Source organism: Tasmannia lanceolata, unplaced genomic scaffold, assembly GCF_043159265.1.
Source record: "Tasmannia lanceolata isolate RefF3 unplaced genomic scaffold, GAP_Taslan_0.1 ptg000011l, whole genome shotgun sequence".
Taxonomy (NCBI): domain Eukaryota; kingdom Viridiplantae; phylum Streptophyta; class Magnoliopsida; order Canellales; family Winteraceae; genus Tasmannia; species Tasmannia lanceolata.
Genome location: NW_027518688.1, coordinates 21,600,992 through 21,745,170, shown reverse-complemented (window position 1 = coordinate 21,745,170; position 144,179 = coordinate 21,600,992). Strand labels below are relative to the sequence as shown.

At 40.4% G+C, this 144,179-nt stretch overlaps 4 protein-coding genes, 1 long non-coding RNA gene and 6 pseudogenes across 6 annotated transcripts in view; 3 read left to right on the top strand and 8 right to left on the bottom strand.

The window, feature by feature from the left end:
* The window catches only part of LOC143886037 (endochitinase-like), an 8,829-nt gene extending 6,961 nt beyond the window's left edge, over positions 1 to 1,868 (bottom strand). Inside the window, exons 1-2 of the mRNA XM_077390033.1 lie at positions 1,848 to 1,868; positions 969 to 1,050 (exon numbers count right to left, since the gene is read on the bottom strand). Of these exons, the coding sequence (XP_077246148.1) occupies positions 969 to 1,050; positions 1,848 to 1,868 (103 nt within the window). The remainder of the gene's footprint in view (positions 1 to 968; positions 1,051 to 1,847) is intronic.
* Positions 1,869 to 9,241: 7,373 nt separating this feature from the next.
* On the bottom strand, positions 9,242 to 12,692 carry LOC143886036 (endochitinase-like; annotated as a pseudogene). The gene is made up of 4 exons (XR_013253673.1): positions 12,668 to 12,692; positions 11,205 to 11,596; positions 9,781 to 9,937; positions 9,242 to 9,688 (listed from the first exon to the last, which is right to left on the bottom strand). The product of XR_013253673.1 is annotated as an endochitinase-like (transcript).
* Positions 12,693 to 16,249: 3,557 nt separating this feature from the next.
* Positions 16,250 to 35,741, bottom strand: LOC143886258 (uncharacterized). Its single transcript, XR_013253723.1, has 3 exons — positions 35,327 to 35,741; positions 34,974 to 35,048; positions 16,250 to 16,446 (listed from the first exon to the last, which is right to left on the bottom strand). It is a non-coding gene; the product is annotated as an uncharacterized LOC143886258 (long non-coding RNA).
* Positions 35,742 to 50,272: 14,531 nt separating this feature from the next.
* LOC143886638 (endochitinase-like) lies at positions 50,273 to 51,878 on the bottom strand. The gene is made up of 3 exons (XM_077390685.1): positions 51,418 to 51,878; positions 50,888 to 51,044; positions 50,273 to 50,796 (listed from the first exon to the last, which is right to left on the bottom strand). The coding sequence occupies exons 1-3, from the start codon at positions 51,845 to 51,847 to the stop codon at positions 50,427 to 50,429; spliced, it is 957 nt and encodes a 318-aa protein (XP_077246800.1). The 5' UTR covers positions 51,848 to 51,878; the 3' UTR covers positions 50,273 to 50,426.
* Positions 51,879 to 72,172: 20,294 nt separating this feature from the next.
* LOC143886035 (basic endochitinase C-like) lies at positions 72,173 to 73,130 on the bottom strand. The gene is made up of 2 exons (XM_077390032.1): positions 73,093 to 73,130; positions 72,173 to 72,590 (listed from the first exon to the last, which is right to left on the bottom strand). Exons 1-2 carry the CDS (start codon positions 73,128 to 73,130, stop codon positions 72,173 to 72,175), a joined length of 456 nt encoding a protein of 151 aa, XP_077246147.1.
* A 4,103-nt stretch (positions 73,131 to 77,233) lies between these two features.
* On the top strand, positions 77,234 to 78,484 carry LOC143886256 (T-complex protein 1 subunit theta pseudogene; annotated as a pseudogene).
* A 10,277-nt stretch (positions 78,485 to 88,761) lies between these two features.
* LOC143886255 (T-complex protein 1 subunit theta pseudogene) lies at positions 88,762 to 91,350 on the top strand (annotated as a pseudogene).
* A 7,567-nt stretch (positions 91,351 to 98,917) lies between these two features.
* LOC143886034 (uncharacterized) lies at positions 98,918 to 99,846 on the top strand (annotated as a pseudogene).
* Positions 99,847 to 111,196: 11,350 nt separating this feature from the next.
* On the bottom strand, positions 111,197 to 114,660 carry LOC143886033 (endochitinase-like; annotated as a pseudogene).
* Positions 114,661 to 126,538: 11,878 nt separating this feature from the next.
* LOC143886032 (endochitinase pseudogene) lies at positions 126,539 to 128,407 on the bottom strand (annotated as a pseudogene).
* Positions 128,408 to 131,362: 2,955 nt separating this feature from the next.
* On the bottom strand, positions 131,363 to 132,966 carry LOC143886637 (endochitinase-like). Its single transcript, XM_077390684.1, has 3 exons — positions 132,508 to 132,966; positions 131,978 to 132,134; positions 131,363 to 131,886 (listed from the first exon to the last, which is right to left on the bottom strand). Exons 1-3 carry the CDS (start codon positions 132,935 to 132,937, stop codon positions 131,517 to 131,519), a joined length of 957 nt encoding a protein of 318 aa, XP_077246799.1. The 5' UTR covers positions 132,938 to 132,966; the 3' UTR covers positions 131,363 to 131,516.
* Positions 132,967 to 144,179: the final 11,213 nt, after the last annotated feature.

The following is a 144,179-nucleotide window of genomic DNA, read 5'->3' as shown; positions in this document are numbered from 1 at the left end:
ATCGTCCTCTGATTTTGCCAGGTTTGAGAGAAGGAGAAGCAAGGGATCCGACCGTCTCCGGCCACTATCACCTTAACCCCATCTCCATTAATCAGCCACCTCCACCATTAATCCATCTCCATCTTCTCCAAATCCCATTGAATCAGAGCCACCTTCGTCTCCACCCGAGTGCCACCACCACTACCCCTTGCAAATCCGCACGACCCCCACCTTTTCTGCACATTTTCCCACCACGCCATAAGAATCTGACCCTAGCTAGCCTATATCTTCATCTCCATTTTTCAGCCACTTTTGCAACCACCTTCTCCAGGAACTCTAGCCAGAATCTGGCAAAATCCTCCACAGCCGCCATATTCCCTACCCTCCATCTCCACCACTGATTTTAATCTGCACCAAACCATCTCTTCTTCTCCATTCACCCCCATCAAACCCACTTTGATTTTCAGTAAGAAGAAATACCCAATCTGATGATTTTCAGTGATTTCGGTTTTCGGTTTTCGGTTCGGTTCCTCACCTATTCGGTTTCGGTTCCAATTTTGGGTAACCGAAATATATTCGGTTTCAACTTTTCATTTTTTTCGGTTCGGTTTTAACCGAATACACACCTGGCCCTAACAGTTTGTGAGCTCGAGCTAGAAGATTATGAACTAAACCATCGACATTGGACAGACTAAATAGGGACACTGATATTACTCTACTTTCCAGCATGCTCTCTCCACGTGGCTCTATCCATTCACATGCTAATTAGCTGTTTTGTTAGCTTACATTATAGTTATCTTTATCCTTATCTTAGTTATCTTTATTCTAACTAGTTATTAGTTAGATATCTTTTATCATTACTATTGAGGAATGGAGTGAATGAAACTTTTTGAAGTAAGGAGGCCCCAGCCCTGGCTATTTCTCATTCTTTCAGTTCTTCAATTTTTATTTTTTTCACAATACCATCTAGGATGGTATTAGAAACCTACCATTAGTTTCATGGGATGTGTGAGCGAAGAAAGCTGCAATCTCCCTTTTACGTGTGTCAACGTCCCCATGTGTCTGTACAACCTAAACATAAGTACGGTCGCTGTCTAACATTGCTATCCACATTAGCACACGCACGAGAGCATTTTGTTCTTTTGAATTATATATATACTAGCAAGAGAACCGTCCGAACTGGGGCGGAGCCAGAAATTCGCTCCTGAGGGGGCAAAGAAGGATTGTTATATCATAATCGATAAATTATTATAAATACACAAATTTCAATTCAAATTGCTTTTAGGGCCCGTTTGGATACCTCATGCATTTGTATTTTGATTCGGATTTGAGTTTTGGATACAAAACACATCAATCATCTTCATGATCATGTTTTAAGAGAGAGAGGAAGAGAGAGAGAGAGAGAGAGAGAGAGGGAGGGATGTCTCGCTGCTGCCGGAGCAACGTCGAGGAGCAGTGATGGTGACGGAAGTTGCCACAAATATTGATTTTGAAATAATGTCTCGCAGAAAAGATTTGAAAATCTGAATTTTTTACACTGTTGTAGCTGATTTGGAAATCTAAGGATCTGATCCAGTTAAAAATATCAACTAAATCTAAATCTAAATCTTGCTGGTATCCAAACGTGGCCTTAATGTAAAAAAAAAATCATTCACATTCATTATAAAAGCTCATGCTACAAAGAAAATTGAAGGCACCATATAACAAACTGAAGATTTAGCATCATCCTAGCTATGAAGATGATTTTTGGGGGAACACAACTGAGCATTATCTTTGAACACCTAGGCCCAACTGTATTTAAAAAAAAATACATCCACCTACATGCGAAGACCAAATATGACTTTTTTTTAATAAATACTTGGGCCCACCTTATTCAAAATCCAAACCATCCATTTGCTGGGCCCAATGCAAACATGCCTTTCCTATAAAATAATCTTCATAGGATGATCCTAACTCTTTGATCTCTATACTGAGGACACCGTATAACAGATTGAAGAGTTAGGATCATCCTAGTTATATGCTTTTATGGGAAATGATATTTGCACCGGGGCCCAACAAATGAGTGGTTTGGATCTTCGAACAAAGTGGGCCCTATTGAACTTTTTTTTTTTTTTTGAAATGGTGAATAATATTGAATAAAAGGGGGGCCCCAAGAAGGGAAAACCCAAGAATACAAAAAGAAAAAAGGACACCTCAAGGAGGAAGATGATCAAACCATCTCAAAAAATCGCTCCCTACCCCTCTCCTAGCCAACAAATCCGCCTTCTCATTTGCGGACCTCCAAACATGGTTCAATTCAATATTTGAGTCCGCGATTATTTCCTCCATTTCATCAAAAAGAGCCAAGAATCTCCAAGGAGGAACTACGCCACCCTTCAACCATCGGATCACAATTAGAGAATCCCCTTCAACAATTAAGTTCTTCAAACTATCCCTCATAATCTTTTTTAGTCCTTGAAAAGCCGCTTTAACTTCCGCCTCCATAGCATCACACTCACCAATCGGACCGCAAAAGGCCCAAAGCACCTTGCCACTATCTTCCCGACATAAGCCTCCCAAGCCGGCCGGACCCGGATTCCCAAAACAAGCACCATCAAAGTTCAATTTTAGCATCCCATTAGGAGGTGGCTCCCAGCTATGGACAATGATATTAGCCCTCTCACTACTAAAGCAACTTCTCGCCAACCTTCCCAGAGATCATAAGCCGATACAAACCGAAACGATGGATGACATCTCGTCCATGCTATAGCCACCGCAATAATGCGTATAAACAGATAATGAGGAGATTTGGATACCCCCTTAAACACCCTAGCATTTCTCTCCTTCCATACTACCCACCATGTAGCAAGCAAACAAACTTTCCATAAGATTTTACTCTTTCTTTTCCAAGGCACAAAGCTCCAAAGATCCAGCAACATCTGGATAGATCTTGGGAATACCCAAGTAATCCCAAATCTCAAGAAAATACGACCCCATATAGTTCGGGTAAACAAACAGTGCATGAAAAGATGATCCACAGATTCCCCATCCTCAAGATAGAGGGGGCAATGATCAACAAGCCACATGCCACGATTTCTCAGAAAGTTAATGGTTTGTATCCTTTCGCGACACACAACCCAACCAAAGATGCTAACCCGAGGTGGACAATGAAATTTTCATACCTTTGCTGAAAAAGAGGGAGCAAAACATGGCATCAAGCTTTTATAGAATGATTTGACAGAGAAAATCCCAGAAGAATCCGCAGTCCATAATCTCCTATCCTTTCCTACTCTTTTAATGTAGCAGCTATCAAGGATCCTCTTAAGATTAGACACAGACTCTTGCTCCCAAGCAAAAAAAATTCTTCTATAAGCTGGATACCACACCAAATCACCACCACTACGATCCAAGCATTCACTCACAAAAGCTTCTTTATTTAGAGCCACCCTATAAATCTCCGGGAACAACAACCTAAACGCCCTCTCTGCACACCACACATCTTTCCAAAATTTGATTATGTCCCCTCCATAAACTCTAAATCTAATATTCAGGTTAAATAAGAATGACATTTTTAAATTATCTCTCCACACCGTCAGACCCTTTTTCTTAAAGTTATCAAGTGATTCCCAACCTCCAGACTGACACCCATACTTACTACAAATAACCCTGGCCCACAAATGAGACTGCTCCTCACCAAATCTCCATAACCACTTCCCTAGCAAAGCATGGTTGAACTCCCTAAACCTTCTGATACCCAATCCGCCTTCCTTAATGGGCGCGGAAACATCCTTCCAACTCACCAGAGAAATGGCCTTTTTCTCCTCTGTTCCGCCCCACAAAAATCTGCGTTGAATCATTTCTATTCGTAAGGCAACGCTAACTGGGCACTTGAATAAAGACATAAAATATATAGGGATATTTGCCAAAACTGCCTTGACTAGAACCAACCTTCCTCCTCTAGACACTAAATTTCTTTTCCAAGTGTCTAGCCTCCTCCCTATCCTCTCAATTATCGGCTCCCATAATACCTTGTTTGGTCTTCCAACCCCCAAGGGCAACCCCAAATACGAAGAAGGTAAATGTTCCATCTCACATCCCAGGATCTCTGCCAACTCCATGGCCTCCTCCATAGGGATATTCAAAGCAAACATCCTAGATTTATGGAAGTTGGATCTTTGCCCCGATATGATTTCATAACATCTCAATATAGATTTCAAATTTAACACTTGGAGTCTCTCTGGTTCACAAAACAAAAGGGTATCATCCGCAAACTGGAGGTGTGAGACCTCCACGCAATCACTTCCAATTCTGAAGCCTTTAAACAGTCCCACCTTACAACCTTTGGCTAGCAACATACTTAGGATTTCTGCTACAATAACGAACAAGAAAGGGGATAGAGGGTCCCCCTGCCGAAGGCCACGGGACGACTTAAAGAAGCCAAAAGGGGATCCATTTATCAAAATTGAAAACCACGCAGAGGCTATATACGATTTAATCCACTAACGCGATCTATTTCCGAAACCCATCTTACCAAACAAAAAGTCTAAGCAGTCCCATTCCACTCTCGTAGGCTTTTTCCATATCCAATTTGCATAAAATTCCTCTCTTATTAAGCCTCCGGTAATAATCAATGGCCTCATTGGCAATGAGGGAACAATCCAATATCTGTCTCTTTGCTACAAAAGCACTTTGATAGTCAGATATAATTAGCGGTAGGACTTTCTTCAGTCGCTCAGCTAGAACCTTAGCCAAAACTTTATATAAACATCCCACAAGACTAATAGGATGGAAATCAGAAATTTTTGATGCCCCCACTACTTTAGGTATGAGAGCAATGAAGGTAGCCCCAGTACCCATGTCTAACTCCATACCATTGTAAAACTCCTTGAAAACATCCAAAATATCCTCTTTCACATATTCCCAACATGATTGGAAAAAGGCAAGGCAAAAACCATCTGGCCCCGGAGCTTTATCTTTACTTAATGAAAATACCCCTCTCAATCTCCTCCTTCTCAAAAGATTTTTCCAATTCCATACACATAGATAAATCCAGACTGCTAAACTCCATATGTACAGGTGTTGGTCTAGATCCCCCTTCAGAAGAATATAAAGATTTGTAAAATTGTAAGACCACTTTAGTGATCTCATCTTTACCTGATACTTCTACTCCGTTATCCACCAAAGACTCAATTATGTTTTTCCTCCTTCTTACACTCGCCACGGCATGAAAATATGCCGAATTTTTGTCCCCCTCCTTTAACCACCTAACTCTCGATTTTTGCCTCCAAAAAATTTCCTCATGTAACAACAACCCATTGTGTTCTTCTTTAATTCTACCAAGCTCCTCCCTCAAATTACCACTCCCTTGCCCTGCTTCCTCCAAACCCGAAATTTCCCCAATCCTTCTTTCCAACCAAACTTTACAAGTTTGATCCTTAAGCCTTTGCTCCTTCACCCATGCCCTTAATTTCTCCTTCACAAATCTAAGTTTTTTTACCAATTCTTACATCTGATGGACCCTCAAATTGGTAAGATGCCCACCATCTTCCCAACCTTTCCTCCATTTTTGGAGCCTGTAACCATGCAATCTCAAATTTGAACGGGGGAGGACCCTAAGATTCCATCCTTGGATCCAAGATGATAGGGCAATGATCCGATACAGAATGAGCAAGGGACCTTTGGATAACCTCCGGAACCAGACTTAACCACCCAGGACAAATTAGGAAACGATCAATCCTGCTCTGGGATTCACCCCGACTCAAGGTGAAACGGGACCCAGACAATGGGAGGTCAATTAAATCATTCTTCACAATGAACTTATCAAATACCCTCATGTTCTTAACCGATCTCCTACACCCAAGTCTTTCACTAACAAACCTAATCTCGTTAAAATCACCCCCATACACCATGGATGATTCCATCTAACCCGAATACCATTTAGGTCCTCCCACAACAACTTCTTCTCCGCCCCTAAAGAGGGGCCGTAAACCCCAGGAAAAATTACACATGATGCGTCCTCCTTCCTCAAAAGAACAGTGGATAAGGAGTAGTTTCCTTTCCACTTATCCACAAGAGACCACACAGATTCCTCCCAAGCCACTATAATACCCCCAGAGGCCCCTTTTGATTCCACAAAGGAGAATCCCCAATCTCCCCTAACTCCAAGATTCCTCAAAACATATCTATCTACCATTTCCAACTTTGTTTCCTGAATGCATAAAAGAGCCGACTTCCATTTTCTAACCACTTCTTTTACCTGAGCCCTTTCCGCCAAAAGAACTCAGCCCATTTATATTCTATGAAAGAATCTTCATAAGGAACCAATTTTTACATATTTCCTACCCTGTCTCCCACTCTTCTTTTTATTTGAAGGCGAAGACTCCACTTCCCCCCCCACTCGCTCTTCCCCCATTATTCATCCTCAGACTTCAACCTAGCTAGTTCCCTAATCGATCTCTTTTCGGAAAGAAAAGCCGACTTTGATGCCACCCCCGCAACCTCTCTAACCTCTGCCGACCTAATCATCTCTCAAAAATCTTCCAACGGACCGGAGTAGTTAACTCCTAACACCTTACTGACTTCAATTGTGTGGTCCACCATAGCCTCAACCCTATCTACCCCATACGCAACTTCTACTGCTTCCCCTCTTTCCAACCCACTACCAAAAGAAACCCTTACCTGGGAACTTTGCCCAGGTCCAATCAGAGATTCCTTCACAAAAGCTACATCTTGGAAATTAGGAATGGATTGAATCGAAGATGTCCTTTGGAATTCCGGATTTTGCCTGTCAAATACCCCAAATTTGCTACTAATTCCCACACCTGCTCCCTGCATTTCAACAGAAGGAAACAGAAATTCATTATCTAAAACGGAATTAACAATTCTAGTACCTTCGACCGGTGCGCCGCGAGGGATACAAACCCTTAACCTCTGCAGAGGGGTAGAAATTTGCTCAAAGTTGACTTCACCCCCTCTCCCCTGAAGACTAGGGCTGTGACACCATCCTTCCATACATGAAATAGACTCCCCTATTCTTTGAAAAATTGTTTCTGCAGGAATCTCCGATATGGACTTTGAGAAATTCGAAGGTAATCTCTCCGGTGAGGGTGCCTTCTTTGATAATGAGCTGACTGATCTCTCTGATTCCACCACAACCTCTTGGTCAAAGTCCAGCGACGAAACCACCCGACTTAAATTTTCCTCCGCAGACCCCCAAGTTACTCTCCGAACAGATTTACTAGGCAATACTAAGGTTCTTATCTTGGTTTACGGATATATATTCTTCCATATGTAACTCTCTCGGACGAGAATGGCAGATGGCCGGTGAGAAGGATATTAGCGGGAAGCTCATATGCGACACACTTTGACCGCTCATAGCTGAAGATCTGTTCAACCCAACAGTTTGGTGAATCTGATTCTTTAAGAATCTAATGAGGCCAACTATCTCACCAACCATAGGTGCCAAAGGTCCATCAAGGCAATAGAGCCCATGGTCCACAGCCTTATTAAGACATTGGGCCTGGTCCCCCTGTACATTTAAGACCCGCCAAGTCTTCTAATCCCAAAGACTGACATCTGCCCCCACAAACATTGATTCTGCCGGTTCTATCCGGTCTCACCTCTTGAGCATGATAAGGCTCGAATGGCACGTTGCAATGAGGCGGATATCGCAAGGATGTATCTGCCTCCATCTGTTGTAACGATGCACCTTCCGATGACACTTGTGCGGGCTCCAGATTCCAGTTAATTGGAGTTTGAAATTCGAAACTCTCACTATGGTGCGCCTCCTCGCTATCATGAACCGAACCAGCACCACTCTCATGCGCCTGAACGAAATTCAAGCCCTCCCCGTTTGCCGGAGGGTCGCCTCAGACATCGCCGATCATTCCTGGGCATATATCAAATCCATTATCCGATTGGGAATCATCACTCGATTCTTCAAAACTAGAGGACAATCCATGAAGGTTTGCTACTTGACTGCAACCAAGTCTCTTTTCCGCTTTCACCCAAATTATCTGGTCCTCCATACATGCCGGAATAGCCACAGAGATGGGGCAATTGCTGCTGGTTCGAATCTTCACCTTAGCCATTCCATAGCCCCGACCACTTTTGCAAGAAAAGTCAAGATGTTCAACGTCACCGATTTTACTCGCTACTCTTTTGAAATTCTCCTCACACCATGCTTGAGGTGGCACTCCGGAAAAGAACCACCAATCCGATATTCTCAGCTCTGCAAATTTTGTGTTCCAAGGTAGTAATTCCACAAAAGGAGAGTTCAGTGCCCGTCTCCATACCGATTGAGCATCTTGAAGGCTTATCCCAAGCGGAAGAACAACCATTACCTCCAGCAGATCCACCTTGTTCGCATCGATTTTAGGCCTCGAACCAAACTTCCTTCCGAGCCAATCCGCCAATGCCGGCACATTTCCAGACCATCCTTCGCGAATCTGTCCCCAGAGGCTGCATTGAACCTTCCCTATAGACAATAAAGGAACAATGTCACTACTACCGGGCTTACCTTCTACTAGTTTATCATCTGAGTGTCCATCGTCCCTTACCTGAGCTTGATCTTTGTTAAGCTCGCCATCACCTTCACCCACACCCTGTACTGCTAGATTAGTATCTGTACTCGCCCAAACTTTACCGCACTGCCGGCACTCCACTCGTCTGCGAAAATTCCTAATCGCACATCTTCTGCACCTCCAATCCCCTAGCCCTTCTTCTTTTCTTCTCAGAAAAGCTCTATCGATTCTCCTGGACTTCTTATTCTTTGACCGCTGCCAAGGCACCACCATATCTAACCCCTAATCTGAAATCCTACAACCTTAAACCCGAGTTTTGGGCTGAAAATTAATTGTCAAAATCCAAAACAAACAGGGCCTAAATGGTTGTATTGACTTTAGTACTATGATATATGCCTCGATTTATTTTAGACAAATGATTGTATTGCTTGTGGTATCGAATGCCTTGCATGCTTGAGGGTTCGCATTTCAGGTGTGCAGCGTTGTCGTGTGCCCGACCTGGAAATTGAGTCGGGGGCGTGACACATATGTATGTTCTATGCACCTTATATCAAGGGGTAATCGATGATAATTTTATGAAAAAACCACAATAATAACGTTACTTTGAGAAATAGTAGGCCTCGTTTATTATCTAGTCATATTAGGAATATCGCCATGTTTCATAGAATCGTCACACTTTAGATTTCTAATGCATCCTCGACATAGTTTTATTTAATCAACTCATATTTACAGAGGATTTTAATACTAATGCCAAACGGTCTTTGACATATACATATACTTTTACATAGATGACACTAGTAGTCACTTATTCAAATACATAGAAAAAGCCTAATTAACTAAGCAAAAGGCTTTTGGTTGTACCAGTCAAGGTTGGTGCCATAGCTCACACCAAGTATGTCGCAGTATCTCTTGTAGAATCCGATGCGGTTAGCGACCACAACATTGTTCCCTTTGCCACATTCAAGTCCCCCATTGATGATGTTGGTGGAAACACCGAATCCAAGAAGGCGACCCGCGGTCTTATCTTCATTGGATGCTGTCCATTGGCCTGTGATGGCATCATGGCAGGAAGGTTTTTGTGATTTAGAAGTCATCCAATACCATATTGCTGTCTTAATTAAATGAAACGGTAGCATGTGGAAACTAGATCAGGGTTGGCGAGAAGGTTTGCGCCAATGGCTTTTCCAGCTGGGCCGTAGTTGTAGTTGCTGCAACCATGAAAATACAAGTCAAGATAGTTCTCTAGAAAGCTAAATCTAGAAACAACAGAAAAAAAATGCATGGAAAAAGAAGAACTTACTATGAGATTTGAATGGGACCTCGGCCGTGGTATTTTTTACCATAAGCGCATGGAAATTCTGCATTTGCAACGCAGTAATCTACTGGATTCTTGCCTTGTTTTTGAAGGAAGCAATATCCCCATGAATATTGGTCGCCTGGTGCAGTTGCCCACTTACCTGAATTCATCAATTAATGAGTCATTAATTAATCACAGATACTAGATCCACGTTAAGTTGAAAAACTAACACGCATAATATATATATATATATATATATATATATATATATATATATATATATATGAGGAAAATGATTGTGAGCTTGAAGCTCATATAGCTTATATGAGCTTAAGGGCCCAAACACATGTGGGCCCACATTGTTAGGATGATCCAAACCATTCATTTGAAAGGCCCTTACATAGATAGGGTGTGTACATAAAATCGGCTCCAAAGGATCATCCTAACCCATCCAAAAGTGGAGGGCAAAATGGACAGACACCGTTTGCCACAAATCTGCCCATTTTTGCCCTCCACTTTTGGAGGGGTTAGGATGATCTAATGGAGCCGATATTTGGTACACACCCTATCTATGATGGGGCCTTGCGAATGAATGGTTTGGATCACCACAAACAATGTGTGACCCATGTGTTTGGGCCCTCAAGCTCATATAAGCTATATGAGCTTCAAGCTCACAATCATTTTCCTCATATATATATATATATATATATACATATATATATATACATATATATGTATATGTATATATATATATGTATATGTATATATATATATGTATATATATATATATATATGTATATATATGTGGATTTTCTAAGCTCCATCGCAAAAGGGTTTCTACGGCTGGTTTGTTGCACGTCAGACCAGCCACCTCGTTAATGAAGACAAGAGCTGTTGTCTTCATTAACGAGGTGGCTGGTCTGATGTGCGACAGACCAGCCGCGAAAATGCTTTTGCGATGGACGCTAGCAATTCCCATATATATATATATATATATATATATATATATATATATATATATATATATATATATATATGCGTGTACGTATATGTATATGTATATATATAGGGAAAACATTTTGTGAGCTCGAGCTAGAAGATGATGAACTAAACAATCAACGACATTGGACGTAGTAAATAGGGACACGACTCTACTTTCCAGCATCCTCTCTCCACAGGGCTCTATCCATTCCTATGCTAATTAGTTGTTTTGTTAGATTACTTTATAGTTATCTTTATCCGTATCTTAGTTATCTTTATTCTAACTAGTTGTTAGTTATCCTTTTTCATTACTATTGAGGAATGTAGTGAATGAAACGTTTTGAAGTAAGGAGGCCCTAGGCCCCCTACTGGCTATTTCTCATTCTTTCTCTTCTTCAATTTTTATTTTTTTCACAATACGATCTAGGATGGTATTAGAAACCCACCATTAGTTTCATGGGATGTGTGAGCCAAGCAAACTGCAATCTCCCATTTACGTGTGTCAACGTCCCCAACGGTGCCAAAGCCATCAAAGGCATTTGCAGCATCAATGAAAGCATTGTAACTGTACAAGCCTTTGCCTTGGCAAGTGGGGTCATTTCGATGCTTCAGCATTTGGTCGAAGAGGGATGGAGTGATGATGGAGGCCACACCTCCATCACCACACCTCCATCACCGCTCGTAGTGAAGTTTTGTGTCAAACAGCCATGACAATTGCTCTGGCAGCCTGCCCCGTAGTACGCGCAGCTGGTGCCACAATAACCATATTGGCTGCAACAGAGCCCTCCCGGGTACCGAGCTCCACCAGCTTGTTTTCCACATTGCTCTGCAAAGGAACCTAACAAAGAGGCTAAGGAGAGCAAAATCAAGATCCAGGCCTCATTTTTCGTAGTAGATAGATGTGTTGCCTAAGAAACATAAGCGCTATCTATAGAGGGTGGGAGAGAGAGAGAGAGGATTTTTTTTCCTTATGACTAGTCAATAATAGTCATCCCCAATTGAATTGAAGGCAAAAGGAATTCAATGGTGACAGGAAAAATTTGCAATAATGACCCAAATTAGTTACTGGATATGCCTTCTTGTGTTTGTAGGGGTTTTTGCAAAAAGAGTAACCTACTATACACTATTTGTGAAAAGAGTAACATAGTTTGGTAATGGCATTTGGCCATTTTTTTGCAAATGGGGTAAATTTGACGAGTCTCTTGACCGAATTCAACCATACGATGATTTTAAATTTTAAAATGACAAATGTACCCTTTATTTAAAGAACTCTAGGGTCAGGGTTTTGATATTCCCACTACCCTTGATCTATAGAGCTTTTATATAGTGTAAGCTTGCATGGTTCGGTATTTTTCAGAAAAGTAATGTGCGACACACCATAGGATGATCCAAACCATCCATTTGATGGGCCACAATGTAAATAGGCAAATTTCCATAAGTTGATCCTAGCCTTCCAATCTATAGAGGAAATGCATGTTATAGAAACCTCAATACGTCGGAAGGCTAGGATCATCCTATGGAAATAATTTTTTGGCCACAACCTATTTAGGGCCATAGGATGATCCAAGCCGTCCATTTGATGGGCCACAACGTAAATAGGTTGTGCCCAAGAATTTTCGGTGTGGGATTATGATATTCCAACATCCCCTGAGTTTTAGAGTTTTTATATGGTGTAAGCTTGCGTAGATCAGTATTTTTCGAAAAGTACTATACGGCATACAATTGGATGATCCAAACCATCCATTTGATGGGCCACAATGTAAATAGGTTGTGCCCCAAAAATCATTTCCGTAAGATGATCCCAGCCTTCTAGTCTATAGAGGAACCACATGTTATGGAAACCTCTATAGATTGGAAGGCTAGGATCCACCTATGGAAATAATTTTTTTGTGAGAATATAAGAATATACCATGCTCTACGTGAACGTGACCCATCATACAGTGTGGTCTCCAGTTTCGTACCCGCCATATATAAAAAACAGTGTAAGCATCGAACAATATCTTGATACGGAGATGGCTCCAAATTTAGGGCGGCTTTGAATTTTCCCTTCACAAATGCCATTAATGGAGCCTCAATGATATGTCTACTTGTCCTGGTGGATGATACTAAAGGTACATCACAGATCTCTACCGAATGACAATGTCTCTCTCGTCCCTTATCTGTAGCTTCCGCGGGCAGTCTATAGAGATAAGATTAAGGCCCAATAAATGGCATAAGTTTTGTCACACAGGTTTCATGATACAAATAATTCAACTAGTTCACAATTCCACACTAGACATAGCTATGGCCTCGATCACCTCTCAAAGTGACGGGCTATCACAATTTCCCAGCTTAACATCCCTTACTTGCGTGGTTGTCGATCGGACCCATGTAGTCACGGCCAAGGTTTACAGCTCCTACCTGGCAGAGGTAACGAATCGAAAACTTTCCCACCATCAAGCACTCACTATGGAGGAAAAATACCGATCTTTACGTGACTACGCACCAGTTATCACCCTCCAACTAGTTAAGGTCGGGATATCAATTCATAGCTATGCTAGTAACCGTGCACAAGGCACCAACCGGCCCACCCAGACCCAATCATCAGTCACCATGTAGAAGGCACCAACCGGCCCACTCAGACCTAATCATCAGTCACGGCCCACTCGGGCCCAATCATAAACGTTCCATAGAGTAATAACGAACATACAACACAGATCAAATATCTAGAGATTTGCATGAAATGAAATCCAACAAAATACAGAAGATTAAATCAACTAACAGATTTTTCGAAAATAAAACATATGCAAACCACGGCGTACTTGATCCAATATAGAAGGAGTTGATTGAGCATATTAGAGATGCTAAAACTCCAAAAGAAGCGTGGGAGGCACTCTCATCTCTCTTTTCACTGGCGAACGATGCATGGTTGCAGTTCTTGGGGAACGAGATCGGCTCATTAACACAAGGTAATTTATCTGTTTCTGATTATTTTATGAAAGCTAAAAAATTTTGTAATGAGATATCTCAATTAGACGAGGTGTCTAAGATTAGTGAAAGTCGGATGCCGAGAATGATTATCCGCGGCTTGAGGCCTGAGTTTAGTGGTTTTATCACTGCTATTCGGGGTTGGCCAACGCAACCGTCTCTCCTGGAGTTGGAGAATCTCTTGATTAATCAAGAGATGTTGGCAAGGCAAATGGCCGGATTGTCTGTGAAAGAAAATGAGGAAGCGCTTGCGGTGAATAGCAAGCGGAAGTGGAAGAAAAATAAAAAGCCAAAGGATGGCTATAAGAGGGATGATCGGGCTAATAACAATGACAATTCACAAGAAAAATGTGTTTTTTATTGTTATGGATGTGGGAAGCCTGGTCATAATAGAAGAAATTGTCGAGCTGGGATTGAGACCGATGATGGGAATTTTATTGTCGAATCCAAAGATAAGGACGATGATGACGATGGTGAATGGGATATGCAAGCTTCTTTTGCTTGTGATGTGGCAGTGGAAGAGACTGCTACGGAATATGACTTTGAGGGGGAGGTTTGTTTGCACTGAATGTTGCAGAATCCCCTGTTGTGAAGAATCATGATTGTGAAACAAATTTGGTTGGTGATCAAGAGACACTTACGGAAAAGTGTAATGTCTCAGAAGATCATGAGGTGGAAGAGGCGCTTACGGTAGATTGTAATGTCTCAGAAAATAGTAAGGTGGAGGAGCCGACTTCTTTTGAAGAGGCAAAAGACATCAAGGAGTGGCAAATCGCTATGGGCGAGGAGATCACTGCCTTGAAGAAGAATGAAACATGGGATTTGGTTCCACTACCTGGTGGAGTGTACCCTATTTCTTGTAAGTGGGTGTACAAGGTAAAGACCAAAGCGGATGGTTCGATAGAAAGGTTCATGGCGAAACTTCTTGCTCGAGGATTCCCTCAAAGTACATGCTTGATTATGATGCGACGTTCAGTGCAGTAGCCAAAATCACTACGGTAAGTGTGCTCATTGTCCTTGCTGCTTGTAAAGGATGGAAGTTGTGGCAAATGGACGTGAAGAATGAATTCTTGTATGGTGAATTGGATCGAGAAATTTTCATGGAGCAACCCAGGAAGTTTGAAAGTACCAGAAATCCGCAATACGTGTGCAAGTTGCGGAAGGCTTTATATGGTTTGAAACAGGATCCGAAAGCGTGGTACGGTGAGATAGGGAAGTTTCATGATGCTTTCGAAGGGTTGAGCTACAAGAAGTTTGTGAAGTCTCGGAAGGATCTTAGCATTGCTAGTGGAGAGTTATGCTGAAGGGGAGTGCTAGAGTCATCACTGATTCATGCACGACATCGAAGGGGTTGGGCCGACAGGGTTGATTCATAACGGGGTTGAGTAGTTTGGCGAGTCAGTGTTGAGGGGGAGAATTGTGAACGTGTCACCACCGACTCACCACCGACTCATTAGAGTCTTTATTTTATTTGGTTTTGTTTTATAGTGAGATATTATCAGGAAGAGTTTGTTTTCTTTTGAAATTCTATGTCTATATATAGTGACCGAATGAATAAAGTGAGTGGTCTTGCCACGTTATTTTTAAGCGAGTGCAATTCACGTTATTTTGCAGAGAAGAGATACATTCACTGTTTTGCTTTCTAAAGCAATTGTTTCTCTCTCCTCTTGATATATTATCCATTATCTCAATTTGGTTCAACTTTATTATTTGGTTCTCTTCTCCAAATGTACCAAAGAAGGTTTACACTCCCTCTCCTTAACGTTTAGCTTTAAAAGGGTGAGTTCTACCTAGGTCACAACAAGTGGTATAAGAGACGGGGTTTGGTAACCCCGGTGTGCCCTCTTGGACGGTGAAAATCCCTCGAGGCCTCGGAGAATATCTCGTAGTTGCCATGTTGACGATGTGTGGGGGAAATTTTTGGGAGTTCCACATGATTTAAGTTTCATCTTTCTTTTCCTTTTCATTTGTTTTGAGAAAGAAATCGATCAATTCCGATTCTTTCTTTTTTCTATTGATTCTTTTCCGATCGAGATGTATGGATCCGTGGATCTATGTGTCTATATAGATCCTGCTCATGGATTAATGAAAATGTGCAAAACCTCTAATTGCCTCAGTCATTCTATGAGTCTCTTCCTTTTTGCGTATGGCATTGTCACTCCCTTTGGCAGCATACACTAATTTGGAACTTAATTTGAAAGCCATATTTCGACCCGGACGTTTTCGGGATGCCCCTAATAACCAACGATCGGAAAAGCAAGGAGATATGGCTAGGCTTATAAGGGAATGGACACGCTCCCCTAAACAGCTAGCTTTTAAGGGTGAGTTCTACCCGGGTCTCAACATCATTGATGAAAAAAACTCTTACACGATCAACAATCCAAAATGTCACGCCCCGAACCCAAAATTCGAGGTAAGGCGCATGTGACAGCCGCCGCACGCCCATAGGGTCGCCCCCACAAGCATGCAAGGCTCCTTTACAATCAACTATTCTCAACATTCAGAGCAACTAATAAATGCGGAAATTTTAGTCTCAATTAAAGCTCAATTGAAATACATATATAGGTCCATAAGTCTAAATCCAAACAATTCTTATTAGACGACAATCACCTTAATAAAGTAACAAAAGTCTCTAACTCGAATAATGAAAGAAAGTAAGAAATTTCCTAAATTCCAATCCAAGTGTCTGATCTCAGCAAGTCTACTGTCGCTCCTCTATATCTGAAAATTGTTAAACCACATAATGAGCTAACAGCCCAGCCGGTTTTCCAAATCCAAGCCAGCTAATAGGAAAACGAAAACAATGCTGGTGCGGAAAAGAAGTAACATGCCATAAAATTTAGCCAATGCAGAAATTGATAAGAATGAAGAAAATCATTTCTACATAAGCTAAATAAGAAAAATACATGTTTTTACAAAAACGGTTCCAACCACTCAGTTATGCAGTTTTTCACTTTGAAATCAATGACAAAGAATATATATTTTCAACCACTTGGTTGTGCAGTTTTCCATTTAGAAATCAAATACTTAACAGTCTTCTCTGTGGCCAATTTCCAACCTTATTGGCAAGTGTGGACCCCGATCCGAGAGAGAGGCGGGGAACGGGCCCCACACTAAGTCTCAGGATCATCCACGTGAATGGAGAGCTCTGCCAAGGAACTCTCGAAAGAAGTGCCTCTCACAGCATGAGTGGCGATATAAAAGGTGAGATACCTCTCGATTCGGGGACTAGCCCAGATTCGAGGCGTACCTTAAACAAAGAAGAGTCGCCATCCAAGGAAAAAGGCAAATGGGCCTTGGATCCCATACTATGCTCTGTTGCAACGGATAACCAGAGATATAAAATAAGGTTCGTGCCTGGTTACGAATTCGGAAGGTCTAAAGAGCACCTCATCCGCCCAAGTGCAAACACCTGGTCTCTTATGCCATTTACTTAATAATTTTGAAGAGCTTTGGGCGAAAATCATATGAAATGGGAATGAATATCTCCGAGAAGACGTCTATCTAATCATGCATGTCTCGGAGATGAAATCAAAGGCACACAAGATAAAATAAAAAAGAAACATGTGTCACCTAAGCATAGCTAGGTTATAAGTGACATGCCTAATGGGTGTCTAAGTTCTGATGAACAAACACATGCATGACATACCAAAAAAAAGTATAAGGTCTGCGCAATAAAGTAAGAAAACACTGCAAAATATAGAAAATGACTCGATACCATACAACCCTAAAACTCTAATCTATACCTAGGCCCGAGTCTTTAGATGATCTGATGTTCATCCAAAGAAGCCTACGTATCCCCGCCTCCACGAGAATCAAGGCAACGTAGTTCTTCGCACCTATTCTAAGCTATGATGCCTAAGACATCTAGACCTCTATCCTAGACTCGATCTAAAAGACCGGACTAGTTCTTAAAGCTTCTTGTGTGATTATTTAAATTCCAATGGATTGTAGATTTTAGGACACCCTATATGCCCTAACTAAATGCAGGTTAGCCCTAAGCTAATGCAGGTAGTTCCTATAATCTATGTGTAGCTAGGCTGTATATCCTAAGAAAAACAGTAGGATCTATCGCATCTTAGACCTAGTCATCAATTAGCGATGTGGATCGCCAACTGACCGGACGGAGGCGTAAAACTCCTAGCTAGGACTCACTCCTAACTCTAACACAAACAAATAAAAATACACAACAAATAAACAACGAACGAGGGAGCAACTCCCAACTCAAAAACTCTCTAACTAGGACAACCTCCTAACTCTAGAGGAAGATCCTTTCGAAAAAATAATATTTTGAAAGATTTTTTTTTTGTAATTTTGAAAGATTTAAAATGCTTATTTTTAAAGGTTTGGCTGGACTTGGGATGTGGATCCCAAGCTGCACTACGTACCTCGTGGAAGAGGATCAAGCCAACGTAGTTCGGAACAGATTTCCTAACTACTCCTAATGACTCAAGATTTTTGAGATTTTTGGTTTTTTAGATGTTTTTGTTGTTTTTAAGTATTTTTGACTCAAAGGGGACAAATCCTATCATCATAAGGGGAAGACAGACTCCTGATATCCCGCAAAGGTTGGACAGCATCCTATACCTTGCAAGAGCGGATAGAAAAACATGATACGATGAGAGGTTGGATAGAATCCTAATCCCTATGATGATAGAATTGACTCCTGAAAGAAAAACAGACTCTCTAGCTAAGGACAGACTCCTAGGCTAAGGACTGACTCTGAAAATAGGATTCTAAGAAGGAGGTGCTAATGAGACAAAGCCTGTCTCCTAAAAGAAAAAGAGATAAAGAAGGGTGCTAGTGAGACTATCAAGCTAAGATAAAACTCACAAGTACCAAGGAAAAAAAAACCTTGCGCATATTTAGCAAAGGTAAAACATCCAGCCGGGCCGGACAGCTACCTAGCCCTAGGGTGCAACAAATGTGCAACCCAATACCCATAGGGTAAGGGGTATGATGCCAAGCCGAGTAGGATGTTCTTCCAAAAACCAAAAGACGCACAAAGATGAGGTTTAGGAAGAAAAATGAGATTGAATGAGACTCCTAAACAAAAAGATGAGCTCCAAGAGAGGTGCTGACGAGACATGGCATGTCTCCTAAGGATAGACTCACTAATGAGACAAAGCTTGTCTCTAAAGGATACAACTTTCTCTGTCTGAGACATAGCCTGTCTCCCTAAATTGAGGCTTTAAATGACAAAGTTTAAGGGTATCTCAAAAGACTGGGCACGTCTTAAAAACAAACGAGGGAAGGGCTACTCGGACTAAGAGAGTCCCCTAAGGATGGGCTTAGGCTAGCGCCTTCATCGCCCTACAAGAAAAGGGGATTCTAATATCTAAAGAAAATTAACAGCAATCTATAAGACTGTGTTAGTCTATCAAAGAGAGAAGAAAAAGCTGCCAGATAATTGCAAATTTCACTCTATTTTTATAAAAATAAATCAAGTGCTAAGCAAAGAAGAATTTTCAATAAAAAAACAATACACAATCTAAAGCAATCATAAAATGATAAACATCATTAATTAGTCCAGACCAGCCGCTGGATAGCCTAATAAAGTAAAATAAAACAATATCAAACACTTCTAAACCAACCACAAACCCCAATACGGGGACTCCAATGAAATCAGATGATGCCAAAGTAATCATCTGATATCATATACACATGATAATATTTCTAATCCCGCCTTGAGATCAGACAGTACTCATGTCGATGATATCGAATAGAGTAGTCATCTGATCTCCTTCTTTCCTAAAACAGTTTATTTAAATAAAGAAAAGACAAATATAATAAGTTTTCAAGGTTGTCTCACCTGAGCAGTCCATTTATTATTGTCTTCAGAACCCTAACTCAAAGCTTAGTATGAAAGAAAAGTATTAAATTTATAAATACTGGACTATAGGCTTAATTTTGGAAATCCTTATCGAAATCTTCTCAAATTTTATTTCAAAGTACTCTTTATTATTCTTTGGAAAATATAAGAGATGAGTCTATCACCACGATTAAATCATGGAATAGCACCCAAAGAACATCAATGAATCCATCTCTAAATTACAGACCCACAGCTGAAACTCTCTTTCTTATACTATCAAAATGATGATTTAAACTACTACTATCATGCTCTTATCATTTTTAAAACATTTACCAACATATTGAGATGTCTAGTATAAATGAAGATGACAAGTCTTGGGACACTAGAAATTGAAATTCATTGACTGATATTCGAGTGAGGATCATATATATAGAACCCAAAACAAGGTAAATGGATCATGGATACTCCAACAGAAAACAAGTGGATTTGGTACACTTATCCAAACAAGGGTAGCATGAGACGAATTTGTAGCTCTCATCGAAACAGGATTCACCTAACACATCATATGAATAAATGGCTTCTTATACCCTGAGAAAATAGCATTGACATATCATGCTTCTTTAGTTACAGCTCCCAATCCCTTCTCACTATTAAAGCAGGATAGTGTTACTCTTAACTTAAAAATGCATAGCTACAGGCACCAACCTATTTTGATAATGATTTTGACCTACCTTATTTCTCCATTAACTCACAACAAGACCATAAACAGACCTAACACCTTATAATGCAATAAAATAAAATATCCAGACATTTAGCAAATGAAATCAATACTAATTTCCACATCAAGCATGCCTGATCATTTCAATCCTCATTATGAAATTAAAAGCAGATTACCTGAATCCCTCTGAAGTTGATGAGTTGAATTTTAAGGTCTGTAAGCAGAAATCAAGGCCACGGCTCTGATCTTTTGCCTCAGATCGCAGATCTCTCTCTGCAATTCTTCAGATTATCGAGCTTAGCGCTGCCGCCATTAGAGCTTTGGATTGCGGCTCTCCGATTGAAGATCAGATCTCGGAGAAGATGAGCTTTGACCTTGTCGAAGCTTCAGCGATCCCACCGCAAAAGGTTGGTCGGAGAAGAAGAGCGATCGGATCTCAGGGTTTCCGTTCGGAAAATGGGTTAGGGTTTGCTAGAGAAGAAGGGGAAAAACTAGGGTTTGAATAAACGTAGAAATGAACAGATCTAATGTCTAGCAAAAAGAAAAGATAAATTTCAAAGAGAATCAAAACAGACCGGAACTCAAGTAAGCTCGCCGGAGTTAAGGTTTCTATTTAGGGTTTGGATATGAGAGAATGATAGATTTCAGGTTTTGTAAGAAATCAAAAGAAGCCAGAGAAGTGCTGGTCAGAGAGATCTTGGCTAAAGAAGAAGAAATGAGCCGGAGTTCTGATGATTTTGACGGAAAAATTGAACGGAGAAGAAATCAAGGTTAGGGTTTCATATGAGGATTTCATGGTATAAAACGAAGAGATCTTGGATCTAAGGACAAATCAGAGCTTCTTAAAGAGATTCAATCTCGAATTTTAAATTCGGAGCTTGCCGGAGATTTGTCGAGATCTGACCGGAGATTTGGTCGGAGAAGAAAGGGGAACAAGCTAGGGTTTCGATAGGCTCTCTCTCTCTCTCTCTCTCGCTCGCTCGATCTGCAGATCCCTCTTTGATTTTCTCTGTGAAAGTTGGAGAAGAAATACGTCGGACGGAGCTCCGATGAGCTCACCGGAGAAGGTGACCGGAGAAAATGGGTTTGAGAGATGATCTCAAAGATCTGCTGAAAGAGATGGATCTAATAGTGAAGAGATGAAGGATGACGATCGGATCTCCGGCGAGATCGCCGATGGAGGAGATAAAAAATCCCTCTCTCAGATCTGGTTTTTAAGAAAACCTCCGATCCTCAAAAAAATGAGCTCGAATTTGGTTTATAAAAAAAAAATTTAGTTGATAATGGCACACCACTTTGATGAGGCGCGCGAAAAGATGATAAGGCGCGCCCGCAATATTTGTTTTATTCGGCCTTGCACGACTTTTCCATACAAATTCAACCCCCTCTCAGGATAAATTCAACCCCCTTCTGAACTTGTACTACGAAACTGTCTCAGACCGTTCGCTAGGCAAACGCGCTCGGATTTCGACGAAATTTTACGGGGAGCTAGATGGGACCCTAAGCTAGCTTTGGGTGAAATTTGGGACCCTAGTTGATGGATTTGGTTAGGTTTTGCTCAAACATGGGAGGTTTAGGGTACGGTCAAAATGGGGTGTCTACAGATGCCCCTCTTTGGCAGAGCGTGCTTGTCACGCGAATGTCAAAGCTAAACAGACAAACCATTTTGGCCGACCCGAAAAAGGAAGCAAATCAAATTTTGATTTTTATTTTTGAAAATGATATTTACAAAGATAATACAGTGAAATAGCCTTTCGCCGGACTCTGACTCTGCAAACGCTGGTGAGATAGCCTCTCTCCAACTCTTAACTCAGTACATATTGACGAGATAGCCTCTCTTGCAAAATATTAAAGGATAGATTTGATTATGAATGATCTTGAAATTTGAAGAAAAAATGAATTTGGATGCCGTGTGAAAACGGTCTTGAATGCAGCGTGGAAACGGACTTTGAATGACTTGGATGCCGTGTGAAAACGGACTTGAAATACTTGAATGCCGTGTGAAAACGGACTTCAATACCTTGAATGCCGTGTGAAAACGGACTTGAAATACTTGAATGCCGTGTGAAAACGGACTTGAATACCTTGAATGCCGTGTGAAAACGGACTTGAAATACTTGAATGCCGTGTGAAAACGGACTTGAATACCTTGAATGCCGTGTGAAAACGGACTTGAATACCTTGAATGCCGTGTGAAAACGGACTTGAAATACTTGAATGCCGTGTGAAAACGGACTTGAATACCTTGAATGCCGTGTGAAAACGGACTTGAATACCTTGAATGCCGTGTGAAAACGGACTTGAATACCTTGAATGCCGTGTGAAAACGGACTTGAAATACTTTGAATGCCGTGTGAAAACGGACTTGAATACCTTGAAAACATTTTTTTTTTTTTTAAAAATCTTTCAAATGGTGAAAGAAATGACCAAACTCCAAATCGCGGAGCCATTGGCGAAAACAGCTTTTTAAAATCTTTCAAATGGTGAAAGAAATGACCAAACTCCAAATCGCAGAGCCATTGGCGAAAACAGTTTTTAAAATCTTTCAAATGGTGAAAGAAATGACCAAACTCCAAATCGCGGAGCCATTGGCGAAAACAGCTTTTAAAATCTTTCAAATGGTGAAAGAAATGACCAAACTCCAAATCGCGGAGCCATTGGCGAAAACAGCTTTTAAAATCTTTCAAATGGTGAAAGAAATGACCAAACTCCAAATCGCGGAGCCATTGGCGAAAACAGCTTTTAAAATCTTTCAAATGGTGAAAGAAATGACCAAACTCCAAATCGCGGAGCCATTGGCGAAAACAGCTTTTAAAATCTTTCAAATGGTGAAAGAAATGACCAAACTCCAAATCGCGGAGCCATTGGCGAAAACAGCTTTTAAAATCTTTCAAATGGTGAAAGAAAAGACCAAACTCCAAATCGCGGAGCCATTGGCGAAAACAGCTTTTAAAATCTTTCAAATGGTGAAAGAAATGACCAAACTCCAAATTACGGAGTCATTGGTGAAAACAGCTTTTAAAATCTTTCAAATGGTGAAAGAAATGACCAAACTCCAAATCGCGGAGCCATTGGCAGAAATATTTTTTTTTTAAAATGAAAGGAAAATTCATTGAAATGATTGAAGAAATGACCAACTTTGATTGATTTCACAAGGTGAATAAGTCATTCTTCGCCAAGAATGATTGAAAATGCATGATCTTTGCTGAAGATAAAACTCAAGAAACTTGAAGAAAATTCCATGTATTGACCCTTCTTTAACAGGTAAAAAGTATTATGCTGAGGTTTGAAGGTTGGAGAGCAAATTCTAGACTCCACTGAGGAAATTGATTTTTCTTGGGAAGTTGACTCTTCAGGAGAGTGGACTCGTCTAAGGAGTTTAGAAGTTTGGTTCGAGATATACTCTTACATCTCTTATCTCAACTTACTGAAGACATTGACACTGATTGCCTTTTTTGCTTGATATCTTTTATGACGCAAGTCATAAAAGATGCCCCTAGTGTATTGTACTTCCATAACAAGAGTCCCAAGGAAAGTAAAACCAGGATAGGTAAGAAATTTGGGTTTGTATAGGTTCTTTCTTTGGAATAAAGATGGGATAATGACTAAGCTCAAAGACTTCTCCTTTCATTAACCACTATTTGAGGTTCGCTCTTTCCACCACCTTCTGCTTGAAATTTGACATCTTCAACATTTCTGAACAGGATATTTCTCGCTTTTCTCTGGTACTTAAACCAGGGTCTATTCATTTTTATCAATTCAGAAAGTATACACCCATTCTTCCAGTGCCAGATGACTTAGACCTTGAAGAAAACGAATATGAATGAGGAACAGACTTTCAAGGACTCTATCAAAGAAGATGTACATTATTCAAGGGACTCGACTCACTTTTGATTCACCCTTAAACCTGATGTGTATTTTTAAATGGTAAGGCTAGCCACTCTTAGAATAATTTCGAAAACCATGTCAAGAAGTTCTAATTTCTTCCATCAGGATTTCTGTCATGGTTATTACTCCTTTGGATTGCTCAGTTTCAATGCCCCTAGTTTAGAAAAGTGTCAAAGTAAATCTCACTGACACTACTTGGATTCCAAAATCCTGCCCAGTGTAGTGATTGCTTCTTCATCTCTTCGAATTTCCTCTTGTGGGGAACTCATGATTATTGCATTCCAGGTTTCTGGTCTAGCAAACCATTTGCTTCAGCTTTTGCCTGGAATTCTCATACTATTCAAACGTCAGAGTTCTTCATAATCGATGAAACTCCTTCCATGTCTTATCAGCTCACTTTTTGTGGGAAGTCTTTGCCTTTGACTGGATTGCCTCTTCAATTTTCAACCCATTAGACCGCTACCCTTACTTTCGCATAAGCCAAACCTTTTGGTTGTTGACTTAGCAAACGCATGACTCTAGGCCGCCCTTTCGGGTTTTCAACCTAGTGGGTCTTCAGACTCTCGCTCTTTTCATTTCTTTCTGTTTTTGTTTTTCAATTGCCTTGAACCTTTGCTCGTTTCACCAGAGGAACTTTATAGGTAGGCTCGGGTTCAAAAGGGTTAGATATCAAAAGTTCAAACGATTTGGACCGAATCTGGTCTTGCCAGACTACCTACGTACCCCAAAAATGGAGGATCAGATCCGCGTAGTTCGCTTTGGGGTTTACAAAGAATGGTTTAGCTTTTTAGCTTCAAAGTTTTGAAAGGGGGATGATTTAGCTTTTATCCCAAAGGTTTTGACCGAACCTGAGTTGATCAGGTTGCCTACGTACCCCCGAAGAGTTGGGGATCAGGTCCGCGTAGTTCAGGTGCATAAAATGCCCCTGGTTTATAATGTGGTTGAAAGAATTATTTGGTTTTAAAATATTGGCTCAAAGGGCTCACAAAAGGATTTTTAAACATTGGGATTTTGGCTATAAAGGCTCAAACGTCCAAGGATGGCCTCCTGGTGTTTTGATGTACAAGCTTTTGAATGTTTAAGGTTCAAGACTTTGAATTTTATTTTTTATTTTTTATTTTTTTTTTTTAGAGTCTGGCTGTATTTGCAAGCAAGACTTCAACTATGGTGCTCCACTTAAACTTGTGCGCTTCTCGAATATTGAACTCATGCTCAAGATTATACTGCTCTCAATAGTCTCTAAATGTTAGAGACAATTCTGACATTCAATCTATCTCATAGACTCCATCACTTGGGTCTTTGATTCTTCCAAGATGTTGTCTTATGGACACATTCCCTTCTCCTTCTGTCTCTTTCTTTCTTTTTAGACATTAGGAATGTCCTTACTCTTGAATTATTCCACCTCGGAATCTCATTGAAAATATGTAGCTCAAGTGCACTTTTCAGGCTCGAATTGATGACTTCATTTTCTGAAAGTCTTCGCTAAATTTCTTATCAGCTTGACTGGATGTCTGATGCTTCACTCTCTTGAATTTTTGCTTTAAAGCCGATGGAATTTTGCTTTTCACAACAACAGGGCGTTCACTTGGTTTATCCTTATAGGATCAAGCAAGACTACCTCAAACCCCTCTAAATAGGTTTATCAATTCCTCGCTTTCCTCGGGAGATAAAGTTTTGCCAATCAGTCTTTTCCGAGTTTCGGATTTCAATACCACTATCAACAGCTTTGATTTCTTCTTTGAGTGGCTATGCTCGACGCTCTTCCTCTCGTTTGATCATGTTTCAGATCTCGAGGGGAATTTCGTCTGCATTCTCATCCGAAAAGGGTGTCTTTAGTTATTTTAAACATTAGATCTAAGAGTGAATCATAGAACATCAAAGATATAAAATGAACAACTTTATTGAATTGAAAACTGTATATACAATGGTAACACTCTTTTTCTCTTCTTTTTTTTTTTTTTTTTTTTTTTTTTTTTTTACGCGCCTCAATAGGCTCTACATTGGACTTGACAAAGAACGGAAACAACAAACTCTTGAATGAACAAGATTGACAAACATGACACTCTTTTATTGACACTACAAGACGCACTAACTCTCAACACGAGAGCTAGTATACACTTGACGGAAAATAAATCTTGAAATATGACACTTGACACATGACATTTGAAACATGACACTTGAACTGATACAAGGAACTAGCACTGATGTTCATGAATAGCACGCCTTCCTCCATGATAATGACAACTACTGAGTCCGATCTCGGAGTAAGAATCTCGGAAAGGGTAATCCTACAAAGTCCGGATGACCTGGCTTGTATTGATCTCCACCCTTTGATCTCCCTGAAGTCTCCTTAGTCATGACAGAACTTTCCGGAATCTCAAACACTAACTCTTTTCCTTTCACAGCTAGTTTGTCACTCGGTACCGGAGTATGAGCAATAACAGTTGGCTTTGCAGACAGCTGAACAGGATCATCATCTTCGATTCTCAGAATATATGGAACATGCTTCGGTTCACTTGACCCTGGAAAGTGGGAGGTAGAAATAACTGGTTTTGCGAGAGGCTGAATGAATCCATCATCCTCATCTGACTTCAAAACATACGCATCCCGTCTCAGAGGTCTCTGATAAGTACTGAGCTCATGTAGAATATGGAGATCCTCATCTATCAAGTCTTGGATCTTGTGCTTCAGTGCAACACAATAATTGGTACTATGGCTAAGACATTGGTGGTACAAACAATAGCATTTACCATCATTCTGCTTCTCTGAGTTTTTCAACAGATTTGAACACGGTGGTAAGGTTAACTTTCCCATTCTAACCAACTTCTTGAGAGCTGCTGCTTGTGTACAAGGTAATTTTGAAAATTTTCTTTTCAACTCCTTGGCTGGTTTTTCTTTTTGAACAAAAGGTCTCTTTAAAGGTTGAAGGGAGGTTCTACTATAATTCATTTCCTTTTCAGCAATAAAGGATTTCATTCCATCTGGTTTCTCCTTGGATGACCTTTGCTCATAATGGATGACTTCCTCTACATTTCCATAAGAGAACCGATCAAGAAACCTGTCCACTAAATCTTTCAAACTTGTGATATCCCTCAAGTTTAAAGTGAAAAACCATTTCTTAGCTTCACCAGTTAAAGAGAGTGAAAACAACTTGGCTATCTGCTCTGGAGATAGGCCTTTCATTTCTAATACAGGAATATATGACCTTAAATGACTCCTCGGGCATCCCATCCCGTCATACATGTCAAACTTAGGAACTTCAAACTCAGGAGGGAGGATAACATCTGGAAAAAGGACATAGTCATTAAGGTCAAACTTCTTTTTGTTCTGAACCCTCTTATTTTCACCATCGCAATCCGATATCCCAAGCTCTTCTAGTAATGATTTTCCTTTGTCTAACTTGGTCTTATGTTCACAAAATTTCTCCTTGATATGTGGTCCATTATCAACATTATGCACTGATGACTTCTCAGACTGGTCCAGGCTTGTAATCAGATGAGAGTTTAAAATAGGCAGATTCTCAGAAATCATGGGTGCCTTCTCCTTTTCTTGAGCCTTCAAACGGGTCAACTCTTCTTTCATATTTGCTACCCGTAGGACGAGAGTCTTCATCATGTCCAATATCTCCATTTGTGTTTCCTCAGATTCAGCCATTTAGTAAGAACCGCGTAGAACAGGTGAGGGTTGAATAGAAATAGGTACTGAAAATGAGTGAAGTCAACAAGGTCAGACTCCCGCCATGGAATTGACAAACACTATAGTTCAATATAGGGTAATCAAATGAAAATCTCATATGCAAGTTGAGACAAAAGATGATACGAATATATCCTCCCACGGATAAAATCTGGCAGCATAACATCTATGCAAGGAGATGCGGTAAGATAAGCACATAGAGTTGGTCAACAAGTTTACAGGATAATGACCAAACTCAAGATATTTGCAGAAAATTCGACAGCATAACGACTATATAGAGAGGGTCTAAAGCTGCTAATCACAAAGAGTATGCCAACTGGGTTAAGATAAAGTAAGGCTCTCAGCAAGAACACACACTTGAATGAATGTCAACAAGATAAACTCGCAATCAAACAAGTGGAATATAATCAGATCAGAATCAATCATAGGAGAAGGATATAATAGGCAGCACTGAATTTTCCATCCATGATCAAAGATGATCAGTAGATCAGAAAGAAGACCACGGCCACAAAATGACAGAAGTAGGTCATAGGCCGGGTCTAAATCTTGAAGATGGATCGATAGGATTGATCGAATTAGATAAGAAAATCCACTGAATAAGAAGGCCCTAATCTAATAATCAATAGATAGATATATATACATATATATATCCTAACCAGGGGCACCAACCCTAGTCTAATCTAGAGGAGTCAATGAAGTCTTGACTCAAAACAGACATGTGAGTGTACTAGATAACGCGGCGGGCAATCACGGTGTGACTTGCCTTTTCGACACTACATGGGTAGGCAAACTTTTATCCTAGGCTCACATATGCTGGTCGCATATGTTCGTCCTATATTAGTACATATATATAATGTCCTAACAAGGGTTTCCTAATTTTGGTTCTAAAGGGAGCAGCTAATATATATACATAATATAATGAAATAAAAGTAGGGCCCCGGCATTTCTGCAGTGTACTATGCTTATGACCATACCCTTGATGTATAATGCCAGCACACCCAGCATTATACAGAGTATGTTCATTGCTCATCGGCTGCTGTAGAACACCAGCACACCCAGTGTCTACGGCTGCAGCTCTGGCGCATAGCTTGGAAATAGATACAACAGCACCAGCAGGGTAATGACATCCCATCTGGCACGCATTGTATCTATCCCGTGGAGCCAATAATAATAAAAAAAATTCAATAAAAGAAAATAAAAATATGATGATGTATGCTGTGTAGTGTGTGAATCCCTTGTTTTAAACACTTATTTGGTGCCCCTGGATTCTAAGCGATTAAGCTCCCATTTAAAATGATTTTAGCTCAAATGTCTTCAAAATTAATAAAAAATGGCATTTTAACAGAGTTAGGCAATATCTTGAAAGAATATCCCCAGCAGAGTCGCCAGCCTGTGGACCCCGATCCGAGAGAGAGGCGGGGAACGGGCCCCACACTAAGTCTCAGGATCATCCACGTGAATGGAGAGCTCTGCCAAGGAACTCTCGAAAGAAGTGCCTCTCACAGCATGAGTGGCGATATAAAAGGTGAGATACCTCTCGATTCGGGGACTAGCCCAGATTTGAGGCGTACCTTAAACAAAGAAGAGTCGCCATCCAAGGAAAAAGGCAAATGGGCCTTGGATCCCATACTATGCTCTGTTGCAACGGATAACCAGAGATATAAAATAAGGTTCGTGCCTGGTTACGAATTCGGAAGGTCTAAAGAGCACCTCATCCGCCCAAGTGCCAACACCTGGTCTCTTATGCCATTTACTTAATAATTTTGAAGAGCTTTGGGCTAAAATCATATGAAATGGGAATGAATATCTCCGAGAAGACGTCTATCTAATCATGCATGTCTCGGAGATGAAATCAAAGGCACACAAGATAAAATAAAAAAGAAACATGTGTCACCTAAGCATAGCTAGGTTATAAGTGACATGCCTAATGGGTGTCTAAGTTCTGATGAACAAACACATGCATGACATACCAAAAAAAAGTATAAGGTCTGCGCAATAAAGTAAGAAAACACTGCAAAACATAGAAAATGACTCGATACCATACAACCCTAAAACTCTAATCTATACCTAGGCCCGAGTCTTTAGATGATCTGATGTTCATCCAAAGAAGCCTACGTATCCCCGCCTCCACGAGAATCAAGGCAACGTAGTTCTTCGCACCTATTCTAAGCTATGATGCCTAAGACATCTAGACCTCTATCCTAGACTCGATCTAAAAGACCGGACTAGTTCTTAAAGCTTCTTGTGTGATTATTTAAATTCCAATGGATTGTAGATTTTAGGACACCCTATATGCCCTAACTAAATGCAGGTTAGCCCTAAGCTAATGCAGGTAGTTCCTATAATCTATGTGTAGCTAGGCTGTATATCCTAAGAAAAACAGTAGGATCTATCGCATCTTAGACCTAGTCATCAATTAGCGATGTGGATCGCCAACTGACCGGACGGAGGCGTAAAACTCCTAGCTAGGACTCACTCCTAACTCTAACACAAACAAATAAAAATACACAACAAATAAACAACGAACGAGGGAGCAACTCCCAACTCAAAAACTCTCTAACTAGGACAACCTCCTAACTCTAGAGGAAGATCCTTTCGAAAAAACAATATTTTGAAAGATTTTTTTTTGTAATTTTGAAAGATTTAAAATGCTTATTTTTAAAGGTTTGGCTGGACTTGGGATGTGGATCCCAAGCTGCACTACGTACCTCGTGGAAGAGGATCAAGCCAACGTAGTTCGGAACAGATTTCCTAACTACTCCTAATTACTCAAGATTTTTGAGATTTTTGGTTTTTTAGATGTTTTTAAGTATTTTTGACTCAAAGGGGACAAATCCTATCATCATAAGGGGAAGACAGACTCCTGATATCCCGCAAAGGTTGGACAGCATCCTATGCTTTGCGGGGAAAAAGAACAGAAACACAGCTCTGCAAGGGTTGGACAGCATCCTATACCTTGCAAGAGCGGATAGAAAAACATGATACGATGAGAGGTTGGATAGAATCCTAATCCCTATGATGATAGAATTGACTCCTGAAAGAAAAACAGACTCTCTAGCTAAGGACAGACTCCTAGGCTAAGGACTGACTCTGAAAATAGGATTCTAAGAAGGAGGTGCTAATGAGACAAAGCCTGTCTCCTAAAAGAAAAAGAGATAAAGAAGGGTGCTAGTGAGACTATCAAGCTAAGATAAAACTCACAAGTACCAAGGAAAAAAAAACCTTGCGCATATTTAGCAAAGGTAAAACATCCAGCCGGGCCGGACAGCTACCTAGCCCTAGGGTGCAACAAATGTGCAACCCAATACCCATAGGGTAAGGGGTATGATGCCAAGCCGAGTAGGTTGTTCTTCCAAAAACCAAAAGACGCACAAAGATGAGGTTTAGGAAGAAAAATGAGATTGAATGAGACTCCTAAACAAAAAGATGAGCTCCAAGAGAGGTGCTGACGAGACATGGCATGTCTCCTAAGGATAGACTCACTAATGAGACAAAGCTTGTCTCTAAAGGATACAACTTTCTCTGTCTGAGACATAGCCTGTCTCCCTAAATTGAGGCTTTAAATGACAAAGTTTAAGGGTATCTCAAAAGACTGGGCACGTCTTAAAAACAAACGAGGGAAAGGCTACTCGGACTAAGAGAGTCCCCTAAGGATGGGCTTAGGCTAGCGCCTTCATCGCCCTACAAGAAAAGGGGATTCTAATATCTAAAGAAAATTAACAGCAATCTATAAGACTGTGTTAGTCTATCAAAGAGAGAAGAAAAAGCTGCCAGATAATTGCAAATTTCACTCTATTTTTATAAAAATAAATCAAGTGCTAAGCAAAGAAGAATTTTCAATAAAAAAACAATACACAATCTAAAGCAATCATAAAATGATAAACATCATTAATTAGTCCAGACCAGCCGCTGGATAGCCTAATAAAGTAAAATAAAACAATATCAAACACTTCTAAACCAACCACAAACCCCAATACGGGGACTCCAATGAAATCAGATGATGCCAAAGTAATCATCTGATATCATATACACATGATAATATTTCTAATCCCGCCTTGAGATCAGACAGTACTCATGTCGATGATATCGAATAGAATAGTCATCTGATCTCCTTCTTTCCTAAAACAGTTTATTTAAATAAAGAAAAGACAAATATAATAAGTTTTCAAGGTTGTCTCACCTGAGCAGTCCATTTATTATTGTCTTCAGAACCCTAACTCAAAGCTTAGTATGAAAGAAAAGTATTAAATTTATAAATACTGGACTATAGGCTTAATTTTGAAAATCCTTATCGAAATCTTCTCAAATTTTATTTCAAAGTACTCTTTATTATTCTTTGGAAAATATAAGAGATGAGTCTATCACCACGATTAAATCATGGAATAGCACCCAAAGAACATCAATGAATCCATCTCTAAATTACAGACCCACAGCTGAAACTCTCTTTCTTAAACTATTAAAATGATGATTTAAACTACTACTATCATGCTCTTATCATTTTCAAAACATTTACCAACATATTGAGATGTCTAGTATAAATGAAGATGACAAGTCTTGGGACACTAGAAATTGAAATTCATTGACTGATATTCGAGCGAGGATCATATATATAGAACCCAAAACAAGGTAAATGGATCATGGATACTCCAACAGAAAACAAGTGGATTTGGTACACTTATCCAAACAAGGGTAGCATGAGACGAATTTGTAGCTCTCATCGAAACAGGATTCACCTAACACATCATATGAATAAATGGCTTCTTATACCCTGAGAAAATAGCATTGACATATCATGCTTCTTTAGTTACAGCTCCCAATCCCTTCTCACTATTAAAGCAGGATAGTGTTACTCTTAACTTAAAAATGCATAGCTACAGGCACCAACCTATTTTGATAATGATTTTGACCTACCTTATTTCTCCATTAACTCACAACAAGACCATAAACAGACCTAACACCTTATAATGCAATAAAATAAAATATCCAGACATTTAGCAAATGAAATCAATACTAATTTCCACATCAAGCATGCCTGATCATTTCAATCCTCATTATGAAATTAAAAGCAGATTACCTGAATCCCTCTGAAGTTGATGAGTTGAATTTTAAGGTCTGTAAGCAGAAATCAAGGCCACGGCTCTGATCTTTTGCCTCAGATCGCAGATCTCTCTCTGCAATTCTTCAGATTATCGAGCTTAGCGCTGCCGCCATTAGAGCTTTGGATTGCGGCTCTCCGATTGAAGATCAGATCTCGGAGAAGATGAGCTTTGACCTTGTCGAAGCTTCAGCGATCCCACCGCAAAAGGTTGGTCGGAGAAGAAGAGCGATCGGATCTCAGGGTTTCCGTTCGGAAAATGGGTTAGGGTTTGCTAGAGAAGAAGGGGAAAAACTAGGGTTTGAATAAACGTAGAAATGAACAGATCTAATGTCTAGCAAAAAGAAAAGATAAATTTCAAAGAGAATCAAAACAGACCGGAACTCAAGTAAGCTCGCCGGAGTTAAGGTTTCTATTTAGGGTTTGGATATGAGAGAATGATAGATTTCAGGTTTTGTAAGAAATCAAAAGAAGCCAGAGAAGTGCTGGTCAGAGAGATCTTGGCTAAAGAAGAAGAAATGAGCCGGAGTTCTGATGATTTTGACGGAAAAATTGAACGGAGAAGAAATCAAGGTTAGGGTTTCATATGAGGATTTCATGGTATAAAACGAAGAGATCTTGGATCTAAGGACAAATCAGAGCTTCTTAAAGAGATTCAATCTCGAATTTTAAATTCGGAGCTTGCCGGAGATTTGTCGAGATCTGACCGGAGATTTGGTCGGAGAAGAAAGGGGAACAAGCTAGGGTTTCGATAGGCTCTCTCTCTCTCTCTCTCGCTCGCTCGATCTGCAGATCCCTCTTTGATTTTCTCTGTGAAAGTTGGAGAAGAAATACGTCGGACGGAGCTCCGATGAGCTCACCGGAGAAGGTGACCGGAGAAAATGGGTTTGAGAGATGATCTCAAAGATCTGCTGAAAGAGATGGATCTAATAGTGAAGAGATGAAGGATGACGATCGGATCTCCGGCGAGATCGCCGATGGAGGAGATAAAAAATCCCTCTCTCAGATCTGGTTTTTAAGAAAACCTCCGATCCTCAAAAAAATGAGCTCGAATTTGGTTTATAAAAAAAAAATTTAGTTGATAATGGCACACCACTTTGATGAGGCGCGCGAAAAGATGATAAGGCGCGCCCGCAATATTTGTTTTATTCAGCCTTGCACGACTTTTCCATACAAATTCAACCCCCTCTCAGGATAAATTCAACCCCCTTCTGAACTTGTACTACGAAACTGTCTCAGACCGTTCGCTAGGCAAACGCGCTCGGATTTCGACGAAATTTTACGGGGAGCTAGATGGGACCCTAAGCTAGCTTTGGGTGAAATTTGGGACCCTAGTTGATGGATTTGGTTAGGTTTTGCTCAAACATGGGAGGTTTAGGGTACGGTCAAAATGGGGTGTCTACAGCAAGTAGCGTAACCCAAGGCGAACACTCGTTCGCAGGACTCACAGGTCCTAAAGCACGCAATGTAATATTATCAATAGCCAGAGGACTCCCTACTGGCCGCCTGAGATCAACCTTACGGGCAGATAAAATTTGACCGGTCTACGTGATCACGTCCAGTGTACTCACCCACTGGCAGGTTGGGCACTAGATCCCCACCCGAGATCAACCTTACTGGCGGAATCCATTCCATACCAAGACTGTATACAAACATACAGAAAGCAATTTAATATTTTCAATACCGTGTCATAAATTTTGAAGACGCTTCAAGCCATAGGAGACTCCCCCCATTCCAATCCATGGAAACCATATCGTAAACAAAATGCTTTTCAATTTTTTGCTTCATGAATTCTAGTTTTCAAAATCATGTTCTTCATAAAGCTTTTTATGTATAGGAATGAAAACATTTCAAGACTAAAGGATACCATGCATAATGACATTCAACTATTTGGAATGACATGCTCAAAAACGGCCAGTGAGAAATCTTCTCCAAAACAAGTTCCAAGTGAGAGTAGATATGCAAAAATTGTAATAGAAAGCTTTCAACTTAGCTAAATGTAAATTTTTGATAATACACTGACATAAGGTAGGATCACCTACCTCTTGCACGAATTTCTGAATTTGTTTTCTTTTCTTTAGGACGACGTTGACCCGACAAAAACTCCTCTTTTTCCCCTTCACATTAGTAAGTAAACCAAGGTCATTTAACTATGCTAATGTGTAACAGTCCCTATTAAATAAGATTTCATATCTGATTGTGCCTCTTAATAAAGAAAAAGAAATTAAGACGGCTCTAAAAACTCCTTTCTAACACATCGCACCTAAACTCCAATCCCATCTGCCCAACCAAATTAATTAATTAAGACAACTCTTTTCCTCCTTTTTGTTCTTGGCAAGGAAGGGAATTTGCAAAGCTGAAACTAGAAGGTAACTGAGTAAGAATATGAACTTACAGAATTTTGGCGATTGTTCCAGATGAAGATCCACCCAACCGTAGTTGATCTCAAGATATATGTGATGGAATATGAGTTCTTGTAGGCCCTGATTCTCGGACGCAAGGTTATGGCAACAAGGGAACGAAAATGGTCGAAACGATCATGAGAAATAGGGTTGTTCTACAGTTCTAGAAGGAGATGAATGCTAGAAGTGTTGAGAAGTTCTAAAAGCAGATAGGATTGAGAGCAAGAAACTCTACAAGTTGGGAGGTTAAATTTGGTTGATGGTTTTGTGTGCAAATCAGGGTGGGTATTAGCATAAGGTATGTGGTGAAGAAAATAAAAAAATCAGCATAGTGAGCCTTTATCACATTACAAAGGAAATTCTAAGCTACATGGCAATGAGTGGTTGTACAATCCTTAATTAGCCCTTCCCATTGCCATTTCCACCCTTTCCATTAGATGTCACAAAAGGTAGAATCTTTTACATTTAAAAATTTGGGGAGAGGCAAGAAAAGCATCGTGCACAGTAATCTCCAATTATAGCATGAGTTTCTAATTGATAGCATTGTTTCCAACAATAACAAAAATCTCTTCCTTCATCCATGCCCAAGTCAAAATTTGCTTAATTCTAATAAGCCCCAATTGGAAGGTCTGTTCCTAATGGAGTGAAGATTCCATATCCCACTTGTCTCTTAAGGTCCCATTATTACCACCGTCCATTTCCATCTTTAATTTGCAGCTACACTAGCCCAAAAGTCATAGCAATAGTTTAGGGATTATGATGTGCTAATTAGGCTAATCCAAACCATCCATCCATTCAAGTTACTCACCCATTTAACTGATAAAGGCACCCCTTCAAGAAAATTTCACAAGTTTTATTTGATACTGACACCCATTTCTAGCAATTAATCTTGGGCTTGATTTTTGATAATGACACCCATTTCTAGCAATTAATCTTGGGGTTGATTTTTTATAATGACACCCATTATAAGCAAATACCTATATGCTCAACTATGATAATGACACCCATTCCAAACAAATAGTAGTAAGCTAAATTTTGACAACGACACCCATTAGAAAAAGTCATATGTTCACTTTGATAAGAACAACTACAAAAAAAAAAAAATACTTGGGACCGGGTATTACACAAAATGAAGGCAAGAATCCTATTTAACTTAATAAAATTCCTTCCAAAAAAAATCCCAATTGCATATTGGTTTCTTTGTAATAGAGAAATTATACGATGAAATGGCGAAATGCTACATATTGGTTTTTATGTTACTCTTTTTGCAAATACTGCATATTGGTTTACTCTTTTTTGCAAAAAAAAAAAAAAAAAAAAAAAAAAAAAAAAAAAAAAAAACCTTAAAATTATAAAAAATAGAGAAATTAAATGATGAAATGGCGTACAAACACGTACTCATCATCACATCCTTGATATTTGATCCAACAGCAGCTCACTTTTTGTGAGAACATAAGAATATACCATGCTCTATGCAAATACTGCATATTGGTTTACTCTTTTTGCAACAAAAACCCATAAAATTATAAAAAATAGAGAAATTATATGATGAAATGGCTTACAAACACGTACTCATCAATTCATCATCACATCCTTGATATTTGATCCAACAGCAGCGCACTTTTTGTGAGAATATAAGAATATACCATGCTCTACGTGAACGTGACCCATCATACAGTGTGGTCCCCAGTTTTGTACCCACCATATATCAAAAACAGTGTAAGCATCGAACAATATCTTGATACGGAGATGGCTCCAAATTTAGGGCGGCTTTGAATTTTCCCTGCACAAATGCCATTAATGGGACCTCAACGATATGTCTACTTGTCCAGGTGGTTGATACTAAAGGTACATAACAGATCTCTACCGAATGACAATGTCTCTCTCGTCCCTTACATCTAGCTTCCGAGGGCAGTCTATAGAGATAAGATTAGGGCCCAATAAATGGCATAAGTTCAGTTAGGATTTTCATTATTAGTCGTTTCTTAATTTGTTATTCACTTAGTGGGCTTGGCTGTTTTATAACTTTTCCGAAAAGAGTTCGTATTAAGGCCATGTTTTGCAACCATGAATATTTTTCAATGATTAATTAGTTTCTTAAGTGGTGAGAGAGAGGTAGCTAGACGGTTGGGAGGAGATATATACTTAGATGCCACGAATGAGTAGAGAGGGTGACACACCTGGGCTAAGATATCCTCCAGTTTCAATTTTCAAAATGTCCAATTTGACCTGTAGACTTGATCATGGTTCATATAGAACTCTCCATTTCAATATAGACTTGATCATGGTTCATATAGAACTCTCCATTTCAATATAGACTTGATCATGGTTCATATAGAACTCTCCATTTCTATCCACACTGACAATTATACTTCCAAACAACCAAAGCTCTGATATCACTCAGCCAAATTAAGAGCTTCTAACGAATCATTTTATATGTGGTAACCATAATCCTTAGCCCGCTGTGCACATCTAATCCATTATTATTTAATAAAATTGGCATCTTCATTAAAAAAAAGGATATACCGCCGGAAGCTTAAAATGGGGCCCACTCACATTCTGCATGATCTCGACCTTCCATTCAGGATGGTCCCCCCTTTTCATACCCCCATATCTAGAAAATCTTTGTCATTAATTAATAGCATTCGAGAAATTGAAAGTTGTTTACAGATAAGATTAGGGCCCAATAAATGGCGCAAGTTTTTCATCACTTTATCTTTACCTTATGAGGACAATGTCTCTCACCACTTATCTTCCTGCAAGCCGTCTATAGAGATGAGATTAGGGCCCAATAAATGGCTTAAGTTTTTTTCTAGGATTTTCTCTATAACTGGTTTCTTTGTTACAGACTTAGTCCGCTTGGCTGTTTGATAAGTTTTCTGAAAAAAGCTCATATCAAGGCCATGTTTGGCAACCATAATATTTTTTGGGCAGTGATAAATGGACCCCCATATATCTTAAATCGACCCCTTTTAAGGTAAACCGTTAGAGCAGGTGAAAAAAGTTTTCATCTGCTGTTAAACACCGTACAAGCGAGTAACTCACACCCCAAAGGTTTTACGTTAAAAGGGGTCTATTTAAGATATATGGGGGTTGATTTATCACTCTCCCCCCCTCCCACCCTCCCCCTGCCCCTCTTTTTTTTTCTTGGTTACCTTGTTTTTCATTCTTTTCTTCCCCTTTCCCCACTAAGTCCCTCTTATGTCCCCGCCTCTCCCACCCTCCCTCACCATTTGGTAAGCTTATATTTTCCAGGAAAAAAAAAATTAATGGTAGCCAGATATGCTCTGAAACTAACTTGTTTTCACCAAATAAGCTAACAACATCCAAACGAAAGGTATAAAAACGGAGCAAAACAAGGGAGTGCATATATCATCTGTATTTTCACTTCTCTTAATAGATTGTTGCGAATTATATCAGCCAATGAGAACCGGGTCACATAAAGATGAAGAGTGCAAGTATAAAATAGGAGACAAGAAATATCATATCCAACTAAGGGTGTCAATTTTGGGTCGGGCTCGGCGGCTCGCTCGGGCTCGGTTTGAGCTCGGCTCGAATCCTTAACGAGCCGAGCCGAGCCCGAGTTAGCCTGGCTCGGCTCGGCTCGGCTCGTAAAAGCTCGTTTAGGGCTAAAAGTCTAAAACCATAGATAATTAGATATTACTACATTAGACTATTAGTTTAGTAATTTGAGAAATTTCTAATTTAATTAAGAGGTTTCCAACTTTCCATTGGCTTTCAAAGTGGGACCAAACATTAAAACGAGGTAAGAGAAGTACTCAATGAAATTCATCAAAAACAAAAATTTGGAATTCATAATTTGCAATTATATTGCAAAAAAAAAAAAAAAACAGAGAGAGATAAACCAACACCGTATTACAAATAAAAAAATCAAGATCACAACTCAAGTCAAAATTCACTATTTGCTTCGATGAAAGGGAGATTCGAGAGAAGGAGCTTGAGATGGAGACCCGAGAGAGAGAGAGAGAGAGAGAGAGAGAGAGAGAGAGATGGAGATTAGGGAGAGAGAGATGGAGTTGGAGAGAGAGAGAGAGAGAGATTGAGTCCGGTTATAAAATTTAGGATAGTTGTGATTTTGGAAAGAGCATGATTTGCTTTTGGGAAATCTCTAAAATCTTGGAGGGAAGACGTTTTAGAAAAATCACTAAAATTTTGAAAGGTTGCGTTTTAGAAAGCTGAGAAAATGATAGTTTTGGAATATTAGAAAGCCACATAAGTTTTTTTTTCAGATTTTTTAGGGGGGCAGTTGCCTCCCCTTGCCCCCCTCTGGCTCCGTTCATGCCGGCAACATTATTGTTTTGCCACGGGTTGAAGAGGAAGGGCAAGGGGGAGGAGATACCGAATCGTTCTGACTTTCCATTTAAATCCCAGGTCCCCAACCCAAAGGAAACAGATAAGAAGATCACCCAAAAACAACGTATCGCCACAGAATGGATACAAAGGGAAGGCTAGTAACCCAAAGTTGTGAAGAATCTCCTGCTATCATGAAGCGGCATTAATTGCACCAAAGTGGCGCTTCCTAATTTCATCATTAAATTTTCCTTCTGGTACTAAGATTATCCCTACTACAATTCAGCCATCCTCCAATCCTATGAAGGTTGGTGTCCTTCACGCTTCTCAACGTTCTGGCCCCATTGCCGTTGAGGGGATGCACATTACAATAACCGCCAACACCCAAAAGACGCAAAGACTCTTTAACTTCCCATGCCTGGAAAGTAGCTCCAGGATTAGAGATCTGTTCATTATTTGAAGATATCCTTTAACATTTTTATATCAATTGGGACTTCTTCTTGATAGCATCACCAACAGAAGATGCCAGAATCATCCAAAAAGTGCAACTGTCAGGAAGTAAGACACCCAAAGAAATTTGCACTTATACCGAGCATGCCACGAATGAGGGCCCACCCTCTTCTAAATACTGACCATGATTTCCAGAATCCTGATTCATCCTGGTCATAGCTGGATTGCGCCACTGTCTATTATTCTGAGCTAAAACAGGGCCCTGATCTCGCGACCCTGAATCAAAATTCGGATGTCCTTTCAGACTAGGCTTGGGAAGCGAGCCTTGCAAATTTCCAAATCTGGCCCTTGGAAATTTGAAATTTGAATCCTGATGAGAGGGATTCAGAATGCCAACTGGCCGCCTGGCCTGAATCTCCAGGGGGCGCACCGACGTCCTGTTTCCCGGTGAGGCAATCAACAAAGAATCTCTCTGACCATTTTCAGGGTCCAATTGGGGGCACCTGGATCCCTGGATGGAGACTCCAACCATGTAACAATAATTGGAAATCCATAGCTTCCCAATGAGAGAAAATTTCCAACGAGGGGCGTAGATTTTGGCTAATCAAAACACATACATTGATTATGGAGGCCCTCCATTTTCACTTCCGTAACCTGCCCAAAAAGATTTCCCAAGCCTTCAACCGTCGGCATTGATATTCCTGGTATAGTAGATGCTATCACACATACAATCATACTCAATTCGATGGAATTGTTTGAGGAGTCCCACACATGTAATGCGATATCGTAAAAGTAGACCCATAGTGTCTTAGAGCCCTTAATATAATCTGGGGACCAATGGGAAAGGGAAGATAGGGGTACTCAGTCATTCCAATTTCCAAAACCAGAATCCTATAGGCCACCTCTTCATAATCAAAAATAAAAAGGATCTTGTCGTTGGAGAGTAAACACGGGCAGGCGAGGGAGGGAGAATTCCAAGAATTTTTGGCCCACACCCATAGATCCTGAAGGGATCCAGACAAATCATTCCTTCTACCCACCAAACATGCCTTTAAGGAATCCATTCTTGTTTCTACCTCCTTGCCAGAAATAGAGATTGACAGAGATCCATCTTCCACCATAGAGGACGAGATTATCCCAGAGTCAGGCCATGGATCAGATTCCGAAACTATCTGGCCTCCAGGCCCTGATGTGGTAGGGGATGGATATGAAGGCTTTTGTTTACGATCCAGGTGGCAACAACGACATTTACTCCATCTTTTAAAGTTTGAATAATTGCAAGATGAGCAGGACCAATCCCCCTGCCTCCACCGCTGATCAAGCTTTCTATTTCCGTCCTGAGCCACACTCACCGGACAATAAACTGAGGGTGATGAATTCTTCTTCCTCTGAAAGCATCATCGACACCTAGTCATCCATTTGAATTGTAATAAGCACAGGATGGGCAAAACCAATCCCCTTGCCTCTGATTTTTTAATTTTGACCTCTTTTGATTCATCCTCCCCTCCAAGGTGTTATTTTGAACAGGATAAGTGGGATGGTGGAAGATGAAGAGAAATGGAGATGGGGATGAGGATTGGGTTAGAGATTGAGGTGACGGGTGGTGATGGAGGAGGCCAAAAGCGATCCCACTTTGGAATGCATTAGTTACCTATGTCGTATGGCTTTTGAGCAAGGAATAATCAAATTTAGTGCGGTTAGCTTATTGGAGGCCGAGTTTCCTCGAATTAACTCAATGGAGGCCTGAGTTTCCTCGAATTAACTCATTCTTGCCCTTTTCCCTATCATCTTTTTCCATATTTTCTATTCTTATAAAACGGTGTTCTATCATTCCCTAATGGATTCTAGTGCAATTTTCGTATCGTACGCTTCAGGTACGATTCTTGTTTGATCCTCTGGGTTAAGCCTTATCATCCTATTAGGGGGTACTCAAATCATTTTAACATTAAAATTACACTTATCAGATAATTATCCTTATTAACTGGTCGACCGCTTTCAAATTAACGCCTCAAATAGAAACCGTGAAAACGTCTAAGTTTTTACTGATTTGAATGGGTCGGATTGTCTAATCATCTTGATTTTGGAGAATGTCTCATTCTAGTTGGGGCCCACCATATTGGCAGTCCTGATCAGCCAGCTATACAACCAAAGTGTATATTGTAAGTAGACAATTTTTTATATAAATGTTGAATTCTTACTTAGGATGGTTTCTGTTTGAGTCCTAGTTGATGATGAAGTTAGAGTCTTAGTCATAGTTAGGATTTAGAGTTTAAGTGTGAACAAGAGTTTGAGTCAATTAAGGAAAGGAGAAATAAGAAAAGCCAATAAATATTGGACATTCGGTGTATGAAACTAGTTTTCCATGAATGAAAATTTGAATACAAGTTTAATTTTCTAGCATCTTCCTCGTGGATTCAAGGATTCTTTTTCGAAGGTTGGTGATCTTCTCCTTTCCTCGACATGCCGCTGCATCAACTCCATCCCGTGTATATCGTATGTCCCCCCTCATATCGAGGGGTAATAGATGGCAATTTTCTGAAAGAGCGAGCCAATAATAAGGGAAGACTATTAGCTTTGGCAGACCGTACAGATTTGTTTTAAATAATTTTCAATGAACAGAGACCCATCGTAGACATGCATATCCCGTATCTCCTGTTAATCGATTTGATCTCATTCATCTCTCTTTGAAGTCCCCATCTTCCTCATGTAGTCCATTTAAACGCTTGAACCCCACAAATTCAGCTTGCATTCAAATTTATTTGCCTTCTGACTCAAGCCATCAGTATCAATATTCTATTGTTTGGATCTATTCTTTAGTACATCATTGAATAGTTGTAAGATGGAGTTCCATGTAGCAAGCATTTTGTTCACACTGCTTGAAATAATGCAAATCATCATGATCGGTTTGTGGCATGAATGCCCTCCTTATTAGGTAATGCCTCTTCCAGTTCTAGATGAATTGCGGGAAGACCTTTCTGTGGACTTTGTGTTTGGTCTTTGGAACTCAACTACTGTTTCTTGCATAAGATAACAATATAAATTGACGGTCCGACTAAATTAAACTTAAACAATACTAGTTCAAGTTATTGTTTAGTTGGGTGCAAGGACAAGCAATCCTAGTCGTACCATTATATAATCACATTTCCAAACCATTTTAGTACGGATATTGAACTGGTCAAATAATTGTTTTTATTTTCATTTATCAGATGTGGTGGCTCCACCTTAGAGGTTTTTGGATCCTTTTGAAGAAATGGAAGATATATTGGCGGAATCAGATATTGAGTTGATTCATGTTAGAAGGTCTGCTAATGAGAAGGCAGATGCGTTGGCTTGAAGAGGGGTGGTATGCAACTCGATGAATTGGTCTGATCAATTTCCTATTTGATGTCCCATTCATTGTGTAATTAGTTTTTTATTTTTTATTCTGTAACTTTGGGTATTCCCTTTTGGGTGTTCCTTCTAATTCTTTTATAAAATTTGCCATTTCAAAAATAATTATCATTTATCAGATGAGTAACCGACTCTAAAAGAGTGGCTGGAATAGAAATGGTGAAACTGTCCAATTTTCCACCGATGTTTGTGAGTAAGATTGTCTTATCAGTTTGTTTTTGAACCATGACGCATTCTAGAAATGGTGGTCCAGATCAGCCAGCTAATAAACCAATTTTATTTCGGGGTTGGGTTAGGGTTGAGGCCTCAGGCAACCGAATATAACCTGAACCCGACTCCCTAATTTTATCTGAGTTTACTGACTCATATTTCTATTATATTAAATTAAAGTTCAATGATGAATTCACACCCTTGTAAAATAAATTCATTCTCCCTCTCTCTCTCTCTCTCTTAAAACCATATCCACCCTCACAACTCTTAAAGTTCAATGATGAATTCACACCCTTCTAAAATAAATTCATTCTCCCTCTCTCTCTCTCTTAAAACCGTACACACCCTCAACTCTCTCTCTCTCTCTCACACACACACACAAACCATATATATATATATATACTCTCACAACCTTCTCTATCTCTGTCAACACAACTCCTTGGTGGGCCTAGCAAAAGTTTTAGGTCTTTGAATAGGTAGGCCTTGCCCAGAAAATCATCTCCATAGGATGATCCTAATCCTAAAATTGAAGGCACCATATAACAAACTGAAGAGTTAGCATCATCCTAGCTATGAAGATGATTTTTGGGGGAACACAACTGAGTATTATCTTTGAACAGCTAGGCCCAACTGTGTTTAAAAAAATACATGCACCTACATGCGAAGACCATATATGACCTTTTTTTTTAAATAAATACTTGGGCCCACCTTTTTCAAAATCCAAACCATCCATTTCCTGGGCCCAATGCAAACATGCCATTCCTATAAAATCATCTTCATAGGATGATCCTAACTCTTCCATCTCTATACCGAGGACACCGTATGACAGATTGAAGAGTTAGGATCATTCTAGTCATATGCTTTTATGGGAAAGGAGATTTGCACCGGGGCCCAACAAATGAGTGGTTTGGATCTTCGAACAAGGTGGACCCTAATGAATTTTCTAATAAATATTGATGTCTTACATTGACTTTAGTACTATGATATATGCCTAGATTTATTTTAGACATATGATTGTATTGCTTGTGGTATCGAATGCCTTGCATGCTTGAGGGTTCGCCTTGCAGGTGTGCAGCGCTGTCGTGTGCCCGGTGTGGATATTGAGTCGGGGCGTGACACATATGTATGTCCTATGCACCTTATATCAAGGGGTAATCGATAATCGATGATAATTTTATGAAAAAACCACAATAATAAAGTTACTTTGAGAAATAGAAGGTCTGGTTTATTATCTTGTCATATAAGGACGATCGCCATGTTTCGTAGAATCATCACACTTTAGATTTCTAATGCATCCTCCTTATAGTTTTATTTAATCAACTTATATTTAGAGAGGATTTTAATACTAATGCCAAATGGTCTTTGACATATACATATACTTTTACATAGATGACACTAGCAGTCACTTATTCAAATACATAGAAAAAGCCTAATTAACTAAGCAAAAGGCTTTTGGTTGTAGCAGTCAATGTTGGTACCATAGCTCACACCAAGTATGTCGCAGTATCTCTTGTAAAATCCGATGCGGTTTGCGACCGCAACATTGTTCCCTTTGCCACATTCAAGTCCCCCATTGATGATGTTGATGGAAACACCGAATCCAGGAAGGTGACCCGCGGTCTTATCTTCATTGGATGGTGTCCATCGGCCTGTGATGGCATCATGGCAGGAAGGTTTTTGTGATTTAGAAGTCATCCAATACCATATTGCTGTCTCAAATGAAACGGTAGCATCAGTGGAAACTTGATCAGGGTTGGCGAGAAGGTTTGCCCCAATGGCTTTTCCAGCTGAGCCGTAGTTGTAGTTGCTGCAAGCACGAAAATACAAGTCAAGATAGATCTCTAGAAAGCTAAATCTTAGAAAAAGAAGAACTTACTTTGAGATTTGAATGGGACCTCGGCCGTGGTATTTTTTACCATAAGCGCATGGAAATTCTGCACTTGCAACGCAGTAATCTACTGGATTCTCGCCTTGTTTTTGAAGGAAGCAATATCCCCATGAATATTGGTCGCCTGGTGCAGTTGCCCACTTACCTGAATACATCAATTAATGAATCATTAATTAATCACAGATACTAGATCCACGTTAAGTTGAAAAACTAACACGCATAATATATATATATATATATATATATATATATATATATATATATATATATATATATATATATATATAGAGAGAGAGAGAGAGAGAGAGAGAGAGAGAGAGAGAAAACTGTTAAGCGCACCATTTTTTTGGTGTGCTTAAGTTGTTATAACGCCTCCCATTCATTTAAATGTTTGGGTCCCGCTGGGTCCTGCTAAAACGCACCAATGGGAGGCGTTGGTGCGCACTTTTCTCACATATATATATATATATATATATATATATATATATATATATATATAAAGGGATTTTCTAAGCTGCATCGCAAAAGGGTTTCCGAGGCTGGTTTGGTGCACGTCAGACCAGCCACCTCGTTAATGAAAACAACAGCTTTTGTCTCCTTGTGCGACAGACCAACCGCGAAAACGCTTTTGCGATGGACGCTAGCAATTCCCACATATATATATATATATATATATATATATATATATATATATATATATATATATATATATATATATATATATATATATAGGGAAAACATTTTGTGAGCTCGAGCTAGAAGATTATGAACTAAACCATCAACACAATCAACGACATTGGACATAGTAAATAGGGACACTGATACGACTCTACTTTCCAGCATCCTCTCTCCAAAGGGCTCTATCCATTCCCATGCTAATTAGTTGTTTTGTTAGATTACTTTATAGTTATCTTTATCCGTATCTTAGTTATCTTTATTCTAACTAGTTGTTAGTTATCCTTTTTCATTACTATTGAGGAATGTAGTGAATGAAACGTTTTGAAGTAAGGAGGCCCTAGGCCCTCTACTGGCTATTTCTCATTCTTTGTTTTCTTCAATTTTTATTTTTTTCACAATACGATCTAGGATGGTATTAGAAACCCACCATTAGTTTCATGGGATGTGTGAGCCAAGAAAGCTGCAATCTCCCTTTTACGTGTGTCAACGTCCCCAACGGTGCCAAAGCCATCAAAGGAATTTGCAGCATCAATGAAAGCATTGTAAGTGTAGAAGCCTTTGCCTTGGCAAGTGGGGTCATTTTGATGCTTCAGCATTTGGTCGAAGAGGGATGGATTGATGATGGAGGCCACACCCCCATCACCGCTCGTAGTGAAGTTTTGTGTTAAACAGTCAGGATGACAATTGCTCTGGCAGCCTGCCCCGCAGTACTCGCAGGTAAGGCCACAGTAACCATATTGGCTGCAACAGCGCCTTCCCTGGCACTGAGTTCCACCAGCTTGTCTTCCACATTGCTCTGCAAAGGAACCAAACAAAGAGGCTAAGGAGAGCAAAATCAAGATCCAGGTCCTCATTTTTGCCAGTAGATAGATGTGTTGCCTAAGAAACATAAGCGCTATTTATAGAGGGTAGGAGAGAGAGAGAGAGAGAGGATTTTTTTTCCTTATGACTAGTCAATTATAGTCATCCCCAATTGAATTTAAGGCAAAAGGAATTCAATGGTGACAGGAAAAATGCCCAAATTAGTTACTGGATATGCCTTCTCGTGTTTGTAGGGGTCTTTGCAAAAAGAGTAACCAACTATGCACTATTTGTGAAAAGAGTAACATAGTTTGGTAATGGCATTTGGCCATTTTTTTGCAAGTGGGGTAAATTTGACAAGTCTCTGGACCGAATTCAAACATATAATGATTTTAAAATTTAAAATGACAAATGTACCTTTATTTAAAGAACTCTAGGGTCAGGGTTATGACATTCCCACTACCTTTGATTTTTAGAGCTTTTATATAGTGTAAGCTTGCATAGTTCGGTATTTTTCAGAAAAGTAATGTGCAACACACCATAGGATGATCCAAACCATCCATTTTATGGGCCACAATGTAAATAGGTTGTGACCCAAAAATCATTTCCATAAGATGATCCCAGCCTTCCAATCTATAGAGGAAATGCATGTTATGGAACCTCAATACGTCGGAAGGCTAGGATCATTCTATGGAAATAATCTTTCGGCCACAACCTATTTAGGGCCATAGGATGATCCAAACGTCCATTTGATGGGCCACAACGTAAATAGGTTGTGCCCCAAGAATTTTAGGTGTGGGATTATGATATTCCAACATCCCCTGAGTTTTAGAGTTTTTATATGGTGTAAGCTTGCGTAGATCAGTATTTTTCAAAAAGTACTATACGGCATACAATTGGATGATCCAAACCATCCATTTGATGGGCCACAATATAAATACGTTCTGACCCAAAAATCATTTCCATAAGATGATCCCAGCCTTCCGATCTATAAAGGAAATGCATGTTATGGAAACCTCAATAGATCGGAAGGCTAGGATCATCCTATGGAAATAATTTTTTGGCCACAACCTATTTAGGGCCATAGGATGATCCAAACCGTTCATTTGATGGGCCACAACGTAAATAGGTTGTGCCCCAAGAATTTTAGGCGTGAGATTATGATATTCCCACATCCCCTGATTTTTCTAGTTTTTATATGGTGTAAGCTTGCGTAGTTCAGTCTTTTTCAAAAAGTACTATACGGCATACGATTGGATGATCCAATCCGTCCCTTTGATGGCCCACAATGTAAATAGGTTGTGCCCCAAAAATCATTTCCATAAGATGATCCCAGCCTTCTAGTCTATAGATGAACCACATGTTATGGAAACCTCTATAGATTGGAAGGCTAGGATCCACCTATGGAAAGAATTTTTTATTGAGAATATAAGAATATACCATGCTCTACGTGAACGTGACCCGCCATACAGTGTGGTCCCCAGTTTTGTACCCGCCATATATCAAAAACAGTGTAAGCATCGAACAATATCTTGATATGGAGATGGCTCCAAATTTAGGGCGGCTTCGAATTTCCCCGGCACAAATGCCATTAATGGGGCCTCAACGATGTGTCTACTTGTCCAGGTGGATGATACTAAAGGTACATCACAGATCTCTACCGAATGACAATGTCTCTCTCGTCCCTTATCTGTAGCTGCCCCGGGCAGTCTGTAGAGATAAGATTAAGGCATAAGTTTTGTCACACCGCAAACCGGGGTCCCTGAGACAGTGCAGCACGCCCCGATTTCCAACAACAACCACATGGACATGCAAGGCCAAAACAACCACAAATAACCGATATCAGAGATATACAGAGCAACTAGCGGAAACATTTATTTATTCAAAAGAAAATCCAAAAGATAATTAATTAATCCCAATACCTTGAGGGCCACATGTCGCCCGATTCACACCGCTACGAATAATGATGCTCGTTAAGTAAATAAACAAATTTAATTGTCTGACAAGCTACAATAGTCTCTAATAAAGCCAAGCCGTTTCCCACTCCCATTCCCCACGACCTGCTACCTACGGTTCATTATCTAAAAAATGATAGACAACGTGGAATGAGCTTTTATGCTCAATACATAACAAAGAATCTACATCGGTTGGATCAAGTATACAAAACACGACCAAAACATTTAAATAAGATAAATGCATATTTTTTCCAAAGCAAAACTAGTATCACGAAATAAATACAAAGCGACATAACTATCAATTGGAATAATCCGCACATAACTAATAGTTTGGAACAATACACACAGGTTTCATGATACAAATAATTCAACTAGTTCACAATTCCACACTAGACATAGCTATGGCCTCGATCACCTCTCAAAGTGACGGGCTATCACAATTTGCCAGCTTAACATCCCATACTTGCGTGGTTGTCGATCGGACCCAAGTAGTCGCGGCCAAGTTTTACAGCTCCTACCTGGCAGAGGTAACGAATCGAAAACTTTCCCACCATCAAGCACTCACTATGGAGGAAAAATACCGATCTTTACGTGACTACGCACCAGTTATCACCCTCCAACTAGTTAAGTTCGGGATATCAATTCATAGCTATGCTAGTAACCGTGCACAAGGCACCAACCGGCCCACCCACACCCAATCATCAGTCACCATGTAGAAGGCACCAACCGGCCCACTCAGACCTAATCATCAGTCACGGCCCACTCGGGCCCAATCATAAACGTTCTATAGAGTAATAATGAACATACAACACAGATCAAATATGTAGAGATTTGCATGAAATGAAATCCAAGAAAATACAGAAGAGTAAATCAACTAACAGATTTTTCAAAAATAAAACATATGCAAACCACGGCGTACTTGATCCAATACAGAAGGAGTTGATTGAGCATATTAGAGATGCTAAAACTCCAAAAGAACCGTGGGAGGCACTCTCATCTCTCTTTTCACGGGCGAACGATGCACGGTTGCAGTTCTTGGAGAACGAGATCGGCTCATTAACACAAGGTAATTTATCTGTTTCTGATTATTTTATGAAAGCTAAAAACTTTTGTAATGAGATATCTCAATTGGACGAGGTGTCTAAGATTAGTGAAAGTCGGATGCCGAGAATGATTATCCGCGGCTTGTAGGTCTGGTTTATTATCTTGTCATATAAGGACGATCGCCACGTTTCGTAGAATCATCACACTTTAGATTTCTAATGCATCCTCCTTATAGTTTTATTTAATCAACTTATATTTAGAGAGGATTTTAATACTAATGCCAAATGGTCTTTGACATATACATATACTTTTACATAGATGACACTAGTAGTCACTTATTCAAATACATAGAAAAAGCCTAATTAACTAAGCAAAAGGCTTTTGGTTGTAGCAGTCAAGGTTGGTACCATAGCTCACACCAAGTATGTCGCAGTATCTCTTGTAAAATCCGATGCGGTTTGCGACCGCAACATTGTTCCCTTTGCCACATTCGAGTCCCCCATTGATGATGTTGGTGGAAACACCGAATCCAGGAAGGCGACCCGCGGTCTTATCTTCATTGGATGGTGTCCATCGGCCTGTGATGGCATCATGGCAGGAAGGTTTTTGTGATTTAGAAGTCATCCAATACCATATTGCTGTCTTAAATGAAACGGTAGCATCAGTGGAAACTAGATCAGGGTTGGCGAGAAGGTTTGCCCCAATGGCTTTTCCAGCTGGGCCGTAGTTGTAGTTGCTGCAAGCACGAAAATAAAAGTCAAGATAGATCTCTAGAAAGCTAAATCTAGAAACAACAAAAAAAAATGCATGGAAAAAGAAGAACTTACTATGAGATTTGAATGGGACCTCGGCCGTGGTATTTTTTACCATAAGCGCATGGAAATTCTGCACTTGCAACGCAGTAATCTACTGGATTCTTGCCTTGTTTTTGAAGGAAGCAATATCCCCATGAATATTGGTCGCCTGGTGCAGTTGCCCACTTACCTGAATACATCAATTAATGAATCCATTAATCACAGATACTAGTTGCCCACTTTCCCTACGTATACGTATATATATAGGGAAAACATTTTTTGAGCTCGAGCTAGAAGATTATGAACTAAACAATCAACGACTCTACTTTCCGGCATCCTCTCTCCACACGGCTCTATCCATTCACATGCTAATTAGTTGTTTTGTTAGATTACTTTATAGTTGTCTTGATCCTTATCTTAGTTATCTTTATTCTAACTAGTTATTAGTTATCCTTTTTCATTACTAGTGAGGAATGGAGTGAATGAAACGTTTTGAAGTAAGGAAGCCCTAGCCCCTCCACTGGCTATTTCTCATTCTATCTAGGATGGTATTAGAAACCCACCATTAGTTTCATGGGATGTGTGAGCCAAGAAAGCTGCAATCTCCCTTTTACGTGTGTCAACGTCCCCAACGGTGCCAAAGCCATCAAAGGCATTTGCAGCATCAATGAAAGCATTGTAAGTGTAGAAGCCTTTGCCTTGGCAAGTGAGGTCATTTCGATGCTTCAGCATTTGGTCGAAGAGGGATGGATTGATGATGGAGGCCACACCCCCATCACCGCTCGTAGTGAAGTTTTGTGGCGGACAGTCAGGATGACAATTGCTCTGGCAGTGATTCCCGCAGTACTCGCAGGAAAGGCCACAGTAACCATATTGGCTGCAACAGCGCCTTCCCGGGCACTGAGCTCCACCAGCTTGTCTTCCACATGTCGGCTGTGCATAGGAACCAAACAAAGAGGCTAAGGAGAGCAAAATCAAGATCCAGGTCCTCATTTTTGCAAGTAGATAGATGTGTTGCCTAAGAAACATAAGCGCTATTTATAGAGTGTGGGAGGGGGAGAAAAGCATTTTCTAAAGATCATTCACCGCCTCTACGTGGCCCAATAAAAGCAAGCCACCTTTTCTTGGGAAAGTTGCATTAAGCAATTATACCCCGGCTCTATTTTTATTGATAAAATGACAATTTTGTCCCTGCGTTTCCAATTACGTGATAGTGTAAGCCGTACAGTCCAGTACGCTTCAAAAACTGGAAAGTTGTTTGAAGGAAACCGTCCATTTGTCGCCCATCAAATGGACGGTTTAGATCATCCTACTTAGAGGAGCTGCACATTTTGGAAACCTTTAGCCTTCATGCCTCTTGAAAAGAATAAAGAATTTCATACAGTGAATGTTGCTGAGTCTGTCACTATTAATTTGGATAAATGAATACAATTTGGATACAGAGGGAGGGATAGAGAGAGACCCCGTATAGTCTAGTATTTTTTCAAAAAGTACCTTACACCATAAGATGTCCAAACCGTCCGTTTGGGCAGCGACGAAGTAGATTGTGCCCCATAGGATGATCTAAACCGTCCATTTGATGGACAACTACATAAATAGACTCTGCCTAAAAATTATTTCTATAGGATAATCTCAACGCTGATTTATAGAGGTTTCCAAAATATCCGGTTTCCAAATTATTTCTAAACCGTCCATCTGATTTACGGAAAAACCTTATAGATCGGAGGGTTGTGATCATCCCATCGAAATGATTTTGGAGGCACAACCTATTTCCTCTACAGATCGTAGGGCTAAGATCATCCTATAAAATTGATTTTTGGGGTAGAATGTATTTTGGCTATAGCCCGTCAGATGGACAGTTGGGATCATCCTATGGTTTAGCGCACTTTTTGAAGCATACTAGCTTACACTATCATGTAATTGAAAAGGCAGGGACAAAATGGTCATTTCGTCAATAGAAAATAGAACGCGGCATAATTGCTTAAAGAAACTTTCCCAGGGACAGGTGGCATGTTTTTATTGGGCCACGTAGAGGGGCTGAAAGATCTTCCTCAGATCCTGACCTGAGAGAGAGAGAGAGGATTTTTTTTCCTTATGACTAGTCAATAATAGTCATCCCCAATTCAATTTAAGGCAAAAGGATTTCAATGTTAGGGAATCAGTACACCAAATGACAAAGGTGACAGGAAAAATGCCCATATAATGACCCAAAAATTATTTCCATACCATGATCCCAGCCTTCCGATCTATAGAAGAAATGCATGTTATGGAAACCTCTATATGTCGGAAGGCTAGGATCCGCCTACGGAAATAATTTTTTTGGCACAACCGTCCAAACCGTCCATTTGATGGGCTGTAGATATTTCGGAAGGCTAGGATCCGCCTACAGATGGGCTGTAGATATTTTTTATTGTTTTTCTCCAAAAAAAATTAAAAGATCCTAGAGCCATAGATTCAAAATTCTATTGTAATTAAGAAATCCTAATGGTTTTCAACTTGGGCTTTAATTAAACAATCCTTTAATCATGCAACAATTAACACTAGAACATGCAATGAACACAAATTAAATCAAAGCGTATGAAACTTGAATTTTATGATATTCCCACACAAATTAGGTGTGGGATTATGATATTCCAACATCCCCTGAGTTTTAGAGTTTTTATATGGTGTAAGCTTGCGTAGATCAGTATTTTTCGAAAAGTACTATACGGCATACAATTGGATGATCCAAACCATCAATTTGAGGGGCCACAATGTAAATACGTTCTGACCCAAAAATCATTTCCATAAGATGATCCCAGCCTTCCGATCTATAGAGGAAATGCATGTTATGGAAACCTCAATAGGTCGGAAGGCTAGGATCATCCTATGAAAATAATTTTTTGGCCACAACCTATTTAGGGCCATAGGATGATCCAAACCGTCCATTTGATGGGCCACAACGTAAATAGGTTGTGCCCCAAGAATTTTAGGCTTGAGATTATAATATTCCCACATCCCCTGATTTTTTCGAGTTTTTATATGGTGTAAGCTTGCGTAGTTCAGTCTTTTTCAAAAAGTACTATACGGCATACGATTGGATGGTCCAATCCATCCCTTTGATGGGCCACAATGTAAATAGGTTGTGCCCCAAAAATCATTTTCATAAGATGATCCCAGCCTTCTAGTCTATAGATGAACCACATGTTATGGAAACCTCCATAGATTGGAAGGCTAGGATCCCCCTATGGAAATAATTTTTTTGTAAGAATATAAGAATATACCATGCTCTACGTGAACGTGACCCGTCATACAGTGTGGTCCCCAGTTTTGTACCCACCATATATCAAAAACAGTGTAAGCATCGAACAAAATCTTGATATGGAGATGGCTCCAAATTTAGGGCGGCTTCGATTTTTCGCTGCACAAATGCCATTAATGGGGCCTCAACGATATGTCTACTCGTCCCTTATCTGTAGCTGCCCCGGGCAGTCTATAGAGATAAGATTAAGGCAAAAGTTTTGTCACACCCCAAAGCGGGGTCCCTGAGACAGTGTAGCACGCCCCGATTTCCAACAACAACCACCGCCAAAACAACCACAAATATACAGAGCAACTAGGGGAAGCATTTATTTATTCAAAAGGAAATCCAAAAGATAATTAATTAATCCCAATACCTTGGGGGCCACACGTCGCCCGATTCACACCGCTACGAATAATGATGTTCGTTAAGTAAATAAAAAAATTTAATTGTCTAACAAGCTACAATAGAGAGAGACCCCGTATAGTCTAGTATTTTTTCAAAAAGTACCTTACACCATAAGATGTCCAAACCGTCCGTTTGATGGGCAGCGGCGAAGTAGATTGTGCCCCATAGGATGATCTAAACCGTCCATTGGATGGACAACTACATAAATAGACTCTGCCCAAAAATTATTTCTATAGGATAATCTCAATGCTGATTTATAGAGGTTTCCAAAATATCCGGTTTCCAAATTATTTCTAAACCGTCCATTTGATGACCAACAACATAAATAGATTGTGCCCAAAAATTATATAGATGTGTCTAAAATATACAATTCCTCTACAGATCGAAGGGCTAAGATCATCCTATAAAATTGATTTTATAGGATGATCTTAGCATGCTTTTATTGGGCCACGTAGAGGGGATGAACGATCTTCCTCAGATCCTTACCAGAGAGAGAGAGAGAGAGAGAGAGAGAGAGAGAGAGAGAGAGAGAGAGGATTTTTTTCTCCTTATGACCAGTCAATAATAGTCATCCCCAATTCAATTTAAGGCAAAAGGATTTCAATGCAGGGGAATCAGTACACCAAATGACAAAGGTGACAGGAAAAGTCATTTCCATAAGATGATCCCGCCTTCCGATCTATAGAAGAAATGCATGTTATGGAAACCTCTATATATCGGAAGGCTAGGATCTGCGTACGGAAATAATTTTTTTGGCACAACCGTCCATTTAATGGGCCACAATGTAAATAGGTTGTGTCCCAAAAATTATGTTCTATAGATTGGAAGACTAGGATCATCCTATGGAAATGATTTTTTCGGCACAACCTATTTACGTTGTTGGCCGTCAAATGGACGGTTTGGATCATACTATGGTGTAGGCCGTCCAGTACCCTTCCTGCTTCTTTGCCTCCTTAGAGTGTATGATGGAAATAGAATAGGGTTTTTGGGTTCTGGTAGTAAAGGGCATTTTTGTCTTTCTGAACTTTGAAACGTCTACTTTTATATGATTTCCGTCGAGAGATACCCGATTCGGAAAATATGGCGAAATGCTGCATATTGGTTTCTATGTTACTCTTTTTCCAAATTCTGCATATTGGTTTACTCTTTTTCCGAAAAAACCCTTAAAATTATAAAAAATAGAAAAAATTATATGATGAATGGCGGACAAACACGTACTCATCATCACATCCTTGATATTTGATCCAACAGCAGCTCGCTTTTAGTGAGAATATAAGAATATACCATGCTGATGCTGTATGCTGTATGCTGTATGCTGTATGCTGTATGCTGTATGCTGTATGCAAAGTGCTTAGCTCACTTTTTGTGAGAATATAAGAATATACCATGCTAATGCAGTAATGCTGTATGCAAAGTGCTTATCGTGAGAGTCAAGATAAGTTAAAAGTGCGTCAACTCACCTGATGTTTACGTGATCGTGACCCTTCATTCGGTGTGGTCGTCAGTTTCGTACCCGCAATATATCAAAAACAGTGTAAGCATCTTGATACGGAGATGGCTCCAAATTTAGGGCGGCTTTGAATTTTCCCTTCACAAATGCGATTAATGGGGCCACAATGATATGTCTACTTGTCCAGGTGGATGATACTAAAGGTACATCACAGATCTCTACCGACTGACACTGTCTCCCTATCTCTAGCTTCCTCAGGCAGTCTATAGAGATAAGATTAGGGCCCAATAAAGAACAAAACTTCGCTCCAGTACAGTTAGGAGGAAGTTCCTTCAGTACACGTATGTGACCAAGTAAAATTATAGCATGTGTTGCTATCCTAAGAAATAGGGGTTAAAGGTATTTTAGTAAACTTTTAGAATATAAATTTTAAGTTTAATCCCGTCACGAAGGTGCTACCCAATTTTCAAACACGTTTTTGACAGACTAGACACTCGATAGAAAATATTCATATAATATTCATATAAAATCCAAAAATTATGGACCCAAAGCCTTTTGAAAGAAGACTCAAAAATCTATAATTTCACAGAACACGTCAAAACCTAAATCAAATTATAATCGTAACAGAACTTGGACCCATATTTCAGGCAGATTAGACGCACTGTACCAGAATATTCATAAAATAATCATCTAAAATCCAAAAATTACGAAACCAAAGAAATTTGAAACAAGACTCAAAAATCTATAATTTTACAGAAGACATTGAAACCTAAATTAGATCATAGAATCTTCGTTTTTAAGTCGTAACAGAACTCGGACCCAAATTTCAGGCAGATTAAACGCACTGTACAAAAATAATCATCTGAAATCCAAAAATTACGAAATCAAATCCATTTGAAAGAAGACTTGAAAATATATAATTTTTCAGAATACATCAAAACCTAAATTAGATCATAGGACCGTCGTTTTTAAGTCGTAACAGAGCTCGGACCCAGATTTCAGGCAGATTAATATAAACTAACAGTAGGTCTTTCGAAAATTCATGATTTCTCCCAATCTTTCGAAAATTCATGATTTCTCCCAAACTAACAGTAGGTCTTTCGAAAATTCATGATTTCTCCCAATCAGGATGGTCCCCCCGTTTCATACCCACCATATCTAGAAAATCTTTGTGATTAATTAATAGCATTCCAAAAATTGAAAGTTGTCTACATAAAAGATTAGGGCCCAATAAATGGCGCAAGTTTTTCATCACTTTATCTTTACCTTATTACGACAATGTCTCTCGTCACTTATCTTTCTGCAAGCCGTCTATAGAGAGGAGATTAGGGCCCAATAAATGGCGTAAGTTTTTTTCTAGGATTTTCTCTATAACTGGTTTCTTTGTTATAGACTTAGTCCGCTTGGCTGTTTGATAAATTTTCTGAAAAAAAAACTCATATCAAGGCCATGTCTGGCAACCATAATATTTTTTGGGCAATGATAAATGGACCCCATATATCTTAAATCGAACCCCCCCTCCCCCCCAACGCACACACCTTTCTTTTTCTTTTCTTTTTTTTTCTGTTACCTTGTTTTTCATGCTTTTCTTCCCCTTTCCTAAGTCCCTCATTTGTCTCTCCCTATTTCTCCCTCCCTCACCATTTCGTAAGCTAATATTTTCCAGGAAAAAAAAGTTCATGGTAGCCAAACATGCTCTGAAACTAACTTGTTTTCACCAAATAAGCTAACAACATCCAAACGAAAGGTAGAAAATTGGAGCAAAACAAGGGAGTGCATATATCATCTGTATTTTCACTTCTCTTAATAGATTGTTGCGAATTATATCAGCCAATGAGAACCGGGTAACATAAAGATAAAGAGTGCAAATATAAAATAGGAGACGAGACATATCATATCCCACTAAAAAAGATGGGTTGGAAGTCCCAAAGAATGTGATGTTCAATTTAGGCTACTGGCCACATCAAACAATCCCAAACCTCTTGAATTAGGCCTTTTAATAGATGGTTAGCGCATTAAAATCAATGGTCGATATTCATCTAGACTCTAAATTTCAAAAATTAAATCACAGCCTTAGTAATGCAGCGGATTGAACGTAAGGATTGTGGCTGAATCCCACTACCTGCAATAACCCTAGAATTCACCAGGGAAAAACATCTTGCTATATTATTTGTTGGGGGTTCCATGCAAAAGTGAAGATTCCCACATTGGAAAAGCAAGGGGATGTGGATTGGCTTATAAGGGAAGGGCACTTTGCAAAAGTGGACAAAGTCAACATAGTGACTTTTTTTCTTTGCAAAATTACAGATTGGGTACATAAGTTACATAATACTACGGATTTTTGTGAACATATTACATAATACTACGGATTCAGGACGCCTTTCAAAATATTGATGAACCCGATTATTTTTTAATACAGAACGTGTTCATTTAGTACATAATACTACGGATTTTCGCCACCTGTCAAAATATTTCGGGTCCCACTCGAATGCATGGGTTTGGCTATAGATGGTGCGTGAGACCCACCTGTCAAAGCATGAGTGTGAAATACTCCACTGCATCAAATGGGAAAGTGATTAACCATTTATATTTTTCTCGCCCCGTGTATATATCAACTTCTATGTAGCAGAAGAGAAAATGCTTGAATTTTCTGAATTATTTAAAAAAGCTGTGGAATTAACACGTCAACGGTAATTTCGAATCATTCTTTCATGTCATTTTTGTTTTTATAGGTATTTGCTAGCCACCTTCTCCAAAGGCTACGTCTCGCCCATCCTTTGCAATTGTATATGTTCAGAGATTTGTCTTATTAGAAGTGGTGAAAACTGGACGGAAATACTATTTCTTGAAAGGTGGCTAGCAATAATAAGTACCGAAAGAAGCTATCAATAATAATCATTAGGTACTAAATTTTTGGAGGAAAATTACGGAAAAAGTGCTTGAAAGTTGCAAAATTACGGACAAAGTACCGAAATGGGTCCTTGTATATGACAATTACGGAAAAAAGTACGAAAAAGAGGTATGGGAATATGACAATTACGAAAAAACTACACTTCTATTTTTTAACTAGTTATACTACATAGCAGAAGAGAAAATGAGAGAATTATTTGAATTTCTCCCAAAATTCTAATAGAATTACACATCACTTTTTTTGACTTTTTTTAACAAAGGCACCCATTCAACCCACATATTTTCAATCCTACCCCCTCCTTTATGTTTTTTAACAAAGGCACCCATTAAAGCCACATAATTTCAATCCTACCCCCCTCCTTTATGCTTTTGTAACAAAAAAGGTGGACAAAGTCAACATAGTGACTTGCAAAATTACAGATTGGGTACGTATGTTACATAATACTACAGATTTTTGTAAACATATTACATAATACTATGGATTCAGGACGCCTTTCAATATATTGACGAATTCAGGGCACCTTAAGATGAACAACATATTATGAAAACCTCTATAGATTGGAGGGCGAGGATCAGCCTATGGAAATGATTTTATGGGCACAACCTATTTCTGTTGTTTTCCATAACATGGACGGTTTGGATCAACCTATGATAGGGTGTCCACAAAAAATCAGATCCATAGGATCATCCCAACCCTGCGATTTGTGGAGGTAAAATATACCTCTTTAAACCTTCACAAATTAGTCCATTTTTTGCCTCCACAGTTCGAATGGTTAGGATGATCCTATGTATCTGATTTTTTGTGGACACCCTATCTATGTGAGGGCCTTAAAAATGAATGGTTTGGATCACCCAAATAATGTGGGACACCATTGTATTTTAAGCTCTTGTGTAGATAACTTATCTACACGAGTGTGTAGGAACCATTCTCGTTCTCTTTCTCTCTCTCTCTCTCTCTCTCTCTCTATATATATATATATATATATATATATATATATATATATATACACACACACACTAGTGGGACACCCCGTGCGATGCACGGGGAGTGGAAAAACATTATATTTAGATTCTCATGATAGACAATAGAGAAACAGCATATTACGGAAAAACCTTATAGATCGGAGGGTTGTGATCATCCCATCGAAATGATTTTGGAGGCACAACCTATTTCCTCTACAGATCGTAGGGCTAAGATCATCCTATAAAATTAATTTTTGGGGTAGAATGTATTTTGGCTATAGCCCGTCAGATGGACAGTTGGGATCATCCTATGGTTTAGCGCACTTTTTGAAGCATACTAGCTTACACTATCATGTAATTGAAAAGGCAGGGACAAAATGGTCATTTCGTCAATAGAAAATAGAACGCGGCATAATTGCTTAAAGAAACTTTCCCAGGGACAGGTGGCATGTTTTTATTGGGCCACGTAGAGGGGCTGAAAGATCTTCCTCAGATCCTGACCTGAGAGAGAGAGAGAGAGAGGATTTTTTTTCCTTATGACTAGTCAATAATAGTCATCCCCAATTCAATTTAAGGCAAAAGGATTTCAATGCTGAGGAATCAGTACACCAAATGACAAAGGTGACAGGAAAAATGCCCATATAATGACCCAAAAATTATTTCCATAAGATGATCCCAGGCTTCCAATCTATAGAAGAAATGCATGTTATGGAAACCTCTATATATCGGAAGGCTAGGATCCGCCTACGGAAATAATTTTTTTGGCACAACCGTCTAAACCGTCCATTTGATGGGCTGTAGATATTTCGGAAGGCTAGGATCCGCCTACAGATGGGCTGTAGATATTTTTTATTGTTTTTCTCCAAAAAAAATTAAAAGATCCTAGAGCCATAGATTCAAAATTCTATTGTAATTAAGAAATCGTAATGGTTTTCAACTTGGGCTTTAATTAAACAATCCTTTAATCATGCAACAATTAACACTAGAACATGCAATGAACACAAATTAAATCAAAGCGTATGAAACTTGAATTTTATGATATTCCCACACAAATTAGGTGTGGGATTATGATATTCCAACATCCCCTGAGTTTTAGAGTTTTTATATGGTGTAAGCTTGCGTAGATCAGTACTTTTTGAAAAGTACTATACGGCATACAATTGGATGATCCAAACCATCCATTTGATAGGCCACAATGTAAATACGTTCTGACAAAAAATCATTTCCATAAGATGATCCCAGCCTTCCGATCTATACAGGAAATGCATGTTATGGAAACATCAATAGGTCGGAAGGCTAGGATCATCCTATGGAAATAATTTTTTGGCCACAACCTATTTAGGGCCATAGGATGATCCAAACCGTCCATTTGATGGGCCACAACGTAAATAGGTTGTGCCCCAAGAATTTTAGGCGTGAGATTATGATATTCCCACATCCCCTGATTTTTAGAGTTTTTATATGGTGTAAGCTTGTGTAGTTCAGTCTTTTTCAAAAAGTACTATACGGCATACGATTGGATGATCCAATCCATCCCTTTGATGGGCTACAATGTAAATAGGTTGTGCCCCAAAAATCATTTCCATAAGATGATCCCAGCCTTCTAGTCTATAGATGAACCACATGTTATGGAAACTTCTATAGATTGGAAGGCTAGGATCCACCTATGGAAATAATTTTTCTGTGAGAATATAAGAATATACCATGCTCTAGGTGAACGTGACCCGTCATCCAGTGTGGTCCTCAGTTTCGTACCCGCCATATATCAAAAACAGTGTAAGCATCGAACAATATCGATGGGTCCAAATTTAGGGCGGCTATGAATTTGCCACAAATGCCATTAATGGAGCCTCAATGATACGTCACAGATCTCTACCGAATGACAATGTCTCTCTCGTCCCTTATCTGTAGCTGCCCCGGGCAGTCTATAAGATAAGATTAAAGCAAAAGTTTGGTCACACCCCAAACCGGGGTCCCTGAGACAGTGTAGCACGCCCCGATTTCCAACAACAACCACATGGACATGCAAGGCCAAAACAACCACAAATAACCGATATCAGAGATATACAGATCGAGCAACTAGCGGAAACATTTATTTATTCAAAAGAAAATCCAAAAGATAATTAATTAATCCCAATACCTTGAGGGCCACACATCGCCCGATTCACACCGCTACGAATAATGATGTTCGTTAAGTAAATAAACAAATTTAATTGTCTAACAAGCTACAATAGTCTGTAATAAAGCCAAGCCGTTTCCCACTCCCATTCCCCACGACCTGCTACCTACGGTTGATGATCTAAAAAATGATAGACAACGTGGAATGAGCTTTTATGCTCAATACATAACAAAGAATCTGCATCGGTTGGATCAAGTATACAAAACACGACCAAAGCATTTAAATAAGATAAATGCATATTTTTTCCAAAGCAAAACTAGTATCATGATATAAATACAAAGCGACATAATTATCAATTGGAATAATCCGCACATAACTAATAGTTTGGAACAGTACACACAAGTTTCATGATACAATTAATTCAACTAGTTCACAATTCCACACTAGACATAGCTATGGCCTCGATCACATCTCAAAGTGACGGGCTATCACAATTTGCCAGCTTAACATCCCATACTTGCGTGGTTGTTGATCGGACCCACGTAGTCACGGCCAAGTTTTACAGCTCCTACCTGGCAGAGGTAACGAATCAGAAACTTTCCCACCATCAAGCACTCCCTATGGAGGAAAAATACCAATCTTTACGTGACTACGTACCAGTTATCACCCTCCAACTAGTTAAGGTCCGGATATCAATTCATAGCTATGCTAGTAACCGTGCACAAGGCACCAACCGGCCCACCCAGACCCAATCATCAGTCACCATGTAGAAGGCACCAACCGACCCACTCAGACCTAATCATCAGTCACGCCCCACTCGGGCCCAATCATAAACGTTCCATAGAGTAATAATGAACATACAACACAGATCAAATATCTAGAGATTTGCATGAAATGAAATCCAACGAAATACAGAAGAGTAAATCAACTAACAGATTTTTCGAAAATAAAACATATGCAAACCACGGCGTACTTGATCCAATACAGAAGGAGTTGATTGAGCATATTAGAGATGCTAAAACTCCAAAAGAAGCATGGGAGGCACTCTCATCTCTCTTTTCACGGGCGAACGATGCACGGTTGCAGTTCTTGAAGAACGAGATCGGCTCATTAACACAAGGTAATTTATCTGTTTTTGATTATTTTATGAAAGCTAAAAACTTTTGTAATGAGATATCTCAATTAGACGAGGTGTCTAAGATTAGTGAAAGTCGGATGCCGAGAATGATTATCCGCGGCTTGAGGCTTGAGTGTAGTGGTTTTATCACTTCTATTCGGGGTTGGCCAACGCAACCGTCTCTCCTAGAGTTGGAGAATCTCTTGATTAATCAAGAGATGTTGGCATGGCAAATGGCCGGATTGTCTGTGAAAGAAAATGAGGAAGCGCTTGCGGTGAATAGCAAGCGGAAGTGGAAGAAAAATAAAAAGCCAAAGGATGGCTATAAGAGGGATGATCGGGCTAATAACAATGACAATTCACAAGAAAAATGTGTTTTTTATTGTTATGGATGTGGGAAGCCTGGTCATAATAGAAGAAATTGTCGAGCTGAGATTGAGACCGATGATGGGAATTTTATTGTCGAATCCAAAGATTTTCAATGAACAGAGACCCATCGTAGACATGCATATCCCGTATCTCCTGTTAATCGATTTGATCTCATTCATCTCTCTTTGAAGTCCCCATCTTCCTCATGTAGTCCATTTAAAGGCTTGAACCCCACAAATTCAGCTTGCATTCAAATTTATTTGCCTTCTGACTCAAACCATCAGTATCAATATTCTATTGTTTGGATCTATTCTTTAGTACATCATTGAATAGTTGTAAGATGGAGTTCCATGTAGCAAGCATTTTGTTCACACTGCTTGAAATAATGCAAATCATCATGATCGGTTTGTGGCATGAATGCCCTCCTTATCAGGTAATGCCTCTTCCAGTTCTAGATGAATTGCGGGAAGACCTTTCTATGGACTTTGTGTTTGGTCTTTGGAACTCAACTACTGTTTCTTGCATAAGATAACAATATAAATTGACGGTCCGACTAAATTAAACTTAAACAATACTAGTTCAAGTTATTGTTTAGTTGGGTGCAAGGACAAGCAATCCTAGTCGTACCATTATATAATCACATTTCCAAACCATTTTAGTACGGATATTGAACTGATCAAATAATTGTTTTTATTTTCATTTATCAGATGTGGTGACCTTGGAGGTTTTTGGATCCTTTTGAAGAAATGGAAGATATATTGGCGGAATCAGATATTGAGTTGATTCATGTTAGAAGGTCTGCTAATGAGAAGGCAGATGCGTTGGCTTGAAGAGGGATAGTATGCAACTCGATGAATTGGTTTGATCTACTTCCTATTTGATGTCCCATTCATTGTGTAATTAGTTTTTTATTTTTTGTTCCGTAACTTTGGGTATTCCCTTTCGGGTGTTCCTTCTAATTCTTTTATAAAATTTGCCATTTCAAAAATAATTATCATTTATCACATGAGTAACCGACTCTAAAAGAGTGGCTGGAATAGAAATGGTGAAACTGTCCAATTTTCCACCGATGTTTGTGAGTAAGATTGTCTTATCCGTTTGTTTTTGAACCATGACACATTCTAGAAATGGTGGTCCAGATCAGCCAGCTAATAAACCAATTTTATTTCCGGGTTGGGTTAGGGTTGAGGCCTCGGGCAACCGAATATAACCTGAACCCGACTCCCTAATTTTATCTGAGTTTACTGACTCATATTCCTATTATATTAAATTAAAGTTCAATGATGAATTCACACCCTTCTAAAATAAATTCATTCTCCCTCTCTCTCTCTCTTAAAACCATACCCACCCTCACAACTCTTAAAGTTCAATGATGAATTCACACCCTTCTAAAATAAAGTCATTCTCCCTCTCTCTCTCTCTTAAAACCATACACACCCTCAACTCTCTCTCTCTCTCTCTCTCACACACACACACACACACACACAAACCATATATATATACTCTCATAACCTTCTCTATCTCTGTCAACACAACTCCTTGGTGGGCCTAGCAAAAGTTTTAGGTCTTTGAATAGGTAGGCCTTGCCCAGAAAATCATCTCCATAGTATGATCCTAATCCTAAAATTGAGGGCACCATATAACAAACTGAAGAGTTAGCATCATCCTAGCTATGAAGATGATTTTTGGGGGAACACAACTGAGTATTATCTTTGAACAGCTAGGCCCAACTGTGTTAAAAAAAAAATACATGCACCTACATGCGAAGACCATATATGACCTTTTTTTTAAAAATAAATACTTGGGCCCACCTTATTCAAAATCCAAACCATCCATTTGCTGAGCCCAATGCAAACATGCCATTCCTATAAAATCATCTTCATAGGATGATCCTAACTCTTCCATCTCTATACCGAGGACACCGTATGACAGATTGAAGAGTTGGGATCATTCTAGTCATATGCTTTTATGGGAAAGGAGATTTGCACCGGGGCCCAACAAATGAGTGGTTTGGATCTTCGAACAAGGTGGGCCCTAATGAATTTTCTAATAAATATTGATGTTTTACATTGACTTTAGTACTATGATATATGCCTAGATTTATTTTAGACATATGATTGTATTTGTCACGCCCCGAACCCAGAATTCGAGGTAAGGCGCACGTGACAGCCGTTGCATGCCCATAGGGTCGCCCCTACAAGCATGCAAGGCTCGTTTACAATTAACTATTCTCAACATTCAGAGCGATTAATAATTGCGGAAATTTTAGTCTCAATTAAGGCTTAAAGGAAATACATATATAGGTCTATAAATCTAAATCCAACAATACTCATTCGATAACAGTCACCTTAATAAAATAACAAAAGTCTCTAACTGGATTAATGAAAGAAAGCAAGAATCTCTTAAGCTCCAATCCAAGTGCCTGATCTCAGCAAGTCTACTGCCGCCATTCTGAATCTAAAAATTGTGAAACCACATAATGAGCTAACAGCCCAGCCGGTTTTCCAAATCCAAGCCAGCTAATAGGAAAACGAAAACAATGTAGGTGCGGGAAAAGAAGTAACATGCTATAGAAATTTAGCCAATGCAGAAATTGATAGGAAGCAAGAAAATCATTTCTACATAAGCTACATAAGAAAAACACATTCTTTTACAAAAAAAGGTTCCAACCACTCGGTTATGCAGTTTTCCGCCTTGAAATCAATGACTAAGAATATATATTTCTAAACACTTGGTTTTGCAGTTTTTTCACTTAGAAATCAAATACTTAACAGTCTTCTCTGTGGCCAATTTCCAACCTTATTGGCAAGTAGCGTAACCCAAGGCGAACACTCGTTCGCAGGACTCACAGGTCCAAAAGCGCGCAATGTAATATTATCAATAGCCAGAGGACTCCCTACTGGCGGCCCGAGATCAACCTTACGGGCAGAGAAAATTTGACCGGTCTACGTGATCACGTCCTGTGTATTCACCCACTGGTAGGTTGGGCACTAGATCCCCACCAGAGATCAACCTTACTGGCGGAATCCATTCCATACCAAGACTGTATACAATTATAGAGAGAAGCAATTTAATGTTTGCAATACCGTGCCATAAATTTTGTAAACGCTTCAAGCCATAGGGGACTCCCCCCATTCCAATCTATGAAAGCCATATCGTAAACAAAGTGCTTTTCAAATTGTTTGCTTCATGAATTCTAGTTTTCAAAATCATGTTCTTCATAAATCTTTTTATGTATAAGAATGAAAACATTTCAAGACTAAAGGATACCATGCATAATGACATTCAACTATTTAGAATGACATGCTAAAAAACGGCCAGTGAGAATCTTCTCCAAAACAGGTTCCAAGTGAGAGTAGATATGCAAAAATTGTAATAGAAAGCTTTCAACTTAGCTAATGTAAATATTTGATAATATACTGACATAGGGTAGGATCACCTAGCTTAAGAGCTACTCTAAGAATTTCCTTTAGCGAAGCACCCAGTTGAAACTTGTGGCTGTTATTTTGGGCGAGATGCATGGTAACAGAAAACTTCAGTCAATTTGTGAACATCCATTATCAAGAATATTGCTTTTATAATCTGTTTGCAGGTTGCCGAAATCCGAAATGATGAAGGACAACAAGGGCTTCAATTGGATAAGAGGGATGTCTTCTTGGAATAAAGAACTACTGGGTGAATTTCAGCAGCTTATAAATCTTAGAAGAAATCAACAAGTGACAAGGAATTCCATTGCAAAGGCTGGGTTAGAAGGGAAAAATTATAAGGTTTCTAGCCTTCAAAAACTCACGACCACTTATTTCCAATGTAGAGGTTTTCAATGGTTGCATTCCATCTATAAAGGCACTCTTATTTCTAGAAGGTAATCCAAAATGAGTCAGCCACTACCAACAGATTTCTTCTCTTCCTCTAATAAGAATGGAATCCCATCTAACTATGGAAGCAAGGACCTCCAATAAGCCTATGAAGCAGCTCTTTTCTATAGATACGATTGCATAAATAGATGCTACCTTATTCTCTACTAGCTGAAAAATTTATAGGAGGAAACCTACCAAGATTGCATCTTGAAATGATAGAGCTTCCTAATACATCCTACCCACTAGTGGAATATTCTATTCAAGGTAAAATTTAACTTTAGTGAAGGTGTTATATTCGGTCAATTGCTTTCCAAAATGAGCAGCCTTGTAAAAAGTGTTCAAATGGACTTTACTCCATTGATGATAATAGCACCCTTTACCATTTTCAATGTCTCCTGCCTAAACATAATGCTTCAATTTGAAAAAGATACCCACTTCCAAGTAATTATTCCTAAACTTGACATTGGTAATGGCACTCATTCCAATAAAATTAATCTTAAGTCCATTTGATAATAAGACCCATTACAAGTAGTTAAAACATGTTCAAGCATTGGGGCTGGGTGTTACGTAATTACCCCCTTCAAAGAATTTCGTCCTCGAAATTCACATACAAGAATAGTTCTCTCTCTCTCTCTCTCTCAACGATTTCTAAACTGAACTTAACACTTGAAACGATGCACCTCCTGAAACTGGATTCTTCCAGATCTACCATGCTTACTGGCTGATCACAAGGGAGATTGACATTTGTGAAAAGAAATGGAAACTACTACCTACCAATCCTCAAAGTTGTAAGATAGGTTCTTCAATAATCTTCAAAATCGTAGATAAACTTCTAATGGGTTACAAGATCATAAGCCTACGCTCTCATAGTGCACGAAATCATGTCTAGTATTCCACTGGCACCCAAGGTCATCCTCTATATTCATAAAAAGAGAAGAAAAAAAATTCATAGATCATAAAACTAGGTTCTCACAGTGTATATGACCATGCCTAAGATTTCCTTAGTTTCCAATTTCACCAATTATGTCCCAAAGATCCACAAGGTCACAAACCGTGCTCTACCTAAAAAGAACCTTGCATGGTCCTAACATCTTAGATTCCACCCAACTATCACTTCTCAGATTACTAGCCCGTAGGACCTAAAGCCTAAGCTTTGATACCACTTTACTGTCACGCCCCGAACCCAGAATTCGAGGTAAGGCGCACGTGACAGCCGCCGCGTGCCCATAGGGTCGCCCCTACAAGCATGCAAGGCTCCTTTACAATCAACTATTCTCAACATTCAGAGCGACTAATAATTGCGGAAATTTTAGTCTCAATTAAGGCTCAAAGGAAATACATATATAGGTCTATAAATCTAAATCCAACAATACTCATTCGATAACAGTCACCTTAATAAAATAACAAAAGTCTCTAACTGGATTAATGAAAGAAAGCAAGAATCTCCTAAGCTCCAATCCAAGTGCCTAAACTCAGCAAGTCTACTGCCGCCCTTCTGAATCTGAAAATTTTTAAACCACATAATGAGCTAACAGCCCAGCCGGTTTTCCAAATCCAAGCCAGCTAATAGGAAAACGAAAACAATGTAGGTGCGGGAAAAGAAGTAACATGCTATAGAAATTTAGCCAATGCAGAAATTGATAGGAAGCAAGAAAATCATTTCTACATAAGCTACATAAGAAAAATTCATTCTTTAACAAAAAAAGGTTCCAACCACTCGGTTATGCAGTTTTCCACCTTGAAATCAATGACTAAGAATATATATTTCTAAACACTTGGTTTTGCAGTTTTTCCACTTCGAAATCAAATACTTAACAATCTTCTCTGTGGCCAATTTCCAACCTTATTGGCAAGTAGCGTAACCCAAGGCGAACACTCGTTCGCGGACTCACAGGTCCAAAAGCGCGCAATGTAATATTATCAATAGCCAGAGGACTCCCTACTGGCGGCCCAAGATAACCTTACGGGCAGATAAAATTTGACCGGTCTACGTGATCACGTCCAATGTATACCACTTTACTGTCACGCCCCGAACCCAGAATTCGAGGTAAGGTGCATGTGACAGCCACCGCATGCCCATAGGGTCGCCCCTACAAGCATGCAAGGCTCCTTTACAATCAACTATTCTCAACATTCAGAGCGACTAATAATTGCGGAAATTTTAGTCTCAATTAAGGCTCAAAGGAAATACATATATAGGTCTATAAATCTAAATCCAACAATACTCATTCGATAACAGTCACCATAATAAAATAACAAAAGTCTCTAACTGGATTAATGAAAGAAAGCAAGAATCTCCTAAGCTCCAATCCAAGTGCCCGATCTCAGCAAGTCTAGTGCCGCCCTTCTGAATCAGAAAATTGTTAAACCACATAATGAGCTAACAGCCCAGCCGGTTTTCCAAATCCAAGCCAGCTAATAGGAAAACGAAAACAATGTAGGTGCGGGAAAAGAAGTAACATGCTATAGAAATTTAGCCAATGCAGAAATTGATAAGAAGCAAGAAAATCATTTCTACATAAGCTACATAAGAAAAATACATTCTTTTACAAAAAAAGGTTCCAACCACTCGGTTATGCAGTTTTCCGCCTTGAAATCAATGACTAAGAATATATATTTCTAAACACTTGGTTTTGCAGTTTTTCCACTTAGAAATCAAATACTTAACAGTCTTCTCTGTGGCCAATTTCCAACCTTATTGGCAAGTAGCGTAACCCAAGGCGAACACTCGTTCGCAGGACTCACAGGTCCAAAAGCGCGCAATGTAATATTATCAATAGCTAGAGGACTCCCTACTGGCGGCCCGAGATCAACCTTACGGGCAGATAAAATTTGACCGGTCTACGTGATCACGTCCAGTGTACTCACCCACTGGTAGGTTGGGCACTAGATCCCCACCAGAGATCAACCTTACTGGCGGAATCCATTCCATACCAAGACTGTATACAATTATAGAGAGAAGCAATTTAATGTTTGCAATACCGTGCCATAAGTTTTGTAAACGCTTCAAGCCATAGGGGACTCCCCCCATTCCAATCTATGAAAACCATATCGTAAACAAAGTGCTTTTCAAATTGTTTGCTTCATGAATTCTAGTTTTCAAAATCATGTTCTTCATAAATCTATTTATGTATAGGAATGAAAACATTTCAAGACTAAAGGATACCATGCATAATGACATTCAACTATTTAGAATGACATGCTAAAAAACGGCCAGTGAGAATCTTCTCCAAAACAGGTTCCAAGTGAGAGTAGATATGCAAAAATTGTAATAGAAAGCTTTCAACTTAGCTAATGTAAATATTTGATAATATACTGACATAGGGAAGGATCACCTACCTTAAGCGCTACTCTAAGAATTTCCTTTAGCGAAGCACCCAGTTGAAACTTGTGGCTGTTATTTTGGGCGAGATCCATGGTAACAGAAAACTTCAGTCAATTTGTGAACATCCATTATCAAGAATATTGCTTTTATAATCTGTTTGCAGGTTGCCGAAATCCGAAATGATGAAGGACAACAAGGGCTTCAATTGGATCAGAGGGATGTCTTCTTGGAATAAAGAACTACTGGGTGAATTTCAGCAGCTTATAAATCTTAGAAGAAATCAACAAGTGGCAAGGAATTCCATTGCAAAGGCTGGGTTAGAAGGGAAAAATTATAAGGTTTCTAGCCTTCAAAAACTCACGACCACTTATTTCCAATGTAGAGGTTTTCAATGGTTGCATTCCATCTATAAAGGCACTCTTATTTCTAGAAGGTAATCCAAAATGAGTCAGCCACTACCAACAGATTTCTTCTCTTCCTCTAATAAGAATGGAATCCCATCTAACTATGGAAGCAAGGACCTCCAATAAGCCTATGAAGCAGCTCTTTTCTATAGATACGATAACCCAAAATTTCCCGCATAGGAACTGTCCAAAACGATGTGGCTCACATGCCTTTTTCGTTATGCAAGCAATATTTCGAACAAGGAATTATTGACCCGTCATTTTCCTTTTTGAATAAATAGATGCTACCTTATTCTCTACTAGCTGAAAATCTATAGGAGGAAACCTACCAAGATTGCATCTTGAAATGATAGAGCTTCCTAATACATCCTACCCACTAGTGGAAGATTCTATTCAAGGTCAAATTTAACTTTAGTGAAGGAGTTATATTCGGTCAATTCCTTTCCAAAATGAGCAGCCTTGTAAAAAGTGTTTAAATGGACTTTACTCCATTGATGATAATAGCACCCTTTACCATTTTCAATGTCTCCTGCCTAGACATAATGCTTCAATTTGAAAAAGACACCCACTTCCAAGTAATTATTCCTAAACTTAACATTGGTAATGGCACTCATTCCAATAAAATTAATCTTAAGTCCGTATGATAATAACACCCATTACAAGTAGTTAAAACATGTTCAAGCATTGGGGCTGGGTGTTACAGTATTGCTTGTGGTATCGAATGCCTTGCATGCTTGAGGGTTCGCCTTGCAGGTGTGCAACGCTGTCGTGTGCCAGGCGTGAATATTGAGTCGGGGCGTGACACATATGTATGTCCTATGCACCTTATATCAAGGGGTAATCGATGATAATTTTATGAAAAAACCACAATAATAAAGTTACTTTGAGAAATAGTAGGTTTGGTTTATTATCTTGTCATATAAAGACGATCGCCACGTTTCGTAGAATCATCACACTTTAGATTTCTAATGCATCCTCCTTATAGTTTTATTTAATCAACTTATATTGAGAGAGGATTTTAATACTAATGCCAAATGGTCTTTGACATATACATATACTTTTACATAGATGACACTAGTAGTCACTTATTCAAATACATAGAAAAAGCCTAATTAACTAAGCAAAAGGCTTTTGGTTGTAGCAGTCAAGGTTGGTACCATAGCTCACACCAAGTATGTCGCAGTATCTCTTGTAAAATCCGATGCGGTTTGCGACCGCAACATTGTTCCCTTTGCCACATTCAAGTCCCCCATTGATGATGTTGGTGGAAACACCGAATCCAGGAAGGCGACCCGCGGTCTTATCTTCATTGGATGGTGTCCATCGGCTTGTGATGGCATCATGGCAGGAAGGTTTTTGTGATTTAGAGGTCATCCAATACCATATGGCTGTCTTAAATGAAACGGTAGCATCTGTGGAAACTAGATTAGGGTTGGTGAGAAGGTTCGCCCCAATGGCTTTTCCAGCTGGGCCATAGTCGTAGTTGCTGCAAGCAACAAAATCCAAGTCAAGATAGTCCTCTAGAAAGCTAAATCTAGAAACAGCAGAAAAAATGCATGGAAAAAGAACTTACTATGAGATTTGAATGGGACCTCGGCCGTGGTATTTTTTACCATAAGCGCATGGAAATTCTGCACTTGCAACGCAGTAATCTACTGGATTCTTGCCTTGTTCTTGAACGAAGCAATATCCTCATGAATATTGGTCGCCTAGTGCAGTTGCCCACTTACCTGAATACATCAATTAATGAATCATTAATTAATCACAGTAGATCCACGTTAAGTTGAAAAACTAACACGCATATATACATATACATTTTTTCTTTTAAACCCGGAAATTGAACAGCCCCGGGGCGGACCGCCAAGAATATATAAAAAGTGTCAGTCAATACAAAGGAGGCAGAGCCAACTAGCCTGGAGGATTACAAATAGAAAATGCTAGCAACCAAATAACCAAAAATGGGCTAGGGGGGACGGGCGGCAGCCCGAGGCACCAAATTACAGGGAGCACAGATCTCAGTGGAGTCTTCTGCATACCTTGGTGGTAGGTCTGATGTTAGGGAGGCCGGCAGCATCACATCTAGCAGCCCCTCTGGAATGGCGAGGCATATTTGCCCAGGACGAGTAGAAGAGGTTGTTCTTGGAGGAGCATCCGAAATTGGCGAGGGAATCAGCTACAAAATTGCCTTCTCGATATTGGTGTTGGCAGCTAGGGGAGAGGATAGCAAGAAGAACTTGAATCTCTTTCCAGAGGTATTGGATGGCCCAGGGGATTTGGCCTTTGCTAAGGATGAGGTCAATTAAAACTTTACTATCCGATTCAACTATTATCTTGGGCACTTTAAATGCCGAGCAACATCTAAGCCCATCCAAGAGTGCTCAAGTTTCGGCCACCATGTTGGATCCAATCTCGTAGTATAGGGAAAATGCGAGGATGATTTTTTGCATTATGGTCTCTGATTACTCCTCCACCCCCCGATTCCGGGTTGCCTTTTGAAGCTCCGTCAATGTTATCTATACATATATAATAGAGGAAATGTATATGTATCTATACATATATAATAGAGGAAATGAAGTATTTGCAGCTGCACAGATAAGCTATATGTGCATGGCTGCACAAACCATAGTGAGGGCCACATTTTTTGGGGGATCGAAAGCATTCATTTGGAAGGCCCTTCCATGGATAGGGTGTGTATAAAAAATCAGCCCTATAGGATCATCCTAACCCAATCAAAGTTGGAGGGGGAAATGGACAGACACTGTGACCCCCACTATGGTTTGTGCAGCCATGCACATATATCTTATCTGTGCAGTTGCACATACTTCATTTCCTCATATATATATATATATATGAGAAAAGAGAAGGTACTCCCTGGAGTAGATAAGTTCTCTACTCCCTACCTTAAAATAACAGTTGGGGCCACATTGTTTGGGTGATCCAAAGCATTCATTTGATGCGCCTTCACATAGAGAGGGTGTGCCCAAAAAATTAACTCGATAGAATCATCCTAACCCTATGAACTGTGGGGGCAAAAAATGGACAGATTTGTGCAGGTTTATACACGTCCATTTTTGCCTCCACAGTTCATAGGGTTAGGATGATCCTATCGAGCTGATTTTTTGGGCACACCCTATCTATGTGAGGGCCCATCAAATGAATGCTTTGGATCACCCAAACAATGTGGCCCCAACTGTTATTTTAAGGTAGGGAGTAGATAAGTTATCGACTTTAGGGAGTACCTTCTCTTCTCTCTCTCTCTCTCTCTCTCTCTCTCTCTATATATATATATATATATATATATATATATATATATATATATATAAAGGAATAAGATTGTGCGCTCGACCGCACCAAGCTTAGGTGCGGTTGAGGGCTCAAAACTGATGTGGGCCCACATTGTTAGGATAATCCAAAGCATTTATTTGCAAGGCCCTTACGTAGATAGGGTGTGTACAAAAAAATCAGCTCCATAGGATCATCTTAACCCATCCAGAAGTGGAGAGCAAAATGGACAGACACCGTTTGCCACAAATCTGCCCATTTTTGCCCTCCACTTTTGGAGGGGTTAGGATGATCCAATGGAGCTGATTTTTTGTACACACCCTATCAATGATGGGCCTTGCAAATGAATGGTTTTGATCGCAACAAAAAATGTGGGACCCATGTGTTTGGGCCCTCGACCCATATAACCTTATATGTGGTCGACCGCACAAAAAATGTGGGACCCATGTGTTTGGGCCCTCGACCGCATAAAAGGGACCGCACAGAAAATGTGGGACCCATGTGTTTGGGCCCTCGACCGCATATAAGAGACCGCACAAAAAATGTGGGACCCATGTGTTTGGGCCCTCGACCGCATATTTATATGCGGTCGACCGCACACTATATATATATATATATTTATATGTGTGTGTGTGTGTGTGTGTGTGTGTGTGTGTGTGTGTGTGTGTGTGTGTGTGTGTGTGTGTGAAAAGTGTTTCTAAGCACCTGTTTAGGGAGCTCCCTAAGCACAAGTGGCTTAAAAAGCCACTGATTGGTCGTATGGCGGGTCCACCTCTGCGGGGTCCACAAAAAGCGACCAATTGGTGGCTTTTTAAGCCACTTGTGCTTAGGGAGCTCCCTAAGCACGTGCTTAGAAACATTTTTCTCTCTCTCTCTCTCTCTTTCTCTCTCTCTCTCTCTCTCTGTCTATATATATATATATATATATATATATATATATATATATATATATATATATAGCGGAAGGAAAAAGAAATTTCTTTTCTTCTTATCTCAGATTTACACGTCACCATTACTCTTTTACCATTAACCCCTTTGCTGCTATCTAACATCTATATCTATGAGAAATTATTTGGGGGTACTGTAGACACCCCATTTTGACCGAACCCCTTTTTGCACTTGATTTGATTAAAACCCAAATAATTCTATGATCTGGTGACCCAAATTCGTCCCAAGGGTAGGATAGAGACCCATTTAGGTCCCTCTAAAATTTCAAAAAAATCCGTCGAGATTTGTTTAGCGAACAAGCAAAGTGGATAATGTAATGTGAGCATAAGGTAGTAGAAGGAGGGTGGTTTATCCAGTTTAGGGGTAGTCCAGTCAATGTATATTGCAGTGTATGTTGCAGCAGAGGGGGTGTCCCTGTAATTAAAGGGACTCGAATTTATTTTCATTAAAACAATTTCCTTGAACCACCCATTTTCTTATAAAAAAACGAGTAGAAATATACTAATAGGGGGTGTTTTGTCAACTTGTAGTGCCCAAAAATTATCCTCATCATCTATAAATAGAAAAAAGGCTTTCTCATTTTCCGGGGGAATGAAGTTTTCCCCCAAATTAGAAAACCCTAGCAGAGGATTAGAGAGAGAGTTTAGAAAAACCAAACCCTAACCCATTTCCATCTTCTCCGTCGAGATTCGACCGGAATCCGGTCGTTCTGCTGACAATCCGGCCGTCGGAGTTTCTCCACACCATCTTCTTTACATCCTCTTCACCCCTACCTTTGCCAAAACCATAGATCCATACCCTAGAAACCTAAATCTGTATTGTAAACCCTAAATCCAAACCCTCACTTCATCTTCTCCGGCAAGATCCCGCTAGAATCTGCCCGGATTCCGACCAAAGCTTCTATCTTCTTCTACTATATTAGCTTTACTTCATTCCTTCTTTGTAAACCCTCAATCAGCCATGGATTTGCCTCCCTTTACTTAGATCCAATCCAAATTCCAGTGACTCCGGCAAGATCTGCCGGAATACGGTCATCTCCCTCATTTTGCTGGTCAGCTTTTCCATTACAAATCTGATTTTGAACTCTGTTTTCACAAATTCTGTAAGCTGTACCTCCATTGATTCTGGCGAGATCTTTGCCGGAATCCGGCCTTCATTTATGCAACTTCTCCTCTCATTTTTTTTTTTAATCCTAACCTGAGAAAAAAAGACAGAGAGTGAAAGATTGAGAGGGAAGGGGCTGGAATAAAGAAAAGAAGAAGAGAGGGTTGCAGAGAGAAAAGAGGGAGAAATTGAAAGAATTAAAGGATAGGGAAAGATCTGAGCTAGAATCATAGAGAGGAATTGAGAGGGAAGCCTTTATCATTGCAAGAAATTTCAGAAAAAAAGATAGGCTTGAGTTCCACATCCGTCCATCTCCTCATCTAATACTACCACCAACAGGTCTAGCAAATCTGTTTGGATACAATCCAATTTCAAAATTCATTGAGTCTGACAAGTTTCGCCAGAATCTAATGATATAGCCAATTCCAAATTTGACAAGTCCTTGCTGTTTTGAATCAATACTATTTCCACCAATTGCCGATGGTCTATCATCTTCATGAGCAACTTCGAATTTGGGCAACATTTCAAGAGAATGTCAGCGGGAAAAATGGTTACTGTTATCTAGGATAAAAGGGCATGAAGTTACAGGCGAAATGGCTGCATTAGTCACCCTAATGTATGCCTCTATCCCCATTCAAAAATGTCTGCCCAGTGGAAGCGTAAATAGGCTTTGTAGCTCTTCAGCCCAATGTACATTGGAGAATTTGAGACCTGGTCTCCAACACTTCCCTACCCTGTGGCGTACACTGGTTTCTGCGTGCTTCGAGAAGGGTGTAAATGGCAACCCTTTGGGTCTTAATGCAAAGAATGTGTTCAGCAAATCATCTTTGTCAGACTATGTGGGTTAGCGTGATAGCATTTTTTTTGTTTTTTTTCTCTACTGGTGGTGACACTTCATTGGTACAAATGCTCTCATGTTGGTTCTCAAAGGCTTTACGGAGATTGGTTCAGATTTTTAGCCAGGGCTCTCTTGGATTGCAATCAATATCGGGTGTTGAACCCATAGGAGAATCCTTTCTTCACAGAGACACTTATATTGATCTCACTGCAACTGAAAATGCTGAGGAGCTTATAAGGATGGGGCTGCATCCAAGTGAAATCATTAGTGGCTACACAAAAGCAATCAATAAGACAATTGAACTTTTGGATGAGTTGGTAGAAAAGGGTTCAGAAACAATGGATGTGCAGAATAAGGACGAAGTTGTTTCCCGCATGAAAGCTACTGTTGCTAGCAAGCAGTTCATGCAAGAAGACATTTTGTGCTCCCTTATCGCAGATGCATGTATCCAGGTTTGCCCGAAGAACCCAGCAAATTTCAATGTGGATAATGTCCGTGTTGTAAAGCTCCTTGGAGGAGGTCTGTACAACTGTTCAATAGTTCGTGGTATGGTCTTGAAACATGATGCTGTTGGGAGTATTAAACGAATGGAGAAGGCAAACATTGCTGTTTTTGTGAGAGTTGTTGACACGTCTGCAACTGAAACAAAAGGAACAGTTCTAATTCATAGTGCTGAGCAGCTAGAGAACTATGCAAAAACAGAGGAAGCAAAAGTTGAGGAGCTTATAAAAGCAGTTGCAGACTTAGGTGCTAAAATTATTGTCAGTGGGGGGAGCAGTTGGAGAGATGGCATTGCATTTTTGTGAGCGTTACAAGCTGATGGTCCTAAAAATCAGCTCAAAGTTTGAACTGTGGCGATTTTGCCGCACAACTGGTGCTGTATCGATTTTGAAGCTTAGCCAGCCGAATCCAGATGAACTGGGATATGTTGACTCATTTTCAGTAGAGGAAATTTGTGGTGTTCGGGTCACTGTTATAAAAAATGAGGAGAGTGACAACACTGTTTCCACTGTGGTTTTAAGAGGAAGTATTGATAGCATATTAGATGACCTTGAAAGAGCTGTTGATGATACTAATGTGAGTGAAATTCCCCCCGGAATGGATTATTTAACAAGCAGTACAGTTTCAGAGGAAAACAATGACACCCCATCTGTAGTCGACCTTGTTCCCCACTCAGTAGATCAATGTATGACCGATTTACAAAAAGATGAATCCAATTGTCGAGGAACCTTATGGTCAAGAAAAATTTAGCTGCACTACATACAGATTCAGAGAATACCTGTACGGTTGATGGTTCCACAGGCACAGCCTGTCAAGTTCTACCACTCAAATCTTTGGATGATGTCCCTTGTAATGCTATGGATCAGTCGAAAGGTGCGGACAAGGGTTCCTGTCATGTAGAAACTCTTGCTTCTATGTTTCAAGGGTCATCCATGTGTGAAGAGTTGTCTACAGAAAATACATGTGCTAGCAAAGGTGAAAAACTGGGCACAGGCGTGAACGTGCAAGATGGTAAAGTTTCTGATGAGAACGAGAATGGTATTGGAATGGATTTTCCGGTGGATATTGAACCCAAGAATTCCGTGCGTAATTCGGCAAATGAGGCTCCAATAATGGCTGAAGATTACTCTTTGGGAGGTGATATGAAATACTTCGACGCATGCAAAAGTGGTATGAATGTCAGTTCTGGTGAAGTTACTTTAGAAGATCCTTACAACAGCAATAATGGTGCCACGAGACTCGATGCTCTGTTTCAAGATAGAAGATATTTCCCTTGCTCTCTCCCTATGGGGCTTGGACCATCTTTCTGCAGTTATTCGTCAGGCACTATTGGAGAAGGGTTCGACAATATTGAGTATATGAGTGATGTTGCTGATGTTCTAGTGGAGAAGAGTGCAGAATTAGCTGCTGCACAAACCTCTATCATGAATGAAGTGGCCATTGCGGCTGCGGATTCATTTTTTTCCTATTGCCGGTTTGCACATGCAGAAGCTGTAGAGAAAGACATTACAATTCTTTGTAGAATGATCTCAGGAGAAAAAGACTTGCAGCTGTATCCTTGGCCATTATTTTTGCTGATCATCATCTCATTTCCAGCATTTGATCATCAGACCTCGGTTTATGGTATTTTTCTGGTGTGTCATTTTTCCTCTTCTAACTCAGGTAACGTTTCTAATCTTCCTTTGCATTGCTAAAATGTTTATGATTGCTTTCCTTCTCCTGAATTTTCTTTTGAATGAAATATTTTTCAGACTATAAACCTGATTTCAATTTGATTTCTAGCTTTAATTTTGAGGTCATCTTTGATTATAAAGTGATTGGGAAGTGGTCTGTGTTATGAATTGGTTTTCACTTTATACCTTGAGATCGTAAATTGGTTAAGGAATTTAGCAATAGTCTGTGTAATGAATTTCCTTTTGCCTTCTTACATTGAGATTATAACAGCTCCTAGTTGATAATACCCTTGTGAAAAGGGCGATGAAGGAGTCATCCCAAGCCCATCCATATGGGACTTACTCAGTCCAAGTAGTGTTCCCCCTTCTTTATATAGTAGACTTGCCTAGTCTTTTAGGCGTCCTTTTAGATAGTTAGCTCCCTCATTACTAGGGCGATGAAGGAGTCATCCCAAGCCCCTCTTTTAAGAGAAATTGTTTAAGTTCCGTAGCATCCATTTCTTTTCATTTTAGAAGACTTTCCAAGTCTTTCAGATATTCCCTTTAGACATGTTTTATCCGATTGGTATTTCATTTGTTTTGTGATCATGCTAGTTTACTTATTTGTAACCACACTGGTGTACCTGTTTGTGAGCACACTAGTTTACTTGTTTGTGAATCACCCTTGTGTACTTGTTTAGTGTCTTTATCTCGGAATATGTTCCGAACTACGTTGGCTTGATCCCTTTTCATAGGGTACGTAGTGCAGCTTTGGATTCATATCCCAAGTCCAGCCAAACTTTTTGTAAATAATGTTTTAAACCTTCTTCAAAAATCTTTAAAATCTTATTTTCAAAAGATCTTCCTCTAGAGTTAGGAGTTTCTCTTAAATAAAGAGTTTTAGAGTTAGGAGTTTCTTTTTTATAGTGTGTTTGATTGTTTGTTTGCTGTGTGCTTGTTTTAGAGTTAGGAGTCTGTCCTAGAGTTATAGGAGTGCCTCCGTCCGGTCAGTTGGCGATTCACATTGCCGACTGATGACTAGGTCTTGGATACGTTAGTAATCCCATTATTTTCCTTAGGAAACACAGCCTAGTTACATATAGGTTGTAGGAACCACCTGCATTAGCTTAGGGCTAACCTGCATTTAGTTAGGGCATATAGGGTGTCCTAAAATCTAAAATCCATTGGAATTTAAATAATCACACAAGAAGCTTAAAGAACTAGTCCGGTCTTTTAGATCGAGTCTAAGATAGAGGTCTAGATGTCTTAGGCATCATAGCTTAGAATAGGTGCGAAGAACTACGTTGCCTTGATTCTCGTGGAGGCGGGGATACGTAGGCTTCTTTGGATGAACATCAGATCATCTAAAGACTCGGGCCTAGGTATAGATTAGAATCTTAGAGTTGTTTGGTATCGAGTCATTTTCTATGTTTTGCAGTGTTTTCTTACTTTATTGCGCAGACCTTATACTTTTTTTGGTGTGTCATGCATGTGTTTGTTCATCAGAACTTAGACACCCATTAGGCATGTCACTTATAACCTAGCTATGCTTAGGTGACACATGTTTCTTTTTATTTTATCTTGTGTGCCTTTGATTTCATCTCCGAGACATGCATGATTAGATAGACGTCTTCTCGGAGATATTCATTCCCATTTCATATGACTTTTGCCCAAAACTCTTCAAAATCAATAATAAATGGCATAAGAGACCAGGTGTTTGCACTTGGGCGGATGAGGTGCTCTTTAGACCTTCCGAATTCGTAACCAGGCACGAACCCTCTTTTTATAATCTCTGGTTATCCGTTGCAACAGAGCATAGTATGGGATCCTTGGCCCACTTCCTTGGATGGCGACTCTTCTTTTGTTTAAGGTACGCCTCGAATCTGGGCTAGTCCCCGAATCGAGAGGTATCTCACCTTTTGTATCGCCACTCATGCTGTGAGAGGCATTTCTTCTTTCGAGAGTTCCTTGGTAGAGCTCTCCATTCACGTGGATGATCCATAGAGACCTTAGCGCGTGGGGCTCGTCCCTCACCGCCGCCTCTCTCTCGGATCGGGGTCCACAGGCTGGCGACTCTGCTGGGGATCTCTTGGAACATTGCCTAACTCTGTTAAAATGCCATTTGTTATTAATTTTGAAGAATTTTGAGCTAAAATCATTATAAATGGGAATTCAATCGCTTAGAATCCAGGGGCACCAAATAGGTGTTTAAAACAAGGGATTCACACACTGCACAGAGACATACATCATTTTGTTCTTTATTTTCTTTTATTGATTTTATTATAATTGGCTCCACGGGATAGAAACAATGCGTGCCACATGGGATGTCATTACCCTGTTGGTGCTGTTGTATCTATTTCCAAGCTATGCGCTCGTGCTGCACCCGTAAACACTCGGTGCACTTGTGTTTACAGCAGCCGATGAGCAATGAAGCATACTATGTATAGCACTCGGTGCACTTGTGTTATACATACTAAGTATGGATCATATGCATAGTACCTGATTGAGTCCGGAGCTCTACTTTCCTTTTACATATATTATGTACATGAGTATATTTGCTAACCTAGTAAAAACCCAATTAGGACTTACTTGTACTTATATATGTATTTTATTCATATAGGAGCGAACATGTGTTACTTACACATGTTGGAGCCTAGATTTAGGAACCATATCTTATCCATAGATTATTGTAGCTCACCTTATGTGGCTACAACGCGGTCCTAGTACACTCACATGTCTGTCTTGAGTCAAGCTTCTTGACTCTGCGGAATTATATTTAGGGCTGGTGCCCCTGGTTAGGGTATATATATATATTTGCCTATTTATTTGAATTATTAGTTTAGGACCTTCATATTTAATGAGGTTTCCCTATCTAATTCAAATCAATTATATCAATCCAGTTTTCAGATTTAGACCTAGCCTGTCGCTCTTTCTTTGTCACTCTTATGGCTATGGTTTATCTTTCGATCCATTGATGGTAAAATTTGATCCTTAGACTTAAATCTACTCATCTTGTGAGGTTTCTTGGTCTAAGTTTACCTTTGATATCAATTCATTTCTCAAAATTTGGACCTGGTCAGTGACTTCTATGTTGACACTCTTATAGCCATGATCGATTCTTCAATTTTTTTTGATGGTCGGATCCGACCCATTGTCACATGTCATCAACTATGATTAGTTTTTCCTTGGTTACCTTTCTTCAGTGACCATATTCCGTTTACCGATTGTGAGCTTATTTTACCACCATTATTTGAGTAAGAGTATTTTGTTGAGAGTCTTACAATACTGTGCTTCTATTCGTCCACCCTCATGTTGAGCTTTGAGATTCCTTTTGTAAGGCCGTCATGCTGCCAAATTTTACCTAAAATATTTTCGAGTATGACCGCCATCATTCAAAGGCAATGATAAACCATGAGTTCACCTTACCATGATTCTTTTGTTTGTTCCTATCTATCCATTCTATGGAGTATCATTAGATTATTGGTTTTTTATCCATAATCTATTCCTTGGTTTGTTGTACATGGAATTGATCCGTATTTTCTATCACGGATTCACCATTTTTATATCGTGATCGCTAATGGGTTGGTTAAATCTTGTCTATCTTTCCTGCGAATGCATGGTCATTGCTAAGATCAAAGCCTATTTCGATTATGGGTGTTTATCATTCCTAATCTTTCATACCCAAATGAGTGGATTGAGGATTCTTTGAGACCCTGTGGGTGAAGGTCATATTATCACTGTATATCTTTTTTATGACCTTCATAGACAGCCTCCTTTTGACATTCCGACTCAAAATACCAATTGATATGCTCAAGGTTGCGCTCTTATCTCGATTTGTTGAGAATCTTTATCCCATGATTATTCATCTAGTGTGTGCTTCCAATTCGAAAGTCTAATTTCAACAAATGACCTTCCTTTCAAATGATTAACCATTTTCAAACACATTTGATCAAGGCAGTTTATTACTTCCCCTATATTGCCAACATATCATTTTATTGTCTTACTTAACCCTGGCCTTGTAGGGTTACCCTTTCTGAGATTCCTACTTCAGGATCAAACTCAGTAGATACATTTATCATGGAGGAAGGTGTATCGCCCAGGAAGTTTCAGTGCCACTCTCTTGCTCATGAAGAAGTGTCCAGTTTTCAAAGTTTGTCTTTTGTAAAGTTTATACCAACTCTTGTGTCAAAGTTGGTAATTCTAGTCGTGTCATCAATAATTCGGAGTATATAATGTTTGCCAGTCTTCTTATCGAGTCAATGTCCAGTCTTCTATTGAGTCTGATGTGGAGCCCGTTGAGGCACGTCTAAAGTCTTCAATGTATTTGAAGTTTCCAATTCAATAAATACTTGATTACAGTGTTATCTGTATTGTTATGATTCACTCTTAGATCTAATGTTTAAATAAACAAAGACACCCTTCTTGGATGAGAATGTAGATGAAATTTCTCTTGAGATTTGAAAAATGATCAAACTAGAGAAAGAGCGTCTAGCATAGCCACTTAAAGAGGAAATCGAAGCTATTGATAGTGGTATTGAAATCCGAAACTCAGGAAAGATGGATTGGCAAAACTTTATCTCCCGAGGAGAGCGAAGAATTGATAAACCTATTTAAAGGGGTTCATAGTAGTCTTGCTTGATCCTATAAGGATAAACCGGGTGAATGCCAGGGTATGGTGCAAAGCAAGACTCCATTTGTTTGAGACTTCGGGTCCAAGAGCAAAATTCAAGAGAGATGGACATCAGACATCCTATGGAGCTGATGAAGAAGTGAGAGAGGACTTTCTCAAAATGAAGTCATAGATTTGAGCCCTAAAAGAACAATTGGGCTGTGTATTTTCATTATGATTCTGAGGTGGAATATTTCAAGAAGAAAGGACATTTTTAATGTTTAGAATATGAGAGAAAGACAAAGAGAAGGGAATGTGTCCCTTGACAATTCTTTTGGAATATCAAAGACCCGGATGATGGAGTCAATGAGATAGATCGCATATGAGAATCGTCTTTACTATTTGAAGACAAATGAAAGTTGACGAATCTTGAGCATAAATTCAAGATCTCGAGAAGAGAATGGAGCACCGTGGTTGAAGTCTTGCCAGAAAACCGCCAGACTCCTCGATAAAAATATTCAAAGTCTTTGAACCTTAAGCAAAAGAGCTTATGCGCCAAAACACTAGGAGGTCATCCTTGGACGTTTGAACCTTTATAGCCAAAATCCTAACGTTTTAAAATCCATTTGTGAACCCTTTGGGCCAAAAGTCAAATCAAACCATTTCTTTCTAACCACATTATAAACCAGGGGCATTTTTTTTTATGAGTTTGAACTACGTTATGACCTGATCCCCATCTCTTCAGGGGTACGTAGGTAGCCTGATTTATTCAGGTTCGGTCAACCTTTGGAATAAATGTCAATTATTCCCTTACAAAATTTGAAGCTAAAAGCTAAACCATTCTTTGATAAACCCCAAAGCGAACTACGCGGACCTGATCCTCCAATTTTGAGGTACGTAGGTAGTCTGGCTAGACCAGATTCGGTCCAAATCGTTTGAACTTTTAATATCCAACCCTTTTGAACCTAAGCCTACCTAGAAAGTCCTTCTCGTGAAACAAGCAAATGTTCAAGGCAATTGAAAATAAAAACAGAAAGAAATGAGAAAAATGAGAGTCTGAAGACCCACTAGGTTGAAAACCCGAGAGGGCAGCCTAGATAGATACATGTACTTGCTAAGTCAATAACCAAAGGTGTTGACTTATGCAAAGGCAAAAGTAGCGGTTTACAGGATTGAAAAACCTGATAAAGGAATCTAGTCAGGGGCAAAGACTTCACATAATGAGTAAGTTGATGAGATGCAAAAGGAGTTCCACAGTTATGAAGAACTCAGAAATTCAAATAGTGCAAGCAAAAGCTGAGACGAGTGGTCTGGAAGACAGAAAACTTGGAAGACATTAGTTATGACTTCCTGCAAAGAGAGAAGTCGATGAGACAGAAAAAGTGATTTCTGAACAGGGCAGGATCCTGGAATCCGAATAGTGTCAGTGAGACTTACTTTGACATCTTTCTAAACTAGGGGCATTAAGACTGAGCAATCCGAAAGGGGTAATAACCATGACGGAAATCCTGATGGAAGAAACTAGAGCCTCTTGACATGGTTTTCGAGAGTACTCTAAGAGTGGCTAGTCTTACCATAATAAAATAACACATTTTATCTAAGGGTGAATCAAGAGTCAGTCAAGTCCCTTGAATAATCTGAATCTTCTTTGATCGAGTCCGTGGAAGTTTGTTCTTCATTCTTATCTGTTTCCTTTCAAGGTTCAAAGTCTTTGGCACTGAAAGAATTGGTGTATACCTTTTGAAATGTGGAGAAAATCTAGAGTAGATCTTGACTTAGGAATCGAAGAAAGGAAAGAGACCTGCCAAGGATATCAAGCCTCAAGTTATGAGCGGTAAATGAGAAAATTCTCAGATTCAGCCATTGTGAAAATTCTTTTACCCACTATACCAAAGAAAGAACCCATATAAATTCAAATCTTTTCTACTCATCTTGGTTTTGCTTTCTTAAGACTTTTGTCATGGAAGTACATCATACTAGGGGCATCTTTTATGACTTACGTCATAAAAGATATCAAACATAATGGTAACTGGGATAACTATTCTCAGCAAATGAAAACCAGAGAAGCTTGAGCACAATCTTTGGGCCAGTCTCTTCAATCAAATTGTTTTCTTTTGAAGTCAAGTTTTCAGAAAATCTTATCCCTAGCGGTGTCTAGAATTTGCTCCTGCAACCTTCAAACCCCCAGCAAAATGCTTTTCACTCGTTTAAAAGGGTCAATACCGAAAATTTTCTTCAAGTTTCTTGAGTTTTATCTTCAGCAAAGATCATGCATTTTCAATCATTCTCGGCAAAGGATGATTTATTCACCTTGTGAAATCGATCAAAGTTGGTCATTTCTTCAATCATTTCAATGAACTTTCCTTTCATTTTGTAAATATTTTTGCCACAGGCTCCGTGATTTGGAGTTTGGCATTTTCTTTTATCATTTTGTATATATTTTTCCCAATGGCTCCGTGATTTGGAGTTTGGCATTTTCTTTTATCATTTTGTAAATTTCTGCCAATGGCTCCGTGTTTTGGAGTTTGGTATTTTCTTTCATCATGTTGTATATATTTTCGAATTTTTGCCAATGGCTCCGTGATTTGGAGATTGGTCTTTTCTTTCACCATTTGAAAGATTTTCAAAATATTTTCGCCAATGGCTCCGTGATTTGGAGATTGGTCTTTTCTTTCACCATTTGAAAGATTTTCAAAATGTTTTCGCCAATGGCTCCGTGATTTGGAGATTGGTCTTTTCTTTCACCATTTGAAAGATTTAAAAAATGTTTCCGTCAATGGCTCCGTGATTTGGAGATTGGTCTTTTCTTTCACAATTTGAAAGATTTTCAAAATGTTTTCGCCAATGGCTCCGTGATTTGGAGATTGGTCTTTTCTTTCACCATTTGAAAGGTTTAAAAAAAAATGTTTTCGCCAATGGCTCCGTGATTTGAAGATTGGTCTTTTCTTTCACCATTTGAAAGGTTTAAAAAAAAAAAATGTTTTCGCTAATGGCTCTGTGATTTGGAGTTTGGTCTTGTCTTTTATCATTTGAAAGATTTAAAAAATATTTTCGCCAATGGCTCCGTGATTTGGAGATTGGTCTTTTCTTTCACCATTTGAAAGATTTTCACAATGTTTTCGCCATTTGAAAGATTTTCAAAATGTTTTCGCCAATGGCTCCGTGATTTGGAGATTGGTCTTTTCTTTCACCATTTGAAAGGTTTAAAAAAAAAATGTTTTCTCCAATGGCGCTGTGATTTGGAGTTTGGTCTTGTCTTTTATCATTTGAAAGATTTTCAAAATGTTTTCGCCAATGGCTCCGTGATTTGGAGATTGGTCTTTTCTTTCACCATTTGAAAGATTTAAAAATTGCTTCCGCCATTGGCTCCGTGATTTGGAGTCTGGTAATTTCTCTCATCATTTGAAAATGATTTCTTCTTAAAGGAATTTCCAGTGAAGCAGCTCCGTATGTTTGGAGTCTGGGCTTTTCTTTAACTATGAAGAGTTTTTAGAAGTAAGAAACTACCAGTGAAATTGAGCTCAGTGTGTTTGGAGTCTGGTCTTTTCTTCTTCGCCCGTGACACTTAGCAGTGAAATGCCAAATTTTGGCCTGTCTAATTGTCACTTCGCAATGTACCGCTACCTACTGAGATTGGGAGTCAGGTATATCTGCGTGGATTTATATGGAACCCTTTTCACAGGACCATATCAATCTTGGATGATCCGCTACCTTGAAAGAGAGGAGTCAGGATTATCTGGATGGCTAAACAGACGGATTTTCAGCAATGGTCTGTATAGTTATCGCCCTTTTGTTTTGAGTTAGTTTTGACGACTGACCAAGTAATATTTGGTCTAATTGTTAAGACTTGCTCATCCCTTTTTAATGATATCATTTTAGGCAATTGACTGAGCGATATTTGGTCTGATTGTCAGCAAAAACCTATATTCATCGATACAAGTATGTGTTTGTAGTGTGATTCTATTGTTTGAGTGATTCGTTTAGTGTCTTACCAGTAAAAAAATGTGTGTTTTGTACATGTTGGTTTTCATACAAGTCCTTGTTGACCAATATAGAAAGGCTATCTCATTTTTAGATGTCATGGTTGTCATAATTAGAGTCAGTGAGATACCATCTCCCAATGTTTGCAAATTTTGAATTTTGTTACAAGAGTCATTTTGTTGTTTTGTTTTTGTAAAAATCCTTTTAAAGTCAAAATAAAAAAAAAATCGGTTTTACATTCGGGTCGGCCAAAATGTGTTGTCTGTTCAGCTTTGGCATTCGCGCGATAAACATGCTCTGCCAAAGAGGGGCATCTGTAGACACCCCATTTTGACCGAACCCCTTTTTGCACTTGATTTGATTAAAACCCAAATAATTCTATGATCTGGTGACCCAAATTCGTCCCAAGGGTAGGATAGAGACCCATTTAGGTCCCTCTAAAATTTCAAAAAAATCCGTCGAGATTTGTTTAGCGAACAAGCAAAGTGGATAATGTAATGTGAGCATAAGGTAGTAGAAGGAGGGTGGTTTATCCAGTTTAGGGGTAGTCCAGTCAATGTATATTGCAGTGTATGTTGCAGCAGAGGGGGTGTCCCTGTAATTAAAGGGACTCGAATTTATTTTCATTAAAACAATTTCCTTGAACCACCCATTTTCTTATAAAAAAACGAGTAGAAATATACTAATAGGGGGTGTTTTGTCAACTTGTAGTGCCCAAAAATTATCCTCATCATCTATAAATAGAAAAAAGGCTTTCTCATTTTCCGGGGGAATGAAGTTTTCCCCCAAATTAGAAAACCCTAGCAGAGGATTAGAGAGAGAGTTTAGAAAAACCAAACCCTAACCCATTTCCATCTTCTCCGTCGAGATTCGACCGGAATCCGGTCGTTCTGCTGACAATCCGGCCGTCGGAGTTTCTCCACACCATCTTCTTTACATCCTCTTCACCCCTACCTTTGCCAAAACCATAGATCCATACCCTAGAAACCTAAATCTGTATTGTAAACCCTAAATCCAAACCCTCACTTCATCTTCTCCGGCAAGATCCCGCTAGAATCTGCCCGGATTCCGACCAAAGCTTCTATCTTCTTCTACTATATTAGCTTTACTTCATTCCTTCTTTGTAAACCCTCAATCAGCCATGGATTTGCCTCCCTTTACTTAGATCCAATCCAAATTCCAGTGACTCCGGCAAGATCTGCCGGAATACGGTCATCTCCCTCATTTTGCTGGTCAGCTTTTCCATTACAAATCTGATTTTGAACTCTGTTTTCACAAATTCTGTAAGCTGTACCTCCATTGATTCTGGCGAGATCTTTGCCGGAATCCGGCCTTCATTTATGCAACTTCTCCTCTCATTTTTTTTTTTAATCCTAACCTGAGAAAAAAAGACAGAGAGTGAAAGATTGAGAGGGAAGGGGCTGGAATAAAGAAAAGAAGAAGAGAGGGTTGCAGAGAGAAAAGAGGGAGAAATTGAAAGAATTAAAGGATAGGGAAAGATCTGAGCTAGAATCATAGAGAGGAATTGAGAGGGAAGCCTTTATCATTGCAAGAAATTTCAGAAAAAAAGATAGGCTTGAGTTCCACATCCGTCCATCTCCTCATCTAATACTACCACCAACAGGTCTAGCAAATCTGTTTGGATACAATCCAATTTCAAAATTCATTGAGTCTGACAAGTTTCGCCAGAATCTAATGATATAGCCAATTCCAAATTTGACAAGTCCTTGCTGTTTTGAATCAATACTATTTCCACCAATTGCCGATGGTCTATCATCTTCATGAGCAACTTCGAATTTGGGCAACATTTCAAGAGAATGTCAGCGGGAAAAATGGTTACTGTTATCTAGGATAAAAGGGCATGAAGTTACAGGCGAAATGGCTGCATTAGTCACCCTAATGTATGCCTCTATCCCCATTCAAAAATGTCTGCCCAGTGGAAGCGTAAATAGGCTTTGTAGCTCTTCAGCCCAATGTACATTGGAGAATTTGAGACCTGGTCTCCAACACTTCCCTACCCTGTGGCGTACACTGGTTTCTGCATGCTTCGAGAAGGGTGTAAATGGCAACCCTTTGGGTCTTAATGCAAAGAATGTGTTCAGCAAATCATCTTTGTCAGACTATGTGGGTTAGCGTGATAGCATTTTTTTTGTTTTTTTTCTCTACTGGTGGTGACACTTCATTGGTACAAATGCTCTCATGTTGGTTCTCAAAGGCTTTACGGAGATTGGTTCAGATTTTTAGCCAGGGCTCTCTTGGATTGCAATCAATATCGGGTGTTGAACCCATAGGAGAATCCTTTCTTCACAGAGACACTTATATTGATCTCACTGCAACTGAAAATGCTGAGGAGCTTATAAGGATGGGGCTGCATCCAAGTGAAATCATTAGTGGCTACACAAAAGCAATCAATAAGACAATTGAACTTTTGGATGAGTTGGTAGAAAAGGGTTCAGAAACAATGGATGTGCAGAATAAGGACGAAGTTGTTTCCCGCATGAAAGCTACTGTTGCTAGCAAGCAGTTCATGCAAGAAGACATTTTGTGCTCCCTTATCGCAGATGCATGTATCCAGGTTTGCCCGAAGAACCCAGCAAATTTCAATGTGGATAATGTCCGTGTTGTAAAGCTCCTTGGAGGAGGTCTGTACAACTGTTCAATAGTTCGTGGTATGGTCTTGAAACATGATGCTGTTGGGAGTATTAAACGAATGGAGAAGGCAAAGATTGCTGTTTTTGTGAGAGTTGTTGACACGTCTGCAACTGAAACAAAAGGAACAGTTCTAATTCATAGTGCTGAGCAGCTAGAGAACTATGCAAAAATAGAGGAAGCAAAAGTTGAGGAGCTTATAAAAGCAGTTGCAGACTTAGGTGCTAAAATTATTGTCAGTGGGGGGAGCAGTTGGAGAGATGGCATTGCATTTTTGTGAGCGTTACAAGCTGATGGTCCTAAAAATCAGCTCAAAGTTTGAACTGTGGCGATTTTGCCGCACAACTGGTGCTGTATCGATTTTGAAGCTTAGCCAGCCGAATCCAGATGAACTGGGATATGTTGACTCATTTTCAGTAGAGGAAATTTGTGGTGTTCGGGTCACTGTTATAAAAAATGAGGAGAGTGACAACACTGTTTCCACTGTGGTTTTAAGAGGAAGTATTGATAGCATATTAGATGACCTTGAAAGAGCTGTTGATGATACTAATGTGAGTGAAATTCCCCCCGGAATGGATTATTTAACAAGCAGTACAGTTTCAGAGGAAAACAATGACACCCCATCTGTAGTCGACCTTGTTCCCCACTCAGTAGATCAATGTATGACCGATTTACAAAAAGATGAATCCAATTGTCGAGGAACCTTATGGTCAAGAAAAATTTAGCTGCACTACATACAGATTCAGAGAATACCTGTACGGTTGATGGTTCCACAGGCACAGCCTGTCAAGTTCTACCACTCAAATCTTTGGATGATGTCCCTTGTAATGCTATGGATCAGTCGAAAGGTGCGGACAAGGGTTCCTGTCATGTAGAAACTCTTGCTTCTATGTTTCAAGGGTCATCCATGTGTGAAGAGTTGTCTACAGAAAATACATGTGCTAGCAAAGGTGAAAAACTGGGCACAGGCGTGAACGTGCAAGATGGTAAAGTTTCTGATGAGAACGAGAATGGTATTGGAATGGATTTTCCGGTGGATATTGAACCCAAGAATTCCGTGCGTAATTCGGCAAATGAGGCTCCAATAATGGCTGAAGATTACTCTTTGGGAGGTGATATGAAATACTTCGACGCATGCAAAAGTGGTATGAATGTCAGTTCTGGTGAAGTTACTTTAGAAGATCCTTACAACAGCAATAATGGTGCCACGAGACTCGATGCTCTGTTTCAAGATAGAAGATATTTCCCTTGCTCTCTCCCTATGGGGCTTGGACCATCTTTCTGCAGTTATTCGTCAGGCACTATTGGAGAAGGGTTCGACAATATTGAGTATATGAGTGATGTTGCTGATGTTCTAGTGGAGAAGAGTGCAGAATTAGCTGCTGCACAAACCTCTATCATGAATGAAGTGGCCATTGCGGCTGCGGATTCATTTTTTTCCTATTGCCGGTTTGCACATGCAGAAGCTGTAGAGAAAGACATTACAATTCTTTGTAGAATGATCTCAGGAGAAAAAGACTTGCAGCTGTATCCTTGGCCATTATTTTTGCTGATCATCATCTCATTTCCAGCATTTGATCATCAGACCTCGGTTTATGGTATTTTTCTGGTGTGTCATTTTTCCTCTTCTAACTCAGGTAACGTTTCTAATCTTCCTTTGCATTGCTAAAATGTTTATGATTGCTTTCCTTCTCCTGAATTTTCTTTTGAATGAAATATTTTTCAGACTATAAACCTGATTTCAATTTGATTTCTAGCTTTAATTTTGAGGTCATCTTTGATTATAAAGTGATTGGGAAGTGGTCTGTGTTATGAATTGGTTTTCACTTTATACCTTGAGATCGTAAATTGGTTAAGGAATTTAGCAATAGTCTGTGTAATGAATTTCCTTTTGCCTTCTTACATTGAGATTATAACAGCTCCTAGTTGATAATACCCTTGTGAAAAGGGCGATGAAGGAGTCATCCCAAGCCCATCCATATGGGACTTACTCAGTCCAAGTAGTGTTCCCCCTTCTTTATATAGTAGACTTGCCTAGTCTTTTAGGCGTCCTTTTAGATAGTTAGCTCCCTCATTACTAGGGCGATGAAGGAGTCATCCCAAGCCCCTCTTTTAAGAGAAATTGTTTAAGTTCCGTAGCATCCATTTCTTTTCATTTTAGAAGACTTTCCAAGTCTTTCAGATATTCCCTTTAGACATGTTTTATCCGATTGGTATTTCATTTGTTTTGTGATCATGCTAGTTTACTTATTTGTAACCACACTGGTGTACCTGTTTGTGAGCACACTAGTTTACTTGTTTGTGAATCACCCTTGTGTACTTGTTTAGTGTCTTTATCTCGGAATATGTTCCGAACTACGTTGGCTTGATCCCTTTTCATAGGGTACGTAGTGCAGCTTTGGATTCATATCCCAAGTCCAGCCAAACTTTTTGTAAATAATGTTTTAAACCTTCTTCAAAAATCTTTAAAATCTTATTTTCAAAAGATCTTCCTCTAGAGTTAGGAGTTTCTCTTAAATAAAGAGTTTTAGAGTTAGGAGTTTCTTTTTTATAGTGTGTTTGATTGTTTGTTTGCTGTGTGCTTGTTTTAGAGTTAGGAGTCTGTCCTAGAGTTATAGGAGTGCCTCCGTCCGGTCAGTTGGCGATTCACATTGCCGACTGATGACTAGGTCTTGGATACGTTAGTAATCCCATTATTTTCCTTAGGAAACACAGCCTAGTTACATATAGGTTGTAGGAACCACCTGCATTAGCTTAGGGCTAACCTGCATTTAGTTAGGGCATATAGGGTGTCCTAAAATCTAAAATCCATTGGAATTTAAATAATCACACAAGAAGCTTAAAGAACTAGTCCGGTCTTTTAGATCGAGTCTAAGATAGAGGTCTAGATGTCTTAGGCATCATAGCTTAGAATAGGTGCGAAGAACTACGTTGCCTTGATTCTCGTGGAGGCGGGGATACGTAGGCTTCTTTGGATGAACATCAGATCATCTAAAGACTCGGGCCTAGGTATAGATTAGAATCTTAGAGTTGTTTGGTATCGAGTCATTTTCTATGTTTTGCAGTGTTTTCTTACTTTATTGCGCAGACCTTATACTTTTTTTGGTGTGTCATGCATGTGTTTGTTCATCAGAACTTAGACACCCATTAGGCATGTCACTTATAACCTAGCTATGCTTAGGTGACACATGTTTCTTTTTATTTTATCTTGTGTGCCTTTGATTTCATCTCCGAGACATGCATGATTAGATAGACGTCTTCTCGGAGATATTCATTCCCATTTCATATGACTTTTGCCCAAAACTCTTCAAAATCAATAATAAATGGCATAAGAGACCAGGTGTTTGCACTTGGGCGGATGAGGTGCTCTTTAGACCTTCCGAATTCGTAACCAGGCACGAACCCTCTTTTTATAATCTCTGGTTATCCGTTGCAACAGAGCATAGTATGGGATCCTTGGCCCACTTCCTTGGATGGCGACTCTTCTTTTGTTTAAGGTACGCCTCGAATCTGGGCTAGTCCCCGAATCGAGAGGTATCTCACCTTTTGTATCGCCACTCATGCTGTGAGAGGCATTTCTTCTTTCGAGAGTTCCTTGGTAGAGCTCTCCATTCACGTGGATGATCCATAGAGACCTTAGCGCGTGGGGCTCGTCCCTCACCGCCGCCTCTCTCTCGGATCGGGGTCCACAGGTACAGTCGTCAATTTCATACAAAAAGTACCGACACAGGGTAACTGTCTATGACAATTACGGAAAAAAAAACCAAGAAGAGGTATAGACATATAACAATGACGAAAAAACTACGTTATATTATGCATGTCGGGCACCTGAAGTGGAACAACAATTATGGTAACCTCTATCGATTGGAGGGCTAGGATCAGCCTATGGAAATGATTTTACGGGCACAACCGATTGATGTTGTGTTCCATCACATGGACGGTTTGGATCAACCTATAACCCTCTATAGATCGGAGGGATAGGATCAACCTATGGAAATTATTTTTGGGGCACAACCTATTTAGGCAGTGGCCCATCTAATGGACAGTTTGGGTCATCCTATGGTACGGGCCATACCGTACATTTTAATAAAGTGAGGAGTGCGATCATCAAAATTCGGTGAGTAGTGCCATTATAAAGTATGGTAGTGAGGACATTAGCGAATTTGAGTTGGGTCGGGTTAAACTTTTTCGCAAATCGGGTTGGCTTGGGTTGGGTTGGGAAAAATCAACCTGAATTGGAAATCGGGTTGGTCGGGCAACCCGACCCGACCCAAACCCGAATTTGGGTTCCATATGAAGAAGTTCTGTATATATGTTTTTTTTTTCAACAATGAAATAGTCTCCACAGTCTACAATGGACGGTTTGGATAATCCTATGGTGTGGGCCATACCGTACTTTAACAAAGTGAGGAGTGTGATCATCAAAATATAGTAGTGCGGATAACATCTCCCTTAGTTAATTGTTAGTCCCTGTTTGTTTTGGATTATGAGAACCAATTGTGAGTTAAAAACTGATTATTGGTGACTCACTATTGGTTCTCAAAATCCAAAACAACCCGGCTTGAGTTGAGGTGGTCAAAAATTGGTACCATATCAAATCGGGTCAACCCGACCCGAATTGGAAATCGGGTTGGGTCGGGTTGAACCCAGCCGGGTTGCAAATCGGGTTGGGTCCGGTTAGGTTGGAAAAATGGGTTCCTCGGGTTGGCCTCAACCTGACCCAACCCGACCTGAGTTGCACCCCTAACGTTGACGAAAAAACTACTTTTCCTTATTCACTATGTGAGGGTCAAATTACGGAAAGTTTGATATTATGAATGCAGGACACCTGTAAAAATATTGACGAATTCCGGGCACCTTAAGAGGAACCACAATTATGGAAACCTCTATAGATTGGAGGGCTAGGATCAGCCTATGGAATGATTTTACGGTCACAACCTATTTATGTTGTGTTCCATCACACGGGGTTTTTTACTAGTATATATATATGAGAAAACGGTTTCTACACACAAGTGTAGATAAGTTATCTACACATTAGCTTAAAATATAGTGGGGGCCCACATTGTTTGGGTGATCCAAACCATTCATTTGAAATGCCCTCACATAGATAGGGTGTCCACAAAAAAATAAATCCATAGGATCATCCTAACCATTCGAACTATGGAGGCAAAAAATGGACTAATTTGTGAAGGTTTATACACGTCCATTTTGCCCCCACGAATCGTAGGGTTGGGATGATCCTATGGATCTGATTTTTTGTGGACACCTTATCTATGTGAGGGCCTTTCAAATGAATGGTTTGGATCACCCAAACAATGTGGGCCCCCACTGTATTTTAAGCTAGTGTGTGGATAACTTATCTACACAAGTGTGTAGAAACCGTTTTCTCACACACACACACACACACACACACACACACACACACACACACACACACACACACACACACATATATATATATATATATATATATATATATATATATATATATATATATATATATATATATATGAGGAAAGTTTTTCTAGTCGACCGACTAGAGAACCTTCTCTAGTCCGCCGACCAAAAAACACAGTGGTCCCACATTATTTGGATAATCCAAAACATTCATTTGATAGGCCCTAGCATAGATAGGGTGTGCCCAAAAAATCAGCTGCATAGGATCATCCTAACCCTTTGATTTGTGGAGGTTAAAAATGGACAGATTTGTGGAGTTTATAAGCGTCCATTTTAACCTCCATAAATCGAAGGGTTAGGATGATCCTATGGAGATGATTTTTTAGGCACATCCTATCTATGTCAGGGCCCATCAAATGAATGCTTTGGATCATCAAAACAACGTGGGCTCACCGTGTTTTTAACCTCCACCGTCCATTTTTAACCTCCACAAATCAAAGGGCTAGGATGATCCTATGGAGCTGATTTTTTATGCACACCCTATCTATGCCAGGGCCCATCAAATGAATGCTTTGGATCATCCAAACAACATGGGCCCACTGTGTTTTGGTCGGCGGACTAGAGAAGGTTCTCTAGTCGGCCGACTAGAAAAACTTTCCTCTATATATATATATATATATATATATATATATATATATATATATATATAGAGAGAGAGAGAGAGAGAGAGAGAGAGAGAGAGAGAGTAGTGTTCCTTCGCAGCTGCTCAGATAGCTTGTCTGAGCAGCTGCTTTAAAAACTCATGTGGCCCAAATTTTTTGGGTGATCCAAAGCATTCATTTGAAAGGCCCTTCCATGGATAGGGTGTGTACCAAAAATCATCCCCATATGATCATCCTAACCCAATCAAAGGTGGAGGGGAAAATGGACACACTGTTTCTGACCATTTTTCCCTCCACAAATGGCAGGGTTAGGATGATCCTAAATGGGTCATTTTTGGTACACACCCTATCCATGAAAGGGCCTTCCAAATGAATGCTTTGGATCACCCAAAAAATGTGGGGCCACATGAGTTTTTGAAGCAGCTACTCAAATAAGCTATCTGAGCAGCTCCGCAGGAACACTTTTCTCATATATATATATATATATATATATATATATATATATATATATATATATATATATATGGAGAACAATTTGTAGGGTTGTTCACTATACGGTTAAAACCGAAATAACCGACCAAACCGAATTTGGTCGGTTATTTCGGTTCGATTTTTTGATGATTCGGTTCGGTTTCGGTAAACAATTTGTACTAATTTCGGTTTTTGGTTTCGGCTTCTGTGTTTGTTAAAAAAAATCGGTTCTATCCGATTAACCGTATAGTGGCTTTTGCTAAGATTCCATTTGCTCTTTTGTTTGTCCTCTTTGGTCTTTTCTCATTTGTTATTAGTGAAATTAAAAATGGGTTTGCCTTTTGGCAGCTTTTGAGCACTAGTACCATTTCTTCAAAACCATGGGCTGGACTTCACATTCTCCAACAAAGTTATGACAACCCACGTAACTTGTACCTCCATTACAATCCTCAATTACAAATTTTTAATAAAGTTATTTGGGTGAAATTTCAACAAAATTGCATCCAAGCTTTCATTTCTCATCAATTGTAGGGCAATGATTTCAGAAACCCCCAAATTGCAACATCTCTATCAATCGTCCTCTGATTTTGCCAGGTTTGAGAGAAGGAGAAGCAAGGGATCCGACCGTGTAGACACCCCATTTTGACAGGGCCCTAAACCCTCGTATTCGAATGGAATTAATCCGAGCAAAAGAGAATGTGGGGCCCGCTTGTGTGGGGCCCGCTGATGTGGAGCCCGTTTGTGTGGGACCCGCTTGTGTGGGACCCGCTTGTGTGGGACCCGTTTGTGTGGGGCCCGCTGGTGTGGGACCCGCTGGTGTGGGACCCGCTTGTGTGGGGTCCGCTGGTGTGGGACCCGCTTGTGTGGGGCCCGCTAATGTGGGATCCGCTTGTATTCAAAGAGAGAATAAGGACAGTCATCATTTTCTTTGGTTTTAAAAATGGGCGTAATGAGTAGTTTTGGTTTTCGTATGGCATCCGATGCCATTTGAAAATTGTTTTTTATTTTTTATTTTTTATTTTTTGCAAAAATTTAAGGGAATTGGGGGGACAAGAGGGGGAGGGGGACAGAAAACTCTCATTTTCTCCCCTCATGATGACTCATGATGGGTCTTCTGATCTCTCTCTCGCGAAGAAAAAACAGAGGAGGAGAACAGCAGGGAACCAGAGAGAAAAACCAGAAAACAGCAGAGAGAACCGGAGGGAGAGAAAAGAACAGCAGAAAAAAAAAAGAAAAAAAAAGAAAGGAGAGAGGGAGCCCAGCCGCCGGCCACCACCTTCCCACCGGCCAGCCCATTTCCTCCGGCCACCCTCCATCTACTCCCACCATCTCCCTCTCGTCAACCACCCCATCTTCATCTCCTCAGGTGATCCTCACCAGAATCCGGGAACCTCCACCATCTCAGCCGCACCACCACCTCCATTAAACCCAAACCCTCTTCCATTTTCGACCTTTTGTTTTCCAGCCACCCACCTCCATTGATTCCGGCAATCTTGCCGGAATCCAACCACCAATCCTCTCCACAGCCACCTCCTCTGTCACCCAAAAAAAAAAAAAAAAAAAAACCATCCCTGCAATTTCCGATCGAATTTCCGATCGAATCTAACCCATCCGGCCAGCCACCGCGCCTCCACCTCCCACGATCTCCTTCTTCTCCGACGAACCCCAAGATCCGAAACCCCAGATTTCTTCCTCTCCCATCACCCTCTTAACCCTAACTGCCATTATCATCTTCTACCTTGGCCCAACCCCATTCCACAACCAATTACCCATACCCACAATCCCTTTTCTCAAATCCCTCTCTCACCCATCTCTAAATCCCTCATTTTCTATGTCCCTCGAGCTTGTTTAGAAAGCACATCCAGAATTTCGTAGAAGAGTGCGTTTCTTTGCTTTCAGGTTTTACTCGAAAATGGCGAGAGCTACCCGGGTCCGACGCAAGCTTTCTTCCCGCAAATACAGGTCAACCCCATACCCATTGCCATCTCGTGGTCGGGAGCGTCTAGAGAAGGCAGTGAACCCAAAGAAATCATCCAAAACATCAGAGAAGAAAGACTGGGAAGATGCCATATGTTCAGTGTGCATGGACTTCCCTCACAATGCTGTGCTCCTCCTCTGTTCTTCTCATGACAAGGGCTGCCGTCCCTACATTTGCGCCACAAGCTATCGCTATTCCAATTGTCTTAATCAGTTTATCAAGGCATATACCAAAGTGATATCACCACCCCATGAGCCAAGCCAGGTTCGTGATGGCATGTGGCATGAATCAAGGGAAAACCTGGGTTTCCGTTTGGATCGTAGTTGGGTGGGCGAGAAGTCTGGATCATTGGAGCCACCATGCCCCTTTGTGTAGAGGGCAGGTTAAGGGATGGACCGTGGTTGAAGGTGCACGTGAGTATCTCAACGCCAAGAAGAGAAGCTGTATACAAGATGAATGTTCATTCGTCGGGACGTACAAACAACTCAGAAAGCACGTACCGGCCCAACACCCACGTGCACGGCCCCACAAAGTGGACCCCATACTTGAACAGAAATGGAGAAGGCTTGAGCGCGAGAGAGAGCACGACGATGTGATGAGCACAATAAGGTCGTCAATGCCCGGAGCAATTGTGTTGGGGGATTACGTGATAGAGCGAAGTACTAATAATAATAGCATTGATATGGGCGATGAAGGCGATAGCCCAAGCCCATCTTAAAGGGGAGAATTACTAAGTCTCAGTAATACCCTCTCCCTTCTCTTTCTTTCTATAGAGACTTCTTAGCCCTTTTCTTGAAGGCGATAGCCCAAGCCCATCCTAGGAGACTTGCCCAGTCTTGCTAGCATTTTTCTCTATCTCATCTCTGTGCCTAGGAGACTTGCCTAGTCTCGTTAGCATTTTTCTCTACCCTACCTCTGTGTCTAAGAGACTTACCCAGTCTCATTTTCTTGTTAAACCTCCTCTTTGTGCGTCGTTTGGTTTTGGGAGAACACCCTACTCGGCTTGGCAACATACCCCTACCCTTATGGGTATTGGGTTGCACATTTGTTGCACCCTAGGGCTAGGTAGCTGTCCGGCCCGGCTGGGTGTTTTACCTTTGCCAAATATGCACAAGGTCTCTTTTTCCTTATTACTTGTGAGCTTTATCTTAGTTTGATAGTCCACTAGCATAGGAATCCATCCTTAGTCTAGAGAGTCAGTCATCTTGTTCAGGAATCAAATTCTATCATCATAGGGGTTAGGATTCTATCCAACCTTTCATCAGATCATATTCTACTATCCGCTCTTGCAAGGTATAGGATGCTGTCCAACCCTTGCAGAGTCGTGATTCTGTTCATTCCCCCCCGCAAAGCATAGGATGCTGTCCAACCTTTGCGGGATATCAGGAGTCTGTCCTCCCCTTGTGATGATAGGATTTTGTCCTCTTGTGTCGAAAAAATCAAAAACATCTGAAAAATCAAAAATCTCAAAAATCTCGAGTCATTAGAGTGTAGTTAGGAAAATCTGTTCCGAACTACGGATGGCTTGATCCCTAGCTGAGGGGTACGTAGGCAGCTCAGGTGTGCTGCTGGCATCCTGAGTGCAGTCACCATTTTTGTAAATATTTCTCAAAATTTCCGTCCGAACTACGGATGGCTTGATCCCTAGCTGAGGGGTACGTAGGCAGCTTAGGCGTGCTGCTGGCATCCTGAGTCCAGTCACCATTATTTTTTACACTATTTTCACACACCCTTTTCATCACTCTTTTTACATCATTTCTTTCTTTTTTACATTGTTTTCACACACCATTTTGCACCTTTTCTTTTTATTCAAACCTTTTTAATAAATATTTTCAAACATTTCAAAATACAAAAAACCAAAATGGGCAAGGATGGTGATTGCAAGGTCACTCGGAGCCCTCTTTTCATTCCATTTCCGGTTTTCATCGTGGATTGCCGGTTTTATCGATTTTTTGACGTTTTTATCGCGTTTTGGGACGGGCGACGACGTAGCGTGGCCCCTTCGCAGGGATTGTCCTCGCTGAGCCCAACGATAGGCTATGACGATCGTGAGACCTATCCGATCTTCAGCGGATCAGGATTGTTGAGTTTGATTCATTAGACTCCCTGAGCCTATCGTACGCTCCCTTTTATTTTCCCTGGTATTCTCGGTCCTCATGAACCGTCGATTTATCGATTCATTTCTTTCCTCGCATCTTTTGTTTATCGTGTATTTGTCTTTGGTTCCTTGTGTGTTTACTTTCAGCTTGCTCATTATTTGTGCGCTTAGTTTCACATGCTTAGCTGTGGCTATTTACTGCTTTATGTTTACCATATCTGATATTGCTTGTTTAGCTGTAGCTGTGCATGCGGATGTTACTGCTTTCCTAGATGTGATCGGTTAGGAGTAGATGCGGTGAGTTAGGATTTGGATGTCTATTTTCTTTTGCCCATCCCCGGGTCATGCATGCTTAGATAGACGTTTTCTCGGGGATGCTCGTTCCCATTTCACATGATTTTCGCCCAAAATTCTTCAAAGTTAATAATAAATGGCATAAGAGACCAGGTGCTCGCACTTGGGCGAATTGGGGGCGCCTAACCCCTTCCCCATTCGTCATCAGGCACGGACCTTTTATATCTCTGGTTATCTGTTGCGACAGAGCACAGCATGGGATCCAGGGCCCCACTTCCTTGGATGGCGACTCTTTCTTTGTTCGAGGTGCGTCTCGAATCCGGGCTGGTCCCCGAATCGAGAGGTATCTCACTTTACATCGCCGCTCATGCTGTGAGGGGCACTCTTTCGAGAGTTCCTTGGTGGAGCTCTCCTTCACGTGGATGATCCTGAGACTCGCGTGGGGGGCACGTCCCCCCGCCCCGTCTCGGATCGGGGTCCACAGACCGTCTCCGGCCACTATCACCTTAACCCCATCTCCATTAATCAGCCACCTCCACCATTAACCCATCTCCATCTTCTCCAAATCCCATTGAATCAGAGCCACCTTCGTCTCCACCCGAGTGCCACCACCACTACCCCTTGCAAATCCGCACGACCCCCACCTTTTCTGCACATTTTCCCACCACGCCATAAGAATCTGACCCTAGCTAGCCTATATCTTCATCTCCATTTTTCAGCCACTTTTGCAACCACCTTCTCCAGGAACTCTAGCCAGAATCTGGCAAAATCCTCCACAGCCGCCATATTCCCTACCCTCCATCTCCACCACTGATTTTTATCTGCACCAAACCATCTCTTCTTCTCCATTCACCCCCCATCAAACCCACTTTGATTTTCAGTAAGAAGAAATACCCAATCTGATGATTTTCAGTGATTTCGGTTTTCGGTTCGGTTCCTCACCTATTCGGTTTCGGTTTCGGTTTCGGTTCCAATTTTGGGTAACCGAAATATATTCGGTTTCAACTTTTCGTTTTTTTCGGTTCGGTTTTAACCGAATACACACCTGGCCCTAACAGTTTGTGAGCTCGAGCTAGAAGATTATGAATTAAACCATCGACATTGGACAGACTAAATAGGGACACTGATATTACTCTACTTTCCAGCATGCTCTCTCCACGCGGCTCTATCCATTCACATGCTAATTAGCTGTTTTGTTAGCTTACATTATACTATTGAGGAATGGAGTGAATGAAACTTTTTGAAGTAAGGAGGCCCCAGCCCTGGCTATTTCTCATTCTTTCTGTTCTTCAATTTTTATTTTTTTCACAATACCATCTAGGATGGTATTAGAAACCTACCATTAGTTTCATGGGATGTGTGAGCGAAGAAAGCTGCAATCTCCCTTTTACGTGTGTCAACGTCCCCATGTGTCTGTACAACCTAAACATAAGTACGGTCGCTGTCTAACATTGCTATCCACATTAGCACACGCACGAGAGCATTTTGTTCTTTTGAATTATATATATACTAGCAAGAGAACCGTCCGAACTGGGGCGGCGCTCCTGAGGGGGCAAAGAAGGATTGTTATATCATAATCGATAAATTATTATAAATACACAAATTTCAATTCAAATTGCTTTTAGGGCCGTTTGGATACCTCATGCATTTGTATTTTGATTCGGATTTGAGTTTTGGAAACAAAACACATCAATTATCTTCATGATCATGTTTTAAGAGAGAGAGGAAGAGAGAGAGAGAGAGAGAGGGAGGGAGGGATGTCTCGCTGCTGCCGGAGCAACTTCGAGGAGCAGTGATGGTGACGGAAGTTGCCACAAATATTGATTTTGAAATAATGTCTCGCAGAAAAGATTTGAAAATCTGAATTTTTTACACTGTTGTAGCTGATTTGGAAATCTAAGGATCTGATCCAGTTAAAAATATCAACTAAATCTAAATCTAAATCTTGCTGGTATCCAAACGTGGCCTTAATGTAAAAAAAAAATCATTCACATTCATTATAAAAGCTCATGCTACAAAGAAAATTGAAGGCACCATATAACAAACTGAAGATTTAGCATCATCCTAGCTATGAAGATGATTTTTGGGGGAACACAACTGAGCATTATCTTTGAACACCTAGGCCCAACTGTATTTAAAAAAAAATACATCCACCTACATGCGAAGACCAAATATGACTTTTTTTTTAATAAATACTTGGGCCCACCTTATTCAAAATCCAAACCATCCATTTGCTGGGCCCAATGCAAACATGCCTTTCCTATAAAATAATCTTCATAGGATGATCCTAACTCTTTGATCTCTATACCGAGGACACCGTATAACAGATTGAAGAGTTAGGATCATCCTAGTTATATGCTTTTATGGGAAATGATATTTGCACCGGGGCCCAACAAATGAGTGGTTTGGATCTTCGAACAAAGTGGGCCCTATTGAACTTTTTTTTTTTTTTTTGAAATGGTGAATAATATTGAATAAAAGGGGGGCCCCAAGAAGGGAAAACCCAAGAATACAAAAAGAAAAAAGGACACCTCAAGGAGGAAGATGATCAAACCATCTCAAAAAATCGCTCCCCACCCCTCTCCTAGCCAACAAATCCGCCTTCTCATATGCGGACCTCCAAACATGGTTCAATTCAATATTTGAGTCCGCGATTATTTCCTCCATTTCATCAAAAAGAGCCAAGAATCTCCAAGGAGGAACTACGCCACCCTTCAACCATCGGATCACAATTAGAGAATCCCCTTCAACAATTAAGTTCTTCAAACTATCCCTCATAATCTTTTTTAGTCCTTGAAAAGCCGCTTTAACTTCCGCCTCCATAGCATCACACTCACCAATCGGACCGCAAAAGGCCCAAAGCACCTTGCCACTATCTTCCCGACATAAGCCTCCCACGCCGGCCGGACCCGGATTCCCAAAACAAGCACCATCAAAGTTCAATTTTAGCATCCCATTAGGAGGTGGCTCCCAGCTATGGACAATGATATTAGCCCTCTCACTACTAAAGCAACTTCTCGCCAACCTTCCCAGAGATCATAAGCCGATACAAACCGAAACGATGGATGACATCTCGTCCATGCTATAGCCACCGCAATAATGCGTATAAACAGATAATGAGGAGATTTGGATACCCCCTTAAACACCCTAGCATTTCTCTCCTTCCATACTACCCACCAAGTAGCAAGCAAACAAACTTTCCATAAGATTTTACTCTTTCTTTTCCAAGGCACAAAGCTCCAAAGATCCAGCAACATCTGGATAGATCTTGGGAATACCCAAGTAATCCCAAATCTCAAGAAAATACGACCCCATATAGTTCGGGTAAACAAACAGTGCATGAAAAGATGATCCACAGATTCCCCATCCTCAAGATAGAGGGGGCAATGATCAACAAGCCACATGCCACGATTTCTCAGAAAGTTAATGGTTTGTATCCTTTCGCGACACACAGCCCAACCAAAGATGCTAACCCGAGGTGGACAATGAAATTTTCATACCTTTGCTGAAAAAGAGGGAGCAAAACATGGCATCAAGCTTTTATAGAATGATTTGACAGAGAAAATCCCAGAAGAATCCGCAGTCCATAATCTCCTATCATTTCCTACTCTTTTAATGTAGCAGCTATCAAGGATCCTCTTAAGATTAGACACAGACTCTTGCTCCCAAGCAAAAAAAATTCTTCTATAAGCTGGACACCACACCAAATCACCACCACTACGATCCAAGCATTCACTCACAAAAGCTTCTTTATTTAGAGCCACCCTATAAATCTCCGGGAACAACAACCTAAACGCCCTCTCTGCACACCACACATCTTTCCAAAATTTGATTCTGTCCCCTCCATAAACTCTAAATCTAATATTCAGGTTAAATAAGAATGACATTTTTAAAATATCTCTCCACACCATCAGACCCTTTTTCTTAAAGTTATCAAGTGATTCCCAACCTCCAGACTGACACCCATACTTACTACAAATAACCCTGGCCCACAAATGAGACTGCTCCTCACCAAATCTCCATAACCACTTCCCTAGCAAAGCATGGTTGAACTCCCTAAACCTTCTGATACCCAATCTGCCTTCCTTAATGGGCGCGGAAACATCCTTCCAACTCACCAGAGAAATGGCCTTTTTCTCCTCTGTTCCGCCCCACAAAAATCTGCGTTGAATCATTTCTATTCGTAAGGCAACGCTAACTGGGCACTTGAATAAAGACATAAAATATATAGGGATATTTGCCAAAACTGCCTTGACTAGAACCAACCTTCCTCCTCTAGACACTAAATTTCTTTTCCAAGTGTCTAGCCTCCTCCCTATCCTCTCAATTATCGGCTCCCATAATACCTTGTTTGGTCTTCCAACCCCCAAGGGCAACCCCAAATACGAAGAAGGTAAATGATCCATCTCACATCCCAGGATCTCTGCCAACTCCATGGCCTCCTCCATAGGGATATTCAAAGCAAACATCCTAGATTTATGGAAGTTGGATCTTTGCCCCGATATGATTTCATAACATCTCAATATAGATTTCAAATTTAACACTTGGAGTCTCTCTGGTTCACAAAACAAAAGGGTATCATCCGCAAACTGGAGTTGTGAGACCTCCACGCAATCACTTCCAATTCTGAAGCCTTTAAACAGTCCCACCTTACAACCTTTGGCTAGCAACCTACTTAGGATTTCTGCTACAATAACGAACAAGAAAGGGGATAGAGGGTCCCCCTGCCGAAGGCCACGGGACGACTTAAAGAAGCCAAAAGGGGATCCATTTATCAAAATTGAAAACCACGCAGAGGCTATATACGATTTAATCCACTAACGCGATCTATTTCCGAACCCATCTTACCAAACAAAAAGTCTAAGCAGTCCCATTCCACTCTCGTAGGGTTTTTCCATATCCAATTTGCATAAAATTCCTCTCTTATTAAGCCTCCGGTAATAATCAATGGCCTCATTGGCAATGAGGGAACAATCCAATATCTGTCTCTTTGCTACAAAAGCACTTTGATAGTCAGATATGATTAGCGGTAGGACTTTCTTCAGTCGCTCAGCTAGAACCTTAGCCAAAACTTTATATAAACATCCCACAAGACTAATAGGATGGAAATCAGAAATTTTTGATGCCCCCACTACTTTAGGTATGAGAGCAATGAAGGTAGCCCCAGTACCCATGTCTAACTCCATACCATTGTAAAACTCCTTGAAAAAATCCAAAATATCCTCTTTCACATATTCCCAACATGATTGGAAAAAGGCAAGGCAAAAACCATCTGGCCCCGGAGCTTTATCTTTACTTAATGAAAATACCCCTCTCAATCTCCTCCTTCTCAAAAGATTTTTCCAATTCCATACACATAGATAAATCCAGACTGCTAAACTCCATATGTACAGGTGTTGGTCTAGATCCCCCTTCAGAAGAATATAAAGATTTGTAAAATTGTAAGGCCACTTTAGTGATCTCATCTTTACCTGATACTTCTACTCCGTTATCCACCAAAGACTCAATTATGTTTTTCCTCCTTCTTACACTCGCCACGGCATGAAAATATGCCGAATTTTTGTCCCCCTCCTTTAACCACTTAACTCTCGATTTTTGCCTCCAAAAAATTTCCTCATGTAACAACAACCCATTGTGTTCTTCTTTAATTCTACCAAGCTCCTCCCTCAAATTACCACTCCCTTGCCCTGCTTCCTCCAAACCCGAAATTTCCCCAATCCTTCTTTCCAACCAAACTTTACAAGTTTGATCCTTAAGCCTTTGTTCCTTCACCCATGCCCTTAATTTCTCCTTCACAAATCTAAGTTTTTTACCAATTCTTACATCTGATGGACCCTCAGATTGGTAAGATGCCCACCATCTTCCCAACCTTTCCTCCATTTTTGGAGCCTGTAACCATGCAATCTCAAATTTGAACGGGGGAGGACCCTAAGATTCCATCCTTGGATCCAAGATGATAGGGCAATGATCCGATACAGAATGAGCAAGGGACCTTTGGATAACCTCCGGAACCAGACTTAACCACCCAGGACAAATTTGGAAACGATCAATCCTGCTCTGAGATTCACCCCGACTCAAGGTGAAACGGGACCCAGACAATGGGAGGTCAATTAAATCATTCTTCGCAATGAACTTATCAAATACCCTCATGTTCTTAACCGATCTCCTACACCCAAGTCTCTCACTAACAAACCTAATCTCGTTAAAATCACCCCCATACACCATGGATGATTCCATCTAACCCGAATACCATTTAGGTCCTCCCACAACAACTTCTTCTCCGCCCCTAAAGAGGGGCCGTAAACCCCAGAAAAAATTACACATGATGCGTCCTCCTTCCTCAAAAGAACAGTGGATAAGGAGTAGTTTCCTTTCCACTTATCCACAAGAGACCACACAGATTCCTCCCAAGCCACTATAATACCCCCAGAGGCCCCTTTTGATTCCACAAAGGAGAATCCCCAATCTCCCCTAACTCCAAGATTCCTCAAAACATATCTATCTACCATTTCCAACTTTGTTTCCTGAATGCATAAAAGAGCCGACTTCCATTTTCTAAACACTTCTTTTACCTGAGCCCTTTCCGCCAAAAGAACCCAGCCCATTTATATTCTATGAAAGAATCTTCATAAGGAACCAATTTTTACATATTTCCTACCCTGTCTCCCACTCTTCTTTTTATTTGAAGGCGAAGACTCCACTTCCCCCCCCCCCCCCCCCCCCCCCCCCCACTCGCTCTTCCCCCATTATTCACCTCAGACTTCAACCTAGCTAGTTCCCTAATCGATCTCTTTTCGGAAAGAAAAGCCGACTTTGATGCCACCCCCGCAACCTCTCTAACCTCTGCCGACCTAATCATCTCTCAAAAATCTTCCAACGGACCGGAGTAGTTAACTCCTAACACCTTACTGACTTCAATTGTGTGGTCCACCATAGCCTCAACCCTATCTACCCCATACGCAACTTCTACTGCTTCCCCTCTTTCCAACCCACTACCAAAAGAAACCCTTACCTGGGAACTTTGCCCAGGTCCAATCAGAGATTCCTTCACAAAAGCTACATCTTGGAAATTAGGAATGGATTGAATCGAAGATGTCCTTTGGAATTCCGGATTTTGCCTGTCAAATACCCCAAATTTGCTACTAATTCCCACACCTGCTCCCTGCATTTCAACAGAAGGAAACAGAAATTCATTATCTAAAACGGAATTAACAATTCTAGTACCTTCGACCGGTGCGCCGCGAGGGATACAAACCCTTAACCTCTGCAAGGGGTAGAAATTTGCTCAAAGTTGACTTCACCCCCTCTCCCCTGAAGACTAGGGCTGTGACACCATCCTTCCATACATGAAATAGACTCCCCTATTCTTTGAAAAATTGTTTCTGCAGGAATCTCCGATATGGACTTTGAGAAATTCGAAGGTAATCTCTCCGGTGAGGGTGCCTTCTTTGATAATGAGCTGACTGATCTCTCTGATTCCACCACAACCTCTTGGTCAAAGTCCAGCCCACCCGACTTAAATTTTCCTCCGCAGACCCCCAAGTTACTCTCCGAACAGATTTACTAGGCAATACTAAGGTTCTTATCTTGGTTTACGGATATATATTCTTCCATATGTAACTCTCTCGGACGAGAATGGCAGATGGCCGGTGAGAAGGATATTAGCGGGAAGCTCATATGCGACACACTTTGACCGCTAATAGCTGAAGATCTGTTCAACCCAACTCGCATCCCTTCTTGATTTTCATGTCGCACCTCCTGCGCAATTCGTCTTGACAATTGATTGAGTCGTCCATCCATAGCAGTTAGCTTGTTTGAAATATCGAGCAGAACATCTCGCTGCTGAATGGAAATTTCTTGTTGAGTTTGGAGGTGAGTTTCTTGAGAAGAGGTAGTCTCAAATAGTTTCTTGATTGCATCATCCAAGCTCTTCAATCGAGTATTCTCAGCCATGAGGTGAGAAGTCAATGAAAGCACAAATGTTACGAACTTGGATCAGAGAACAGGAAAAAAAACAGAGTTCTAAGAAGAAGAAGAAGAAGAAGAAAAAAAAATCTTGAATTACAGAAATTTGAAGAAAGATAGCTGGTTTCGAGGCACCAGAACCTCCATTACAAGACATACATTCTACAGATTTTTCTACACAATATTCACTACTTGATCCTTTCCCTGCTTTCCTATTTATAGCTATAGTTGTTATGCTCTGTTTTTTTTTTAACTACTTGCCTAACTGCCTAACAGCATTTGTTATTCTCAACTAATCTTTAAGCCTTGCTGGCAATTCTCTCCTTCGGTGGCTGACTCTCCTTGCAGGTTCAGTAGCTACTTGGCTCGTAACAGAATCATCACTCGATTCTTCAAAACTAGAGGACAATCCATGAAGGTTTGCTACTTGACTGCAACCAAGTCTCTTTTCCGCTTTCACCCAAATTATCTGGTCCTCCATACATGCCGGAATAGCCACAGAGATGGGGCAATTGCTGCTGGTTCGAATCTTCACCTTAGCCATTCCATAGCCCCGACCACTTTTGCAAGAAAAGTCAAGATGTTCAACTTCACCGATTTTACTCGCTACTCTTTTGAAATTCTCCTCACACCATGCTTGAGGTGGCACTCCGGAAAAGAACCACCAATCCGATATTCTCAGCTCTGCAAATTTTGTGTTCCAAGGTAGTAATTCCACAAAAGGAGAGTTCAGTGCCCGTCTCCATACCGATTGAGCATCTTGAAGGCTTATCCCAAGCGGAAGAACAACCATTACCTCCAGCAGATCCACCTTGTTCGCATCGATTTTAGGCCTCGAACCAAACTTCCTTCCGAGCCAATCCGCCAATGCCGGCACATTTCCAGACCATCCTTCGCGAATCTGTCCCCAGAGGCTGCATTGAACCTTCCCTATAGACAATAAAGGAACAATGTCACTACTACCGGGCTTACCTTCTACTAGTTTATCATCTGAGTGTCCATCGTCCCTTACCTGAGCTTGATCTATGTTAAGCTCACCATCACCTTCACCCACACCCTGTACTGCTAGATTAGTATCTGTACTCGCCCAAACTTTACCGCACTGCCGGCACTCCACTCGTCTGCGAAAATTCCTAATCGCACATCTTCTGCACCTCCAATCCCCTAGCCCTTCCTCTTTTCTTCTCAGAAAAGCTCTATCGATTCTCCTGGACTTCTTATTCTTTGACCGCTGCCAAGGCACCACCATATCTAACCCCTAATCTGAAATCCTACAACCTTAAACCCGAGTTTTGGGCTGAAAATTAATTGTCAAAATCCAAAACAAACAGGGCCTAAATGGTTGTATTGACTTTAGTACTATGATATATGCCTAGATTTATTTTAGACAAATGATTGTATTGCTTGTGGTATCGAATGCCTTGCATGCTTGAGGTTCGCCTTTCAGGTGTGCAGCGTTGTCGTGTGCCCGACCTGGAAATTGAGTCGGGGGCGTGACACATATGTATGTTCTATGCACCTTATATCAAGGGGTAATCGATGATAATTTTATGAAAAAACCACAATAATAACGTTACTTTGAGAAATAGTAGGCCTCGTTTATTATCTAGTCATATTAGGAATATCGCCATGTTTCATAGAATCGTCACACTTTAGATTTCTAATGCATCCTCGACATAGTTTTATTTAATCAACTCATATTTACAGAGGATTTTAATACTAATGCCAAACGGTCTTTGACATATACATATACTTTTACATAGATGACACTAGTAGTCACTTATTCAAATACATAGAAAAAGCCTAATTAACTAAGCAAAAGGCTTTTGGTTGTACCAGTCAAGGTTGGTGCCATAGCTCACACCAAGTATGTCGCAGTATCTCTTGTAGAATCCGATGCGGTTAGCGACCACAACATTGTTCCCTTTGCCACATTCAAGTCCCCCATTGATGATGTTGGTGGAAACACCGAATCCAAGAAGGCGACCCCCGGTCTTATCTTCATTGGATGCTGTCCATCGGCCTGTGATGGCATCATGGCAGGAAGGTTTTTGTGATTTAGAAGTCATCCAATACCATATTGCTGTCTTAATTAAATGAAACGGTAGCATGTGGAAACTAGATCAGGGTTGGCGAGAAGGTTTGCGCCAATGGCTTTTCCAGCTGGGCCGTAGTTGTAGTTGCTGCAACCATGAAAATACAAGTCAAGATAGTTCTCTAGAAAGCTAAATCTAGAAACAACAGAAAAAAATGCATGGAAAAAGAAGTACTTACTATGAGATTTGAATGGGACCTCGGCCGTGGTATTTTTTACCATAAGCGCATGGAAATTCTGCATTTGCAACGCAGTAATCTACTGGATTCTTGCCTTGTTTTTGAAGGAAGCAATATCCCCATGAATATTGGTCGCCTGGTGCAGTTCCCCACTTACCTGAATTCATCAATTAATGAGTCATTAATTAATCACAGATATTAGATCCACGTTAAGTTGAAAAACTAACACGCATAATATATATATATATATATATATATATATATATATATATATATATATATATATATATGAGGAAAATGATTGTGAGCTTGAAGCTCATATAGCTTATATGAGCTTAAGGGCCCAAACACATGTGGGCCCACATTGTTAGGATGATCCAAACCATTCATTTGAAAGGCCCTTACATAGATAGGGTATGTACAAAAAATCGGCTCCAAATGATCATCCTAACCCATTCAAAAGTGGAGGGCAAAATGGACAGACACCGTTTGCCACAAATCTGCCCATTTTGCCCTCCACTTTTGGAGGGGTTAGGATGATCTAATGGAGCCGATTTTTGGTACACACCCTATCTATGATGGGGCCTTGCAAATGAATGGTTTGGATCACCACAAACAATGTGTGACCCATGTGTTTGGGCCCTCAAGCTCATATAAGCTATATGAGCTTTAAGCTCACAATCATTTTCCTCATATATATATATATATATATATATATATATATATATATATATATATGTGTGTGTGTGTGGATTTTCTAAGCTCCATCGCAAAAGGGTTTCTACGGCTGGTTTGTTGCACGTCAGACCAGCCACCTCGTGAATGGAGACAAAAGTTGTTGTCTTCATTAACGAGGTGGCTGGTCTGATGTGAGACAAACCAGCCGCGAAAATGCTTTTGTGATGGACGCTAGCAATTCCTATATATATATGTGTGTATACGTATATGTATATGTATATATATAGGGAAAACATTTTGTGAGCTCGAGCTAGAAGATGATGAACTAAACAATCAACGACATTGGACTTAGTAAATAGGGACACGACTCTACTTTCCAGCATCCTCTCTCCACAGGGCTCTATCCATTCCCATGCTAATTAGTTGTTTTGTTAGATTACTTTATAGTTATCTTTATCCGTATCCTAGTTATCTTTATTCTAACTAGTTGTTAGTTATCCTTTTTCATTACTATTGAGGAATGTAGTGAATGAAACGTTTTGAAGTAAGGAGGCCCCAGGCCCCCTACTGGCTATTTCTCATTCTTTCTCTTCTTCAATTTTTATTTTTTTCACAATACGATCTAGGATGGTATTAGAAACCCACCATTAGTTTCATGGGATGTGTGAGCCAAGCAAACTGCAATCTCCCTTTTACGTGTGTCAACGTCCCCAACGGTGCCAAAGCCATCAAAGGCATTTGCAGCATCAATGAAAGCATTGTAACTGTACAAGCCTTTGCCTTGGCAAGTGGGGTCATTTCGATGCTTCAGCATTTGGTCGAAGAGGGATGGAGTGATGATGGAGGCCACACCTCCATCACCGCTCGTAGTGAAGTTTTGTGTCAAACAACCATGACAATTGCTCTGGCAGCCTGCCCCGTAGTAACCATATTGGCTGCAACAGAGCCCTCCCGGGTACCGAGCTCCACTAGCTTGTTTTCCACATTGCTCTGCAAATGAACCTAACAAAGAGGCTAAGGAGAGCAAAATCAAGATCCAGGCCTCATTTTTCGTAGTAGATAGATGTGTTGCCTAAGAAACATAAGCGCTATCTATAGAGGGTGGGCGAGAGAGAGAGGATTTTTTTTCCTTATGACTAGTCAATAATAGTCATCCCCAGTTGAATTGAAGGCAAAAGGAATTCAATGGTGACAGGAAAAATTTGCAATAATGACCCAAATTAGTTACTGGATATGCCTTCTCGTGTTTGTAGGGGTTTTTGCAAAAAGAGTAACCTACTATGCACTATTTGTGAAAAGAGTAACATAGTTTGGTAATGGCATTTGGCCATTTTTTTGCAAATGGGGTAAATTTGACGAGTCTCTTGACCGAATTCAACCATACGATGATTTTAAATTTTAAAATGACAAATGTACCCTTTATTTAAAGAACTCTAGGGTCAGGGTTATGATATTCCCACTACCCTTGATTTTTAGAGCTTTTATATAGTGTAAGCTTGCATAGTTCGGTATTTTTCAGAAAAGTAATGTGCGACACACCATAGGATGATCCAAACCATCCATTTGATGGGCCACAATGTAAATAGGCAAATTTCCATAAGTTGATCCTAGCCTTCCAATCTATAGAGGAAATGCATGTTATAGAAACCTCAATACGTCGGAAGGCTAGGATCATCCTATGGAAATAATTTTTTGGCCACAACCTATTTAGGGCCATAGGATGATCCAAGCCGTCCATTTGATGGGCCACAACGTAAATAGGTTGTGCCCAAGAATTTTCGGTGTGGGATTATGATATTCCAACATCCCCTGAGTTTAAGAGTTTTTATATGGTGTAAGCTTGCGTAGATCAGTATTTTTCGAAAAGTACTATACGGCATACAATTGGATGATCCAAACCATCCATTTGATGGGCCACAATGTAAATAGGTTGTGCCCCAAAAATCATTTCCGTAAGATGATCCCAGCCTTCTAGTCTATAGAGGAACCACATGTTATGGAAACCTCTATAGATTGGAAGGCTAGGATCCACCTATGGAAATAATTTTTTTGTGAGAATATAAGAATATACCATGCTCTACGTGAACGTGACCCATCATACAGTGTGGTCCCCAGTTTCGTACCCGCCATATATAAAAAACAGTGTAAGCATCGAACAATATCTTGATACGGAGATGGCTCCAAATTTAGGGCGGCTTTGAATTTTCCCTTCACAAATGCCATTAATGGAGCCTCAATGATATGTCTACTTGTCCTGGTGGATGATACTAAAGGTACATCACAGATCTCTACCGAATGACAATGTCTCTCTCGTCCCTTATCTGTAGCTTCCGCGGGCAGTCTATAGAGATAAGATTAAGGCCCAATAAATGGCATAAGTTTTGTCACACAGGTTTCATGATACAAATAATTCAACTAGTTCACAATTCCACACTAGACATAGCTATGGCCTCGATCACCTCTCAAAGTGACGGGCTATCACAATTTCCCAGCTTAACATCCCTTACTTGCGTGGTTGTCGATCGGACCCATGTAGTCACGGCCAAGTTTTACAGCTCCTACCTGGCAGAGGTAACGAATCGAAAACTTTCCCACCATCAAGCACTCACTATGGAGGAAAAATACCGATCTTTACGTGACTACGCACCAGTTATCACCCTCCAAGTAGTTAAGGTCGGGATATCAATTCATAGCTATGCTAGTAACCGTGCACAAGGCACCAACCGGCCCACCCAGACCCAATCATCAGTCACCATGTAGAAGGCACCAACCGGCCCACTCAGACCTAATCATCAGTCACGGCCCACTCGGGCCCAATCATAAACGTTCCATAGAGTAATAACGAACATACAACACAGATCAAATATCTAGAGATTTACATGAAATGAAATCCAACAAAATACAGAAGATTAAATCAACTAACAGATTTTTCGAAAATAAAACATATGCAAACCACGGCGTACTTGATCCAATACAGAAGGAGTTGATTGAGCATATTAGAGATGCTAAAACTCCAAAAGAAGCGTGGGAGGCACTCTCATCTCTCTTTTCACGGGCGAACGATGCATGGTTGCAGTTCTTGGGGAACGAGATCGGCTCATTAACACAAGGTAATTTATCTGTTTCTGATTATTTTATGAAAGCTAAAAATTTTTGTAATGAGATATCTCAATTAGACGAGGTGTCTAAGATTAGTGAAAGTCGGATGCCGAGAATGATTATCCGCGGCTTGAGGCCTGAGTTTAGTGGTTTTATCACTGCTATTCGGGGTTGGCCAACGTAACCGTCTCTCCTGGAGTTGGAGAATCTCTTGATTAATCAAGAGATGTTGGCAAGGCAAATGGCCGGATTGTCTGTGAAAGAAAATGAGGAAGCGCTTGCGGTGAATAGCAAGCGGAAGTGGAAGAAAAATAAAAAGCCAAAGGATGGCTATAAGAGGGATGATCGGGCTAATAACAATGACAATTCACAAGAAAAATGTGTTTTTTATTGTTATGGATGTGGGAAGCCTGGTCATAATAGAAGAAATTGTCGAGCTGGGATTGAGACCGATAATGGGAATTTTATTGTCGAATCCAAAGATAAGGACGATGATGATGGTGAATGGGATATGCAAGCTTATTTTGCTTGTGATGTGGCAATGGAAGAGACTGCTACGGAATATGACTTTGAGGGAGAGGTTTGTTTGCACTGAATGTTGCAGAATCCCCTGTTGTGAAGAATCATGATTGTGAAACAAATTTGGTTGGTGATCAAGAGACACTTACGGAAAAGTGTAATGTCTCAGAAGATCATGAGGTGGAAGAGGCGCTTACGGTAGATTGTAATGTCTCAGAAAATAGTAAGGTGGAGGAGCCGACTTCTTTTGAAGAGGCAAAAGACATCAAGGAGTGGCAAATCGCTATGGGCGAGGAGATCACTGCCTTGAAGAAGAATGAAACATGGGATTTGGTTCCACTACCTGGTGGAGTGTACCCTATTTCTTGTAAGTGGGTGTACAAGGTAAAGACCAAAGCGGATGGTTCGATAGAAAGGTTCATGGCGAAACTTCTTGCTCGAGGATTCCCTCAAAGTACATGCTTGATTATGATGCGACGTTCAGTGCAGTAGCCAAAATCACTACGGTAAGTGTGCCCATTGCCCTTGCTGCTTGTAAAGGATGGAAGTTGTGGCAAATGGACGTGAAGAATGAATTCTTGTATGGTGAATTGGATCGAGAAATTTTCATGGAGCAACCCAGGAAGTTTGAAAGTACCAGAAATCCGCAATACGTGTGCAAGTTGTGGAAGGCTTTATATGGTTTGAAACAGGATCCGAAAGCGTGGTACGGTGAGATAGGGAAGTTTCATGATGCTTTCGAAGGGTTGAGCTACAAGAAGTTTGTGAAGTCTCGGAAGGATCTTAGCATTGCTAGTGGAGAGTTATGCTGAAGGGGAGTGCTAGAGTCATCACTGATTCATGCACGACATCGAAGGGGTTGGGCCGACAGGGTTGATTCATAACGGGGTTGAGTAGTTTGGCGAGTCAGTGTTGAGGGGGAGAATTGTGAACGTGTCACCACCGACTCACCACCGACTCATTAGAGTCTTTATTTTATTTGGTTATGTTTTATAGTGAGATAACAATTAGGAAGAGTTTGTTTTCTTTTGAAATTCTATGTCTATATATAGTGACCGAATGAATAAAGTGAGTGGTCTTTCCACGTTATTTTTAAGCGAGTGCAATTCACGTTATTTTGCAGAGAAGAGATACATTCACTGTTTTGCTTTCTAAAGCAATTGTTTCTCTCTCCTCTTGATATATTATCCATTATCTCAATTTGGTTCAACTTTATTATTTGGTTCTCTTCTCCAAATATACCAAAGAAGGTTTACACTTTCTCCCCTTAACGTTTAGCTTTAAAAGGGTGAGTTCTACCTAGGTCACAACAAGTGGTATAAGAGACGGGGTTTGGTAACCCCGGTGTGCCCTCTTGGACGGAGAAAATCCCTCGAGGCCTCGGAGAATATCTCGTAGTTGCCATGTTGACGATGTGTGGGGGAAATTTTTGGGAGATCCACATGATTTAAGTTTCATCTTTCTTTTCCTTTTCATTTGTTTTGAGAAAGAAATCGATCAATTCCGATTCTTTCTTTTTTCTATTGATTCTTTTCCGATCGAGATGTATGGATCCGTGGATCTATGTGTCTATATAGATCCTGCTCATGGATTAATGAAAATGTGCAAAACCTCTAATTGCCTCAGTCATTCTATGAGTCTCTTCCTTTTTGCGTATGGCATTGTCACTCCCTTTGGCAGCATACACTAATTTGGAACTTAATTTGAAAGCCATATTTCGACCCGGACGTTTTCGGGATGCCCCTAATAACCAACGATCGGAAAAGCAAGGAGATATGGCTAGGCTTATAAGGGAATGGACACGCTCCCCTAAACAGCTAGCTTTTAAGGGTGAGTTCTACCCGGGTCTCAACATCATTGATGAAAAAAACTCTTACACGATCAACAATCCAAAATGAAGGCAAGAATCCTATTTAACTTAATAAAATTCCTTCCAAAAAAAATCCCAATTGCATATTGGTTTCTTTGTAATAGAGAAATTATACGATGAAATGGCGAAATGCTACATATTGGTTTTTATGTTACTCTTTTTGCAAATACTGCATATTGGTTTACTCTTTTTTGCAAAAAAAAAAAAAAAAAAAAAAAACCTTAAAATTATAAAAAATATAGAAATTAAATGATGAAATGGCGTACAAACACGTACTCATCATCACATCCTTGATATTTGATCCAACAGCAGCTCACTTTTTGTGAGAACATAAGAATATACCATGCTCTATGCAAATACTGCATATTGGTTTACTCTTTTTGCAACAAAAACCCATAAAATTATAAAAAATAGAGAAATTATATGATGAAATGGCTTACAAACACGTACTCATCAATTCATCATCACATCCTTGATATTTGATCCAACAGCAGCGCACTTTTTGTGAGAATATAAGAATATACCATGCTCTACGTGAACGTGACCCATCATACAGTGTGGTCCCCAGTTTTGTACCCACCATATATCAAAAACAGTGTAAGCATCGAACAATATCTTGATACGGAGATGGCTCCAAATTTAGGGCGGCTTTGAATTTTCCCTGCACAAATGCCATTAATGGGGCCTCAACGATATGTCTACTTGTCCAGGTGGTTGATACTAAAGGTACATAACAGATCTCTACCGAATGACAATGTCTCTCTCGTCCCTTACATCTAGCTTCCGCGGGCAGTCTATAGAGATAAGATTAGGGCCCAATAAATGGCATAAGTTCAGTTAGGATTTTCATTATTAGTCGTTTCTTAATTTGTTATTCACTTAGTGGGCTTGGCTGTTTTATAACTTTTCCGAAAAGAGTTCGTATTAAGGCCATGTTTTGCAACCATGAATATTTTTCAATGATTAATTAGTTTCTTAAGTGGTGAGAGAGAGGTAGCTAGACGGTTGGGAGGAGATATATACTTAGATGCCACGAATGAGTAGAGAGGGTGACACACCTGGGCTAAGATATCCTCCAGTTTCAATTTTCAAAATGTCCAATTTGACCTGTAGACTTGATCATGGTTCATATAGAACTCTCCATTTCAATATAGACTTGATCATGGTTCATATAGAACTCTCCATTTCTATCCACACTGACAATTATACTTCCAAACAACCAAAGCTCTGATATCACTCAGCCAAATTAAGAGCTTCTAACGAATCATTTTATATGTGGTAACCGTAATCCTTAGCCCGCTGTGCACATCTAATCCATTATTATTTAATAAAATTGGCATCTTCATTAAAAAAAAGGATATACGGCCCGAAGCTTAAAATGGGGCCCACTCACATTCTGCATGATCTCGACCTTCCATTCAGGATGGTCCCCCCTTTTCATCCCCATATCTAGAAAATCTTTGTCATTAATTAATAGCATTCGAGAAATTGAAAGTTGTTTACAGATAAGATTAGGGCCCAATAAATGGCGCAAGTTTTTCATCACTTTATCTTTACCTTATGAGGACAATGTCTCTCACCACTTATCTTCCTGCAAGCCGTCTATAGAGATGAGATTAGGGCCCAATAAATGGCTTAAGTTTTTTTCTAGGATTTTCTCTATAACTGGTTTCTTTGTTACAGACTTAGTCCGCTTGGCTGTTTGATAAGTTTTCTGAAAAAAGCTCATATCAAGGCCATGTTTGGCAACCATAATATTTTTTGGGCAGTGATAAATGGACCCCCATATATCTTAAATCGACCCCTTTTAAGGTAAACCGTTAGGGCAGGTGAAAAAAGTTTTCATCTGCTGTTAAACACCGTACAAGCGAGTAACTCACACCCCAAAGGTTTTACGTTAAAAGGGGTCTATTTAAGATATATGGGGGTTGATTTATCACTCTTCCCCCCTCCCACCCTCCCCCTGCCCCTCTTTTTTTTTCTTGGTTACCTTGTTTTTCATTCTTTTCTTCCCCTTTCCCCACTAAGTCCCTCTTATGTCCCCGCCTCTCCCACCCTCCCTCACCATTTGGTAAGCTTATATTTTCCAGGAAAAAAAAAATTAATGGTAGCCAGATATGCTCTGAAACTAACTTGTTTTCACCAAATAAGCTAACAACATCCAAACGAAAGGTATAAAAACGGAGCAAAACAAGGGAGTGCATATATCATCTGTATTTTCACTTCTCTTAATAGATTGTTGCGAATTATATCAGCCAATGAGAACCGGGTCACATAAAGATGAAGAGTGCAAGTATAAAATAGGAGACAAGAAATATCATATCCAACTAAGGGTGTCAATTTTGGGTCGGGCTCAGCGGCTCGCTCGGGCTCGGTTTGAGCTCGGCTCGAATCCTTAACGAGCCGAGCCGAGCCCGAGTTAGCCTGGCTCGGCTCGGCTCGGCTCGTAAAAGCTCGTTTAGGGCTAAAAGTCTAAAACCATAGATAATTAGATATTACTATATTAGACTATTAGTTTAGTAATTTGAGAAATTTCTAATTTAATTAAGAGGTTTCCAACTTTCCATTGGCTTTCAAAGTGGGACCAAACATTAAAACGAGGTAAGAGAAGTACTCAATGAAATTCATCAAAAACAAAAATTTGGAATTCATAATTTGCAATTATATTGCAAAAAAAAAACAGAGAGAGATAAACCAACACCGTATTACAAATAAAAAAATCAAGATCACAACTCAAGTCAAAATTCACTATTTGCTTCGATGAAAGGGAGATTCGAGAGAAGGAGCTTGAGATGGAGACCCGAGAGAGAGAGAGAGAGAGAGAGAGAGAGAGAGAGAGAGAGAGAGAGAGAGAGAGAGAGATGGAGATTAGGGAGAGAGAGATGGAGTTGGAGAGAGAGAGAGAGAGATTGAGTCCGGTTATAAAATTTAGGATAGTTGTGATTTTGGAAAGAGCATGATTTGCTTTTGGGAAATCTCTAAAATCTTGGAGGGAAGACGTTTTAGAAAAATCACTAAAATTTTGAAAGGTTGCGTTTTAGAAAGCTGAGAAAATGATAGTTTTGGAATATTAGAAAGCCACATAAGTTTTTTTTTCAGATTTTTTAGGGGGGCAGTTGCCTCCCCTTGCCCACCTCTGGCTCCGTTCATGCCGGCAACATTATTGTTTTGCCACGGGTTGAAGAGGAAGGGCAAGGGGGAGGAGATACCGAATCGTTCTGACTTTCCATTTAAATCCCAGGTCCCCAACCCAAAGGAAACAGATAAGAAGATCACCCAAAAACAACGTATCGCCACAGAACCCAAAGTTGTGAAGAATCTCCTGCTATCATGAAGCGGCATTAATTGCACCAAAGTGGCGCTTCCTAATTTCATCATTAAATTTTCCTTCTGGTACTAAGATTATCCCTACTACAATTCAGCCATCCTCCAATCCTATGAAGGTTGGTGTCCTTCACGCTTCTCAACGTTCTGGCCCCATTGCCGTTGAGGGGATGCACATTACAATAACCGCCAACACCCAAAAGACGCAAAGACTCTTTAACTTCCCATGCCTGGAAAGTAGCTCCAGGATTAGAGATCTTTTCATTATTTGAAGATATCCTTTAACATTTTTATATCAATTGGGACTTCTTCTTGATAGCATCACCAACAGAAGACGCCAGAATCATCCAAAAAGTGCAACTGTCAGGAAGTAAGACACCCAAAGAAATTTGCACTTATACCGAGCATGCCGCGAATGAGGGCCCACCCTCTTCTAAATACTGACCATGATTTCCAGAATCCTGATTCATCCTGGTCATAGCTGGATTGCGCCACTGTCTATTATTCTGAGCTAAAACAGGGCCCTGATCTCGCGACCCTGAATCAAAATTCGGATGTCCTTTCAGACTAGGCTTGGGAAGCGAGCCTTGCAAATTTCCAAATCTGGCCCTTGGAAATTTGAAATTTGAATCCTGATGAGAGGGATTCAGAATGCCAACTGGCCGCCTGGCCTGAATCTCCAGGGGGCGCACCGACGTCCTGTTTCCCGGTGAGGCAATCAACAAAGAATCCCTCTGACCATTTTCAGGGTCCAATTGGGGGCCCCTGGATCCCTGGATGGAGACTCCAACCATGTAACAATAATTGGAATCCATAGCTTCCCAATGAGAGAAAATTTCCAACGAGGGGCGTAGATTTTGGCTAATCAAAACACATACATTGATTATGGAGGCCCTCCATTTTCACTTCCGTAACCTGCCCAAAAAGATTTCCCAAGCCTTCAACCGTCGGCATTGATATTCCTGGTATAGTAGATGCTATCACACATACAATCATACTCAATTCGATGGAATTGTTTGAGGAGTCCCACACATGTAATGCGATATCGTAAAAGTAGACCCATAGTGTCTTAGAGCCCTTAATATAATCTGGGGACCAATGGGAAAGGGAAGATAGGGGTACTCAGTCATTCCAATTTCCAAAACCAGAATCCTATAGGCCACCTCTTCATAATCAAAAATAAAAAGGATCTTGTCGTTGGAGAGTAAACACGGGCAGGCGAGGGAGGGAGAATTCCAAGAATTTTTGGCCCACACCCATAGATCCTGAAGGGATCCAGACAAATCATTCCTTCTACCCACCAAACATGCCTTTAAGGAATCCATTCTTGTTTCTACCTCCTTGCCAGAAATAGAGATCGACAGAGATCCATCTTCCACCATAGAGGACGAGATTATCCCAGAGTCAGGCCATGGATCAGATTCCGAAACTATCTGGCCTCCAGCTCCTGATGTGGTAGGGGATGGATATGAAGGCTTTTGTTTACGATCCAGGTGGCAACAACGACATTTACTCCATCTTTTAAAGTTTGAATAATTGCAAGATGAGCAGGACCAATCCCCCTGCCTCCACCGCTGATCAAGCTTTCTATTTCCGTCCTGAGCCACAGTCACTGGGCAATAAACTGAGGGTGATGAATTCTTCTTCCTCTGAAAGCATCATCGACACCTAGTCATCCATTTGAATTGTAATAAGCACAGGATGGGCAAAACCAATCCCCTTGCCTCTGATTTTTTAATTTTGACCTCTTTTGATTCATCCTCCCCTCCAAGGTGTTATTTTGAACAGGATAAGTGGGATGGTGGAAGACGAAGAGAAATGGAGATGGGGATGAGGATTGGGTTAGAGATTGAGGTGACTGGTGGTGATGGAGGAGGCCAAAAGCGATCCCACTTTGGAATGCATTAGTTACCTATGTCGTATGGCTTTTGAGCAAGGAATAATCAAATTTAGTGCGGTTAGCTTATTGGAGGCCAAGTTTCCTCGAATTAACTCAATGGAGGCCTGAGTTTCCTCGAATTAACTCATTCTTGCCCTTTTCCCTATCATCTTTTTCCATATTTTCTATTCTTATAAAACGGTGTTCTATCATTCCCTAATGGATTCTAGTGCAATTTTCGTATCGTACGCTTCAGGTACGATTCTTGTTTGATCCTCTGGGTTAAGCCTTATCATCCTATTAGGGGGTACTCAAATCATTTTAACATTAAAATTACACTTATCAGATAATTATCCTTATTAACTGGTCGACCGCTTTCAAATTAACGCCTCAAATAGAAACCGTGAAAACGTCTAAGTTTTTACTGATTTGAATGGGTCGGATTGTCTAATCATCTTGATTTTGGAGAATGTCTCATTCTAGTTGGGGCCCACCTTATTGGCAGTCCTGATCAGCCAGCTATACAACCAAAGTGTATATTGTAAGTAGACAATTTTTTATATAAATGTTGAATTCTTACTTAGGATGGTTTCTGTTTGAGTCCTAGTTGATGATGAAGTTAGAGTCTTAGTCATAGTTAGGATTTAGAGTTTAAGTGTGAAGAAGAGTTTGAGTCAATTAAGGAAAGGAGAAATAAGAAAAGCCAATAAATATTGGACATTCGGTGTATGAAACTAGTTTTCAATGAATGAAAATTTGAATACAAGTTTAATTTTCTAGCATCTTCCTCGTGGATTCAAGGATTCTTTTTGGAAGGTAGGTGATCTTCTCCTTTCCTCGACATGCCGCTGCATCAACTCCATCCCGTGTATATCGTATGTCCCCCCTCATATCGAGGGGTAATAGATGGCAATTTTCTGAAAGAGCGAGCCAATAATAAGGGAAGACTATTAGCTTTGGCAGACCGTACAGATTTGTTTTAAATAATTTTCAATGAACAGAGACCCATCGTAGACATGCATATCCCGTATCTCCTGTTAATCGATTTGATCTCATTCATCTCTCTTTGAAGTCCCCATGTTCCTCATGTAGTCCATTTAAACGCTTGAACCCCACAAATTCAGCTTGCATTCAAATTTATTTGCCTTCTGACTCAAGCCATCAGTATCAATATTCTATTGTTTGGATCTATTCTTTAGTACATCATTGAATAGTTGTAAGATGGAGTTCCATGTAGCAAGCATTTTGTTCACACTGCTTGAAATAATGCAAATCATCATGATCGGTTTGTGGCATGAATGCCCTCCTTATTAGGTAATGCCTCTTCCAGTTCTAGATGAATTGCGGGAAGACCTTTCTATGGACTTTGTGTTTGGTCTTTGGAACTCAACTACTGTTTCTTGCATAAGATAACAATATAAATTGACGGTCCGACTAAATTAAACTTAAACAATACTAGTTCAAGTTATTGTTTAGTTGGGTGCAAGGACAAGCAATCCTAGTCGTACCATTATATAATCACATTTCCAAACCATTTTAGTACGGATATTGAACTGATCAAATAATTGTTTTTATTTTCATTTATCAGATGTGGTGGCTCCACCTTGGAGGTTTTTGGATCCTTTTGAAGAAATGGAAGATATATTGGCGGAATCAGATATTGAGTTGATTCATGTTAGAAGGTCTGCTAATGAGAAGGCAGATGCGTTGGCTTGAAGAGGGGTGGTATGCAACTCGATGAATTGGTCTGATCAATTTCCTATTTGATGTCCCATTCATTGTGTAATTAGTTTTTTATTTTTTATTCTGTAACTTTGGGTATTCCCTTTCGGGTGTTCCTTCTAATTCTTTTATAAAATTTGCCATTTCAAAAATAATTATCATTTATCAGATGAGTAACCGACTCTAAAAGAGTGGCTGGAATAGAAATGGTGAAACTGTCCAATTTTCCACCGATGTTTGTGAGTAAGATTGTCTTATCAGTTTGTTTTTGAACCATGACACATTCTAGAAATGGTGGTCCAGATCAGCCAGCTAATAAACCAATTTTATTTCGGGGTTGGGTTAGGGTTGAGGCCTCAGGCAACCGAATATAACCTGAACCCGACTCCCTAATTTTATCAAAGTTTACTGACTCATATTTCTATTATATTAAATTAAAGTTCAATGATGAATTCACACCCTTGTAAAATAAATTCATTCTCCCTCTCTCTCTCTCTCTCTCTTAAAACCATACCCACCCTCACAACTCTTAAAGTTCAATGATGAATTCACACCCTTCTAAAATAAATTCATTCCCCCTCTCTCTCTCTCTTAAAACCGTACACACCCTCAACTCTCTCTCTCTCTCTCACACACACACACAAACCATATATATATATACTCTCACAACCTTCTCTATCTCTGTCAACACAACTCCTTGGTGGGCCTAGCAAAAGTTTTAGGTCTTTGAATAGGTAGGCCTTGCCCAGAAAATCATCTCCATAGGATGATCCTAATCCTAAAATTGAAGGCACCATATAACAAACTGAAGAGTTAGCATCATCCTAGCTATGAAGATGATTTTTGGGGGAACACAACTGAGTATTATCTTTGAACAGCTAGGCCCAACTGTGTTTAAAAAAATACATGCACCTACATGCGAAGACCATATATGACCTTTTTTTTTAAATAAATACTTGGGCCCACCTTATTCAAAATCCAAACCATCCATTTCCTGGGCCCAATGCAAACATGCCATTCCTATAAAATCATCTTCATAGGATGATCCTAACTCTTCCATCTCTATACCGAGGACACCGTATGACAGATTGAAGAGTTAGGATCATTCTAGTCATATGCTTTTATGGGAAAGGAGATTTGCACCGGGGCCCAACAAATGAGTGGTTTGGATCTTCGAACAAGGTGGGCCCTAATGAATTTTCTAATAAATATTGATGTCTTACATTGACTTTAGTACTATGATATATGCCTAGATTTATTTTAGACATATGATTGTATTGCTTGTGGTATCGAATGCCTTGCATGCTTGAGGGTTCGCCTTGCAGGTGTGCAGCGCTGTCGTGTGCCCGGCGTGGATATTGAGTCAGGGCGTGACACATATGTATGTCCTATGCACCTTATATCAAGGGGTAATCGATGATAATTTTATGAAAAAACCACAAAAATAAAGTTACTTTGAGAAATAGAAGGTCTGGTTTATTATCTTGTCATATAAGGACGATCGCCATGTTTCGTAGAATCATCACACTTTAGATTTCTAATGCATCCTCCTTATAGTTTTATTTAATCAACTTATATTTAGAGAGGATTTTAATACTAATGCCAAATGGTCTTTGACATATACATATACTTTTACATAGATGACACTAGTAGTCACTTATTCAAATACATAGAAAAAGCCTAATTAACTAAGCAAAAGGCTTTTGGTTGTAGCAGTCAATGTTGGTACCATAGCTCACACCAAGTATGTCGCAGTATCTCTTGTAAAATCCGATGCGGTTTGCGACCGCAACATTGTTCCCTTTGCCACATTCAAGTCCCCCATTGATGATGTTGGTGGAAACACCGAATCCAGGAAGGCGACCCGCGGTCTTATCTTCATTGGATGGTGTCCATCGGCCTGTGATGGCATCATGGCAGGAAGGTTTTTGTGATTTAGAAGTCATCCAATACCATATTGCTGTCTTAAATGAAACGGTAGCATCAGTGGAAACTTGATCAGGGTTGGCGAGAAGGTTTGCCCCATTGGCTTTTCGAGCTGAGCCGTAGTTGTAGTTGCTGCAAGCACGAAAATACAAGTCAAGATAGATCTCTAGAAAGCTAAATCTAAGAAAAAGAAGAACTTACTATGAGATTTGAATGGGACCTCGGCCGTGGTATTTTTTACCATAAGCGCATGGAAATTCTGCACTTGCAACGCAGTAATCTACTGGATTCTCGCCTTGTTTTTGAAGGAAGCAATATCCCCATGAATATTGGTCGCCTGGTGCAGTTGCCCACTTACCTGAATACATCAATTAATGAATCATTAATTAATCACAGATACTAGATCCACGTTAAGTTGAAAAACTAACACGCATAATATATATATATATATATATAGAGAGAGAGAGAGAGAGAGAGAGAGAGAGAGAGAGAGAGAGAGAGAGAGAGAAAACTGTTAAGCGCACCATTTTTTTGGTGCGCTTAAGTTGTTATAACGCCTCCCATTCGTTTAAATGTTTGGGTCCCGCTGGGTCCTGCTAAAACGCACCAATGGGAGGCGTTGGTGCGCACTTTTCTCATATATATAAAGGGATTTTCTAAGCTGCATCGCAAAAGGGTTTCCGAGGCTGGTTTGGTGCACGTCAGACCAGCCACCTCGTTAATGAAAACAACAGCTTTTGTCTCCATGTGCGACAGACCAACCGCGAAAACGCTTTTGCGATGGACGCTAGCAATTCCCATATATATATATATATATATATATATATATAGGGAAAACATTTTGTGAGCTCGAGCTAGAAGATTATGAACTAAACCATCAACACAATCAACGACATTGGACATAGTAAATAGGGACACTGATACGACTCTACTTTCCAGCATCCTCTCTCCAAAGGGCTCTATCCATTCCCATGCTAATTAGTTGTTTTGTTAGATTACTTTATAGTTATCTTTATCCGTATCTTAGTTATCTTTATTCTAACTAGTTGTTAGTTATCCTTTTTCATTACTATTGAGGAATGTAGTGAATGAAACGTTTTGAAGTAAGGAGGCCCTAGGCCCTCTACTGGCTATTTCTCATTCTTTCTCTTCTTCAATTTTTATTTTTTTCACAATACGATCTAGGATGGTATTAGAAACCCACCATTAGTTTCATGGGATGTGTGAGCCAAGAAAGCTGCAATCTCCCTTTTACGTGTGTCAACGTCCCCAACGGTGCCAAAGCCATCAAAGGAATTTGCAGCATCAATGAAAGCATTGTAAGTGTAGAAGCCTTTGCCTTGGCAAGTGGGGTCATTTTGATGCTTCAGCATTTGGTCGAAGAGGTATGGATTGATGATGGAGGCCACACCCCCATCACCGCTCGTAGTGAAGTTTTGTGTCAAACAGTCAGGATGACAATTGCTCTGGCAGCCTGCCCCGCAGTACTCGCAGGTAAGGCCACAGTAACCATATTGGCTGCAACAGCGCCTTCCCTGGCACTGAGTTCCACCAGCTTGTCTTCCACATTGCTCTGCAAAGGAACCAAACAAAGAGGCTAAGGAGAGCAAAATCAAGATCCAGGACCTCATTTTTGCCAGTAGATAGATGTGTTGCCTAAGAAACATAAGCGCTATTTATAGAGGGTAGGAGAGAGAGAGAGAGAGAGAGAGAGAGAGAGAGAGAGAGAGAGAGAGAGAGAGAGAGAGGATTTTTTTTCCTTATGACTAGTCAATAATAGTCATCCCCAATTGAATTTAAGGCAAAAGGAATTCAATGGTGACAGGAAAAATGCCCAAATTAGTTACTGGATATGCCTTCTCGTGTTTGTAGGGGTTTTTGAAAAAAAGAGTAACCAACTATGCACTATTTGTGAATAGAGTAACATAGTTTGGTAATGGCATTTGGCCATTTTTTTGCAAATGGGGTAAATTTGACAAGTCTCTAGACCGAATTCAAACATATAATGATTTTAAATTTTAAAATGACAAATGTACCTTTATTTAAAGAACTCTAGGGTCAGGGTTATGACATTCCCACTACCTTTGATTTTTAGAGCTTTTATATAGTGTAAGCTTGCATAGTTCGGTATTTTTCAGAAAAGTAATGTGCAACACACCATAGGATGATCCAAACCATCCATTTTATGGGCCACAATGTAAATAGGTTGTGACCCAAAAATCATTTCCATAAGATGATCCCAACCTTCCAATCTATAGAGGAAATGCATGTTATGGAACCTCAATACGTCGGAAGGCTAGGATCATTCTATGGAAATAATCTTTCGGCCACAACCTATTTAGGGCCATAGGATGATCCAAACGTCCATTTGATGGGCCACAACGTAAATAGGTTGTGCCCCAAGAATTTTAGGTGTGGGATTATGATATTCCAACATCCCCTGAGTTTTAGAGTTTTTATATGGTGTAAGCTTGCGTAGATCAGTATTTTTCAAAAAGTACTATACGGCATACAATTGGATGATCCAAACCATCCATTTGATGGGCCACAATATAAATACGTTCTGACCCAAAAATCATTTCCATAAGATGATCCCAGCCTTCCGATCTATAGAGGAAATGCATGTTATGGAAACCTCAATAGGTCGGAAGGCTAGGATCATCCTATGGAAATAATTTTTTGGCCACAACCTATTTAGGGCCATAGGATGATCCAAACCGTTCATTTGATGTGCCCCAAAAATCATTTCCATAAGATGATCCCAGCCTTCTAGTCTATAGATGAACCACATGTTATGGAAACCGCTATAGATTGGAAGGCTAGGATCCACCTATGGGAAGAATTTTTTATTGAGAATATAAGAATATACCATGCTCTACGTGAACGTGACCCGCCATACAGTGTGGTCCCCAGTTTTGTACCCGCCATATATCAAAAACAGTGTAAGCATCGAACAATATCTTGATATGGAGATGGCTCCAAATTTAGGGCGGCTTCGAATTTTCCCGGCACAAATGCCATTAATGGGGCCTCAACGATGTGTCTACTTGTCCAGGTGGATGATACCAAAGGTAAATCACAGATCTCTACCGAATGACAATGTCTCTCTCGTTCCTTATCTGTAGCTGCCCCGGGCAGTCTGTAGAGATAAGATTAAGGCATAAGTTTTGTCACACCCCAAACCGGGGTCCCTGAGACAGTGTAGCATGCCCCGATTTCCAACAACAACCACATGGACATGCAAGGCCAAAACAACCACAAATAACCGATATCAGAGATATACAGAGCAACTAGCGGAAACATTTATTTATTCAAAAGAAAATCCAAAAGATAATTAATTAATCCCAATACCTTGAGGGCCACATGTCGCCCGATTCACACCGCTACGAATAATGATGCTCGTTAAGTAAATAAACAAATTTAATTGTCTAACAAGCTACAATAGTCTCTAATAAAGCCAAGCCGTTTCCCACTCCCATTCCCCACGACCTGCTACCTACAGTTCATTATCTAAAAAATGATAGACAACGTGGAATGAGCTTTTATGCTCAATACATAACAAAGAATCTACATCGGTTGGATCAAGTATAAAAAACACGACCAAAGCATTTAAATAAGATAAATGCATATTTTTTCCAAAGCAAAACTAGTATCATGAAATAAATACAAAGCGACATAACTATCAATTGGAATAATCCGCACATAACTAATAGTTTGGAACAATACACACAGGTTTCATGATACAAATAATTCAACTAGTCCACAATTCCACACTAGACATAGCTATGGCCTCGATCACCTCTCAAAGTGACGGGCTATCACAATTTGCCAGCTTAACATCCCATACTTGCGTGGTTGTCGATCGGACCCAAGTAGTCGCGGCCATCAAGCACTCACTATAGAGGAAAAATACCGATCTTTACGTGACTACGCACCAGTTATCACCCTCCAACTAATTAAGGTCGGGATATCAATTCATAGCTATGCTAGTAACCGTGCACAAGGCACCAACCGGCCCACCCACACCCAATCATCAGTCACCATGTAGAAGGCACCAACCGGCCCACTCAGACCTAATCATCAGTCACGGCCCACTCGGGCCCAATCATAAACGTTCCATAGAGTAATAATGAACATACAACACAGATCAAATATCTAGAGATTTGCATGAAATGAAATCCAACAAAATAGAAGAGTAAATCAACTAACAAATTTTTCGAAAATAAAACATATGCAAACCACGGCGTACTTGATCCAATACAGAAGGAGTTGATTGAGCATATTAGAGATGCTAAAACTCCAAAAGAACCGTGGGAGGCACTCTCATCTCTCTTTTTAGGGGCGAACGATGCACGGTTGCAGTTCTTGGAGAACGAGATCGGCTCATTAACACAAGGTAATTTATCTGTTTCTGATTATTTTATGAAAGCTAAAAACTTTTGTAATGAGATATCTCAATTGGACGAGGTGTCTAAGATTAGTGAAAGTCGGATGCCGAGAATGATTATCCGCGGCTTGGAGGTCTGGTTTATTATCTTGTCATATAAGGACGATCGCCACGTTTCGTAGAATCATCACACTTTAGATTTCTAATGCATCCTCCTTATAGTTTTATTTAATCAACTTATATTTAGAGAGGATTTTAATACTAATGCCAAATGGTCTTTGACATATACATATACTTTTACATAGATGACACTAGTAGTCACTTATTCAAATACATAGAAAAAGCCTAATTAACTAAGCAAAAGGCTTTTGGTTGTAGCAGTCAAGGTTGGTACCATAGCTCACACCAAGTATGTCGCAGTATCTCTTGTAAAATCCGATGCGGTTTGCGACCGCAACATTGTTCCCTTTGCCACATTCAAGTCCCCCATTGATGATGTTGGTGGAAACACCGAATCCAGGAAGGCGACCCGCGGTCTTATCTTCATTGGATGGTGTCCATCGGCCTGTGATGGCATCATGGCAGGAAGGTTTTTGTGATTTAGAAGTCATCCAATACCATATTGCTGTCTTAAATGAAACGGTAGCATCAGTGGAAACTAGATCAGGGTTGGCGAGAAGGTTTGCCCCAATGGCTTTTCCAGCTGGGCCGTAGTTGTAGTTGCTGCAAGCACGAAAATACAAGTCAAGATAGATCTCTAGAAAGCTAAATCTAGAAACAACAAAAAAAAATGCATGGAAAAAGAAGAACTTACTATGAGATTTGAATGGGACCTCGGCCGTGGTATTTTTTACCATAAGCGCATGGAAATTCTGCACTTGCAACGCAGTAATCTACTGGATTCTTGCCTTGTTTTTGAAGGAAGCAATATCCCCATGAATATTGGTCGCCTGGTGCAGTTGCCCACTTACCTGAATACATCAATTAATGAATCCATTAATCACAGATACTAGTTGCCCACTTTCCCTACGTATACGTATATATATAGGGAAAACATTTTTTGAGCTCGAGCTAGAAGATTATGAACTAAACAATCAACGACTCTACTTTCCGGCATCCTCTCTCCACACGGCTCTATCCATTCACATGCTAATTAGTTGTTTTGTTAGATTACTTTATAGTTGACTTGATCCTTATCTTAGTTATCTTTATTGTAACTAGTTATTAGTTATCCTTTTTCATTACTAGTGAGGAATGGAGTGAATGAAACGTTTTGAAGTAAGGAAGCCCTAGCCCCTCCACTGGCTATTTCTCATTCTATCTAGGATGGTATTAGAAACCCACCATTAGTTTCATGGGATGTGTGAGCCAAGAAAGCTGCAATCTCCCTTTTACGTGTGTCAACGTCCCCAACGGTGCCAAAGCCATCAAAGGCATTTGCAGCATCAATGAAAGCATTGTAAGTGTAGAAGCCTTTGCCTTGGCAAGTGGGGTCATTTCGATGCTTCAGCATTTGGTCGAAGAGGGATGGATTTATGATGGAGGCCACACCCCCATCACCGCTCGTAGTGAAGTTTTGTGGCGGACAGTCAGGATGACAATAGCTCTGGCAGCGATTCCCGCAGTAGTCGCAGGAAAGGCCACAGTAACCAAATTGGCTGCAACAGCTCCTTCCCGGGCACAGAGCTCCACCAGCTTGTCTTCCACATGTCGGCTGTGCATAGGAACCAAACAAAGAGGCTAAGGAGAGCAAAATCAAGATCCAGGTCCTCATTTTTGCCAGTAGATAGATGTGTTGCGTAAGAAACATAAGCGCTATTTATAGAGGGTGGGAGGGGGAGATAAGCATTTTGTAAAGATCATTCACCGCCTCTACGTGGCCCAATAAAAGCAAGCCACCTTTTCTTGGGAAAGTTGCATTAAGCAATTATACCCCGGCTCTATTTTTATTGATAAAATGACAATTTTGTCCCTGCGTTTCCAATTACGTGATAGTGTAAGCCGTACAGTCCAGTACGCTTCAAAAACTGGAAAGTTGTTTGAAGGAAACCGTCCATTTGTCGCCCATCAAATGGACGGTTTAGATCATCCTACTTAGAGGAGCTGCACATTTTGGAAACCTTTAGCCTTCATGCCTCTTGAAAAGAATAAAGAATTTCATGCAGTGAATGTTGCTGAGTCTGTCACTAGTAATTTGGATAAATGAATACAATTTGGATACAGAGGGAGGGATAGAGAGAGACCCCGTATAGTCTAGTATTTTTTCAAAAAGTACCTTACACCATAAGATGTCCAAACCGTCCGTTTGATGGGCAGCGACGAAGTAGATTGTGCCCCATAGGATGATCTAAACCGTCCATTTGATGGACAAATACATAAATAGACTCTGCACAAAAATTATTTCTATAGGGTAAATGTATTTTGGCTATAGCCCGCCAGATGGACAGTTGGGATCATCCTATGGTTTAGCGCACTTTTTGAAAAGGCAGGGACAAAATGGTCATTTCGTCAATAGAAAATAAAACGCGGCATAATTGCTTAAAGAAACTTTCCCAGGGACAGGTGGCATGCTTTTATTGGGCCACGTAGAGGGGCTGAAAGAACTTCCCCAGATCCTGGACCTGAGAGAGAGAGAGAGGATTTTTTTTATAATAGTCATCCCCAATTCAATTTAAGACAAAAGGATTTCAATTGACAAAGGTGACAGGAAAAATGCCCATATAATGACCCAAAAATTATTTCCATAAGATGATCCCAGCCTTCCGATCTATAGAAGAAATGCATGTTATGGAAACCTCTATATATCGGAAGGCTAGGATCCGCCTACGGAAATAATTTTTTTGGCACAACCGTCCAAACCGTCCATTTGATGGGCTGTAGATATTTCGGAAGGCTAGGATCCGCCTACAGATGGGATATTTTTTATTGTTTTTCTCCAAAAAAAATTAAAAGATCCTAGAGCCATAGATTCAAAATTCTATTGTAATTAAGAAATCCTAATGGTTTTTAACTTGGGCTTTAATTAAACAATCCTTTAATCATGCAACAATTAACACTAGAACATGCAATGAACACAAATTAACTCAAAGCGTATGAAACTTGAATTTTATGATATTCCCACACAAATTAGGTGTGGGATTATGATATTCCAACATCCCCTGAGTTTTAGAGTTTTTATATGGTGTAAGCTTGCATAGATCAGTATTTTCCGAAAAGTACTATACGGCATACAATTGGATGATCCAAACCATCCATTTGATGGGCCACAATGTAAGTACGTTCTGACCCAAAAATCATTTCCATAAGATGATCCCAGCCTTCCGATCTATAGAGGAAATACATGTTATGGACACCTCAATAGGTCGGAAGGCTAGGATCATCCTATGGAAATAATTTTTTGGCCACAACCTATTTAGGGCCATAGGATGATCCAAACCGTCCATTTGATGGGCCACAACGTAAATAGGTTGTGCCCCAAGAATTTTAGGCGTGAGATTATGATATTCCCACATCCCCTGATTTTTCGAGTTTTTATATGGTGTAAGCTTGCGTAGTTCAGTCTTTTTCAAAAAGTACTATACGGCATACGATTGGATGATCCAATCCATCCCTTTGATGGGCCACAATGTAAATAGGTTGTGCCCCAAAAATCATTTCCATAAGATGATCCCAGCCTTCTAGTCTATAGATGAACCACATGTTATGGAAACCTCTATAGATTGGAAGGCTAGGATCCACCTATGGAAATAATTTTTTTGTGAGAATATAAGAATATACCATGCTCTACGTGAACGTGACCCGTCATACAGTGTGGTCCCCAGTTTTGTACCCACCATATATCAAAAACAGTGTAAGCATCGAACAATATCTTGATATGGAGATGGCTCCAAATTTAGGGCGGCTTTGAATTTTCCCTGCACAAATGCCATTAATGGGGCCTCAACGATATGTCTACTTGTCCAGGTGGATGATACTAAAGGTACATCACAGATCTCTATCGAATGACAATGTCTCTCTCGTCCCTTATCTATAGAGATAAGATTAAGGCATAAGTTTTGTCACACCCCAAACCAGGGTCCCTGAGACAGTGTGGCACGCCCCGATTTCCAACAACAACCACATGGACATGCAAGGCCAAAACAACCACAAATAACCGATATCAGAGATATACAGAGCAACTAGCGGAAACATTTATTTATTCAAAAGAAAATCCAAAAGATAATTAATTAATCCCAATACCTTGAGGGCCACACATCGTCCGATTCACACTGCTACGAATAATGATGTTCGTTAAGTAAATAAACAAATTTAATTGTCTAACAAGCTACAATAGTCTCTAATAAAGCCAAGCCGTTTCCCACTCCCATTCCCCACGACCTGCTACCTACGGTTGATTATCTAAAAAATGATAGACCGTGGAATGAGCTTTTATGCTCAATACATAACAAAGAATCTGCATCGGTTGGATCAAGTATACAAAACACAACCAAAGCATTTAAATAAGATAAATGCATATTTTTTCCAAAGAAAAACTAGTATCATGAAATAAATACAAAGCGACATAACTATCAATTGGAATAATCCGCACATAACTAATAGTTTGGAACAACACACAGGTTTCATGATACAAATAATTCAACTAGTTCACAATTCGACACTAGACATAGCTATGGCCTCGATCACCTCTCAAAGTGACGGGCTATCACAATTTGCCAGCTTAACATCCCATACTTGCGTGGTTGTCGATCGGACCCACGTAGTCGCGGCCAAGTTTTACAGCTCCTACCTGGCAGAGGTAACGAATCGAAAACTTTCCGACCATCAAGCACTCACTATGGAGGAAAAGTACCGATCTTTACGTGACTACGCACCAGTTATCACCCTCCAACTAGTTAAGGTCGGGATATCAATTCATAGCTATGCTAGTAACCGTGCACAAGGCACCAACCGGCCCACCCAGACCCAATCATCAGTCACCATGTAGAAGGTACCAACCGGCCCACTCAGACCTAATCATCAGTCATGGCCCACTCGGGCCCAATCATAATAGTTCCATAGAGTAATAATGAACATACAACACAGATCAAATATCTAGAGATTTGCATGAAATGAAATCCAACAAAATACAGAAGAGTAAATCAACTAACAGATTTTTCGAAAATAAAACATATGCAAACCACGGCGTACTTGATCCAATACAGAAGGAGTTGATTGAGCATATTAGAGATGCTAAAACTCCAAAAGAAGCGTGGGAGGCACTCTCATCTCTCTTTTCACGGGCGAACGATGCACGGTTGCAGTTCTTGGAGAACGAGATCGGCTCATTAACACAAGGTAATTTATCTGTTTCTGATTATTTTATGAAAGCTAAAAAATTTTGTAATGAGATATCTCAATTGGACGAGGTGTCTAAGATTAGTGAAAGTCGGATGCCGAGAATGATTATCCGCGGCTTGAGGCCTGAGTTTATTGGTTTTATCACTGCTATTCGGGGTTGGCCAACGCAACCGTCTCTCCTGGAGTTGGAGAATCTCTTGATTAATCAAGAGATGTTGGCAAGGCAAATGGCCGGATTGTCTGTGAAAGAAAATGAGGAAGCGCTTGCGGTGAATAGCAAGCGGAAGTGGAAGAAAAATAAAAAGCCAAAGGATGGCTATAAGAGGGATGATCGGGCTAATAACAATGACAATTCACAAGAAAAATGTGTTTTTTATTGTTATGGATGTGGGAAGCCTGGTCATAATAGAAGAAATTGTCGAGCTGGGATTGAGACCGATGTTGGGAATTTTATTGTCGAATCCAAAGATTTTCAATGAACAGAGACCCATCGTAGACATGCATATCCCGTATCTCCTGTTAATCGATTTGATCTCATTCATCTCTCTTTGAAGTCCCCATCTTCCTCATGTAGTCCATTTAAACGCTTGAACCCCACAAATTCAGCTTGCATTCAAATTTATTTGCCTTCTGACTCAAGCCATCAGTATCAATATTCTATTGTTTGGATCTATTCTTTAGTACATCATTGAATAGTTGTAAGATGGAGTTCCATGTAGCAAGCATTTTGTTCACACTGCTTGAAATAATGCAAATCATCATGATCGGTTTGTGGCATGAATGCCCTCCTTATCAGGTAATGCCTCTTCCAGTTCTAGATGAATTGCGGGAAGACCTTTCTATGGACTTTGTGTTTGGTCTTTGGAACTCAACTACTGTTTCTTGCATAAGATAACAATATAAATTGACGGTCCGACTAAATTAAACTTAAACAATACTAGTTCAAGTTATTGTTTAGTTGGGTGCAAGGACAAGCAATCCTAGTCGTACCATTATATAATCACATTTCCAAACCATTTTAGTACGGATATTGAAATGATCAAATAATTGTTTTTATTTTCATTTATCAGATGTGGTGACCTTGGAGGTTTTTGGATCATTTTGAAGAAATAGAAGATATATTGGCGGAATCAGATATTGAGTTGATTCATGTTAGAAGGTCTGCTAATGAGAAGGCAGATGCGTTGGCTTGAAGAGGGATGGTATGCAACTCGAAGAATTGGTCTGATCAATTTCCTATTTGATGTCCCATTCATTGTGTAATTAGTTTTTTATTTTTTGTTCTGTAACTTTGGGTATTCCCTTTCGGGTGTTCCTTCTAATTCTTTTATAAAATTTGCCATTTCAAAAAATTATCATTTATCAGATGAGTAACCGACTCTAAAAGAGTGGCTGGAATAGAAATGGTGAAACTGTTCAATTTTCCACCGATGTTTGTGAGTAAGATTGTCTTATCAGTTTGGTTTTGAACCATGACGCATTCTAGAAATAGTGGTCCAGATCAGCCAGCTAATAAACCAATTTTATTTCGGGGTTGGGTTAGGGTTGAGGCCTCAGGCAACCGAATATAACCTGAACCCGACTCCCTAATTTTATCTGAGTTTACTGACTCATATTTCTATTATATTAAATTAAAGTTGAATGATGAATTCACACCCTTCTAAAATAAATTCATTCTCCCTCTCTCTCTCTCTCTTAAAACCATACCCACCCTCACAACTCTTAAAGTTCAATGATGAATTCACACCCTTCTAAAATAAATTCATTCTCCCCCTCTGTCTCTCTTAAAACCGTACACACCCTCAACTCTGTCTCTCTCTCTCACACACACACACAAACCATATATATATACTCTCACAACCATCTCTATATCTGTCAACACAACTCCTTGGTGGGCCTAGCAAAAGTTTTAGGTCTTTGAATAGGTAGGCTTTGCCCAGAAAATCATCTCCATAGGATGATCCTAATCCTAAAATTGAAGGCACCATATAACAAACTGAAGAGTTAGCATCATCCTAGCTATGAAGATGATTTTTGGGGGAACACAACTGAGTATTATCTTTGAACAGCTAGGCCCAACTGTATTAAAAAAAAATACATGCACCTACATGCGAAGACCATATATGACCTTTTTTTTAAAATAAATACTTGGGCCCACCTTATTCAAAATCCAAACCATCCATTTGCTGGGCCCAATGCAAGCATGCCATTCCCATAAAATCGTCTTCATAGGATGATCCTAACTCTTCCATCTCTATACCGAGGACACCGTATGACAGATTGAAGAGTTAGGATCATTCTAGTCATATGCTTTTATGGGAAAGGAGATTTGCACCGGGGCCCAACAAATGAGTGGCTTGGATCTTCGAACAAGGTGGGCCCTAATGAATTTGCTAATAAATATTGATGTTTTACATTGACTTTAGTACTATGATATATGCCTAGATTTATTTTAGACATATGATTGTATTTGTCACGCCCCGAACCCAGAATTCGAGGTAAGGCGCACGTGACAGCCGCCGCATGCCCATAGGGTCGCCCCTACAAGCATGCAAGGCTCCTTTACAATCAACTATTCTCAACATTCAGAGCGACTAATAATTGCGGAAATTTTAGTCTCAATTAAGGCTCAAAGGAAATACATATATAGGTCTGTAAATCTAAATCCAACAATACTCATTCGATAACAGTCACCTTAATAAAATAACAAAAGTCTCTAACTGGATTAATGATAGAAAGCAAGAATCTCCTAAGCTCCAATCCAAGTGCCTGATCTCAGCAAGTCTACTGCCGCCCTTCTGAATCTGAAAATTGTTAAACCACATAATGAGCAAACAGCCCAGCCGGTTTTCCAAATCCAAGCCAGCTAATAGGAAAACGAAAACAATGTAGGTGCGGGAAAAGAAATAACATGCTATATAAATTTAGCCAATGCAGAAATTGATAGGAAGCAAGAAAATCATTTCTACATAAGCTACATAAGAAAAACACATTCTTTTACAAAAAAAGGTTCCAACCACTCGGTTATGTAGTTTTCCGCCTTGAAATCAATGACTAAGAATATATATTTCTAAACACTTGGTTTTGCAGTTTTTCCACTTAGAAATCAAATACTTAACAGTCTTCTATGTGGCCAATTTCCAACCTTATTGGCAAGTAGCGTAACCCAAGGCGAACACTCGTTCGCAGGACTCACAGGTCCAAAAGCGCGCAATGTAATATTATCAATAGCCAGAGGACTCCCTACTGGCGGCCTGAGATCAACCTTACGGGCAGAGAAAATTTGACCGGTCTACGTGATCACGTCCAGTGTATTCACCCACTGGTAGGTTGGGCACTAGATCCCCACCAGAGATCAACCTTACTGGCGGAATCCATTCCATACCAAGACTGTATACAATTATAGAGAGAAGCAATTTAATGTTTGCAATACCGTGCCATAAATTTTGTAAACGCTTCAAGCCATAGGGGGCTCCCCCCATTCCAATCTATGAAAACCATATCGTAAACAAAGTGCTTTTCAAATTGTTTGCTTCATGAATTCTAGTTTTCAAAATCATGTTCTTCATAAATCTTTTTATGTATAAGAATGAAAACAATTCAAGACTAAAGGATACCATGCGTAATGACATTCAACTATTTAGAATGACATGCTCAAAAACGGCCAGTGAGAATCTTCTCCAAAACAGGTTCCAAGTGAGAGTAGATATGCAAAAATTGTAATAGAAAGCTTTCAACTTAGCTAATGTAAATATTTGATAATATACTGACATAGGGTAGGATCACCTACCTTAAGCGCTACTCTAAGAATTTCCTTTAGCGAAGCACCCAGTTGAAACTTGTGGCTGTTATTTTGGGCGAGATCCATGGTAACAGAAAACTTCAGTCAATTTGTGAACATCCATTATCAAGAATATTGCTTTTATAATCTATTTGCAGGTTGCCGAAATCCGAAATGATGAAGGACAACAAGGGCTTCAATTGGATCAGAGGGATGTCTTCTTGGAATAAAGAACTACTGGGTGAATTTCAGCAGCTTATAAATCTTAGAAGAAATCAACAAGTGGCAAGGAATTCCATTGCAAAGGTTGGGTTAGAAGGGAAAAATTATAAGGTTTCTAGCCTTCAAAAACTCACGACCTCTTATTTCCAATGTAGAGGTTTTCAATGGTTGCATTCCATCTATAAAGGCACTCTTATTTCTAGAAGGTAATCCAAAATGAGTCAGCCACTACCAACAGATTTCTTCTCTTCCTCTAATAAGAATGGAATCCCATCTAACTATGGAAGCAAGGACCTCCAATAAGCCTATGAAGCAGCTCTTTTTTATAGATACTGATGGGGTGTAAAAATTCCAGCCTCTCAGAGGCCGCCACCTGTCCTGGAGTAGGTGAACTCCAGCCTCTCACAGGCCGCCACCTGTCCTGGAGTAGGTGAACTCCAGCCTCTCACAGGCCGCCACCTGTCCTGGAATAGGTGAACTCCAGCCACTCACAGGCCACCACCTGTCCTCGCACAGGTCATCTCACGTCACCACATTTTCCCCTATAAATAGGGGTTCAAAGCTCAAACCAATGGGTAATACGAAAAACCCTCTCTCCACCCAAAACTCTTAAGACTAGCTCTGCACTCTTGCTCATACTGACTTGAGTGTCGAAGGGCCTGTCCAGAGTAAAACCCGGGTTGGTCTTCTGACCTCGCTTGCCCTGTGCAGGACTCAGCCCTCATAGCAGGATTCAGCCACTTCGCTCCCCTTCACTCCGGTCCCTCAGGACTCAGCTCCTCTGGTCATCCAGCTCAGCTCTTACGTCACCGTCGTACCCGTTATCGATTTTCGGTCTAACAGATTGGCGCCGACCGTGGGAACGCAGAACTAAAAGCCGTTCTCAAACATCTCACAAAAAATGGCAGGGCGCAAGAATGCGCGGGTACCAGCTGCACGGACTGATCAAGCCGTGCTGCCTCGCAGGACCCGAAGTGAACAAATCACGTCGCTGGTAGTGGCGGCCTCTGCTACAGCTGAGCAGAGCCCTGCTAGCTCAGGGCACCTCAGTCCCCTGCCCACTCCGGAGCAAGTTCAAGCTCTATTTCAACAGATGACAGCTCTCGTTGGGCAGTACCAGCAACTGCTTCAGATGCCTTCACAACCTCCCCCAGAGGCTCCGCGATCTGTCCAAGAAAGACCGGACATCAACAGGGGAGAGTCGTCGCGCCATGGTGAGGATCGAACTCACCACTCCACCAGACAAGTCCATCACCCCATAGCGAGGCATGCCCGAACAGAGACTCACCGCCGTCAAAGGTCGCGGTCCCACTCCGCACAAAGGCGTCGAGCTCATGTAGATCGTGCACCACCAGTGAAGTCCCGGCCTTGTCGTAGGAGTCCGGAGAGTCAGTCCGGCTCCGCGGCGAGCCAATCTGTGGGAAGAATCAGGTCCTTGGAACGTAGAACGGACCCGCTCCTACAGAGAATGGAGGAAATGGACCACCGAATAGAGGAACTGGCGAAGGATCAGAGTCGGCCCGCCTCCAGGGCATTCTCAAGTAGAATGCCGTTCACTGACGATGTCCTGGGTGCCCCAGCACCCAGAGGGTTCAAAATGCCCGCCGTCCCACAGTATGACGGGACTACTGACCCCGTGGACCATTTGGAAACATTTAGAACAATGATGCTCCTCCACGGCGCCTCCGACGGCTTCATTTGCAGAGCGTTTCCAACGACGCTCACTGGTGCGGCAAGAGGCTGGAACACCAGAATGAAACCAAACTCTGTCAGTAACTTCGACGACTTCGGGGAGGATCTGGTCCGCCACTTCATGAGCAGCCGCAGGCCAAGGAAAACAACAGCATCCTTGATGGCCTTGCGGCAGGAGGATAATGAACCTCTGAAAGCCTTCGTCCGCCGCTTCAACAGGGAGGCCCTTCAGGTGCCCAATCTAGATCCCTCAGCAGCTATGAATGCGCTCCTCGCGGGTGCCAGATCTAATGACTTCCGTCGGGCTGTAGCTCGACAAAACCCGCACTCACTGGCAGACCTCATGGCCGGGGCAGAGGAGTATATAACGGTGGAAGAGACACTGGCAGCTCTTAATTCAAATCGGAGGATAACCTCTGAAGAGAAGAATCCCCCTAAGCAGCGCCGGGAGGATAAACCTCCCAGAAGAGAGAAGTCCCCACTTCCGCAAAGAAGAGGAGAGAACTTCACACCCCTCAACACCTCCAGAAAACATATATTGGCTGCGATCAGTGAAGAAGAATTCGTGAAGTGGCCTGCTAGAATGATCTCCAAAGGAAACAGGAGAGATCCCTCAAAATACTGTCGGTTTCATAAGGACCACGGTCACGACACAGATGAGTGTTGGCAGCTCAAAGAGGAAATTGAACAGCTGATCGGCCGGGGTTATTTGAAAAAGTATATCCGAACTGACGGCCTCAAGCAAGAGCGCAGGGAAAAGAGCCCCCGAGGCCACAGCCCTCGGAGATCACAGCCGCCCCCTGCTCGGAACAAAACTCCTCAGCCGCCCAGTACGCAGCCAGAGGCGCCTCGATCTCAGCCAAGGGGGGTCATTGGTACAATCATGGGTGGACCGGCCGCTGGGGGCACGTCCTCCGCTGCCCGCAAAGCGTACGCACGACGGATCAACGGCGTACACACGACCAGCAAGAAGACACGAACAGAGAATGAGATCTCCTTCTCAGATGCAGATTTGGACAACCTCATACTGCCTCACGACGATGCACTGGTTGTAACCATGCTCGTCGCCAACTGGGAAGTAAAGAAAATCCTCACTGACAACGGGAGTTCGGCGGATATCTTGTACTATCACGCCTTTCAGAAGATGATGATAGGAGACGACCGCTTGAAGCAAGCAAGCTCAGACCTGTTTGGCTTCTCCGGAGAGGTGGTGAAAGTAGAGGGGCAGATTGAGCTCCCAGTTCTTGTCGGAGAGCCACCTTGCCAAGCATTCGCCATGGTCAACTTCCTGGTAGTAAGGGCCACTTCTGTCTATAATGCTATCCTCGGACGGCCTGGCCAGAACCTGATCCGTGCAGTGGCTTTGGCCTACCACCAAAAGATGAAGTTCATAACGCCCAATGGCGTGGGGGAAGTTCGAGGAGATCAACCTCAATCCAGGGAGTGCTACGCGATGGCACTGAAGAGCAAAAATGCAGTGGAATCACTACCAATCGAACTACTCGATGTAAGGGACGAGCTCAGGGGGACTCAACCCACTGAAAACCTCATCTCCATTCCGCTCTCCCCAGGAGATAAGGAAAAAGTCGCCCTGATCGGTTCCTCTCTCAGTAGCAGCATTCAGCACCAGCTCACTGAGTTTCTCCAAGACAATGCAGATGTCTTTGCATGGGTTCCCGCTGATATGCCCGGCATTGATCCAGAGATCAGTACGCACAGGCTTGGTGTTGATTCAACTTGTAGACCGGTTAAGCAGAAGAAGTGGCATTTCGCTTTTGAAAGGCGACAGGCGATTAAAGAAGAAGTGGAGAGGCTTCTGAAGGCTGACTTCATTCGCGAGATTCAATATCCAGACTGGCTGGCAAATGTAGTCCTAGTCAAGAAGACAAACGGAAAATGGAGGACCTGCGTCGACTTCACCGATCTAAATAAGGCCTGTCCTAAGGACAGCTATCCGCTCCCAAAGATCGATCAACTTATCGAC

Bases quoted from the DNA above. Each gene is read 5' to 3' on its own strand.
- LOC143886638 (XM_077390685.1), bottom strand. From the start codon at position 51,847: ATGAGGACCTGGATCTTGATTTTGCTCTCCTTAGCCTCTTTGTTTGGT. The intron at 51,045-51,417 runs GTGGGTTTCTAA...TGATGTATTCAG, and splicing joins CACATCCCATGAAACTAATG to GTAAGTGGGCAACTGCACCA. The intron at 50,797-50,887 runs GTAAGTTCTTCT...TCGTGCTTGCAG, and splicing joins GGTCCCATTCAAATCTCATA to CAACTACAACTACGGCCCAG.
- LOC143886035 (XM_077390032.1), bottom strand. From the start codon at position 73,130: ATGCTGCCGGCCTCCCTAACATCAGACCTACCACCAAG. The intron at 72,591-73,092 runs GTATGCAGAAGA...TGCTGTTTCTAG, and splicing joins ACATCAGACCTACCACCAAG to ATTTAGCTTTCTAGAGGACT.
- LOC143886637 (XM_077390684.1), bottom strand. From the start codon at position 132,937: ATGAGGACCTGGATCTTGATTTTGCTCTCCTTAGCCTCTTTGTTTGGT. The intron at 132,135-132,507 runs GTGGGTTTCTAA...TGATGTATTCAG, and splicing joins CACATCCCATGAAACTAATG to GTAAGTGGGCAACTGCACCA. The intron at 131,887-131,977 runs GTAAGTTCTTCT...TCGTGCTTGCAG, and splicing joins GGTCCCATTCAAATCTCATA to CAACTACAACTACGGCCCAG.